The sequence below is a fragment of the Bemisia tabaci genome, chromosome 10 (assembly GCF_918797505.1).
Source record: "Bemisia tabaci chromosome 10, PGI_BMITA_v3".
NCBI lineage: Eukaryota > Metazoa > Arthropoda > Insecta > Hemiptera > Aleyrodidae > Bemisia > Bemisia tabaci.
Window position 1 is genome coordinate 23,819,419 of NC_092802.1, and position 121,896 is coordinate 23,941,314.

The 121,896-nt window shown below is 38.3% G+C and overlaps 5 protein-coding genes across 9 annotated transcripts in view; 2 read left to right on the forward strand and 3 right to left on the reverse strand.

Moving 5' to 3' along the window:
- The window catches only part of LOC140225692 (uncharacterized), a 22,204-nt gene extending 7,475 nt beyond the window's left edge, over positions 1–14,729 (reverse strand). Inside the window, exon 1 of the mRNA XM_072305360.1 lies at positions 1–14,729. This exon is cut by the window's left edge and continues 156 nt beyond it. The gene's annotated coding sequence lies outside the window, so the exon portion shown is untranslated.
- Positions 14,730–21,993: 7,264 nt separating this feature from the next.
- Positions 21,994–30,897, reverse strand: LOC109043262 (max-like protein X). Of its 3 annotated transcripts, none has more exons than XM_072305522.1 (6): positions 30,717–30,897; positions 27,337–27,467; positions 27,012–27,223; positions 24,192–24,359; positions 23,162–23,275; positions 21,994–22,305 (listed from the first exon to the last, which is right to left on the reverse strand). In XM_072305522.1, the coding sequence occupies exons 1-6, from the start codon at positions 30,761–30,763 to the stop codon at positions 22,252–22,254; spliced, it is 726 nt and encodes a 241-aa protein (XP_072161623.1). In that variant the 5' UTR covers positions 30,764–30,897; the 3' UTR covers positions 21,994–22,251. The 3 variants fall into 3 exon arrangements, with proteins under 3 accessions (XP_072161623.1, XP_072161625.1, XP_072161624.1); XM_072305524.1 differs by lacking the exon at positions 30,717–30,897 and adding an exon at positions 28,290–28,435; XM_072305523.1 differs by lacking the exon at positions 30,717–30,897 and adding an exon at positions 28,174–28,329.
- LOC109042320 (uncharacterized) lies at positions 28,644–49,206 on the forward strand. Of its 2 annotated transcripts, none has more exons than XM_019058997.2 (14): positions 28,644–29,086; positions 30,649–30,923; positions 31,718–31,887; positions 32,485–32,831; positions 34,661–34,907; positions 35,336–35,590; positions 36,458–37,072; positions 37,553–37,736; positions 39,553–39,653; positions 40,277–40,472; positions 40,941–41,210; positions 41,799–42,030; positions 43,759–43,948; positions 45,358–49,206. In XM_019058997.2, the coding sequence occupies exons 2-14, from the start codon at positions 30,656–30,658 to the stop codon at positions 45,526–45,528; spliced, it is 3,246 nt and encodes a 1,081-aa protein (XP_018914542.2). In that variant the 5' UTR covers positions 28,644–29,086; positions 30,649–30,655; the 3' UTR covers positions 45,529–49,206. The 2 variants fall into 2 exon arrangements, with proteins under 2 accessions (XP_018914542.2, XP_018914541.2); XM_019058996.2 differs by having other exon boundaries at positions 28,644–29,073.
- A 2,657-nt stretch (positions 49,207–51,863) lies between these two features.
- LOC109042297 (uncharacterized) lies at positions 51,864–64,105 on the forward strand. 2 transcript variants are annotated; one of them, XM_019058958.2, is made up of 6 exons: positions 51,864–52,120; positions 54,063–54,199; positions 55,338–55,861; positions 56,652–56,754; positions 57,895–58,061; positions 59,249–64,105. In XM_019058958.2, exons 2-6 carry the CDS (start codon positions 54,070–54,072, stop codon positions 59,789–59,791), a joined length of 1,467 nt encoding a protein of 488 aa, XP_018914503.2. In that variant the 5' UTR covers positions 51,864–52,120; positions 54,063–54,069; the 3' UTR covers positions 59,792–64,105. The 2 variants fall into 2 exon arrangements, with proteins under 2 accessions (XP_018914503.2, XP_018914502.2); XM_019058957.2 differs by having other exon boundaries at positions 51,865–52,116.
- Positions 64,106–64,954: 849 nt separating this feature from the next.
- On the reverse strand, positions 64,955–121,626 carry LOC109042296 (5-phosphohydroxy-L-lysine phospho-lyase). Its single transcript, XM_019058956.2, has 10 exons — positions 121,346–121,626; positions 83,971–84,089; positions 81,268–81,502; positions 80,413–80,506; positions 76,525–76,736; positions 74,917–75,044; positions 72,565–72,662; positions 70,358–70,602; positions 66,977–67,175; positions 64,955–65,439 (listed from the first exon to the last, which is right to left on the reverse strand). The coding sequence occupies exons 1-10, from the start codon at positions 121,417–121,419 to the stop codon at positions 65,407–65,409; spliced, it is 1,437 nt and encodes a 478-aa protein (XP_018914501.1). The 5' UTR covers positions 121,420–121,626; the 3' UTR covers positions 64,955–65,406.
- Positions 121,627–121,896: the final 270 nt, after the last annotated feature.

The following is a 121,896-nucleotide window of genomic DNA, read 5'->3' on the forward strand; positions in this document are numbered from 1 at the left end:
TAATTGATATAATTCGGGTTTTAAGGAAAGCGCAGCATCAAATATCACATCCAATTAAAATAAAATAAAATAAAATGTCACATCATGACCTTTCAAGTAATTTACATTTCAAGTAATTTACATTTCAAGATAATTATTCAATTACCAACCGGGTGACTCGAAAGTCATAACCGTCTCGGTAAGATTCACTGTTTCCAAAAATGCATGATCCATTCCAGGGGATAATTTTGAAAAGGTAATCATACATACATACAAAGATTACACTCGAAAATTTTCTCCGTTTCAAAAGTCTGAGGAAATCGTTTGCCGGTCTTCATTTTTGAAAATTCAACCCGGCCCCCGCTTAATTTTTTCAATGTTGTTTGGTGTGACGTCACAGCACGTAAAGACGGCTATCATTTTATACAGTAAAACACTCTCGAAATTTTCCCGCTCAATTTTACATCATTGATGCTACATCACCCAGTAAATTAACGCCGATTTTACTAGACTGATAACGATTATCCATCACCCCTCGATAGGTATACAACCCGCTAGTGACCTCACACCATGGTTGTAAGATCAGGCTCCCGCTCAATTTTTCAATAAAAATCTGGGGAAATCGATTGCCGGACTTCAATTTTGAAAATTCATCCTGGACAATTTTTCAATGTTGTTTGGTGTGACGTCACATCACGTAAATTAACTCCGATTTTACTAGACTGATAGCTATACAACCCGTAACAGATAACCACTCGCTAGTGTCCTCACACCGTGGTTGTAAAATCAGGCATCCTAAAATAATCCAGATTTCCCCGTAAAATTTTTCAACAATACCCCTCAATTAATCACGATTTTCCTGATCAGACTGATAACGCGGGTGATGGGTAGGCAACCCGCAACAGTTGCTAGTGACGTCACACCATGGTTGAAAAATAAACATTTTTCTGCACAATTTTACAACACTGGTAAAGATAGGTAGGCAACCCGCAACAATTAACCAGTCGCTAGTGATGTCACACCGATTCCCTCTGGTGTCGCCTTAAATGTCAACCTCTGGTGTCGCCTTAAATGTCAAAGGTCAAGTGTGGGCATATCCTCATATATACACTACTAACGATGTGGATTGGGTCGGGTCGCTCTTTAACGGGAAGGAATAAAACATAATATCATCGGCCATGGTGCTGCGGGGCTGCGCGGGGCGCACTTACTGTTTTTATGATTCGAATTTGCAAGTGGGCACGGAGCGAGGTAAAAAAAAAATTTAAGCAAATATTAAATATAATTCACGCAAAATAGTTAAAGTACCAACTTGGATAAATATCTGGCGCGTGTTTTTCTACCTTGGATCGTAATAGCCAAGCACGCTTGAGAAAAATAAATGTTGCAGCGGTAATTCGTCGGTGCAAAATTCTTTTAGCCCGCGGTAAAACTCACGCACTACGTCGATATCGTTCAAAACGTACAGTAGGTCTTGTTACAGCGCTAAAATCTCGGACGTACACGTAGTATCGCATTTACATATATCACGCACGTAAAAACGCTTTTGTTCGTCTCCTAACGTTAATCGTGCGAGCGTGACGCGTATTACAACAGTAACTCGTTTTACCGAATCTATAAGCAACCGCTAACTTAAGCTCGTAGGGTAATTCTATTTTGTACAATAGATACTTGCATTGGCCGGGACTCAGTTTCTCAACACTGAAAATAGCGAGTGATTTTGCTTTTCGCGACATCAATTCGCTTGAAAAGCCTTCACTTTCGAGGGATACTACTTCCTATACATCTATGAGGTTCTGTCTTCTGGCATGTGAAACACTTTATCAAAAACAATATGATTTAGCGGCAACTCCTTGGAGCAAAAATTGGCTAATCCTGCGTTGTACTGCAGCATTAATTCAAAATCGTCCAGATTAGATAGCATTTCAGCATCCAACGCCAGCATCGAGTTGACACAGCTTTGGTTACATTTACATATATCTTTCTTGTAAAATCGACCTTTTCTCGTGCGCCTTGTTATATCTAACGAACGAGCGTGTCGATCGTTACACATGTAATATATTGTTTTTCCAAACCGATATGCAAGCGATTTTTTCAAATCATGAGGAAGATCGAATTGCTCTAGTAAATATTTACATTCCCAAGGCGACAATTTGTCGATGGTCTGCACGACAAGCGCTCTCGGGCTTTTACTCATTCATAACAAATAGTAACTCGTTTTTTATCAAAATAAAATCTATAAGCATCCGCTAACTTAAGAACGTAAGCTAATTCTATTTTGTACAATAACTACTTACATTGCTCCATATTCAATTAGCCAACACACAAAACATAAAAACAAAACAAAGAAGCAAGTGATTTTGCTCTTCGCGAGATGAATACGCTTGATTAGCCTTCAATTTCGAGGGATACCACTTCCTATACAGCTATACACGTCTATGGTCTGGTACGTCTAACACTTTTTCGAAAAAATATGATTGAGCGGCATCTCCGCAAAGCAAAATTTAAAGAAACCGTAGATGTAAATCAACATTAATTCTAGATTGTCCAGATAAAATAGGTTTTCTGCTCTCAACGCTAGCATCGCGTTGACGCAGGTTTGGTCGCATTTGCATATTTCTTTCATGTAAAATCGACCTTTCTTCGTGCGCCTTGCATTTTCTATCGAACGAGCGTGTCACTCGTTACACATATAATAACTTGACACACCAAAGCGAAATGCGAGGGCTCTTTTCAAATCGAAAGGAAGATCGAGTGTGGTTAATAAATATTTACATTCCCAAGGCGACAATTTATCGATGGTCTGTACAACAAGCGGCTTCGGACTTTCACTCATTTCCACATCGTTAGTACGCCTTCAAATTAAAAGACTAGACAACATTTTCTATTATTCGTATTCTAAAATAATAGAATGCATTCGTAATAGAAATTAAATGTTTATTTATCTAAATGAATCGGTAAAAAGTTCACATACACTACATAGATTCGAGATTTCGCTGTTCAGTCGAAATCTAATCCTCCGATCTCGATTCGATATTTACGTAGACAGCCTAGGGCTACGTCAACAAGTACGTCGCCCGTAAACTTGTGGGGGACTTTTCCCGATATGGATTGCAGATAGAAACGGTGGGTCTCGTCTATGTAACCGTTATAATAATGCACTGCGAAGGTGATGCGGAGTCTAGATTCTAGTCCGCCTAGATATCGATGGCTGTACAATCGTAACGCGTTTGTCACTTCTACACGGTTCAGATCGGATTGGAACGCAAGGGTTCTTTGCAAAATTTTCACGTTTATTTCGCGTCGCGCACCGGAATTAAATCGTGTCAAATGATATTCTTTACACTCTTTCCGGAATTTCAAAAAGTGTTTTGCGCACAGGTTTACTTTCTGTTGGTATGTGGCTTCGCGATCGCACAGTTTACACAGGCGGAACATCTCGGGTAAGAAAATATATTGGGCAGAGACGGTCACTGGGATGCACAAAGTCCTAGACTTCAATAACGTATGGAGATCTGCGATGGGAAGCTGTGCATTTTAAAGATGCCTCCGTGACATTTCGCGTTTAGTTGCGCGATATTGTGTTGGGAAACGCAAACGCAATGTATGTCGTTGCTTTTGCTAGTTTTGGAGGACCTAGGCTCTGTTTTGCATTGAGCTGATGGTTTGTCTGGTGTTAAAAGCGCGTATGTCGCGTGAATATCCCTTGCGTATAAGCGGGTCTTCCCTATAGTCATGGATTCTGCTGTGCAATTTTGTAATTTAAAATGGATTTAGTTACTTTTTGGTATGCTACGCTCTGTTTAGCATTGAGCTGGTGGTTTGTCTGGTGCTGAAAGCACGTAAGGCGCGTGATTATCCCTTGCGTATAAGCGGGTCTTCACTCTTGTCATAATTTAAGCTGTGCATTTTTTTAATTACGAGATTGATTTAGATAAGGGTTCATTATTTTTAATTGAATAATTATATACTGAACGGGTGTTGATGAAACCGAGTAAGACGCGTAGCTTTCTTACGTGTATTTGCGGGGTTTTTGGGTTTATCGATGATTCGGATTTTTCGCACCTCGACTTGACATTTAAGTTTGATGGATTAAGTGTCTGCTGCTAAAACCTCTTTTGCGGCTCCGTCTTTGGTATGTTTTTACGCGTTTTTCGATGGGCTATGGTGTTTTCGGTGATGGATTTTGTTTTTTTCGCTCGTTATTATGTTTCTTCGGATCTCGCAGGTAGACTCGGTTCTTGCAGGTGGATGCGTTGGCGGCTCGTCATCTGCATAGTTTATGTTTGCCGATTCTTATATATGTGGACTCGGTATTGTTGAGTTCCTGTAATAAATTCACATAATGTTGGTTCAAAAAACCATGATTCTGGTTTCCCATTGTAAAGCCACATATGCATGGTACATATGACACAATGGGAGGGAGTCTGCCAATATCATCCTGGCGAATTTGGATCCGCAATGTTAAATAATATGTGTATGGCCCTAAGGGCGGTGAAGACTTATTTGCACACTACTGATGTTTAGTTGAAATCCAACTCTCCGATTTCGATTCGATATTTGCGGAGACAGCTTAAGGCTATGTCAACGAGTTCGTCCCCCGGAAACCTGCTAGGGATTTTTCTCGATATCGATTCAAGAAAGAAGAGGTGCGCTTCGTCAAGATCACCGTTGTAGTAGGTGACGGCGAACGTGATGCGGAGTTTAGATTCTAGTCCGCCTAGATATCTCTGTCCATACAATCGCAGAGCGTTGCTCACTTCTACCCGGTTCACTTCGGGTTGGAAGGCAAAAATTCTTTGAAGGATTTTCGCGTTGATTTCGCGACGAGCACCAGCATTGAATTGTGTTAAATGATATGCTTTACACTGTTTACGGAATCGCAAGACATGTTTTTTGCACAGGTTTACACGGTTCTGGTATAAGGCTCCCCGGTCACAGATTTACGCAGTGGAAATATAGCAGGTAAGAAAAAATTGAAGGGTTTCGACTCAGAGAGCCGAAAGCACTCGAAAAAATGACTCTGGGGTTGAGTCGCGTTGACTCAACCCGGCAGGAAGGAAAAAGATGAAAAACTAGAGGATTACTGCTGGCGGAGCGACCCGCAAGCCGTCACAGCACGGTTCATAAAGGTTCATTAAAATATTGCACACATTTAATTGCTCCAGAACGTGACTCCCGTTTCGGCAAACTTTTCCTCTATCTCATCTCCTGGATGTTCCTTGTCAAATGCAGCGCTTTCCACTTTTCTCCACTTCGTGGTACCGAAAATGATATCTTTTTGGCTGTCTTGAGCATCCTTGATCTTCTTGTAAAAAAGTTTGAAATTTGCTGAGACGTGGTCAGATTTATCCAGAGAGAGGAGACCAGATTTATCCAGAGAGAGGAGACCAGATTTATCCAGAGAGAGGAGACCAGATTTATCCAGAGAGAGGAGACCAAACTTGACTGGATTGATGGAGTCTTGAGACAAACTGGAGTGACCACAGCCTTGTTGACGTGTTGGTCATGAGTTGACAGAATCTTCACTGTTACTTAATCAATTTAGACTATGCTAGGATAGTTCAAGCCTGAAACATATACACAAATATAATTAAAAGTAGGAAAACAAATCCTGAGGTATATATCTAAGGAAATTTATGATTTGAAATAATTTAATTTTAATGTTTCACCTTTGTTAATAATAATTTACTCAATTTAGTTAAAAAAAAGTCTTTTTTTAAATTTAAATTTTTGAAAAAAAAGAAAGAAAAAAAAAAAACAAATTAACTCTTTGGAAAACAAATTTGGTGAAAGATTTCATACCAATTATTTTACTCTTGATAATCAGTCTATATCCTCTTTTTTTTACTTTTTAAGGTTCTTGAAGAGTACCAAGCACTACACTCGAGAAAAAAAATGTGGTCGGTTAAAAAAAAAATGCAATTGGTGAAAAAATGAAATGAAGTGATGAATAAGTGAAATGAATAAAATATACGATCTGATAGTGACTCATTTGTAAAAATTTGAAGACTATACAAAAGATAATTTACTAAAAACTTTCTCTTACTTTACTTTACTCCGGAGGATCCGAAGCCCCTATCACCTCTTTCCTCTAGGGATGGATTTCGCTGTAGTTCCTTTAAGACGTTAGACCCCTCGCAATTTAGCACAATTGATACTGGAAAAAGACATTTTTCCAATATCAATTGTGCTACCCGATCTCCGGGATTAACTAAGAAAGAGGTAGACGGGTGATGATTGAAAAGGACTATACCTAGGGAACCGGTATAGTCGGGATCAATTACTCCCCCGCCTACCGATATCCCTTTTAATGCCAGACCGGACCGAGGAGCTATGCGTCCATAGCATCCAGGCGGGATCTCCACCGCGATCTCCGTCTCAACCTTCATCCATCCTAGAGGTTCTATCCGATAACTATACGCACTCCGGAGATCGATTCCGACACATCCAGGGGACCCGAACGTGGGAATCCATCCATATTTGTTCACTTGTTTGAAAGTTAGACTAAGTTTTTGGTTCTCCATTTCTTCCTGTTTAATAAACGTTTTTTAGAATAATGTACTTTTAAAAAAGTTAGTGTTAGAAGATTAATTAAGGATAAATAATAAAATAATTCCGAAAATTCCAATTTTTTCAATGAAAAAATGCGATATTTTCGCGATTTTGTACTTAGAATATTATTATCTTCAATTGTATGATCAATCAAGACTAAAAATTCGCTATTCTACCGGTAAAAATATCGATTTGCAGTACTGCACTTGTAATGATTTGAGGTTTTTCGGGTCATGATTTCATGCAAGTGAACGTATGATCAACTGAAGGTGATAAACGGGAAAAATGATTGTTTAAAGGCAAATATATCGAAATAAATCGAAAGTTTCAAATTATTTAAAACTAACACGCTTTTAAAGATTTTATGTATGTAAAATGATTATTATAGTATAAGAGATTATTATGATTGGCGGTATGATTAGGGGATATCCGCATTGGATATAAGTTTGTCGACTCATCGACACCGTACACATTCACGGATGTGCCAGGATTCTTCTTCTCAAAACTATCCAAAGCTGCCAGTGTCATTGGAAAACTACACCACTTATACTTATCTTCGTGTTTAATCAACTGTTTAGCGTACCTTACATACCGCTCTTCACAATATTTAGCGAGCATTGCCCATTTAAAACACTTTTTATCGTTCTGACATAGGGGTCTTATCTTGATCAATGCTCGTCCCTTTTTGTATTTTGGCGGTATCGCGTTCCCCGTTCCTCCCCCCAAAGGCTGATATGCATATATTCTTAACTCTAGACCTTTTACATACAGCAATCGCCATTGCGAATTGCGAAAATGTAAATTTACAATCTGTCTTAATAAATCTCTAACTAAATTACTTAAATAACGGTCTCGATCCTCTCCAGTGACGATGGTCTTCGGTAGGGAAGTCACTAATTGGTCAGACTGGGTATCGGTTCTCTCATGGTAGAATACTGTGTGGAATACTGCGGTGATTTTGGTAGGTTGTTTTTTGGGTTTGTTGATGACGTCATAGAATTTTTGCTGGTTTACCTTGGTGAAATCGTGGACAGACGCAGTGTTTCCCCCATCGATCCAATATGATGTGTAGGCGCCATCGAATGTCTCATCAACTGGATGGTGCTGCTCCTCGGTGGCCATGATGGATGTCATCGGTAGAGTGGTGTCACTTGGTCGATCCATCGCGATTTTATAGTTTCATTTCGAATTGTTTTTTTTTTTTTTGGTTCGTAATAGAAATTGAATGTTTATTTATCTAAATGGATCGGTAAAAAGTTCACATACACTACATAGATTCGAGATTTCGCTGTTCAGTCGAAATCTAATCCTCCGATCTCGATTCGATATTTACGTAGACAGCTTAGGGCTACGTCAACAAGTTCGTCGCCCGTAATCTTGTGGGGGACTTTTCCCGATATGGATTGCAGATAGAAACGGTGGGTCTCGTCTATGTAACCGTTATAGTAATGCACTGCGAAGGTGATGCGGAGTCTAGATTCTAGTCCGCCTAGATATCGATGGCTGTACAACCGTAACGCGTTTGTCACTTCTACACGGTTCAGATCGGATTGGAACGCAAGGGTTCTTTGCAAAATTTTCACGTTTATTTCGCGTCGCGCACCGGAATTAAATCGTGTCAAATGATATTCTTTACACTCTTTCCGGAATTTCAAAAAGTATTTTGCGCACTGGTTTACTTTCTGTTGGTATGTGGCTTCGCGATCGCACAGTTTACATAGGCGGAACATCTCGGGTAAGAATATATATTGGGCAGAGACGGTCACTGGGATGCACAAAGTCCTAGACTTCAATAACGTATGGAGATCTGCGATGGGAAGTTGTGCATTTTAAAGATGCCTCCGTGACATTTCGCGTTTAGTTGCGCGATATTGTGTTGGGAAACACAAACGCAATGTATGTCGTTGCTTTTTCTAGTTTTGGAGGACCTAGGCTCTGTTTTGCATTGAGCTGATGGTTTGTCTGGTGTTAAAAGCGCGTATGTCGCGTGAATATCCCTTGCGTATAAGCGGGTCTTCCCTATAGTCATGGATTCTGCTGTGCAATTTTGTAATTGAAAATGGATTTAGTTACTTTTTGGTATGCTACGCTCTGTTTAGCATTGAGCTGGTGGTTTGTCTGGTGCTAAAAGCACGTAGGGCGCGTGATTATCCCTTGCGTATAAGCGGGTCTTCACTCTTGTCATAATTTAAGCTGTGCATTTTTTTAATTACGAGATTGATTTAGATAAGGGTTCATTATTTTTAATTGAATAATTATATACTGAACGGGTGTTGATGAAACCGAGTAAGACGCGTAGCTTTCTTACGTGTATTTGCGGGGTTTTTTGGGTTTATCGATGATTCGGATTTTTCGCACCTCGACTTGACATTTAAGTTTGATGGATTAAGTGTCTGCTGCTAAAACCTCTTTTGCGGCTCCGTCTTTGGTATGTTTTTACGCGTTTTTCGATGGGCTATGGTGTTTTCGGTGATGGATTTTGTTTTTTTCGCTCGTTATTATGTTTCTTCGGATCTCGCAGGTAGACTCGGTTCTTGCAGGTGGATGCGTTGGCGGCTCGTCATCTGCATAGTTTATGTTTGCCGATTCTTATATATGTGGACTCGGTATTGTTGAGTTCCTGTAATAAATTCACATAATGTTGGTTCAAAAAACCATGATTCTGGTTTCCCATTGTAAAGCCACATATGCATGGTACATATGACACAATGGGAGGGAGTCTGCCAATATCATCCTGGCGAATTTGGATCCGCAATGTTAAATAATATGTGTATGGCCCTAAGGGCGGTGAAGACTTATTTGCACACTACTGATGTTTAGTTGAAATCCAACTCTCCGATTTCGATTCGATATTTGCGGAGACAGCTTAAGGCTATGTCAACGAGTCGGTCCCCGGAAACCTGCTAGGGATTTTTCTCGATATCGATTCAAGAAAGAAGTGGTGCGCTTCGTCAAGATCACCGTTGTAGTAGGTGACGGCGAACGTGATGCGGAGTTTAGATTCTAGTCCGCCTAGACATCTCTGTCTATACAATCGCAGAGCATTGCTTACTTCTATCCGGTTCACCACGGAAACGTGTTAAATGATATGCTTTACGCTGTTTACGGAATCGCAAGAAATGTTTTGCGCACAGGTTTATACACGGTTCTGGTATAAGGCTCCCCGGTCACAGAGTTTACACAGTGGAAACATAGCATGTAAGAAAAAATTGAAGGGTTTCGACTCTGCGAGCCGAAAGCACTCGAAAAAATGACTTGGGGGTTGAGTCAACGCGGGTCAGGGTTGAGTCGCGTTGACTCAACCCGGCAGGAAGGAAAAAGACGAAAAACTAGAGGATTGCTGCTGGCGGAGCGACCCGCGAGCCGTCACAGCACCCGCACATCACACAAAAGACATTACCAGCCCCAAAAGGGGTGGTTTTCAAGAAAAGACACTCACATTTTAGAAAAAAAAGACGAGGATACGCACCGACGCGTAGACGAACCAAGCACGAACAACCGTCAGTGGCAGTCCCGATTCCCTCCACCAGGGGACCGGTGGGGGAGTTCGGGAGTGCCAACTGAATTTTTAAACTCGTGGCGGGGTTTTTTTTTTTTTTTCACTGCTCAACATTCATGGCATATCACAATAGTAACATAAAAGTCAAAAATAGTGTTTCTTGAAAAAATAGGAATAGAATTACAGGTACGGAAAAGGCACATATTGCATTATGTAGTTAAAAGAATTAACAACAATCGAAACGAGAAAATACATAAAAGTTCATTAAAATATTGCACACTTTTAATTGCTCAAGAACGTGACTCCCGTTTCGGCAAACTTTTCCTCAATTTCATCCCCTGGATGTTCCTTGTCAAATACAGCGCTTTCCACTTTTCTCCACTTCGTGGTACCAAAAATGATATCTTTCTGACTGTCTTGAGCATCCTCGATCTTCTTGGACAATAATGCAACAGTTTTGTCTAGACTTTTGACAATGGAAGTCACATCATCTAACCTGATACTCTCTCCTCTGGCCTCTGATGTGCTAATAAATTATTTGAATCCATCGCTAAAGGATTTCACTCTAAATCCGGAAAACGCGGCATGTGAACCATACGATTCAGTACCAGTGTTTAGCCATCTTGACTAGGCAGCCTCGACTATATAATAATTGACTTTTTCTTAAGAGTTTGAGCGACTGAGGCCCCGTGCACACGCAGAATAGCCGGGTAGTCGTGTCGATTCAAGATAGAAGCGGTGCGCTTCGTCAAGATCACCGTTGTAGAAGGTGACGGCGAACGTGATGCGGAGTTCAGATTCTAGTCCGCCTAGATATCTATGGCTATACAATCGCAGAGCGTTGCTCACTTCTACCCGGTTCAATTCGGGTTGGAACGCGAGGATTCTTTGAAGGATTTTCGCGTTGATTTCGCGACGAGCACCAGAATTGAAACGTGTCAAATGATATGCTTTACACTGTTTACGGAATCGCAAGAAATGTTTTGCGCACAGGTTTACACGGTTCTGGTATAAGGCTCCCCGGTCACAGAGTTTATAAAGTGGAAACATAACATGTAAGAAAAAATTGAAGGGTTTCGACTCTGCGAGCCGAAAGCACTCGAAAAAATGACTCTGGGGTTGAGTCAACGCGGGTCAGGGTTGAGTCGCGTTGACTCAACCCGGCAGGAAGGAAAAAGACGAAAAACTAGAGGATTACTGCTGGCGGAGCGACCCGCGAGCCGTCACAGCACCCGCACATCACACAAAAGACATTACCAGCCCCAAAAGGGGTGGTTTTCAAGAAAGACACTCACATTTTAAAAAAGAAGACGAGGACACGCACCGACGCGTAGACGAACCAAGCACGAACAACCGTCAGTGGCAGTCCCGATTCCCTCCACCAGGGGACCGGTGGGGGAGTTCGGGAGTGCCAACTGAATTTTTAAACTCGTGGCGGGGTTTTTTTTTTTTTTTTCACTGCTCAACATTCATGGCATATCACAATAGTAACATAAAAGTCAAAAATAGTGTTTCTTGAAAAAATAGGAATAGAATTACAGGTACGGAAAAGGCACATATTGCATTATGTAGTTAAAAGAATTATCAACAATCGAAACGAGAAAATACATAAAGGGTCATTAAAATATTGCACACATTTAATTGCTCAAGAACGTGACTCCCGTTTCGGCAAACTTTTCCTCAATCTAATCCCTTGGATGTTCCTTGTCAAATACAGCGCTTTCCACTTTTCTCCACTTCGTGGTACCAAAAATGATATCTTTCTGACTGTCTTGAGCATCCTCGATCTTCTTGGACAATAATGCAACAGTTTTGTCAAGACTTTTGACTATGGAAGTAACATCATCGAGCCGAACACTCTCTCCTCGGGCCTCTGATGAGCTTATAAATTCTTTGAATCCATCGCTAAAGGATTTCACTCTAAATCCGGAAAACGCGGCATGTGAACCATACGATTCAGTACCAGTGTTTAGCCATCTTGACTAGGCAGCCTCGACTATATAATAATTGACTTTTTCTTAAGAGTTTGAGCGACTGAGGCCCCGTGCACACGCAGAATAGCCGGGTAGTCGTGTCGATTCAAGATAGAAGCGGTGCGCTTCGTCAAGATCACCGTTGTAGAAGGTGACGGCGAACGTGATGCGGAGTTCAGATTCTAGTCCGCCTAGATATCTATGGCTATACAATCGCAGAGCGTTGCTCACTTCTACCCGGTTCAATTCGGGTTGGAACGCGAGGATTCTTTGAAGGATTTTCGCGTTGATTTCGCGACGAGCACCAGAATTGAAACGTGTCAAATGATATGCTTTACACTGTTTACGGAATCGCAAGAAATGTTTTGCGCACAGGTTTACACGGTTCTGGTATAAGGCTCCCCGGTCACAGAGTTTATAAAGTGGAAACATAGCATGTAAGAAAAAATTGAAGGTTTCGACTCTGCGAGCCGAAAGCACTCGAAAAAATGACTCAACCCGGCAGGAAGGAAAAAGACGAAAAACTAGAGGATTACTGCTGGCGGAGCGACCCGCGAGCCGTCACAGCACCCGCACATCACACAAAAGACATTACCAGCCCCAAAAGGGGTGGTTTTCAAGAAAAGACACTCACATTTTAAAAAAGAAGACGAGGACACGCACCGACGCGTAGACGAACCAAGCACGAACAACCGTCAGTGGCAGTCCCGATTCCCTCCACCAGGGGACCGGTGGGGGAGTTCGGGAGTGCCAACTGAATTTTTAAACTCGTGGCGGGGTTTTTTTTTTTTTTTCACTGCTCAACATTCATGGCATATCACAATAGTAACATAAAAGTCAAAAATAGTGTTTCTTGAAAAAATAGGAATAGAATTACAGGTACGGAAAAGGCACATATTGCATTATGTAGTTAAAAGAATTAACAACAATCGAAACGAGAAAATACATAAAAGTTCATTAAAATATTGCACACTTTTAATTGCTCAAGAACGTGACTCCCGTTTCGGCAAACTTTTCCTCAATCTAATCCCTTGGATGTTCCTTGTCAAATACAGCGCTTTCCACTTTTCTCCATTTCGTGGTACCAAAAATGATATCTTTCTGACTGTCTTGAGGGTTGGGGAGTTCGGGAGTGCCAATTGAATTTTTAAACTTGTGGTGGGAGCAGGGTTGCTGCAGGCAGAACACTACAAAATTTTCGGCGGAGACGCACACTGGGATGCGCAAAGTCTTAGATTATGGTAACCGAGGATGGCGCGCAAGGCTTTCTTGCGTTATATCTGCTTTTTGAGTTTTATTACTCACAAAGGTGTACGGCGTATAAGTGCGACCTGTGGATGGACACGACTGGTCCCCGCTGAGGGTGACTTTTTGGCGGGAATAGATATTTCCTAACTGTACACTTAGGGTTGTATCGTCACGATACGTTGTAATATTTTCGCGTTGATTTCGCGACGCCCCCTCAAATTGTAGCGAGTTAAGTGACATGCTTTGCACTCTTTCCGGAATCGCAGAAAAAGCTTGGCGCCCAAGTTAACACGTTTTTGGTAAATAGCTTCCCGGTCAGAGAGCTTGCAAAAACGCATCATGTATCGAAAATTTACCGAGCGCGGCAGAGAAACTGAGACGATAACTCGGATGCAAGGAGTAAAAGACTGGAGTAACATACGGAGAATGCAGTGGCAAATTCGAGATTTTTAAAGATAGCAACAATGTGGTTTGCATACAGCTGCCCCCCCCCCCCCAAAAAAAAAAATAAAAAAATAATAAAAAAAATAAAAAAAATAAAAAAACAAAAACAAAAAAAACAAACGGTTGCAATTCAGGACATGCAGCGTATGATCAAACAATAATAAGGCAAACTTGATAGTTGTGTTGTTAATTAGTACTTTATGAAAGTACTTTTAAGCAAAAGCTCTTTTGTTTTGGTCAGTAGGTCAGCTCTTTTGCGTCGGCCTCCTGTGGTGTAGTGGTTGTAAAAAAAGGTTGCGTCATTGAAGATGCGGGGGACGAAAATGAAAACAACGTGGAGCCGGGTGAAATGATGGATGCTTGAGGAGATGTAGTGAGAGTCCGTACTGTCAAAAAACGGATCGCTCATCGATTGGGTCACGGTCGTAAATTTTCCTGATTTAAACGGAGATAAAAACGAGTTAAAACAGTGAAAAGACAGCTATGTGTAAGGCGAAAAAGTGAATATTTTTCCTCGAAATAATTGTAGTGGGTGGCAGAGTTTTTGAATGTAGAAGTTCTGCAGGGTAATCTGAATTTAATTTTGTTATTTTGTCAAATCACCCATCCGTTTTTTCATTTTTCTTCTTTTTGTGGTTTGTTTTGTTGTTTTTTTTAATTTTTTGTTTTTTGTATTATTAGATATATTTGTGCCCTTTGTGCCAAACCATGTATTTTTGCTTATTTTTTCTTTTTTTTTTATCAAATTCTTATGATTGTAATAATAATGGAATAAAAGAATCAATTCAAATTTAATAAGAGTAACGTCTTCTTTGTAACTCCTTCAATTTGTTAACAGTCTTTACTCTTGTACCTAGTACCAAAAATTTAATGTTTGTGGACAGATGCAGGAAATTACTCTATCGTTAAAGTTGTGTTACTTGGATCCGACTGTTAAGGTACTAAATAGTAACTATTTTTTGGTAATCGTTTTTGACACCTCAATATTTACAAAACACAAATTATACTTTCCTTTAATACATATTTTGTTTCATCATTTTAAATGAGAATAGTCCATGCAGAGTGTGCAGACATTTCAAAATCATGAGTTGAAAAACGCTGACTCCGCGAGTTTAAATATTAGAGCCAAACAGAGCGGAGCGGCACGCGTACTGGCGCCCACAAACCTAACAGGAATACTTCACGCGTTGCGCAGTGCGTGAAGTATCCCTGTTAGGTTTGTAGGCGCCAGTGCGCGTGTTCGTGTCACGCTAGTCGCCCTCGCCGCCTGCCACGGTGCCCCAAGAAACTATTTCACAGCACAGAGGTGTTGCACAGTATCATATGAAATCGGAGGCGCTCCAATATATTAAGAACTAGCAGGAAACCCGTGCTGCGCACAGGAAAACCCCACCATCAGCAATCACTGTGATTAGTGATCAGTTACTAATTGTGTTTCTGAATTATTATCTACTATTTCAAAATTGGCGAGACGCACTGGTTTGATTAAAAAGTAGAGATTAGCAATATGCTGCTATTTTGGTCCGTTCTGCAATAAGCTCACATGATAATTATAATAATAAAAAATACCCAATCAAAAGTTGGTTATTTTCATGAAGATTTGTTACTTCTGTCAGTTCAATGTTCAATTGAAGTTAGCTGGTGAGTTTCAGCCGCGAAAATTACGGGATTTAACCAGCGGTTTCGTTTAATTCACAGCAATGGCGGGTTTGTCATCTACATCGCGGAGAAAACTTGATTTTTCTTGGGATTTTGTAAAACAAATTAGAAATTACACGATAATCACCACGGTATCACGGCAAATACGTCGGGTTCCTAGCGAATTTTTAAGATCATTACAATTGCGCGTTATTCACATCAATATCGTGGCATACACGCGAATTTCTGACTCAATTAAGACTATGTAAATGTGCGCATAAAACTCATAAACATCTGTTACTTGAGATGGGCGAAAACGTATGATTTTCCTTCAATTTTGTGTGATACCACATACCCACTCCGGAGTTCAAATAGTTGCTCGCTTCAATTCTGCTTGTTGAAAGTGACGAATTGGAAGAATCCAATCTAAATTTCACGAGAACTATGGGATGTAACCATCGGTTTCCCTATATAAGATTTAATGTTTTGAAATAAAAAAAAAAAAAAAAAAAAAAAAAAAAAAAAAAAGAGCATTAGCGATGATGTAAAATTTTGCAAGTAGGTAAGACTCATGTGTTTCGGTTCCACGATCGGAGTCAGATATTGATGAAATGCGCGCGAAACCCTCGCTTCTCCTCCGATTGAAGCGTTGCACACCGTCTTTATGTTCCATTTTTATTTATTTATTTTATTTTTGAAGCCAAGCAACAGCTTCTCTCATTTCCCGAGAATTTGCCTTAATCATTTCAAAACAAGATAAAAGTAACAAAAAGTAACCCCAGGCGACGTGAAGACTAAATCACAACAATTTTTTTACTTTCGAACTTGAGCAGGTAAATTTTTTCAAAAAAAAAAACAAAAACAAAAACAAAACGAAACGAAAGGTTCCGCGGAGCACATTTTTCACTAATCTTGCAAAAAAAAAAAAAAACGGAAGGAAACTCGAACCAATGCGCGAACCAATCGCGAAAATCGCGAACCAATACCGTAGAATGAAGAAACTACGTCAGTCTCTTTATTCTATGCCGATGCATAGACAGATTTTCCAGATTTTCACATCCCTGAGAGAGTAGCCCGGCAACGGATGCACGAGTCGGAGCTCGCAACAATCATGGCGCGGCATTTCCAAAAGCGCGACGCCGAACTCCTTCCATCTTCCTCGCACTCGTTGGACGCTTAACTCCTTCCATCTTCCTCGCACCCGTTGCGCGTACCAGAAGAACACACGTAAAATTTATCAGCTGTCTTTCAGCGCGAAACGCGAAAATCGCTCCATCTCGCTCGCACTCTCTCTCGCACCCGTTGTCCTTACGGGAAAATCGACCCACGCGGACCGCGATATCCCGCGAACCGGCGGGCGGATCGCAAAATCCTCCCTTATCCGGCGCCTCGGGGTAGAGAGGGATCCCAGTGCGGAATCTCAGGGTCACACGGCCTCCCGTTCACGAGATCCGCTGATACGTGAGTCAGTCAGTCAGTCAGTCAGTCAGTGAGTGAGTCAATCAACGTGAAGTCTGCTTTATTAGTATAGAAGATAGATGACGAGCATCCTATAGGAGTACTGAGCTTTCCTTGATAAATCGAGATGGCACGGCACAAAAAGAGAGCGGTAGTCCAAAAACTCACTAATCCCGAGCACCCGTTTTTAATGACGTTTAGCATGATTTTTTAATTTCATTAGAGAAAAAAGTGAGTGGATTTAGGCAGAAACATTCTTGGGTAAGCCGTCAATAAGATTCTATTATTAGTCAAGAATGAAATAGTTGTATATGGGAGCGGGTTTCTGCTTGATGTAATCGACTTTTCCTTTTATAGGAGTCTTATTCTTCCTTCTTTAAACAGGCATTATCTTCTTCATTGATTAACAAGGAAATCTTCTCAGCGGCAAAGAGCATATTTCTGCTTGAATCAAGTCACTTTTTCCTCTAATGAAGTTGAAAAATCATGCTGTGTATTGAATACAGATACCTACCAGGACTCACTAAGTTTTTCGACTACCCGCTCTTTATTCTTTGTCGTCGTCACTCGATTTAATTTGCGAGGTAACTTCGTGCCTTTGAAAGTTGCCGTCAATCACGATACGTTGAGGTGCCTTCAATCTCGTATGCTACTGTGTAAAACATCTGTGGCGAAATAGTATAGCTCGAAGCGCCGCGGCACGCCGCTTGTTTTGTTCCGAAAACTCTTGCGTCTAACTTTCACTAAATGCGCCGTAATATATAGGCAAAGAGTCAATTTGGCCCCTAAAAAAATCTTCAATGGCGCCTTAAAATCCTTGTAAAAATTGGCGATAGGAGCTGCGTGCTGCGTTTCAAAATACCATAGGAGTTCTAATAGCCGACCGAAGAAGGCGATAGAAAATCATATAGCTGGCTGTAGAAAGTGGAAAAAATCATACGGCCGGGCTACACGAAGCGATAAAAAATTATACAACCGGGCTATAGTTCCCATCGCCGGGCTTTAGGTACACTTTATCGCCTGGCTGTTGCTTTTTGGCCATCGGCTATAAAAGGCTATAAGAAATTGTGTAGAAATTCGTGTGCTTCGTAAATCCTAAAGTTTGTACGGAATCACCTTAATATTTACAAAACGCACATTATATTTTCCTTTACTGAATATTTTTTTTCATCAATTAAAATGAGAATAATCCATAAGAGTGTGCAAACATTTCGAAGTCATGTGTTGAAAAACGCTGACTCCACGAGATCAAATATTAGAGCCTAACACAAAGCGGAGCGGCGGCACACTGGCGCCTACAAACCTAACAGGGATACTTCACGCATTGCGCAATGCGTGAAGTATCCCTGTTAGGTTTGAAGGCGCTAATGCGCGTTTCGCGCTGGCTGCCCGGCCTCCGCGCGGCGCCGCAGCGTACCTCGGCGCTTGAAGCAACTATTTCACACCAGAGGTAGTGCACAGTATCATACGAAATTGCAGGCGCTGCAACATGCTAGGAATGGCAGGCATCTTTCAAAAGTGCGGAGCTTTCCTCGCAAAATAAATCAAGATACTACTGCCCAAAAAGAGAGCGGCAGTCCAAAAACTCACTAAGTCCTAGCATCCGTAGTTAGTAACGTTTAGCATACACTTTATCGCTAGGCTGTTGCTTAGTCGCCATCGGCTATAAAAGGCTATAAGAAATAGTGTTGCCGTCTATAGAAGCTATTGGAAATCTTACAGCCGGCTGTAGGTCCATAGTAGTTTGGAACACAGATTCTATTGTCAATTTTTACCAGGGAATCGGGCTTGATGCTCCACATGGCTCCTAAAACTCAAAGGTGCGTTTCGAACACAGGCCGATGAAGAGTGCATACAGCATGTAGATGATTATAAATAGAACGTATTTCTGCAAAACGGAACTATGTGCATTAAGATATGAGTCTTGTGACCCATGAGAAATATATATGCGTAACAGGCTCACGTCATAATGCACACATAGTTCCGTTTGGCAGAAATACGTCCAATAAATGTATGAGTTGGCCGGAATATCTTAGGTGGGGCCAGCACCAGTAAAATTGAAAAGATAACGGGTGAGGGTGATGAGCAAGACATGGAGTTGGAGGATGGGCAATGGATTTGAAGCTGGAAGAACTCCTTACATCTCATTGTAGTGTCTGGGTATTCCAGAATGGAAGTTGGAACAAATCATGAGAGACCAAAACATGCTGCGTAGGTGAGCCACTGCAATATTAAGACTTCCTCAGGACCACATCACTCCCAAAGCAGGACCGGATTAAAGGGGTGGCCACATGGGCCGCGGCCCATCCCAAGTGGCAGTAATCGCGATAAATACCGATTTTATCGAATGAATATCGCGATTATATCGGTGGCAATTCATCGCAATATTATCAAATGAAAAATTGCGATTTATGGCGATTAAATCGCTATGCATCGCAATTTTTTGTCCGATAAAATCGCGATCAATTCTCGTTGATAAAATCGAGATTAAATCGCTATATATCGCGATTTTTGTTTCAATAATACCGCGATAAATTGCCGGGCAGTAAAATTGCGAATATATTGCAACAAGATCGAGGATAATCGCTCAGATGTTGGTGATCCTAGCGATTTGATCGCGATCGCCGATAAATTCGCATTATTTCGCGATTTTCCGTTGAAAAATGCTACTTTGGGATGGCGGCGAATTTTGCAATTTTTTTAAATGTAGGTATAAAAAGAAAATCAGATCCAGAAAAAAAATTACAAACGAGAGAAGGCGACAAAATCTCTCATTTCCTGAGAGTATAGTCATTTCTAATTTTGTCGTCTTTCGGTGATACAAGAGACAGCGCTTTTATTTAGTCGAGTTAAGAGAGAAACCTAACACGCAATTTGGCATGGAGCGGCGCGGCGCAGAGAGCAATAACGACGAGGACTTGGGATACAAAGGAGAAGCCCTCGGTACGGCGTTTGACATGTAACACATATTAGCCCCTACAAGACTGCATGAATACTTCACGCATTGCGTCAAACACAGTGCGGTCAGCAGCGGCCGACGTGAAACGCATAGCGCCTACAAGACTGCATGAATACTTCACGCATTACGTCAAAAACAGTGCGGTCAGCGTGAATTGCATAGCGCCTACTAGACTTCAAGAATACTTCACGCATTGCGTCAAACACAATGCGTTCAGCAGCGGTCGGCGCGGCGTGAAACGCATAGCACCTGCAAGAATATAGGAATATTTTACGCATTGCGGCAAACACAGTGCGGTCAGCGCGGCGGCGGAAGTTAAAATCATTAAACCACATTTATGTTTTAAGAAATTAAATTTAAAATCTGGGCACTATACATTTATTTATGTGTTTTTTACTTACATATGTAGCCTAAGCTTTGAACATTTATGTTTGTTGGAGTTTTTTAGCCAACGTGCGTAAAAAGTTCAGCTTAAAGCTGGAATCTCATTATAGAGGGAAAAAGCTCACATACAAGCACAATTTTCCCTCACGACAATTTATCACGACCTCTCGAGCTTGGTAGCAGGAAATTCAGGAGGCTGCACTGCACTGAGGATTGGCCCAACAAGGCCGAAACGCGTCTGCAGTTGCCTTCCTGAATGGACGTAACTAGTGTTGCTCCAAACAGGGAAAATTGTGCTTGTGTGTGAGCTTTTTCCCTCTATAATGAGATTTCAGCTTTAAGCTGAACTTTTTACGCACGTTGGCTAAGAAACTCCAACATCCCGTCTTACGACCCATGCGTTCACCGCCATCGGTTTGTATTTATGTTTGTTCTTGCATAATTCTTACGATCATTTCTTACAAATGGAAGGCCTTGTTCACACAGAGATAGGTATAAGGAACTTAACTTTCGAGCAAAGTTCCGTGAACTTTTGCTAGGAGGGTTGACAGGGCTTTCGCAAAAAATGTTTCTAACACAAGTATACGAGTCTTATGCATTCCTTCCCCTCTGGCACTTTCACTTGATAGTTTTTTTTATGTTTCAAAACGAATGTGAAGGGGCGGCAAGTCGGTAAATCCGGCCCTGTCCCGAAGAGAAAAAGAGATTGATTTGTAATACCCTGATTGAGAGCACTCTGACCTATGCGTATGAAAAATCACACTTGATAGATTTTTAAGGCGACCGAAATGGATTTCTAGCAAAGATCAGCCAAAATTTTGAGAGGAGGTCACATAAGAAATGAAAGAATGTGCTACATGATGTATAAAGAGTGCACTATCATCCATGAAATCATTGTCTGATAACTTGTTTGGTGCGATCATGTGCAAGGGACGGCCGATGACAGGTTCTCTGGTTCTGCCTAGGAGGGTATCAGATTGTTAAGGGGAAGAAAACGTGGGAGAAGACCAGCTAGATCTTGGATGGGTGCCATATAGGATGAAATCAGAACATTTAATTTTCAATTTAACGTTCCATTTGATAGACAGGAGCAGCGGTTAATTGTTGCAAAGTGTCTGAATATGGTATAAAAGCAACTTTTGCATACAAATGTGTTCTTAACATTTCTTTTCATGATTTTATGAGAGGCATGATAAGTAGTCCTGCTGGTTTTGTTCAAAATTGACTTCCAAGCTCACGAAAGAACTTAAAGTTTGGGCCAAAACATAGGTGCAAAACATTGATATGGGAGCATCAATCTGCTTTTAAAGGCATATTCTCTCACCAGAATCAGAACTATTACATGGTTGCCTTGCCCATTCCTTATAAGTTACATGTTTGAGACATGGGGTCAAGCAGAAATTCATTTTTATCGAAGAGGAAGCCGAAATCTCTGGGTAAAATTGTTTCAATAATTTATCTGTATTTCTAGGATACCTGTTTTTTCGTTCGCCGACTTTAAAATGCTCTAGAAAAGCCAATTTTTGGAATTATACAGTGTTTCTTACAGCAAAAGGTTTTTTATTAGCCCCTGGATGCGAAGATTTAGTTATCTCAGTTTTTATTTTTTTCATCTTCAGTCCTCTTTTTCTTAGATGCGTCACATTTTTATGAGAGCTCTTCATGAGCTTTGGGGTTCAATTTTGCATGAGAAAATCTTTAAAACATTTCTCGAATTCTTGCAAATTTTTATACAGGTAAAAAAAACTGGTTAGATTGAAAATCCCTCTCTCTTGAAGCAGTTTCATTATACTTTGAACTTTGTAGATAATCAGCTTAGCTTCATTCGGGGGAAGGACTCTTGAAAAATTGATGCATTTTCATCTTAAATATTTACTTTTTACAAGCATAAAAATAGAAATATCTCATAAAAATAAGCTCTAAGGTACAAATTGACTTTGTAGTAAAAACAACACAACAGAAAACTATGAAAAACACAACAACTGAAAAAGAATAGAACATAAACATAACATCTGATTTAAATTGATCCATGGCTTTGTATGACAGAGCAATAACAAGATGGCAAATGAAAGACTGAAATCATCCATATAGTAGTGCCTTTGTAATCTCTCTCATTATGGCATGCCGCTGAATCGATTTAGCACTGAGATCACCATATCACGCAGTTTCTGAAAAAAAAAAAATAATAACATTATTTTCAGGGAAAAATAAGCCAAAATCACACACATACAAAGCTACAAATTGTGTAAACTAGATCAGGGCTGCTTACACACAATAATGAGTAAAAAACTGTGCATAGATGACTTAAGTTGAAAAACGCATGCCTTAGATTACAACATTGTCAGTCTCCGCTCATACCCACTCAATTTTTTAGAGGATAACCTATAGTTTCTATTGAAATCAATAAATTGACTTCATTTGTTTAAACAAAAAAGAGATCACATAAAATAGCAAGAAAACATTTTGACTGGTTTTCCTAGAGGAAAATAAATCATAATCTGAGATTTTTAAACATTGCAATTGAGTTACACACTTTTCCTACTCTGGACTTGAGCAGGTTCACAGTCTTTCTTGCACTTACATGATATGCTAGTGTTAGACAAGACAGTTGCAGGTGCCATCTTCTTACATGCTTTCAAGGATACGTTTTGAACTCACAACAAACGAAGTTTAGGGTTAGAAATTGGTAGAAAAAGGCACCATTTTACTTAAAAGTACAGCTCTCATGGGCTCTCAAAAGGAATAATACTCCTCATGGCTGTTTTGTCTGAAACAATGTCTATTGTTGCACATTTATGGCTTCCTCACATGCCTCGTTTTTCTAAGAAGACGACAAATTTTAAAGTTTTAGCTGCATCAGTGATCTCATTTACATTAGATAAGACGAATTTGGAAGGAGACTCGATTTCGAAAATTTAAGAGCTGCGACTCTCTTTACTATCACAGCAGAATAGTATTTCCTTATCCCAAAATGTGGTCCAATATGAGGGCACTAACCAAAAGCAAAATCTTCTAATAATTTACCTGAGGTTTGCAATTTTCCTCCAACCAGCTGAAGACACTGGCAGAGAGCACATCAAAGTTTGCAACACTTATGGTTGAAAACGTTTTGTACAGCTCCTCCATAATATTTTGAAACTGAAAGTTAAGCAACAACAATTAGAATAATGGTGTTCGGCTTCGGTCTGTCAAGTTTTCACCCTATATTTCCTTTCCGAAGGAATTAAATAAGTTGTGCAGCAATGAACCTCTAAACAAGGTGCAAATTTAAGCATTATGATGGATGTTTTCTCATAAAATTTTTACGTCGAACACTATTTGTGTAAAATAAATTCTTGACAATAACTCCTGGCAAAGATAAATATTTTTTTGCACATAAATTCAAATTTCCCGCTAGAACCCAAATTTTTTTATATCCGCAAGACTTCCTTCCAAGAGTTTTCCAAAATATATTATTCCACATGCATTTTGCCATTAAGAGTTGATTTATGAGTGGAAAACCTGTTGAAATACTGGAGGTTATACTTTGCTGATTTGTCAAACTCCTAAAATCAAAAAATTCTGCTCCAAAACTAACAATTCACTTGAGCAGACTTGAGGATTCATTTTCAAAAACTGATTTTCAAAGGGATAGTTCGTCAGCGAAGAGTGTTTTTCGAGTCAATATTTTTTGAGTTTCAGGTCTAATTTTTTCAGTTTTATGACTTTGACAAGTCTTCAACTTTCCTTAGAACTTTTTGTAGCATGAATACGTTCAATTGCTGAAAGCACCTTCATTGCATTGCTCCTTAGAGCTAATATTAATATGATTCAGGTGATCAAGAGCGCAAAAAATAACAACTCTTTTTCTACAGACATCTTAGGATCCTATTCATAATATAATTTTGATTTTTAAATTTAGACTAAAAGAATACCTAATCGAATTCTCGAAGAAAGTTACTACAACTAATGGTATTGGGCCCTATACTTGATGTCTATTTCCGCGATATTCAAAGGTCTAATTTGCAAGCTTCATTCTTCGTCAGAGTTGTGTAAAAATGTTGTGTGGCCTTACCACTTGAAACTTGACTTGATCTGAAATCCGAGTCTCCGTTTGACCAGGGGTGTTCTGCTGTGCTTTCACCATCAGTTCGTAATTTGCTTGCATGATTCGCAGAGCCATAACCTCTTTCCTGAGTGCATTTCTTTCTTCCTCAAGCACTTTCTTCTGCCGCAGTAAAAACTAAACAAAATGTAAAAAAAACTATTAATTTAAGATGTAAGCAAATTAAAGCAGAATTTAGATGGGGGACAAGGGGTCTGTTCATAAGTTGGTTGGCACAATTCCCGACGAGGGTTATTGTTCTTCCATAAGCTCTTGATTCCTGTTCATAAAAAAATTGTTCACTCATGGGAGAATAGTAAGAGAAAGTTTAAATTTATCATAGAGACAAGGTGGAAAAACGGTGCTGGGTCCACACCATTTCGAGGGCATAACAGAGGCAAGAAATTCCAAAAATTAAAATTAGAGTCAAAATTAAATTTTTTGAACTCTAATGTATTCTCGGTTTTCCCCCTCGAAATGGTGGACCCAGCACCATTTTTCACCTTGTTATATACAGTTCGGGCTACTACTTAGTATTTTATTTTTTCATTTATCATAGAGTTAAGTATGTATTTGTTTTAACTTAACAAGATGTATTTATATTTCAATTAATAATATAAGAAAGAAGAAAAAACTACAAAACCGAGTGATCACTTAGTTCCCTTCCACTTCTTGATTTAGCTCTTCTTCCAATCTAAGGTGGTCTGAGAAGGTCTAAAATCTGCCATACTGAAACGGTGAAAAAATAGCAGGACTTTGAGAATTTTTCTCATTTCTTATTTTTTGCGTAAGGTTGACGAGGGATGTGAGAATGGCAGCTCCGAGAGGGGTTTTGGAAGGATAGGGGTCTGTTGAAGTTAGGTGTCACAAGGTGCCAGAAAGCAAGCAAAAAACCAGCTCTCACGTATGTATGTTTAGTGAATATTTTGGAATCATTCAAGAAAAATCATGAGACCTTTCAGATGTTGATTTTTAGGCAAGAAGTTTGCAAGGTCTCAAATTGAGCGAAGCTAAAACAACAAAGTCATCTCCCTCAAAACCTCAGCTTCAACAGAGAATCCAATATTTGTAATGTAACTAGTGAATTTAGCATATTACTTAAATTATGGATGCATACCAATTTTCATGAGATTTGGTGCATTACCATGGCCAAAATTCAGGAAAAATGCTTTATTGCGCAGAACTTTAGGGGGGGGGGGGTTGGCCTGTAATCCCTTTGAAAAGCACCTTGGAAAAAATTTCATAGAGGAAAGTGTCTCAGTTTGAACCACAAAATACGCAGGCCAGTGTTTTGATCTTGGATCATGGTATAATTTAAAAACTTTTTGATGAAAACAGATTCTTGATCAGGGCCGGATTTAGCTTTTAGCCGCCCCTGGGCAAGCTACATTTTGCCGCCCCTGGGTCTGCAATATTTCGCCACTATATTGTCAACAGTATCTCCTCCTCCCCCTCCCCCTCTCCGCACTCCCAACTTCCCACGCCATCTCATCTTGCCCCCCCCCCTCGTGCGCCGCCTGGGCGCGTGCGCGTAGCTGCTTCAAAATGCGCCGCGAATATATAAAATGGAATGGATGGATGAGACAAAAATAAAATGTGGAGAAAAAGTTGAAGCTTAGCTCAATGTATTAGTTGCAATGTATTTTCGGAAGATCAGGTTAAAAAGTTTTTCTCCGGGTTTTTAGTTTAGCAAAGCTGTCAACCAGAGCATCAACGTCTAAATTGATTATCAAGTCTGCCTCGATGTTTAAAATTGCCGTGTTGTTTAGTATCACTCCAACGAACGATCATCCTAGCGCTCAAGGCCGGACCTAAGGGGCGGCAGCTTTGCCGCTCCCGTCAAGCGTCAACTCCCTTCCTTCATACAATTTGCCGCTCATCTTTTCACTTCGCTCCATCTCTGTCTCCATTTTTTCCTTTTTTCTCGATTTAACTTTCAATTGATCCAGTGCTAGAATTTGCGGCCCCTCAAAATTTGCCGCTATGGGCAAGTGCCCCGGTGACCTATAGGTAAATCCGGCCCTGTTCTTGATTACAATAAGTGCACCAAAACTTTAATCTGACAAGCTGATAGTATAACTAAAAAAGTACACCTCTGTCAGTTTATGACTTTGCAAACTTCTTGCTGGAAAATAAACATTTTTCTACATCCAAGATTTCCCATGATCTTATAGTTTTTCCTCAAAAATGGGAACATCTCAGTTAGCTTCCGTTCAAGAGGAAAAAAATTGATTTTGCTAATGAGATTGAATAGAGGTGTCGTCAGATAAGATGACATTGTTTACTTTCCGTCTGCAAGCGTTTTTGCATCACTACTATCCACCTGAAAACATCGGAGACTCTCGCAGAAGCAAGAACGCAAGCTTAGATAAGTTTTATAATACTTTCAAACCTTGTAATATTTTAATTTTTAGCCACATCGAAATCACAACCACATAAAAGTTGCGAATCATGATTGATAAGTAGTTTTTTTACGATACGATCATGAGGCGGATGTTTTCAAGGTGAATAGAAGCAAAAGCCGCTTTGTGCACAGGCCTTCGTTCGTCATCTGCGCTTGCGAACCGAAAGTGAACAATGGTCAACTTATCTCAATCAATGAATTTTTGAATGTCATTGAATGAATTTAAGACGATTTGTATGTAAATATGTTTATACCTATCAGTACCTTTATTTAGAAAATGACGTTTTTGTGAAGCCAAATGTGCAAAAAGCAAAAGAATAAATAAAATAAAATAAAAATAAAATAGAAATCTGACAACACCTCTGGGAGCACTCAGGAGAACGAACCTGAATATAGTCAATGGACTTCTGAAGGACTGTAGCTTTACTCATTTTGTAGCTTGACGCATCTGTGTGCTGACACGTGTGGACAAGATCTTGGAGAGAATCGTAACCTTTTTTTATGGCGTCCCTGCGTTTTTGCTCCGCTTGGGTGTGTGCTTCTCGTCGCCTTTCCTTGTAGCTGACTGGAGAACCTTTTCCTTCACTGTCATCATCTTCTGAAATGCCATCAATTTCACAAATATTAATTTCAGAATAGGGGGCTGTTAAAGTATTAGGTAAGGCAATTCGAAAATATCACAATCTTGTGGTGAATACGTAAGATAGTTACCATGACCACTGCTGCTTCCACTTGCGTTGCCAGCTTGCTGCATATAAAGAGATCCTGCACTGCTTGACCTGGAAAAATTCTGCTTCCGCCCACTAGGACTTGGTGGCTGTTCTTTAAGATCCATGTCCTCCCTGTGCATACAAAATTTTTAAGTAAAGAGTTTGGGCATAGCAATTATAAAACCGAAAAACACATACATCAACTTCAAAACTGGGATGTACTATTTTCGGAAAATGTGTCGACCAAAGTCATAACAAATTCAAAATTACCAATTGGTTTTAAGACATAAATTTTTTACCTGTCTTTTCTGAGAGAGGCCCAGAGCTGGGAACTTATGCATACGGCATCATCAGTTGCCGCACACTGGTCTCAGAAGTAGAGGATAAATGAGCCTTAAAGAGTAACTTCATTGGCGCTCCAGTACATGGCACCGCTAGCGTGCTCTATGATTTAGCCATCAACATACTACTGAGTAATATGAGAGTTCGAAACTTTTGATGTGTTTTCCAAATTATTACTTGCACATTTATCTTGTGGAATGTTGAAAAATGTGCCGCTTAATGGTATGAACTTTAGACTGAAGAGCAAGGAAACACTATCGAACAGCAGCAATTAGGCGAAAGCATATGGAATTTGGAATTTCAAAAGTCGCATGAGTCTAATTCTATAAATCATCCACAGATATAGTTCGGATACGATTGAAAGCGATAAAATAATAGCATTTCATCGATAAATATGCGAGAATTATGCATGATAATCTCTTATCAGTAGGTTCATTGAAAGATGTTGTTGAGTGCTAAAACAGATCATGCTGTAAGGATTGTTATAAGATATTACCGATTCATAAGCTTGAAGATGAGAGGGAAATGAAATATCGCACCATTACACCAATTGTAATGGTGCAATCAGTGTAATTAATAATAAAAATAACAAACAGTTACTCGGTCACTTACATGATAACAAATCAGGATGTTTCAGTTCCGTTTGGAGGTTAAGAATGCGATTGCAGATTGCATGATTGCGTACACGTCTCCCTCCCACCACCCGCCTCTCCGCATCATCGTCGAGTTCAACGGTGATGAAAATGTTAAGTCATTAGTTTTAAATTAATTTTTGGTGAAGGGTGACTGTTGAACGCCTTTTAACAGCATCAAGAGTAATAATTGACGAAAAATCGGAATACAAAACTTTTCATCGGTCCCAGCAAACTTTATTATAGCGATAAAAGTAAATCGTAACATCTCTTTCTAGCGTTTCAAAATTTCCCGCTATCTCTCTTATCACTTGCATCGATGGCAATCCACTCGTAAACATTGATGCAAGTTGTTGGCGTTGCGAGAGTGTGTAATAATGAAAATGAAAGTGTGAGTGAGATGATTTATTTTTCGCTTATCCAGCGTAATTTTGTGAAAGTGAAATCTTTTAATCAGAATTGTATAATTCATCTGCCGTAGTTTTATGTTTAGACTAACAAATATTCAAAGTGTTTTATCACTGTGAATCGTGTTTTTCAGTGAAGGTGTTTTCCCCTTATCACTGAATTAGTTCCTGAAACGCTCCCGTATCGCCTCCTTTCAGAAAATGTCCGCTATTTCCGAGTGCTTTCTTGTCTTCTACACCATCTCTTCTTGACGCTCTAAATCATGATTATCTCTGCATTTGACTGTCATGTCGTTTTGAGATAAAATAGGAAACGGACCTGAAACCCCCTGGAACTTTCTGCATGATCTCAGGAAGGTTAGCTACACAGGTACTCTCATGTCATCTTCCCTTGAATGTCCCCATATGTTTTAATAAACAAGGGAGTTTCATAAATCTGATGTAATTTCCCTGAAGTACTTGGCATGAGCACTAATTTGCCTCACTTTTTTCTTGTGGTGATATCGAACCATAGAGTACATAGAGTCGTAATGTAAGTGGGAGAGCTGGTGCCACTTTTAAGCATTTTCCATGTCCCGAATTCCGAGACTCCTGTGTGACGCCGGGTCATTTTTTCGATACGTAATCGATTGTTTGCGATACACGGGTACCCGGCCATCCGATGACAACAACAACAACAACAACAAAGGAGATAGGAATTACCACGTATTCCACACCGCCATTTTGGATCGAAAATGTATCGAAAAAGTGACCCGAACTCGGCGCACACCGGGCTCGGAATTCGTCGAGCAGAACATGGCGCCAGCTCTCCCATTTACATTACGACTCTCTGTACTCTATGTATCGAACCTACGAGACTTGCATGCCCAAATCTCAGTAGGTAGGCATCTACATCAACTCCTGTAGGCGCTCATAACAACCCCTTTTGCCAGTACTATTTTTAATACAATTTATTTTTACTTGCAATATCTTGGTGTGACTTAATTTTACGTATGCTAAATCCAACTTAAGGCTATTTATCCACATCCTAGATTCTGATGTGGCTTAACTGGGGTGGGATGTATCACTTAGTTATCTGAAATGAAGACGCCTGCATTTTTTGTCCTTTTTTGCCCCCGAAAAGGTGTAAGCCCTCGCACTTCCGTTCAAACTTACTTCATTTAGAAATTGCTTGAGATGAAATTAGGATTTGGCCAAGAAATTCACTCAGAACAGAGATCAATTGTTGCTTGAAATGCAATGTACTTCTCGTAGCTAAAGTCTGTCTTCTTTCTTTCAAATTTTGGAATTTTTTGTGGCAAATAATTCTCTAAATTTGTATGCAGGAGCTACCATCAATTTTTTGGCTATGGAGTTCGTATTCGCAAAGAGTTTGGACTTAATCAATGCAATGAATGGTTTGACCACACCTAGAACCCAAGAACAATTTACTTTCCCTCATAGAAAATTCAAGGGAAAAACTTGCACCTGCAGGGGATCTGGAAACCTGGAAAATCCAGAGAAATTCAAGGAATTCATAGAAATAGACAAAGGAATTCCCAGAGCATTATTCAGCAGAAGTCAGCATAGTTAAAAGGACCAACGAGAAAAAACAAAAAGTGACCCAAAACTGTATGTAATAAGGTGGAAAAATGGTGCTCGGTCCACACCATTTCGCAGGGGAATTAAAGCGGAGAAATTTCTAAAACTACGATTAGTGTAAAAAATTAGAGTTAAAATTCTTTTGACTCAAATCGTAATTTTTTGAATTTCTCGGCTTTGATTTCCCCGCGAAATGGTGTAGACCCAGCACCATTTCTCACCCTTGTTAAAAGGATATTAAATGTAAGTGGGACATTTGTTTGGCGGCCATAAAAAGTCAGGGAATCAGAAAATGAAGAAAGTAAGAAGACTCTGATCTGCTTTATGAGTGAATCTATGTTTTCATTTCAGGTTCATAATGAAGGCAATCCTCGTGCTCATTGGTACGTTGGTGCATCTGGGCATCAATGAATACATACCCCCTGGGCCGAAGTATCCATGTCCAACACGGAGGACTTATCTGCATTCGCCGGAGTACGATCCTTGTCACTGTAAATCAGGCTCTGATGCGGGTCTTTTTATCGAGTGTGAAAATACTAATTTAGCAAACTTGGCTTTCAGTTTGAGCTCCTTCGCAGCTTTTGATTCCCCTATTGAAGAGCTGAAAATAAGTCGTGCAAATATCTGTGAGTAAAATAAAATTTGTCTCTTTCACTTGATTTTTGAGTTGTTGGATTGTTACTGTCATGTTTCAATAAGGTGCGACGCGGTTAATTTCACAATTTGGTTGAAAATTATGAAAGTTTATGATTTTGCTAACAGAGTGCCCGAGAAATAATTTTCAACGCACCTAGACCACTGGCAATTTTTGTGATTTGAACAGAATTTTTGGACCTTCTATGAGATCCAAATGTTGACTATTAAAAAATTTGACACATCTCTAAAGTTCAAATTACACTTCTTAGACCAGGAAAACCCAAACACAGGTCCCATTGCACAGGTTGTTACAGTCAGGGAATACTGATAAAACTGGGAAATGTCAGAGAACTTTGAAAAGTCAAGGAAAAATCATTGAGCCACCATCATCAGCCAATCATTTGCTTCTTAAAATAGGTCCAACATTTTGCACAACTTTTGCCTGAAAACTATCCATCTCAATCATGTGTTTTTTTGTTTTTTTAATAAAGAGCGAGAGCCCCCTCTAGATAGGGTTAACTTTGGCCGTAGTCGCCAGACAAACAGCCACTGCACATGGTTAGTACACATACATGCTCCAGGATATTCTAATTTTCAGGGATTAAGACTGAGATCTGTTCATCTAGTTCAGCAGATCTACTCATCGTCGTGTCTTTTTAACCATCTGGCATAGGTATCCTCAATCGTCAAGGAATTTTACCGAATTGCACTGAGGAAATGTCAGGGAAATTAATTTTCCAAACTCTGCGGCAACTCTGAAGATGGTTTTTTGTTTGTTTTTTAGCTGTTTTTCATGGTGATATTTTTTACGCTCTGAAAGTCCGCGTCTTGCGCTTGGAAAGCATTCCCATCCACGAATTTGATGCAGCTTTATTCCGAGGTATCAACTCCCATCTGCAGCAGATACATATTGTTTCAACTAATCTCACGAAGTTTCCAGAGAAATCTCTTGAGGTGAGTGTTTTCAAATTTTTCATACCCTCCAGAGGCCAAGGCAAATGGTTTCAGCTTACATGATTTTCATCCTGTTCTCGAAAAGACAGAAACACAAATTTTTCTTGGAAACTTTTTTGGAAAAATATTTCCATACTGTATATTTTCAATTTAAGAGGTAATTGAAAAAATTTCCAGCAGAAGATTCCGAAAGATTTTTGTATGTGCAAACCAACCTGAGGTCAAGAATTTCATTTTTTCAACATAATTTGAGTAATATTCCATCGTTTTAATCTCTTCATGATCAATTTAAAGATATCAAATAACTTCATAGGTAACCGGGAGTTTTTCAGGTGTCATGGGGAAACCACCAATATCCAATGTCCATTGTTTTTAATTCATCTGATCTTGACAGAAGAGGAGCTTGACGCGTTTGGGGATTCTTTTCTTCAATCAACTCCTATAATAATTAATTTTATAACATTTTTAAATCCTGTACATGAAAGGTTTGTACAGTTTGGTGAATTTTTTTCAAAATGAAAGAAACAGACATTAGCAGTTTTCGCACTACACAAATCAAGTAATATGGCAATTATGTAATCTCCACCTTTTTTGTAGGCCTTGAGGAATATTCATCTTGTGCGTCTCGATGGTCATAATATCTCTGCTCTACCTGAAGATTTATGCCGAGGATTTCCAACTGCAGAATCATTTCAACTGTCGAATGGAAGCTTAGCAGAAATTTCAGTGGGTAGTTTCAATTCATGCAAAAAGCTGAAGAAACTGTTCCTGAGTCACAACAACATAACGCAGTTGAAAAGCAACCAGTTCAAAGGACTGCGGGACTTGGAGGTTCTGGACTTGTCGCACAATAAAATTTCCAAACTAGAGGCATCGTATTTCAACGACTTGAACAAATTAGGATGGATCAATATGTCACATAATGAATTGGATTCGTTACCGAGGTAAAGTTTCCAACAAACATGTAAAACTCACTACAGTTGGACTTACTACTAACTTTATTTAATATTAGCTCCTAATTTTGCAACAAGGAATCACTACTTTTAGCTCATTCATAATCGCACCCTGTATAGGGAACATTAAAGTGGGAGAGGAGGAGGAGAACAGGTAGAGGAGAAAATGGGAGAAGGGGAAGAAAAAGAGAGATTAGAAGAAGAAGAGAATGAAAAAGAAGAGGAAGCAAAACATAGGATACAGAAGCCGCGGAAAAAAGGAGGACAACAAAGAGATGTAAGGAAAACGAGGAAGATGAAGAACAAAAGGTAGGAGAGAGAGGCGGGAAAGAAGAGGAAGATGTAGAAGAAGAAATAGTATTTGTCTGTACAGGAAAATTAATAGCCCATTTATGTTATTTCTAAATTGAACCCACATTAATTGCCAAATGTAGTCCAATTTTACGAAGGTAGCTCGATAAACGATTTTTAACTCGTGTCTGTTTTGATTTTCCATCGCCTAGTGTAAGAAACTGGTTGAACCAAGAGTTGGACGATAATGAACAGTTTTAGCTCCCTTATCAAAGTGGAGCATCACTCATTTTATTTCATGTTTTTCTTTTGTGCACAAGGAAAAATTAGATTATCCTAACTAATATGGCCGGCAATTGGTGTAGGTAAATGAATTTAAAAAACTGACTCTTGAAAATTTAGTTGATCAGGTTATTTTTTTATTATTGGTTTATTTTTTAATAGCTTACACTCCTACATTTATAATTGATTGAAACTTTAAGTTATGATAAACGAATAATTCTTAAATTTTTTGACTAGCTTATTTAAACACACATCATTTTCAAAATGTGATGATATACTTAAATATTCCATGTTGACTCTGCAAAAACTGATGCTTTGTAATTTTCTCTTAATATCGTCGACTTTCCAGCTATGTTGCCAGTCATCTCAACATTGTTTCAATTTTTTCTTCGAAACTTTTGCATCCATCTTGATGAAAATTTCAAGAATTAATATCAATGATAAAAGAAAAATTAGGTAACATTTTACAGGAATTATGTTAATTAATTTCTCTGTATAAAATAGGATAAGTCTGAGGAGTTTTGCAACCTTAGGCGCAAGTCTGAACGTGCCTGTGATACTTTGGCTCGAAAGTGACAACATTTTCACTCCATATGTATACTTACATTCTACTTATTTGTTGTATGTAATCGTTCTTAGAGAGAAAATCTCCTATACCTAGAATGTGAGAAAAATATTAGGGTGTCTTGAGAGCAGAAAAACTGGGGAGGTCAGGGAGATGATATTGGTCCGGGAGATTTCAGGGAGGAAAAATGTGTAACCGGGAGAATTTCAAACTCCCGTGCAAGATTTACATTTTTCGCACAACTTCATGGTATATGGTAGCTTTGTTTATTTTTGCATTTTTTTTCCATTTCGAAAAAAAAGGATCGGGGGAAAGTCAGAAAGATAGAAAACTGAGTGGTAGGGAAAGCCTGGAAAGTCAGGAAGATGGGGAAAATATTTCCGTACACCTTGACAAGAGGGGGAAAAAATTATGTTCCCCTAAAAATGAGTTTGGGAAATCTGGTGTTCAGAACTTTTGGGTTACAGTGATCTTTGGTGTGTCCAAAATGGCTGAAAATAATATTCTAAGTATGCTTTTTGTTTTTGGAAACTTCTCCAACAAAAGTATCCCACTCTTAATCCTCGATTCCGATGTTTTGTTTCGCCATTATTGCTAACTGAGTAAAGTGTTCTTGTAGAAGAAGCAAATGTTTTTCTGTTGCATAATGGTTTACTTGATTTTATTTATCTACTTATTTCAGAGGTGTCTTTGCTAGAAGCACTGTCCTGAAAGTCCTGAATCTGGGGAACAATAGAATCAAGCGGTTGGATCCGAATTCCTTTAGAGGAATGAGATTAATTCGGCGCATCTTCTTAAATGATAACCTTATATCAGATCTTGGGAGGAATATATTCAGTGCCATAACCAGAATTGGCACGATTGATTTAGCACGGAACAAGTTGAAGAAAATTGATTCACTTCTATTTTCAGGCCTTCAGTATGCAGAGGTGAGTGAAATTGTGTAGCTCTCCTATGATTTTTCTTCTTCTTTACAAGCTGATCACCAAACCTCTTGTTGTGTGTATAAAGTTCTGTTTTGAGAAAATACGCAACTGAGTGGTTTTGCTTGAGCCTCCTCTAGCACCACATTCTTTTTGTGTAACAACTTAATATGGGAAGCAGGGATTCTGTGTCAGGGATGACAATTGGAAAAGTCTAGAATCTTTTATAAGAGATCATACCATACACTCTGATGAAGCGATAATTTTATGTGTACATCTGATGCCTTCAATTTTAATAATATATGTATCTGTTCTTGCACTTAGGCATGCATTGTTGCTTCTTTGTTGTTTTCTGGATTTCTTACTGGCCATCAGCACTTCTATCGAGCGCTATGATAGACTAAATTAATAAATTATACTGGTCTTCCTTTCAGTTGATTGATGTCTCTAAGAATGAAATCACTGAAATTGAAAAGGAAGCTTTCAAAGACATCTACTTGGCGGAAGTTGATCTCTCAAAGAACAAAATATCAAAAATCGCAGCTGGTGCTTTCATCAACTGTAACAACTTAACTCGCTTGGATTTCACGCACAACCAAATCGAACAATTCAACAAGTTTTCTTTTGATGAAAACACTTATGCTTTGTCTTTTCAGCTGTCTCACAATCTGCTGAAAGATATGTCTAAAGTAAGTTACTTGACTGCTCCATTTCTTTTTGTATTCTTACAAGCCTTCTACTTCAAATTCAAAGTTGCTTTTACGCAATGTCAATTTTTATTTTACTCTATTTTCCCAAAAAAATAAATACTCATTTTACTGTAGCAACACCCCATGTTTTCATGTAATTTTTCAAATTCATTTTTGTACCAAACAAAGTACGTGAAAAACGAGAATGCCTGCATTTTTTGGTAAAAAAGACAAAAAAGTCCAAAATTTCTACACTTCTATAATGTACTAGGTAATCTGTATTATTGAAAGTTACTGTGTTTCTTGATAACTTTGTAAATTCAATGTAATTTGTAAAGTTATATATGCGGGAGGAGGGGGAAATGGACGGCACAGAGAATAACGCCAGTAGAATCGGCTTTTTATACTAACAAACTTTGATCACAAAACAGATACGTATATACAGGTAATTGTCCTGGGTCAACGCTCGCAGGTGAGGTGCGTTAGTTAATACTGAAGAGTAAACATTAAACTTAGAAAGGTCAATCAACACTTATCAGTTTTTGTCATATTTCATGACAATAAATGTAGATTGGCCTAAGGCATATAGCTCTTGTTGTACTTACAATAGTTTTAAATAAAATTTGTTCCAAAAAAAGAAAAATGGATTCCGTTTTTCATTTAATTGAGTTTTAGCTGAGAAAAAAAATCAGGAAACCCCAAGGAAATTTCAAATCAAATTCCGTCTACATTGGCTGTAGCCAATTTTTTTTTTTAAAATTTATTGATCAGCAAATGCCTCAAGATCTTATTCTCTGCCTTTTGTATATTCTTTTTGAAAATCTGAATATCCCAAGTTAATTCGTTCTCTTTTCTTCTTATTTTTAGATACCATTAGCAAATATGACAGGTCTGAAAATTTTGAACGTGTCTCACAATGAAATCACCACTATCCCAAGGAACACATTCCCCAAACTCTACAATATTTTCATGATCGACGCCAGTCACAACAAAATCGAAGAAATTGCTCATGCCGTTTTTCAGCCGTTGCTCAGCCTACGCTTTCTCAACTTGCACAATAACTCTATCGAAGAAATCAAGTCTCCCACTTTTGGCGCGATGTCGACAGTTCTCGAATTGGACTTGAGCTACAATAAACTCTTTGCAATTGGCCGTGGTGCCTTCAATAAATTGGACTCCATCAGCCTTTTAAATTTGAGCCATAACGCTCTGCAGAAGGTGACGGACATTCCTCCTGGTTTGACGAAATTAGACCTAAGTTACAATCAGATATCGGAAATAACGCCTCTTAATTCATGGCCGTCTATGAATGCGCTTCTGTATTTAAATTTAAGTCACAATAATCTGCAAGATTTTCTTGTTGGAGGCTCCTTCTCAAATTTATTGACGTTACGGTTTCTTGACTTGAGCTTCAACCAAATGTCCATCCCTCCAGTCGAGAGCATTGCGGAGCTGTCTTCAATGCAGGGCTTAGATTTACAGGCAAGTACATAACTATTTTCATGTTTCAGTTCTTTCAGGATAATTTGATCAAACGTTTTGATTTATCTCCTCAAGACTCAGATGACAAATAATGTCTTTCTGTATATGGAGTTTTGAATGACAACATTGTGTCTAGAACCAGAAAAAACCAAGAAACATCTGGATTCATCAGGGAACGAAAAATATCAAATTGATTTGTCAGAGAATGGGTCTGTTGCTACACAATATTAAACATGGCTGATGCCAAGACAAGGCATTATTGTTGACAGAATGATTTAAAGAGTAAGCGGGAACACTCTTGAGACTGCTTTATTGCCTTATGGTAACGAATGCTCTCAGCATAAAAAGCTGGTGGTAAACTTTAATTCTTACTTAATTTGTGGTAAAGGATTTACTTGGTAGTATCATTTTACTTTTTGTTTTTCAACATCAAGAAATAACTATGGATTTCTTTCTCTTATGAATTTTTTCCTTCTCCAGGGCAACATAATATCGGAACTTGGCCCTAAATCATTTGGGAAACAGGGCGTGCTGAGCAACTTAAATCTAGCAAACAATGAAATCAGCATCATCAGCGTGGGGGCATTTGAAGGATTGATTCAACTCACGCATCTCAATCTGTCGTCAAACAAACTATCCAGTGTTCCAAACGGAGCATTCTTCAGTAAGTATCGTCCTTTTTTAGAGGTAGCTGTCACTGCAAGTGAAAGAATACCGCTTGTGGGCACTAATAGGAAAAATAGCGGCTCAAGTGGGAGAGCAAAAGAACGAAAACTGATATAAGGAACTGAAAGATAGAAAATATATTGAGATAAATTTAAAAACTTTAACAAAAGACGTGACACCTAGATTTAAAGCGTGAAGGGTGACAAGGTCTATGTAGTGTACGCATGGGTGTACAGTGGAAGGACTTTGAGAAAGATGCAGCCCAAGCTTATATAGACTTGTTGATGTCACCAGTGGTGAGACAACAAGGCTATGCGTGATTGGTTGGCTGTAATCAGTGTAGCTATCAGTTGCAAGACTGGTCATTAGATGAATGGCTGATGGCTGGATGATAATGTTGAAAACTGAAGATTGAGTCAAAAAGTAAATGAATCCAGACATTATTAATGACTAAAGAGAGAAATGTAAGGAGCAAAAAGAATTAAAAGTTCTGGGACTTGCAGGGCCCATGACAGTAGCATTGGGTCACAGGAGTGCCGAGAAAACTCTGCCATAACTTCTGTGCATTCCTGGGAATAGCATTCTCAATTTTTTATATCTGCAAGGATTTTGCTGAAAGACACATTTGCTGCAGTGGGGCAGTTAGTGAATTTTTTCTGAATCCCTACTCTGAAAATATGAAAAAAATAAGTATGTTTTGTCTCAGTGAAAATGAACAAGGTTTGTTAATGTTTGGAACTTCATTAAACTCTGCTCAACGTCTCAAGGTACGGCAAGTAAGATGCGAAGATGAAGGGCGCAATTTGGAATGTAATTCAAGTTCCTGTGCCTTTACAAAGTTTTTTGTCCGCAAATTACATATCGATGGTGAAACTACCAGACCATGTATCTCGGTTTGCTACATTGTAGACTTCTTGTCATACTTCATTTTTTAAATGGAAAACTACTCAATATTAATTCTTGAAAAGTTCCGTGCTTTTTCTTTTCTGTGCAAAGAAAACTCTAAGGAAATTTCAAGAAATAATATTGATTTATATTTCCTTCAAAAAAAAAAAAAAAAAAAAAAAATGGGAGCGGAGACTTTTAAACACAGTAAATGAGATATGCGGTCTGGTAGTTTCACCGTTGATATGTGTATGTTGAACCATTAACTTGGTCTTTGGCCGTTAATTGCGTAATAAGAGTCCACACTTTACGTTCTTTGGGTACTTGAGGCATGGAAGTTGAAGGTACAATGCAGAGCACACCTCAAAATGCTATGTCTTAGTCATTGACTTGCACTTGTGGTGACTTGTGAACTGGAAATCTTTCCTTTAAGGGTTGCACTGTGAAAAGATGAACCAATTAGGGCCCAGTCACAAAGTCTGCCCATTTTTATAGAGGGCTTCTTTATTAAATTTAAGTTTTCTTGCAAAGACTGCAGGGAAGATTTTTTCAGAGCAAACAGTTGTATCATTAAGGTTTCAAAATGAAATTCATTTGTCAAAACCAAATCACTGATTAAGAATAGAATCCTACATGAATAGTTGCTTGCTCTAGTAATGATATCAGTGCGCAATTTATGTATTTATCAGCAATCAGCATTTAAAAAAATTACTGAAATGTTGAATATCTTTCCTTCTCCTGCAATGTTTGTGATTTTTTTATCTGCAGTAAATGAAGTGTAAAACTGAAAAGAAATTAAAGTTATCAATTTTAGTTCAAAAAACCCAATTTTAGCTGCACCGTTTTTGTCATGCGCTGTGCAGGATAGTCCTATCCATATCTTGTTTTGTTACGTAAAATATCTATTGGTTCATCATTTATTATTCCAGGTTTAGTTGCATTGCAAACGCTTGACTTGTCTTACAATGAAATAGAAACATTGGATAACAAGACAAACAGTTTGTTTGAAGACCTATTATCTTTAGAAAATGTAAGTATTTTTGCTTTTAATTTTTTTCTCTCTATCATTTATCGTGATTATCGTGATTTATCGTGAAAAAGTGAGTACTATAATAAATTAAATTGTTTCAAAGATAAAGTTTTTGCTTTAAAATCATGCAGACTTCCAGTCTGATAAGCATGAGATCAGGATTTCTAACTGTCAGAGAAACTTGGAGAGTCTGGGAATTTTCAGCGACTTGCAAGCGTCAAGAAATTTGTTGGAAAAGGAAGGTAACTTTGCAAGCATTTCGTTGGCTCAGTAATTTCAACCAGTGCATTTAAAAGAGCGCAGATAACTTTACAGTGCTTTTTTCAATAGTTGGTCTGTTGCATAAATAACGTACAGCCAATCGATCAAATTTTTTATAGGTAAAATACAACAGGAATGATGCTGCATGCAAGATACTTTTCAGTATACTTCGAAATATGAAGGCGCGAGAGTGAATGCACTGTAAGCATCATTTAAAAAGTACCACCATGGAACACCTCTTCTCTTCCTTCTCTATATCTTCTCCACCTTTTATATTCTCTTCATCTTCCATTTGTTTCCATTTTGTTTTCCCAAGTTTATTATATTGCATCGTCTTTTGATCATAACAATTTTTTTTTCAGATTCATTTGAGTCATAATAAAATCTCATACATTTCCCGCAAGACGTTTCCAAGTATTCCTTACACCAAATTCAAAATCAAACGTGTCGATTTAAGCTACAACACTATACCGGTCATGACCACTGATATGAAGTTTGGTACTTCTACTATCATCTCATTGAACCTGAGTCATAACATCATCAATGAAATAACTCCTTGTAAGTAATTCTTACCTTTTTAATTATTTTTCACCCAAAATTTTGACGAACAATCATTGTTGAAAAGATTCATTTAAGATTATGGATCAGTTTGTGTTTGAAAAATTGCAAGGGGGGGTGGCTTGGGTCAGGCCTTTTTTCATGATTTTAAAGGGGGAGTTAGAAAGTCAGCTAAGATTGCCTCACATTGATTTGTTCTCCTTCAAAAAATTGAAATGGAAGTGGAACTTTTTAAACACCACAAGTGGGATACCAAGTCTGGTAGTTTCACTGTCGATATACTGTTTGTCATCAGCTGAAATTCATTAGCAATCAACCATTTGAATTTCACATACCCTCTCATACTGAGAGAGGTTCTTTTGATTTTTACTCTTTATCTGACAAGTAAGTTAATACGTTCGTTAATCCTTTTTTTTTGTATTTGACCATCTGTGCGCTCATGTACTAACTTTTTATTTAAAATTTCAGTGGTGATAAAAAATTTGACATCACTGCATGAACTTGATTTATCGTACAACAATCTGGACATCAATCACATTGAAAAAGGAGCTTTTGCTTTACCTCCAAACATGACGTATTTCAGCATCGCAAACAACAATCTAAAAACCATACCTATCGATGACATTCTGTCATCACCGAAAAAGTTGCACGTTTTTGACATTAGAAACAATCAGTTTCCTCACTTAACAGATGAACTACTCAGCTTAATTTTGAATGGAACGACAGTCTTGTATGACGGTGAGTTTCTTCAGCATCAAAATTTCTGATTTTTTGTCTGTTACTTCTGCTGTTTTTTTCTCTATAGGTCACGACTCTCAATTATTATGTCTGGAAACTTTAAGACCAAGTGAAATGCACTATTTGTAAGTTGGTACCTGTATAAGTCAGGAATCTTTATAAGTTGGTGCTAATACCTGGTTCCATTGTTACCGATTTCACGTTACATAAGTCAGCGCTCTTTAGAATTGTGTAACTCTGGGCCAATAAAATTTTTTTGTCTTGAGGGATAAGAAACTCTCCTGAATTCCATTTTCCTACTTTTAAATTCACTCCAGTTTTATCCAATTTTAACCACGAGTTTTATTTTAAAGTCCCTCTAGTTTTATCCAATTTTAACCACAAGTTTTATTTTAAATTCCCTCTCTGATTATTGTTCATATTTCAATAGTGGCTCTCTAAGAAAATGCAAAGCACATTTCCTTTTGGAACTGGACATCTGATGAAACTTCAATATTTATATGATTCTGAAATTGCCTTTTTGTAAATATACTATTTAAAGTTTAAATTATGTCTTTTTCATTTCTGATAATTTTATTTTTTTCATAGGTAACTCTTTCGCCTGTAACTGTTCAGCAAGGCGTCTATACCGATTTGTCAATCAGAATCTTAATCCAGTGTCTCACTACTCTTCGCTGAGGTGTTCTAAACCAGAGACTCTTCGAGAACGCCTTTTTGTAGCTCTAAACGAGGACGAACTAAGGTGTGACTTTGATTCTGATGAAGAAAATAATATTGACTTCCGGACAACACCAGATGTCATGTTCAATAAACAGTATAAGTAAGTTGTTCGATTCTATTGTCTTCTGTACTTTCTGCATTTCAAAATCTCCACTCTATATCAGAAACTAGGGGGCTACGCCCCCTGGCCGCTACGCGGCGCAGCCCCCTGAAGGCGCCCCGCGCCATCAATGGGCCGCTTCGCGGCCCTATTTTTACCTTCTATCAATGTTAGTTTTATTTTTCCCCTAAAAATTACGATATGAGGTATACTTTACTTTCAGAATGAAAGAACTTTTGGTTTTAATGAATAAAGAAAATTTTTTTTTTTTTGAAGTCAAAAGAATGCGTTTTGGAATGACTGCTTGATGAAATATTGCAGTAAAACAACGAACAATGATAATCAGGTGATAATTGAGATAGTCAGGAGTCGGGGATTCAAACCCACATCGTGATCTAAGTGGATGCATCCGACGTCTTAGACGACTGGGCCACCGCTCGTATAGTGATGATCGGTGTGAATCTTGTGTAGATAAGTATAGAGCTGATGCGCAGGCTACCCAGCTACTGCGCAACCTCCTCGACCACTGCGCATCCTCCCGCGCTTAGCGGTAGCAGTTCCGGAGCATTCCGTAAATTCACTCAATTTTATAACTTGATTTTAAAAAAATCTGGGTCCCATCTCCAAAATCTGATTAGAGCGGGCTCATCTAGGGCTTATTACCTGTCGATTTACGCAAAAATCATAGAAATCGGCCCGGTAGAACGCTCAAACGAACTATGACAAAAAGTATAAATTTACATTGTTTTAATGGGAGAATTCGCAACTTTACCACTTAATATTAAAAATCCTGGGCCATATTTTGAAAATCTGAAAAAAGTTGGCTTATCTAGAGACAATTGCCTGTCGATAGCCGCAAAAATCATTAAAATCGGCCCGGTAGAACGCTGGAGCTAAGCGTCACCAGTTACGCAAAATTAGGAGGTCTTGGAGCTTATATATATGATACAATACTTTCTCTCTAAAACAAATCAGCAAGGGACTAAAACTATTTTTCGTTTCGGAGAAATTTTCATCATAATTCCTTTGTTGTAGAGAAATTTTTGTTATAATGGGTGTCGTCAATTTTGAATTGAGAAGTATGTTCAGGGAAAGTGGGAGGCAATTTATATTTCGGCACAAGATGAGTTATCACATGATTAGTGCTGTCTTGAAAAATGCTTGATTTTAAAATTTTAAGATGTAATACTCTCTTTGACCCGCAGAGCATCACAAATTTGATGAACGGTTCCTAATCTTGACTCTGTCAAATTCATTGAGATATTTATTGTCATTTCCCGTTTCCATTGAAGAATTTTTGGTCTGATATTATCAGAGGATGTAAAATGTAGACTGTACTTAGAGCGTACAAATTGTATGTATTTTAAAGACAAAAATTAAGTCTTGTTCGTGTTCTTACTCATCAATCATTGGTAATCAGAGATTGACCTTCTGTTGAATAAAAATAGTTTTATAAGCAGACTCTGTATAAGAAGCTCAGATCATCCTTTTTTTGGGAATTCACTGATTCCTTGACCTAGAGCCCAGCCGCTCCTCTGCAAAATCTTGAAAGTACGACTTACCTCCTTTTTTTTCTACTCTCATTAATTCTGTAAATGGTAGGAAAACACAGTGATTGTGATATAGTAATGGTAGCTCATGAAATTTCATTCCTCTCAAAATTGTAGAATTTCATCCTACGTGAAGTTATCTGTTCTGCCTTCCATTTCAATGCTTTTTTTTAATCAGTTCCAGAGCCCTTAAAGGAATCAATTTCTCTTGGAAAGTATCCCAAATAAAAGATGACATTGGGGATTTGCTGATGGTGGTCAGACCTAAGTCGAACTTGGGTTATCATGAAGGACCAAAAGCATTATTATCAAAACTAGTTGCTTACAACATTAGATCTGACAGAATCTCCAACGTTCCTTCCTCTGATGTAAGTTGATGTTTTTTTTTTTTCTTAAAAAAAAGTTTTTTCTAAAGTATGTGACTGTCTATAAAAAAGGGACCTTTTTAATGGAAAACTTAAAATTAGGAAAATCTGCACCTCCTGCTGTCAAGAAGAGCGCCTAAAGAACACTTTGATACATGTATAAAAACACAAAAATGTTAAAAACAACCGAAACGGTAACAGTTAAGCATTTGAAATTTAAGAAAGACTCTTTTAGAAAAAAAACTATTCATTTTTAATAATTTATGCTCTTGGCTGAGGACTGTTGGATTGTATATACTTTGTCTAAATGTCGTATATTCGTGTAGGAACAAACAAAATTGCTTGAAATTTATCCTTTTGGATACCTGAGAGGACTTTATTGAAAACTTAAACACTGACCTTCATAACCCAATGTAACATATAGCTTACCCGAACGTTTTGCTCCTAAATCCTTAAAAAATTACCGCGCTTTAAAGTTTTTATCTCATGTTTTGCTTAAAGAAAAGAAGAAGAATAAAGCTCTTTCCATAGAAAAATTTCATCACAGATTTTCTTTTGCCATCTGATGCACTTGAGCATCTCTTCATCTCTGATATCATATTCAACCATGATCAAACATTGATCAAACTGTTGGTAAGCTTTCTTTAAACTTGAATATTTGATGACAGCTGCTGACCATCGACTATAAAATATCAGCAATCTGCCAGTATTTGTCGGGAGATAGTGAGGCTGTGAGCGTCGAAGACTGTTTCAGATAACTTGTCCTTTTTTGCTCTATGGGAATAGAGAATTAATCCACGTATACAGCAAAAAAGGACGAGTTATCCAAAACGGGCCTTGGCAACTAATATCAATAAACTGTAGGCAAATTCTTGCCAAACTTTGTCCCGAAAAAATCGGAACGTGAAATTCCTCACAATTTGCCAGAGGTGAGGATGACTATCTTTGGGGAAAAATTAATTTCTGTGTGTGGATTTGATTTATCTATAAATTCGTCAGCTCCACCTATCAGCGGCTAAAAATCTATCGTTCATAATATAGAGACCCCAGGCTTCTCTTTGATTGAGATCTAGCAGATGAAAAATCTCAGCAGAAACTTTTATCTTTTCAGCTACTTTTAAAATTGTACAAATAGCTTTTGGTTTTTGATAAATTAGATCATTCTAAAATGTTTCTTGTTTCCATATGATGGTCATTTTACATTCTCTCATTATTTGTATATCCCATTTTTACCACTCCCTTGATTGTGATAAAAATGAACGGAGAAGGGACTGTCATGACTTGGAGTTCAGGGAACAGCCTTCCATGAGACTCAAGTCTACCTTTCTTTGCAATTTTTCGTATAACTTTTTTTTGGAGTATAGAAATCAATAATCTCTCCTATCAATTAGTCCTCATGTTGTTTTTTTCAGGGACCGTTGCAACTTTGCCTATTCGCTCAGGATAGCGAGGGGAAAATTCGGGACAAAGTCACCGATCAGTGTGAAGATATTCTCGTGAGCTCTGCCTGGGATCAAGGATTACATCGCTTTTTGATTCCTGTACCATTACTTATTTTGTTGTATTCTTTACTATCATTTTAGTGTGTTGTGTAATTTTTACACAGCTCTCATGAAAGTCACCATGAGCATTTTAAATGCTTAACTTTTGTGCAATATTTTTCCTTCAAGTTTTATTTTTTTTATTTTTACGTAGGTGTTTAAGTGTACTTTTTTGAAACGTATGTTTTTCGTTCACTGCTAAGCAAGGTGAACAAAATTTTTTTTCCCTGAGTGACCGTATCATTAGATGAATTAGAAAAAAAAACAATTTTTTTTCCCAAGCTTTTGTCAGTGTTGAGAGTTCTGTACTTTATTGCAACTGTCCATAGAGAGATTTAAACTGTTAGTTGATGCTTTTTTTTCCAAAATATTTTAGGGAAGGGTCATCTCTTAACTACCAAACGGCTAGACACATTTATCATTACAAAGTTACCAAAATTTGTGTTGAACAATTGTTTTTAATTTTTTCCCCAAGCCGTTTAGGTGCAATCAAAATACTCCCCTAAAGGTTGTTATCAGATTTTTTTCTGCGCTTGTCGATTTTAGTCTGCACAAAAAAGTATCAATTTACTAATTCTTTGGATTTTTAATGGAAGTATTTTTATATTTTGTGAGGATGAAACTTGCATCGCTTTGAGTTTAACAGTAATTGAACATCAATTTTCGTTATTAATTGAATTCGATTCAGAACTATGTTTGTTGGCGTCATAGATTCGGCATATCGATAATCGATCTCTGGAAGCAATTATTTTATTTCAGCACTGATACAATAGTATAAATAAGATCTGTGTATGAAGATAGTTTTAATTAAGATGATCGTCTAGGTTTTCAAATTAGGTTGAAGATTTCGCCGAGAGTAGCACTGTTTCCTTAAGAGAACCTCATAATGTCAATTGATGACAGCATTTATTCACAGTGATGCGATTTTTTGATCCGCAGCATCTCTCATTCTTTATTTAGTTAATCATTTTTTGTCGTTGTTTCTATCAAACTTGAATTGAATACTCAAAAGCAACGAACTTCCAAAATTAATTAAAGGATTAATGGTCGGAATTTACTGGAGTCAGCCTAAATACATTTTATGTCACTTAATTTCATCTTATATTATATTTTATCAACAAAGAACTAAGCTACTTAATGTCTCTAAACTCTCTGTAAAGTTACTCTAGATTATGAAAAATACTCTCACAAAATTCGAAGTTTCTGCGTTGCTTAATTTTCTGCCTAAGAAATGAAACATCAGAGGAAATTAGGCAACATCTGATGTCGTCAGGCTGACTCCTGTTTAATCCGTCCAAATGTTGTAAACAATGCTCAGATTTGCTCAATGTTTTTTTGTATGATTTTACATAGGAACGATGTTTTTAAGCAACATTTCTATATTTCCAGATAATTTAAACAAGGAGGCTTATTTTTAGTGTGTAATAATACTCATCGCACATAATTCATATGATTAAATTTACTTACAATTTTTACTGGGTTGAAATTGACCAAGTAAGTTTTAAGGATAGGATATCTCAGTATTGATTGTTAATTGAAAAATCGTCGATCAAAAAACATCTTTTACAATCTGGCTGAAATCTCATTCAACCGACAACCGCTCTGACTCTGCGTCTCTTCATCTCAATGGAAATACCTATTCGATAGACTTACATTTTTTATTTACTGATTTGACAATTATGGATTTAGATCATGGTAATTTTTAACCTTTTTTAATCCAACTTGCATTTTTGAATTGCTCAACGATTTTTTCAATGGTGTCGGCACTTTTGATTTATTTCACAATTTTTTAAGCACTGCCCCACATGAGTGGAAAAGCTACCTCTAATTCAGTAGAATAGTATATGCATACATCCATACTACTGTACTAAGGAAAAACACCGTATGAGCCTTCAGATGTTTCCATATTTCCTTCAACAAAGAACAAACCTGCTGGAAAAACTTTGAATACTTTTCTTTCAATTTTTCAGACAATTTTGTTCGCAATTTAATCTAAAATATCTGAAAATTGCAAGAAAATGTATGCATAACTTTCCTAAAAAATACCTTTTTCCCTGAAATTTGGCAAATTTTTAATGTCTTATACGGCTTTCTTCCTTACCATAGTAGTATCATTATCAGGTCTAAGTCTGATTATTTAAGACTTAAAACATCTTGTCTATTCTATCCCTGAATTTCCTCACCAGTTCTACTTTCATAATACCTCTCATAGGATTCTCATTAGGATATTCTAGGATCTGTGCTAAAATTTCTTTTAATGAAAAAAGTGAATTAATGAAAGAAGTTTTTTTCAAGACTTTTGCAAGAATTCTTTAAGGTTTTAGCCGTCATCATAAGAAAGAGGTGAAATTTTCCTTAAAAGGGAGGCTAACTCTTCTCCTCAAGTAACACAATTGGATATTTTTGTCTATTTTTTGTCAGAAAAAGATACAAATTTTTGCCAAAAGAGATGGTTTGCTTCCTGATTTTTTTAGGAGTTCTTAACTCTTGTTAATTTACCCTGACGTGGACTCAAGCTATATTTACGATAAAAAATGAAGACTGTATTCTCTTTAGTGAAAAACTTTCATACCCTTAGCTGTGGGATGAATTTAAACAAAAATGGAATGTTATCTTCTGAAAGCAGTTGAGGATTGACTGTGGATGACGTGCCACCTTGCGCAGAAACATTGATTGTTAATTTACTGCATGTGACTGTCAAAAGTAAACAACTATCTAACTATCTGACATGAGTTCTACCTTAATCAGTTTTAAGTGGGAAAATAGATCTGTTGGTAACATTGTTAATAACAATGCCTGTTTTATTTTAAACTTGGTAATGTTGCATCAGAACCTTGTTATGTTTCCGAAAGTATTTACCATAATCCACTTGTAGGATGAAAAATATGTTTCTCATACTCTCACTATTCTTGTATACTTTTTTCAGTGAAAGCGTGTGGATCTACTTAAATTTCCAAGTATTACTTAGTCTTTACCACTGTACATTTATTCGTGCTAAGTTTTTCTATATTAAATTGTAATGTTGTTTTATTGTGGCTGTGTTCAACAAAACTTAATTATTGATAAATAGTTTTTAAAATGAAGTAAGATGAAGAAAAGGTAAAAACGTAAATACATAAGAGTTTTGTAAAGTTGGTCTACAAATTGTAAATAGGTAAACATGTTACTACCACGAGGGCATTTCTGCCATGCTAAGGAAAAAACGCCGTATAAACCTTCAGACATCGCCTAATTTCTTCCGATGAAATATCTCCCAATTTTTCAGTGAATTTTCTTCTCAATTTAATTTCTAAAATCTGAAAATTTCAAGATAGGAAAGATACTCATAAATTTCCTAAAAAATGAATTATTTATAAGGGGAATTATGACAACAGTTAAATGTTCAAGTGGCCTTTTCCCTTGGCATGGCAGACTTAGGATTATTATCAAGATACTGAGTTTGATCGAAGTTGCTGATGGTATTGAAATGATGCAGGGTTATTATGGTTAGTAGTGTATGGATTTTTACTGCGTATTTTTATTTTTGTTTGTGACGCGATTGTTTCTACTATCTGTAGCTTACATTACATTCCATTCCTTGATTTGATAGCTAAATCATTGACCCATGTTTGTTATTAAAATATTGGAAAATGAGATTTCTAACTTCCGTTCTACACTGTTCTTCACAGAGTCATAGAGGAGTGTTTTTTCCCTTAAAATTTTGGACATGTACGCAATTTTTTTGCAAAATAATTCTATTTAAATTTCAAGTAGAATTTAATTTGTAACTTACGAATCCATCAAATTTTAATTTTAAAATGAAACTATAGTGGGAGTAATCAAATAACAAGAAATCAAACTTAATTTTCTAAAATACTGGTTTCCTTTTAAATTTTTGGCAAAAAACTGTCCAGAGATGACTTTCAGATATTTTTCTCTGAAGGGAGCACTCTGTAAACCCTAAAATAGAGCTGAAAGTATGCACACGATAAAGTTAGTTTTTTGATTCTACTAATAAAATGCTATATTTCGTGCTCACACATTGTCAGCTTTATTAAGGTTTACAAAATAGAGTCTTTGATGAAAAACAGTTGAAATGTGCCTCATGTATAATCGATTCCTTTTTGCCATGAAGTTAAAGTGAAACAGTATTTTAGCAAAATATGTTCGATATCTCAATGATTACTTACCTTTTCTACAAATTCACTTGTAATCCTAATCTTGTTACTATTGTTCAGTACATTTTGAGTTCTGAACTATGTTTTAATTGGTAGTTCATGACTATGAACACATTTTAATTTTTTCTATGATAAAAGTTTGCGGAATGAGAAAAAGCCTTTAAAAAGTAAATAAAATACCTAATCATGTCATCTTCTTATCTCTAGTTACCTTCCAATCTCTCTCTCTCTCTCTCTCTCTCTCTCCCCATCGCTCGCTCCTTCTTCATTGGATAAATTCTAAAATTTGACTGCACATTGTAAATAATTCTGAAGACAATCTTCTCACAGTATTATACACAGTATACTTTCGCTGAATGAGATTTACACAATGCATGAAATCTTTCTTCGGCCAAATATTGTAACCACTTGAGTTTTCCGATTTTGTAATGACAGTTTCGTTTCCTCTTTTTTAATGGGGTTTTCCAGGCCTGGTTTTATACTAAGTACATTTATATTTTTCTGATTTCTGATGGTCGATACTTAGCACAAGTAATTCCTATTTAAGTTAAGACACAATTTAGTTTTGGACTTGATCATCCAGATTCCAATTTTATAATCTTGTTTATTTGAATCTTTGCAATCGTACATTACACCTTTTAGCATCATCCAGTCTGAAGGTGTATCAAAAGTTATTGCTTCAGGAAAGAGTATTTTCTTAGTGTTTCAATTAATTGATTGAATCTTTTTTTTTCTAATAAATTTTTTCTAGCCTTTTCCTTGAACTCGTAAGCAATGACTAATGATTTAAACGCACTTTGTAAATGAAGTCTTGGGCACTTCTAAGTTTCACTGTCCTTCGTGCCCCTCAATTGTGAATCAGTATCAAAGTTTTCACTTTATATTGTACCAAGTAAACATTCAATCAAGATTTATACCTCAAATTATTTTTTCTACTCTATTATTTTGTAATTTTACTTGTTTTTATATTCTTCATTTAAAGCTCTATATCTGCCAAAAACTTGCTGCTGTGAGTAACTGTAATGTCATGTGTCAGTGTTTGAATCCAGGCCCTATTTTTATGTTATTGTTGCAAACAAAACATAAATAAACCTTTTTTTTTTCCTTGAAGAACCTTGTTTATTTTTATTCCATCCTCTCTCTCTTCACTTACATTCTGTTCCCTCAGGCATAATTGATCTCACAAGTGAAGGATATGACAAAATAAGGAGATAATTTATATTCTCGAAAAAATTGACATGTTGATTTTTTCTAGCAAAACTTACAATATTTCGTGTGAGGGTACAATCAGAGAAAATATTCGATATTAAAGCCTATTTTGTAGTCTTAATACTAGAGTTGAACTTTTTTGTGTTTCTTAATCAGTCATGAATCTTATTTGCTTTCAATTTTATTTTTCATCAGTCAACGTTTTTGTGCAAAATATTAGTTTTAGTGAGAATTTTTGAAAAAATGAGGAAAAATCAAACAGAATTTTATGCAACAACAATGACCAGTCCTTCTTTTAAGAAGTGAAATATGACAGGAGAGTTGCAACGATGCAAACTGATGCCTCAAGGATTGGTAATGCCACCATTTAGGTACATGCTTCTCTCAAGATTTCTTCATAAAGTAAAGTTGCTTTTTAAAATGCCCCAAGTAAGTAAGTCACTCTTCAATGCAATTCAGTATTTTTAGACAAGAATAATCTTAATAATAAGTTTCTAAGAAGTGGTCCTTTCCCTTCATCCTCATGCTCACATACCAACAAAAAAAATGAAGATTTGCATCAATTACACCGCCCAAATTTAACGAAACTCCAAGTATCTGTTTTCTATAATACATATTTTAATTTCCTTTCGAAGTGTTGTGAGGTTTTGACGCCCGTCGATTTAAATTTTCGCGGGTATATTTGACATGACGCAATATTACTGTCCTTGATGACGATGACACAACTCCTTCACTGATTGGGCAACAATGCTTTGTTTTGACTTTGAACTTCGTTGTCCGATCAAGGAGAAAATACAGGTCATGGTGAGTTGAGGAATGTACATTTGCACGTCATAGCAAGCAACCGGAAGTCAAATTGGAGTTGTAGTAAAGTTGGGTCATGTACGGCGTGAAATAGTATCTGAGCCTTGCAATAGTCTCATTCTCATTGGCTGATAGACCGATGTACAGTTTTACGTCATGACTTGATGGCTGCCTCGCCCACACATTCCATTGTTTATTTACGTTCTATATTTGCTCTATGTAGTTTGCCTTTGCATGCATGTGCAGTTTGCACGGAATTTTTTTCTAAGCATTCTCTGGGCCCTGGGATTTAACTCTTTTCTACAGTCTAACTTATCAAAAATCATTCTCAATCTAAATTTGAAAGTGTGCCACAGCGTTCCAGACGACCGGTCTCAAGTCTTTGGTCAGAAACCTAGTGAATTGTTCAATTAGCCCAGACATTCATACCCATCCATCAGCCTCAGAATCCCCACAGGAGGTCAGTAAGTATTCTCTTCTCCATTCCTTTAATGCTGAAGGAATTCTGTATAAGCTCCATTAAATGTACCTACATGCCAAATCATGTATCTCTTTGAATTCCTGATCGCTCATAGCACCAGGTACAAAAAGAGAAGAAGACCCCATCTCTGTCTAACGTCCGCTTCATCAGCACAATGATAAATCATCATTCATCGTCTCTTGTCAGCCAGACAGTATTCTTGAGAATGAGACAGTAGCCATTTTCATCATTTTGATTAGAACCTATTCCAAGAGCCAGGGTTAGCCAGAATAACTTAGGAGTAAGTTCTTTAGACCTATGTCAAATAAGTTTACGCACCTTTAGATTCGACAATAGACCCACCATCTTGATTCTTCCATTTACTTTACATGTTAAAGTGACGTGAGACAATCTTCTGTCTCTGTCTAGAAGTGTGATGTCAACTTTATTCATGACGATATTGCTGTAAGGGGAGAACTGAGCTCTCCTAAAGGTAGCTGGGTGTGAGAGCTGAAATCCCTCATTATTGTCGTGGGCTGGTAAAATCTGGCATCAGCAACTTGCTGTCCAGCTTATTGTCAGGTCGATTGGTTCTTTCTCCGGTGCCACTCACAGGAGCTTTAATCTTGGTTTATGTGGCACGGACGGTCGGTAGCGTGGCGCAAGATTCGTGGCGTGATCGTGAACCGCAAATCTTTCTCTCCGCCATAAGAACCTCCGTAATCTTGAAACTTCAAACTTGTATTTTTAGAAACAGCAAAAACTGCACTTATACGCCTTGTCCTTTAAGCCCCTCAATTATGCTTTGAAAAAGAAGGGAAATTACAAAGAATGGGAGTGAATTGAAAATAATAACTGTGGCGGTTTGTTTTATTTATGCAGCACTCGATTTGCGGTTCACGATCACACCACCAATCTCGCGCCGAGCCACCGACCGTCGGTGCCGCATAAACCAAGATTAAAGCACCCGTGTGTGGCACCGGTTCCTCCTCCTCATACCTCGATTGCCACCAGAAATAAGGAGGCCAACCTAACCTAATCATATAATCAAGTCTCATCAGGCAAGTGTATAACTAACAATAGACTGATTTAGTGACTATGTCATTCAATATTCCCTGGCTTCACTCAGAACATATGGACTGTTCAAATATTGATTGCTTTGCTGCACTTTTCAAGGGCGGCTCAGTTAAATGGTGATTTATCGAAAGGCATAGTTCCTAAATTAGTCCATTATCAGTCCTAAAAAATGTAATTGAACAGCATGGATGGTTGATATATCTTCGACGAAATAGTTAAAACCCCAAAATGAGACTGATATTGCCCCTTCATGAGAGAAATTGCTATTTTTATCTCTCATGTATTGTCTCGAGATTTTACGTCCTCCTTTGAATTCATGTTTCTCTAGCAGCCTGATCGTTTAAACTATTTCTGGTTTTTGGCTAGATATACTGAGAACTCACCTGTGCTGTGTAATCAACCAATGTTTGATGTCTTGTTGTGCAGACAGACATTTCAACAAGCAGGTTGCTGAGTTTGGTTCTTAGTTTACTAGGTAATCTCTTCTCTTTGGTATCTCTCAAAGCACTATTTATTTCCAACTTCAATTCGTTTCTTTTGATTCATCTCTCTTTCTTTGTTCCTCAACTCCGATTATCTTTGACTGAGACCAAAAATTCAGGTTGCCTGGTAGAGATTTAAATCTGAGACTTTCTGATCAGAGCTAACGATACAATAATTGCATTACAGGATGCCATCTCACCAGTTATCCGCTTAATCATAACCCATAAGTAAATTTGCGTAAGCATTATGCTGAGTAGCGCATTCAAGTATGCAGGTATAGATTTTCAAACGGAAGAAGTTGTCATTTCTCTCTCAGTCTCTTCTTATTGTCTTTTGTTGGTTGCTTTCTAGTCGCCACTTATTAATTTGTAAGTTTGTGTCCACAGATTAAAGATGTCACCTCGGCAGTTACTGAAGAACCAAAAAAGCAAAACAATGAAACGTCTAAAAAATTGTCCAGGAAAGCAGTCAAATCTTGCAAAACCCTGTCGTACGAACAAAAGTGTTGCTGCTTTAAAGAAAGGTAAGTTATTTGTTTTTACCAAAACTGAAATATAACTACTCTGTGCACCTGTACCTATTCCGGAGCTACTCACACCAAATAATTTTGATCCTAAAAGTACCTACCTAAGATGAGCCCCCAAAAATTACGGTTTAATATTTTTGGCTCTATGATAAGATTTGTGGAAAGTACCTTATTAGATTGCAGGGGTGCAATAATTTCACCATCACCAGACTGGGCAGCTTGTGATCGGTTGCATGTGTAAGTGGTAAGGCCCTGAAAACTATGTTTTCAAATGGAAAAGTTAGCAAAACTGCACATTTATGCAGAAAAGCGTAAGTATTTTTCGTATAATTGTGGTAAAAATGATGTGTTTTTCGCATAATCGTGGCAATTTATATGTGTACTTAGGGCCATAAAAAAGTCATCCTTTTAAAATTTCTGAGGAAAAAAAAATGAGAAGGCTTTGCCTTTAAAATGAGAAGGCTAAGAACTTTCTGCATCCCTGTTAGATTGCATTAGGTGTCTTTAAAACTTAAAAAATATCAGAATTTCCTCAAAATTTTTTATTTCTGATATTAGTTTTCATTTGTGCAACCTAAAATGATTCTAGCAATAATTTTCTACCATAATTTCTTCTACATTTGACACCATAAATTATATGATTGGCAGGAGCATGCCAACTTAAAAATGGCATTGATGTCCGAAATTTTTTTTAATTTTTTTGTAAATTTTCTGAATTTCTAACATAATCTGTGTCTAAATAAGAAAATAATTTTCTAAATGATTTATTTTACCAACTGATGAGAGATTTCAAATTGACATGTTAGCGCATCCTGGTACGAGAGTCCTCGCCATCTGGTGTGCACTTTAGGAGACAATTTTTATTATCTCTCAAATTTTCCCAAGTTCTCAGCTTTTATTTTAAAATTTAAAAAATTATGTATTAGAATGCGTTGTAGCTGTGAGGAGCTCACTTTTATTTTCAACCTGCGCTAATAGGTAGGGTAGTACAGTTTGCTTAGCATTTTTTCTATCCTCATAGTTTTATTTGTTGTTTTTTTTTCTGCCACATATTCGATCTCATTTCATTATTATGAAGTATGATTATTTTCCCACTGAGCCCTCTTAACAATATCGATCTCTTCTTTTGTTTCAGAAATCAGTTGTTTGAAACGGAACTACTCTGTTTTGAAATTACAACTGCAAGAGCAAAAGTTAGAGTATGCCACATTAAACCGAAAGTACGTCCTTTTAGAAACTGAGGTAGAGCAACTGCAGATCTCCAATGCAACTTTGAAAGAAGAAAACAGACAGTATGAGAAACTTGTCTCCAACACCGAACCGGAAATTCGAGCATGTATGACTCGGATGGTGGAGACATCTCAGACTTTGGCTGGTCTTCAGATGGCGTTCAATAGACATAGGTCTCGTCAGCAACTGTCAAAAATCAGTGGATCGATGTCAAAAAATAGTCCAACAATGGGAAAGAACTCAGTTAAGCATAGTAAGAATGTACTCAATGTGGCACCAAGGCGTAAACAGGCTGTGCGGCCGATGGTACAAGGACTGCAAATTTTCACAAACTTGACAATTCCCCTGCAGCGGATTTCATTACCTAACCAGGCTACCCGACGAATTCCTGTCCCTGTGGTTGAAGCTCCACAAGAATCAGAAGCAGTGGTAAGATCCTACCTTGCCATCACCTTTCTATTTCACAAAAAAATTTTCAGCAATTTTATTTCAACTAGATTTTAAATACTTGATTTTATTTTTCATTCTCATTATGTGTGTCGATTACGAAGGTTCCTCAAAAGTTTTTTTAGAGAACATTGCAAAATTGCAAGCTGAGTCAAATTGTGGACTACACATCATTTAAAAAATTCAGACTACAGTGAAACCTAATCATAAAGGAACCTGCCCGAAGCAGAAAACCACCCTGGCCAGACATTTTTTGGGGAATTCTGTGGATTTTCTACAGCAAAAACCTGTTGATGAATCCGCCAGCAGGATTAGAAATGAAGTTTTGCAGTATATATTTTATGAACAGTATATATTTTTGCTCTGTTGATTTAGACTTCTCGCTTGCCGAAAAGATCTAAGTCTACTGGGATCAGATTGGGTCTTCAACTCATTTCAGTAAATTTTTTACTTTGTTCTGGATCTTTTTTGACATGTTTATAATAATTGAATAAATCAAAGGAAGAGGATAAAAATCATGGAATTCTAAATTTTTGCCAAATGAAAAGGTGACTGATTTGACCTGTAATGATCTCCGTTTTTTCCATTAGCAGGAAGCTTAAATTCTCTTAATTTTCTCTTTTTTTTTTGTTTAAAAAAAAAAAATTCTGCTGTTGTTACTAGGCTATTAGTTTAAATTGATGAGCATTTACATCTTTAAATCTCTGTTCGAAAGTTGCTGTTATCTCCTCATTAACCTCATAATTAAAACTATGTGTTGCGTTTTATTTAGAATATTGCTGCAGAGCCTGAAAGACCAAATCCTTTGTCATTTGAAAAACACCGCAGGAATCTTCATTTTGTCAAGAACATCAAGAGCAAGCCAAAACATTTCGGTAAGAATGATAGGTCTTTAGACTTTCTTTTCAATGTTCTCTTACAAAAATGAACTGGGAAATGCCTTCATTGAGTCAGAAAAAAGTCAGGAAATTGCAGATGACTTTGACAGGCAGGACTTGCTTCTTTCATACATAGGTTTCAATTGATTTCATTGATTCAATTTTTTCATTGACCTGAAAAAATTGGGAATTTTTTGCCCACCAAGTGTGCTGGCACGCTGCTCTTGCTTCAGTGGGCGTTTTGCTTTGCTGGGTATCTTTGGAAACAGCTTAATTCAGGTATTTCTGTCCACTTCACAATCCTCAGCATTGAGTCAAAGCTGATGGTGCCTCAAATGCCTGATTACAATTGACGACCAGCAATTACAGTACTCGGCAGAATTTATGCCCAAGTATTTGTAAGTAGTCTAGGCTGCATGAAATAATTTCTTTGTAAGGCTGTTTCTAGTAATCGCGTTTTCAATACGCTGCACTAATGATAATTTGTTGAAAAATGTAACTCAATTTCTGTTTCTGTACCCGCCAATTCAAATGACTGTTCCAGTGCACCTACTCTTGTTCATTTGGATTACTTTGCATAAGACCTTGTTTGCGAGCAAGGGGAAATCCTCCCTAAAAACTTTCAAGAAAACCCTTGAATCCTGGGAAAAACTGTGGACTAGCACAAAATCCCTGAATTTTGATTATTGCCGAAAAATATTATGCATAATAACCGTTTGTAATCTTTTATCAATGTAATAATAAAGAAAATCAACTGACATATGTTCTTAAGTATGCACTGATGAGACAAGAGGTGGTAGTTTTGCGAAGGAGTATTAATGCATATGTAATTAGAAATGAATATTCTATGATACTAGAAGGGGGAAAACATTTATTCCATTTTTCTGTTGAGGAAAAATTCCTTTTCCAAGTAGTTTTGGTCTCAACCAACTTAAAAGGCAACTGAAAACGCGTTCTCGGTTTTAACAAGGGATTATTCATTAATTACATAAAATTTGGCTCGTTTTTCTGTCGTAAACAGGATGCTTATAAACTTCTCATTGAAAGTTTGCAAGCAAAACTGTTGAGAGAAAATAGTTTCCCGAACTGATTTTGCTTGTTTTTAAAACTGTCGTAATTAGAGATTTTGTTCTATAGTTAAAGGTTCAAAGAAAGATGACTGCAGGCATCCTAAAGGCGATTTCAAACATTCAGGCTCCATATGTATGGTCCCACAGTTAAATTTTGATGACTCGTCTGATTCTGAACCGGAACCAAAAGTGAAGAGATTCATGAAACCGATTGTCCTCATCAGAGACTTTAAAGTGAGTATCGTGGCGTAATTTGTAAGCCAATATGGCATTTGTAATTAATCTGTTGCTGAATAAATAATAAAAAAAAAAAAAAATGTGGAAGGAAAGAAAGGCCAAAAATTTCCGTTAGATTCCAAAATTCGGACTCTGATGAGTATCAGTGCAAGACTCAGGGGGAGAGTGTTCCGCTCAGGTAGATGCATTGGAATATTTAGCTGAGGTCACGACGAGAGATCTATAACGTTTTAAGTCTTTGTTTGGTCATATTTTGTCTATGCCACCATCATCTGACTCGTGAAACATCAAATAAGATGTATCGTAAGATAATTTTAGTGTTTTTTCTCGTCTCATTTGGTTGATATGAATGTGGAGACCATAAATAATAGTTAGACGCATGGGTGCAGTAAATGCTAAACCTTCCCCAAATGCAATCAGTCCATTGCAAGCATGAGATGCGGCAAAGTGAATAGACCTTCTGTAGGTTCAAACACACAAAAATTGTATTAAACACATCAGAAGAGTCTGAAATGCACTCCATAGTGTGCAATCTGCATAGTTTTCAACTTTTTTATTCAAATTTACCGTGCCCAAGGGCAGTTTTCCGAAGTGGCCGACAGTCAGGTTTCCCCGGAGAGAGACTCAAGAAAACCGAACCTAAATGAATAATCAATCTCGTGAATTGTCAAAAACTCTCCAGACATCAATCGATTCAAAGCTTTGGTTTTGCAAAGTAAAGAAAGAGAAAAGGAAACCGCTTCAGAATGATTTAAATCATACTTTAGAATAAGTTTACAATATTGTTTTTTATTCAGGTTAGGTTTTCTCACTCCTCTGATTGTACAAACTTGGTCGGGGGCGACCGAAAAAAACTGCCCACTGACCCGAGATACTTGAAAAATCAAGTCACAAACTACGCACATTGTGCGCTAAAGAATAGGTTCAAGATTTTCCATGTGTCGATTGTGATTTTCGAGCAAATTTTACACCAAGCAAGTCTATTCACGTGGCTGTATCTTGCCTGCAGCAAGCCCATTGTCAAATCAACCTTCCACCATTTTTAACCAAAACTCATACTATCCAAAATCTGTTTTTCCTAAAACAGCAATTTTTAAACCCAAGCCATTTTGCCGGAAAAGTATTAAACTCAAATTTTTTAGTTTTGGACCTTCCTTATTAAAATCGTTTCTTTAAATTTCCAGGCTCCTAGTGTGAAAAGCGGAAAATGCAATGCCACAGATTCAACTCAGGCAGCCAAAACTTCTCCAAACAGTTTCCAGTCTGGTCAGGTAGACTCCAATTCCCACGATCCTTTGGAAGGTACGAGTAAAATGTATTTAAGCAACTCTCACATTGGCCCTAAGAGGCGAATACATCCAGCGTTTAGAAGGAATAGTCCCATTTCAGACTCTGACTCAGATTCTGAAAGTCCCGTCAAGAAATCAGAGCTCCCGACTCCACCAAGAAGGGAACTATGTTCTCTTAAAGTAAATCTAAAGTCTGCAACCGAGAATGATGAAATAAGTTCCCAGCATTACGATAATATTTGTACTACACTGCCCACTGTAACTGTGAATTTAAGTAACAATTCAGCACCGATTTCTAATGTAGCCAAAACAAACTCTGGAGAATCCTTTGTCTCTGAGACACAGGAGAGTGGCTTAGCTGAGCAGGATGCAAGTGATGACGGTAATGAAGATCAAATTCCAGATGATGTTGAAATGACACAATCATTGGACTCATGAAACATCAAAAAAGATGCACAGTGAGACCTCAATCTATCGGATTTTACGGGACTGACGAATCAATCCGTTAAATTGTGGAATCCATTTATTCGAATTACTTGAGGCCCTTGAAGGGACCAGAAAATTGATCCTTTAAATCCGATACATAGCGATCCGATAAATTGAGGTCTTACTGTATCATGAAATGCTTTTTCAGGGCATAAACACTCTTCTCTAAAATTAGTTTTTACAGATGAGTACAGAATCTTCAGATTCATATGATCACATGAGTAAACGGATGGGAACATTCACTTTTGCACCCCAACATAACACTCACATGTTAGCTATTACATGAACAATGTCAAATTTTGGAACATAGATTCTGTTTTTTTCTTAAATAATGTTTCTCAGTATACATTATGGTAGTATATGATTTTTAACACGTTTCCTGCCAAGTCAGTTATTATAACAATTTTTTGTCAGCTGTTTCTGATCAAATTGGTCAAAGTAACTGGTCTGTTCTGCTGTGATTTCTACCTTGATGCCAAGTTGTAAAAATCCCATTTGCAGTTGCACCACACAACTTATCGTGTATGAACTTAACTGTACTACTTATCGTATCTCTATGAACATAACCGAGAGGTAGAGCGATTGTTTTGGCAATATTTGGTAACAGTAATATACAATCATCACATTTCTTTGTTTTTCCAAGTGACTCCTTGGCCTAGTAAACAAAATACAACAGCAGGGAACGTGTTAAACATGAACAATGCCTTAAATTAAAAATAGCTGACATCAGGAATAAATGGATCCTTGATTGGACAGATTAAACAAGAATCATCCTAACTGCGTTTCATGTTGCCTTATTTTATCTCTTATTTATTTTTCAACAGAGGGATAAACTACTTAACGCCTTGAAACTCTCTTTGAAGTTATTCTAGATTATGAAGAATACATTCACAAAATTTTATGTTTGAGTGTTGCTTAGTTTCCTGTTTAAAAAATCAAACATTAGAGAAAGTTAGGCAACATGTAGTCGCACTGATTCTAATCAAATCAGTCTAATTTACGCGAATCTTAGTTGGACCGCATTTTGCAATTAGCAACTGCAATTTCTGGCTCATTGGTAAAATTACTTATGTGCATAGGGACACTAATGGTACATACTCTGTTTCTAACTAAACCAAGCCAGTAGTTGTAGTTCCTGATTGTAAAATGAAGTCCAATTTCAGTTCTCAAGGCACAAATCCTCGAATGAAGGTCCTGATTCCATTTTCATTCTAATGAATAAAAAAAAAATTTCCCTCAAAACTTAGGATATTTTTGAGCTTGAGTCTTTATGCATAGCTGTTATTTTCTATGAGGAAATTACTCTTTTTGCTTCTCTCTTGTGGTAAAAACGGAGAATATAAATTTGTATGGCAGCATGGAAGAACTTGTCAAAATAATAGCAGCATTGTCTGATCCATGTGAGTTTAAGAAGTGAATTCCAAACCAGATGAGGAATTCAGGTATTCGAGCTATCCTGTAGTGCGAATCTTTAATGGACATACAGGATTCAAAATTAAGCACTACCGCTCATGTTTTCCTTAAAAAATTCCCTGCAGAACGCATTGAACCTATGCGCAACTGCGATAACTTATTTGTAAGAGAGAAATAAACGTTCGTAGTTTACACTACATAAAAAGAGTAAATTCAAACTTCCTACTTGCGATAAAATCGTAATTGGTGTACGCCAAATCTTGCTTTGAAATCAATGTTAGGCAAGTAACTAGAACTTTGTTTCACACACATTTTCTCTCCTGTCGAAAAAAGGTAGCACACAGGAAAATTCATTCATTGTAAAACATATTGATTCATTAGTTTAGTTTCAAATTTTACCCGAGTAGACGCGGGTTTTTCTGTGAGCAGGAAGTGAAAATTAGTGAAGACAAAAATCATTTTTTTTTAACTAATGAGTTGAATTTGAAAGTTTCGATGTTGCCATCATATTCAATGTAAAATTTTGACGAGGAAATATGTATTGCAGGGTTGCCTTAATGAGGGAATATCGGGATATGTCCGGAAATTTTGAAGGTCAGGAAAATTGACGAAAGTGTCAGAAAAATTGTCAAGTCACCTTGATTTGCTTTCTAGAATGAGTTTGATGTTTCGAACAACAGATTTTGTGTGAAAACTATTTCCAATTATGTCTTTCCAATCATCTGGCAAATTTTTAATTGTCTGGGAACTTTACCTAAGTGTGACAAGGAAATTTGGGGAATGTCAGGGAATTGTTTTCCTCTAAATTCTGTGGTAACCCTGTTTTTGTAGTGATTAGTTTGTACTACGTCCTTTGATTCATTCTGGCAGACTTGGACTTGAGTATTGATCTTGGCTCTAAATCTGAACGTGAAACTTTACAGGATTTTGGTCAAATATTGTACTCAGTCAAAGAGTGGATATTGTCTCTTAGAATGATTAATTAGAGAACTTGTATTGTCACACGAGGTGGTATTCATCATAAATGCTATATTGAACTCTGTTATTTCACTTCCGGTTTCCAAAGTTATCCTCTACTAAGACTGAAAATGATGTACGTTTGTTTTTCTAGTTATACCGATTTAAGTAATGATAAGGAAATAATTGTATCTAAAAATTGTCACGAGAAATAGTGCATCTAGGAATTTTGGAGAGCAGAATGAGATGCCTATCGGTTTGAACCAGTTGCAGATTCAGCAAACTGCTGGAAATCATCATGATAACGAGTGTTCTTATGAGTTCCTTTCTTTCCTCGCCAGCTCAATTTTTCATTTATTGCTCTGAGTGCCTAATGACTATTCATTATATTACTAGGTATAAAAAGTTGACTAGTGGAAACACAAGGTTGTTTGTAAAGAATGGGTTTCTGTTGTTATCTATGGACTCTTCTGTGTAGAGCTAGAGATGCGCAGATACATTATTTTGTGTTAATTTTTTTTTGTATTTTGGTTTTTATAAGTTTTAGAGCATAAATAACTATCATACCTTTAAAATCGCTTTTAGGGACACATACCATCAGTATACGCTATTTAGGATAGTGGCGGGTGAGTTTGTTTTTGTTTTTCCATTCTCCTAAAAGTTTTTGCCTATATGCGAGTGCCCCTTGCGCTTCAGGAACGAGATCAAGTTTTGATGAGAAAATCAACCAAAACATTTATAAATTCTGAAATTGTGATATCACTTATTGTATTTATTTTTTTTTGGGTGAGTCAGTCGTAAGTGGCATGGAGGGTTGTTTTTGATGGCTCAATAGAGCAGAAAAAGAAAAAAAAAAAATTCGTTTGAAACTCCAAGTTTCTGATTACACTTTTAACTCGTATAATACGTATATGTCATCATGGCTTATCATCTGAATCAATAAAATTGCCAATATGTTTTTGTATCAATCACCGTACTTGTGTATGCAGGTTTATTTCATTATGGTATCATCAGTATCGCTCTGATTCATCCTAAGTAAATTTTTTTTATGCTTAAGTATGAGACCAACATGGAAGATACAAAGTCACCAGACAAGGTGCGACTTAAAACATTATGAGTTATGTTTTCTCTTCAAAATTCACAGTAATTATTGCTAAGCAAATTGTGTTCTTTTTGAAATTCTAGAATAGAAATAATTTTGAACACATATCAGAATGCTGAAATTTGCACCTTGTCAAGTGGTTTATTGTATGCACGAATAAGGAGATTAAATACATTAATCAAACAGATCTAATGAGAATCAGCCTTACTAATTCAGCTGTTGCCTATTTTTCTTACATACTCTATTTTTCTAAATGGAATCTAAAAGCAACCTCTAGGCCTCACATTTTGTGAGTATATTCTATAGGAGCAAAAGAAAAATTGTAGAAAGTTTCAAAGCATCCTGATGCTCAGTTTTCTATCATAGAATTGAAATATGTGAGAAAATTAGGCATTTTGCAACGAAATCAGGCTGAGTCCATCCAACGTTTCAACATTGGATTTAGAATCTAGATGTATGGAAAGATTTTAGTTTGTTTTTGTTCGGTACTTCATCAATCTCAACCATCAAAACACCACGCAGTGATAGATGAATTCGGCTCCTTTACTCTGCACAGCCTCTCATTTTTTTATTAGTCTTGAATTAGTGGTTAAAGAAAAAGTAATTCAGATTTTATTTTTGAAATGCATTTTAACTAACATCACTTTATTTAGTGCGTAATCATGTTTATGTAGTTTCAACATTTAGTAGCACTTGTGTCTACAATATCGCTCTGTACTCTTTCTCCTATTATTGTTCTACAACTAGTTATTTTTTGTGATAAATATGTTACTCAATAAAAGTTTTAAAATCAAGCAGTTGTAGCATAATTTTTTTCTTGGACACTAATTTCCATTATTAAGTACTGGAGTTCATTTGAGAAATCATTAAATTAGAAAAAAATACTTCACAGTCAGGTGCAGGGATACATATCAGTGAAATAGATGTTGTTTAGTTTTCTTACAGGTAACTGTTGACGTCTGCTATCTTTATTTATATATTAAGATTGATTCCTTTTTTATGCACTCATATTTATTCTTTCTTTGAATATTTTGAGATGAATTATTTTAAGTGCACAACTTTTCAAGTGATATGAACATTGAAACTCCTAAACCCCATATCTCGGATTGCAACCTAGCAGACTTCCTGTCATACTTTATTTTTTAAATGGAAATCTATTCAGCATTATTCCTTAAAAATTTAATTGAATTTCCACTGTGCGAGGACAATTCTGTGAAAAGTTCAAGGAATGACATTGATTTGTTCTCCTCAAAAAATTTAAAAGGGGAGCAGAGGCTTTTAAACATCGCGAACAAGATATCTATGTGGTTTGGGAGTTTCACAGTTGATTGTTCAGAGCAGTAGATTCAGGCAGTGGAATTTCTCTCTCCTCCTTCCCTCCCTTACTTTAGTTTGCTTATATCTCTGACTGAGATCATATTTTAAATGCATTTGCCAATCAGATGTTTGTTTCAGTTATTTTAGTTTTGCTATCCTCCTCTGTTTCACGAAAGTGCTTTTTCCTAGAATAAATAGAAATAGAAGGAAAAAAAATGAAATTTTAACAGGACATTTGAATGAAACCAAAACAACAAAAAAACTATAATTTCATTTTCAAAGATTGAGTGAAGATGACCATGAAAGACAAATTAAGAAACTCTTAGTGAAACAATTTAACAAGTTTATTTAAAAACTAAGCTATCTATAAAATTTGTAACTTACTATCACAATGCTTTTAAAATATTTGATAAGCTTCATTGCAACGCTGTAGGCACAGTGTTTGAACAATGCCTCAAGACTGGAGTGCAGGAAGAAATGCAAGAGGTAGGTATCAGATACCAACCTTTCTATGATTTCAAAGAATAGACAAATTTAGTTAGAGTTAAAATACTTATTCTGAGTACAAAAGAGTAAAACAACAAGCAAGCAGTTTCTTAAAGGATATTTTTGCTCCTTAAAAATATATACTTTAATTTAAACCTAGGTACAGACTTAATTTCTATGAATTTAATCCCCTTAATTTGTACTTACACTTTCATGAGATGTTCTTACATGGAATTTTGTGCAACTAAAATTATCTCTTAAAATTACTTAATATTAATATCACTTGAACCACCTACGTTTTTATGATTTGGCTGGAAAGTTCCTCCTGAAACAATGTGCCAAAATTTATTATTGAACCTTCCAAAAAATCGGAAATTAATGGCCAAAATACAGAACCACGTATCTTCATTCCGGTGGTTAAAAATGTCAACTTCTATTTTATTTTTCAAAGGGGAAAAGTCAACTTTACAGTTTGAAGTTTGCACAGAATATTCTGCTAACACCCTGGTAAGAATTGGCGATAGGAGCTGCGTTTCAAAATACCATAGGAGTTCTTATAGCCAACTAAAGAAGGCTATTGAAAATCATGTAGCTGGCTGTAGAAAGGGGAGCAAATCATATGGCCGGGCTATAAGAAGCTATAAAAAATTATACAGTCGGGCTATAGTTCCTATCGCCGGACTTAACACTTTATCGCCATTGGCTATAAAAGGCTATAGGAAATTGTGTAGAAATTCGTGTGCTTTGGAAATAATTAAGTTTGATATGGAACTACCTTAATGACACACGTTATATTTTTCTTTAAAACATTTTTTTTTTTTTTTTTTCTTCATGAATTGAAATGAGAATAATCCATACAGAGTGTGCAAACATTTCAAAATCATGAGTTGAAAAACGCTGACTCCGCGAAATTAAATATTAGAGCCTAACACAAAGCGGAGCGGTGACGCACTGGCGCCTACAAATCTAACAGGGATACTCCACACATTGCGCAACGCGTGAAGTATCCCTGTTAGGTTTGTAGGCGCCAATGCGCGTTTCGCGCTCTCTGCCCGCCCGCCGCGCCGCAGCGTGCCACGGCGTCTGAAGCAACTATTTCACACCAGGGTATTGCACAGTATCATAAGCAATTGAAGGCGCTCCAACATATTAAGAATGACAGGCATCCTTCAAAAGTACGGAGCTTTCCTCGTAAAATAAATCAAGATACTACGGCACAAAAAGAGAGCGATAGTCTAAAAACTAACTCAGTCCTAGTATCCGTATTTAGTAACGTATAGCATAAACTTTATCGTCTGGCTGTTGCTTAGTCGCCATCGGCTATAAAAGGCTATAAGAAATTGTACAGCCGGCTACAGAAGCTATTGAAAATCTTACAGCCGGCTTTAGGTCTATGGTATTTTGGAACACAGATTCTACTGCCAATTTTTACCAGGGCAGAGAAGAAAATCAATGAAGTTTTCAAGTAATGACATATTGCTCAGTTTTCCAAAGAAAAAATTAAGTACCTATGTCAGGGCATCGTAAACTGGAAGTACGCAATTACACACTTTGGCCATCGAAATAATGTGTGAAAATGGTGTTAAAATACTTTGTGTTAGAATTGAAGTAAATAACAACGACAGAAATGTTTAAATGAGTTAAGTACTTGAAGTACACCAAACAAAGTTTAGTCAAGTTCAATAAAATGACTGAAATAGTCATAGTTAGTTCCGTATAATTTTTTTTTCGGTGTGTGTGTGTGTTTTTCGAATAGATAACTATTCGCGCTCTGCGGTATATTTGTTGCCTACGCAGCGAAATGAAAGGCGAACTTCAAATGGACGATTTCTTTTCAATGGGTCAATAACATCATTACTCACCGGTCGTTCTGTATCCGCTTTGCTCCTCTTCTCCGAGGACTCGTGGTTGAAATCTAGATATGCTATCTCGTTGAGGACCTGGTCCAGAACTTTAATCGTGAGATCGGCGTTTTGTTCGGTGAAAACCATCGGCGGTTTCAGCTTCAGCACATTTCGATCCGGCCCGTCGGAACTTATCAAAATGTGCTCCTCTCTCATCCTGAAATGAGAAGATTGTTCCAAATTATTGTTATGAATGATTATGAGTATTGCTATGAATGAAACAATGAAAGTGTTCGGTATTGAAAATGATGCTCACGGTTCAATTACTTCTCGATGTCGCACAACGGATCGAGTCGGTGGGGGAGGTCGGACAAAATTTGGAAATTTTAAGAGCTTATAACTCCGTTCATACAAAATTTTGAGGTTCTGAAAGTGTTTCCATTGGTTTCCTCGTGAAATTTTCTTATAAAATCACCCCTTTAAATTTATATGTGACGAAATAAACTTCAAAATTTGCAGTTTTAGTTAAAAATTTTATGTCCGACCTCTCTGATTGACTCGATCCGCTGTGCGTCCCAGGCAGTCAGCAATCACCGGCAATTCGCAAGTGCTCTTTAACTCGTCAAATTGCAATTATTTGCATTAGAACAGTAAAGGTTTCATTGATAAAGAACTTCTGAAGCACGAACTCAGCATGGAGCGCCTTCAAATTTCGTAATACTCTCCGCCTTGCAAGGCAGTGGGTTTGGTTGCCTCTCCGAACCGAACCCAACCGAGATCCGTAATCTCACCACGCATGCGTTTACGAGTGTTCTAGCTGCTACCATGCATTTAAGAAGGAGAAAAAAAAGTCTGTTTTAATTAAAAGCATGCACAAATTAGTCCATCCATCTCCTTTTTATAATTCTAAATTTGAATATTTTTTTATAAAATACAAATAGATTGCAACCGCCCGGCGATTTCTGATTGCGCCTGAGACATCGATTACGGGCTTAGATTTTCAAAATGATGAAAATGTCATAAACTGGCAACATTTTGACTGAGAAACTGCAAAAATACGCATCTCGGTCGCGGTGTTGCGCTGGTCACCCTGGTAAAAATTGGCGATAAGAGCTGCGTTTCAAAATACCAAAGGAATTCTTATAGCCGACTAAAGAAGGCTACAGAAAATCATATAGCTGACTGCAGAATGCGGAGAAAATCATACGGCCGGGCTATACGAAGCGATAAAAAATTGAACCGGCCGGGCTATAGTTCCTATCGCCGGGCTTTACACTTTATTGCCTGGCTGTTGCTTTATCGTCATCGATTATAAAAGGCTATAAGAAATTGTGTAGAAATTCGTGTGCTTTGTAAATCAATAAGTTTCATACGGAACCACCTTAATATTGACAAAACACACATCATATTTTCCTTTCATACATATTTTTTGTTATCAATTAAAATGAGAACAATCCGTAAAGGATGTGCAAACATTTCGAAATCATGAGTTGAATAACGCTGACTCCGCCAGATTAAATATTGGAGCCTAACACAAAGCAAGCGGAGCGGCTCCGCACAGGCGCCTACAAACCTAACAGGGATACTTCACGCATTGCGCAACGCGTGAAGTGTCCCTGTTAGGTTTGTAGGCGCCAATGCGCGTTTTGCGCTGGCTGCCCGCCTGCCGCGCCGCAGCGTGCCACGGCGCTTGAAGCAACTATTTCACACCAGAGGTATTTGCACAGTATCATACGAAACTGAAGGCGCTCTAATATATTAGTAATGGCAGGCATCCATCAAAAGTACGGAGCTTTCCTCGCAAAATAAATCAAGATACTACCCAAAAAGAGAGCAGTATTCCAAAAACTCAATAAGTCCTAGCATCCGTAATTAGTAACGCTTAGCATACTCTTTATCGCCTGGCTGTTGCTTAATCGCCTTCGGCTATAAAAGGCTATAAGAAATTGTGTAGCCGGCTATAGAAGCTATTGGAAATCTTACAGCCGGCTGTAGGTCTATGGTATTTTGGAACACAGGTTCTACTGCCAATTTTTACCAGGGTACAGAATCGTGTTTATATGATTGATTCTGTAGATCAGCTAAAAATGATAAGATCCGTCCGAACAGCAAATTTCTAAGTTCAGTATTAACCGAGATATCGCCCCTCGAAAAGTCGGGTTTTTGACGTCATCCACCGCGGTGCTGAGACCATTCGTTTCTTCCACCTTGCTTTCAATTGATAGGGAGACACACATTTTCGCTGGTTACTCAACGTGAAACTTGGATGAAAGCAAGGTGGAAGAAATCAAGGGTGTGACTACCGCGTTGGATGACGTCGAAACCCCAACTTTTCAAAGGGCAATATTTCGGTTAAAATTGAACGTAGAAAGTTGCTTTTGGACAGGTCTCATTCTTTTCAGCTGATCTACAATATTCAAGCACCAAAACACGATTCTGTGACTAGCGCAACTGACCCATTGAAATTTATTGGAATCTCATGATCTCTCCAACGGTTGGGCAGTTACCCTTTTCCATGGTGTCTAGTTTTTTAAAAACCGGGAAGAGCCGGCATTCACCAGGAAATGAAAATTTACCGGGAAAATCAGGGAATCTGTTCCAGAGACCGAGAATCTCTTCTCCAACCACCCAGGGATCATTTCGTTTTCAAATTTGGCGGTCTAATCTGACCGAGCGCTATTCGGCTACGCCCGTCGGCCTTCGGCAATTTTAATTTCTTGAGTGCCGCATTTAAAGCTCCAAATCATCAAAATAATGTAGAGGCTATCCATTGACCAGATAGTATCAACACCAGGAACATTTTTTGAATTGAAATTTTGAATGTGCGCCAAAGAAATGGCTGTGAGATTAATTAAAATCGATATTCGTAACTGACACTTTGGATATTATATTCTTTTCCCCAAGAAAATCCCGGGAAAGTGGAAGAAAACTTCGGTTTCTCATCAGGGAATGAGCTCCTAAAAATCAAGGGAAATTAGGGAAATATTAGGGAATGAGCTTTGTCAAGAAAACTAGACAACTAGTAGTATTTTCAACAAAAAAATCGCTGTGTATAGCGATTTTATCGCCGATAAAATCGCCAGGATCATCGAAATTTGAGCGATTATCCTCGATCTTATCGCGATAAAATTGCGCTTTATCGCCTGACAATAATTGATCGCGATATTTTCGAAATAAAAATCGCGATAAATGGCGATTTAATTTCGATTTTATCGAAAAAATTGATCACCATTTTACCGAACCAAAAATTGCGATAAGTAGCGATTTAATCGCCATATATCGAAATTTTTAATGCGATAATATCTCGATATATTGCCATTGATACTCGTATAATCGCGATCTCCAACCGATAAAATCGCTATTTATCGCGACCACTGCTACTTGGGACCATGCTGTTACCTTGCGACTACGTGTTCGGCCTCCTCGGTGGCGGGGATTTTCTTCTCGCGGTCCCGGACGAGCTCGATGCCGATGAAGAGTCCGACCCCGCGGACGTCGCCGATAAGGGGGTGCTTGGCCTGGAGCTGACAGAGGGAGTTGAAGAAGTGGTTCCCCACCTGGGTCGCGTGGTCCCGCAGGTGCTCTTTCTCCAGAACGTCCATCACCGCGTTCGCCACCGCGCACGAGACCGGGTTCCCGCCGTACTGCAACCGGGCAAAAAGACAACTTCGCTCACATGGGCGGAACTAGGAATTTTTTCGGGGGGGGGGGGGGGGCACAGAAGGGTATAGAACTTGGGCTAAGAGGGGTCCGGGGCTTCCCCCGGAAAATTTTTGAAAAATGGAACGTCTTGGGAGCAATTTAAAGCCATTCTCAATGACTGATTAATGTCAGCTGAAAAATTGTGCCCCGGAAAGTAAAAAAAGAGGTTCGATTGTGGTTGGATTTTTTTATCGAATAACTTCAAAATATTGACATTTTTAGATGGGCTCTCTTTTTAATTCAATTTTTTAAATTACACTCTGGTAAGAAAAAAAAGAAGAGGAAAATAAACGTGGCGGGGCTTTTCGTGCTAAATTTTCAGTCAACATGACGTTGCGGTTAATTGTCTTGATAATAACGCTGTGATACAACTATTCGTACTTTATGGGCGCGCGTGTTGCATATGAAAAAATGGAAGGCGCTCTGGTCACTCTAATCCGCGAAGCAGTGCACGTTGTAGTATGTGCCGTGCCGGCACGAATATGTGGGAATACGAAATTCAAGGATGAAGGAGGAGAAAGAGCAGGGAAGGATATTGTTAAACTTTCTTCACAAATCAGGATATTATCTCACAAACACACCGGGTCGTGACAGCGTGTTGCCACGCTTTGCTTCATGGGAATATTCGGAGCGCCTTCAATTTTTAGTATGCAACACGGAGGTCCGTAGATCACGAATAGTTGCATCACGGCGTTGTTATTGATATCACTGCGCTCTGCCCGGATATCAATACTGAAGCGTTAGTGAAAACGTCGAATGAAAACTTAGACGTTGCCAAATTTCCTCAGATTGAATACGAATTGCCGGGGAAACTCGTTCGAGCTCATATTTTAAGAGGTCTTGAAGAATTCTCTGAGCAATTTATTCTACTGGTCCTGAAAATTTCAAGAAAATTTATTCTAGATTTTCTTTGAAATTTATTTTTGATCAGAAGAAATATGGCAACGTCCGGATCTTCTCACGATGTTGTTCCACAACATCAAACTTGCAAACTTGTGTTGGTGGCCGCAAAGCCTGTCACGGGTGGTCTGCAGGAACACATTGTGAAGACTTTGCATCGCTGTATCGTGACATGATGGCTGATTGATAGATAGTAGTGTCAAAAACAGTCTTAATGCCCGAGTTACATCAATTGGCGAAATTGTGCCCCATGAAATAAAAAAAGAAGTTCGATCGAGGTAGTTTTTTAATCGAACAACTTCAAAAGATTAACAATATTAATAGTAACAAAAAGAAAAAAAACAAGAAAAAACCAATTTTGAAGCACTGCATTGCCGAAACGAGTTTGAACTCAAGCTAAAAAACTATTATCTGGAGGATTGTCTCATCATATGGTCAGGGCCGGATTTACCAATAGGCTACATAGGCTATAGCCTAGGGCGCAATATTCTTAGGGGCGCAAAATTTGTGAAAATTTATTCAAAAACGCATTTTCCAAAACCAACTTGCAAACGTAAACGTACCTCAAAACTGTTTAAAATCGTGTTTTTTTTTTAAAGGTGAATTTGAATATTTTCCGGACACCTAACATCCTCCTTCTGATCAGGAGGTAAGGAGCGCCCCCCCCCCCCCCGAGAGCGCCTACTCTTAGGGGCGCCACCCTAAGTTTAGCCTAGGGCGCTAAAAATGTAAATCCGGCCCTGCATATGGTTTTCCTTGAGATGGGTTTTAAGGAAATTCCTTAGTTTCCAAAAAAGAGGCACAATATGACGGACTCTTTTAAGAAAACCATTGTACTACGTTCTCGATTGTATTAGAAAATATTGTGAAGAACAATTACTGAATGTGTATGTTTCCATACTATTTACTTCCAGTCTCATTTTCCTCGAATCCGTCAAAACTACGTATATCTCTGTCACGAACACTTTTTCCAATAGGCACTTAATTCGGATGTAGGAACTTACCGTATTGAAATATTCAACTCCCGTTTGTTGGAAACTATTCGCTATGCTACGAGTTGTGATTACAGCTGCTACAGGGTGGCCGTTACCCATTGGTTTTCCTGGAACACACAGTGAGAAGAGTTCAAAAGCTTGTGAAAAAGCAAGAGGGTTTTTAAGAATGTTCTCTTCGAAATTTAAGAGGTTATTTTATTATTTTATTTTATTTTTAAATTTTTTTAATTTTCATTTTGCAAGATCCACGGTAAAGGACGATTTTAATTTGAGGAGTTTGGAGGACAAGTCGCATAAGTGCAGGTTTTGCTATTTCGAGAAATACGTGTTTGAAGTTTCGAAATTACATGGATTCTTACAGAGCCGGATTTAGGTATTGTCGGTTTGCCGCCCATGGGACGCCTGCATTTTGCCGCCCATGGGCCGCCTGCATTTTGCCGCCCCCTTCTCATTCGTTTTGAAACATCAATAAAACCATCAAATGAACGTGCCAGCGGAGGAGGGGTGCATAAGACGCGTTTTCTCGTGTTGAACACATTTTTCGGAAAAGCCCCGTCAACAATACTAGCAAAAGTTCACGGAACTTTGCGCGAAAGTTAAGTTTTGTAAACCTATCTCTGTGCGATCAAGGCCTTCTCTTCAAAAGAAATGAACGAAAAAATTATGAAAGAACAAACATAAATGTGGATTAACGATTTTAACTTCCGCCGCCGCGCCACGCAGACCGCACCGAGTTTGGCGCAATGCGTGAAGTATTCAGACAGTCTTGTAGGCGCGATGAGTTTCACGCCGACCGCTGCTGAACGCACTGTGTTTGACGCAATGCGTGAAGTATTCACTCAGTCTCGTAGGCGCTATGCGTTTCACGCTGATCGCACTGTGTTTGCCACAATGTGTGAAGTATTCGTGCAGTCTTGTAGGCGCTAATATGTGTTACATGCCGATCGCCGCGCCGAAGGCTTCTCCTTTTCATCTCAAGGCCTCGTCATCATTTCTCTCTAAATCGCACCGTTCCAGGCCAAATTGCGTGTTTGGTTTCTCTCTTAACTCGACTAATTAAAGGTGTTGTCTCTTGTATCACTGAAAGACGACAAAATTAGAAATTACTTTACTCTCAGGAAATGAGAGATTTTGTCGCCTTCTCTCGTTTGTAATTTTTTTTTCTAAATTCGATTTTTTTATACCTACATTTAAAAAAAGCGCAAAATTTGCCGCCCCCTATAGATTTGCCGCCATGGGCCGTGGCCCATGTGGCCACCCCCTTAATCCGGCCCTGGATCCTTATGGCGGAAAGAAAGTTTAAACTGACTTTTTGATGTTTAAAAATTGGAATTTGGGAGTAAATTTTTCACAGAATATGCATTAAGACTAGCTTTACACATGAAATAATTAATATCTCAATTTTTTAAAAAACTGCACTTATTTATGCGCCTTGTCCTCCATCCTCCAAGCCCCTCATTTGTGGAAACTTATACGCACCCACTTCAATAGGAAACAGCTTGGTCTGCCCGGTGATATTAAGACCAAACCCGGAAGAAGAGGTTTGAAGTTTCGTATTCCGCTATAGTGCACAATATTAATAAGAGTACTTAAAGTTGAGATCCTTTCGTGCATTTAATTTTTGTCACCTCAGTATATATTAACAATAAAACATGTTCTAGTGAGAATACTTTAATTCCACACAGTAGGAGACTCTCCCAACATTTCGCAACTTCGCCACATTCACAGCCATAATGAGTCGCACTCATTGTTAATAGTTTTTTTCGCCAATTGAAGTTACAGGCAAAGCACAAATGGGTACCAATAAACATCTACAAATCTCTGGTGTGTTTCAGTATGAGCAAATTTAAGAGATAGAGCCTTCGTGCGGCTAGCAAGTCGCATTTGTCGGTACGCCTACTTTTCTACCCTTCGTTAAAGTCTCTGAAGCGATAAATGCATTTTGCCGTCTTGGCGATTTCTCGTGTGGTTCAGCATGATTAAATTTTCACGGCACGGAACCTCAAAGGCACCTCTTCTTCGCCTTACCGTATATTTTCGGCCTACCCTACAGTGCAACCAGTGGTGAGGCGTGATTGATTGAATATGGATATTTTTCGAATTGAAAGTATGGTAAAAAATCGATTTGTAAGGTATTCGCTGCGAACGCCCTGCTAATCGATCCTTTTCCATAGCTTTAAATGGCAGATCAATCGATTTGTCGCAAAGCACGCCAAGCCGCTGTAGTGCACGGTGTGCCCAAATGCGCTTGTGGTTAAAACACACGTTTTGTCACAACCGGATTGAGCTTAAAAACCTTCCAGACATTGACCTCGTGCGATTTGAAAAATGAAATATATGAAAAATTCTACGAAAACTTACCAACGGTAACGATATCAGGAATTACATCATCTCCTTGAAGTTGGAAGGCCCACCAGTGCTTTCCAACACGACCAAAACCTACTTGTACTTCATCGGCGATGCAAACACCTCCAGCTTCCCTCACATACCTAAAATGGAAAAGTACAAGTATCATTTAATAGTTTATTAAGGGAATCATTCAAAGACTTTTAAATCCATTTTATTGTGACGGAGATCTTAAACAGCAAACCCGCCTTTAAATTTCCAAGGTAATTCAGGAAAATCCTGCAGGATCATTTTTTTGTATTAGGATGTTTAAAGTTTGCTTCCTGGTGAATAATTTTTTTTATTCAAACGTGACGAGTTTTGATACCACTTCTGGATTCATTTTCAAGTTTTTTTTTATCGATCATACATAAAAATTTCATAATTTACTCTTGAATGTCTTCGGAAAGCTGAAACAGTGCTTCTCTAGCGAAATGCGAAGAAACGCCATTGTAAAAATCTAAACTCGGATATTGATCTTCCCTTCAAAATGTCACGAAGAGCAACTGCCTTTCCACCGGTTAAAAATTGGTTATAATAATCAGAGAAAGGTTAAGCAATTGAGGATTACACACCTCTGAATTCCATCAAAATTTTAATGTTATTTTAAGCCTCAAAATCATAAATTTTTCTTGGCCTGTTAAAGTTAAGTGCTTTCATGGCATCGCAGAGGAGGAACCAGTGTCCGATTTTGAATTTTTACATTTTTTTGAAATTGATTAGAATAATAATTAACTCTTCAAATGAATGAGCGCACATTGGCGGATCCGGCAAATTGGCAACATTGTTTTTCCTCCATTTAAACCTATGGCAATGTATCGATTCTTGGAGGGGCCAGGCGCTCCGACCAAAATCGATTATTTAACATAGGTTTAAATGGAGGAAATCCAGCGTTGCCAGATTGCAGGATCCGCTTCTGTGAGCGCACGCCTTATCATATGTGCATACAGTTCGGGTCACTTCTTAGTATTTTTTTTTCTTTTTTTTTCTTTTTTTTCTTTTCTTTTTTTCTTTTTTTTTCTTTTTTTCTTTTTTTTCTTTTTTTCTTTTTTTTTTTTTTCTTTTTTTTTTCCTTTTTTCTTTTTTCTTTTTTTCTTTTTTTCTTTTTTTCTTTTTTTCTTTTTTTCTTTTTTTCTTTTTTTCTTTTTTTCTTTTTTTTCTTTTTTTTTCTTTTTTTCTTTTTCTTCTTTTTCTTCTTTTTTTCTTTTTTTTCTTTTTTTTCTTTTTTTCTTTTTTTTCTTTTTTTCCTTTTTTTCCTTTTTTTTCTTTTTTTCTTTTTTTCTTTTTTTTTCTTTTTTTTCTTTTTTTATTTTTTTTTCTTTTTTTTCTTTTTTTCTTTTTTTTCTTTTTTTTTCTTTTTTTCTTTTTTTTCTTTTTTTTCTTTTTTTATTTTTTTTATTTTTTTTTCTTTTTTTTCTTTTTTCTTTTTTTTTATTTTTTTCTTTTTTTATTTTTTTTTCTTTTTTTCTTTTTTTTCTTTTCTTTCTTTTTTTCTTTTTTTTCTTTTTTTTCTTTTTTTTCTTTTTTTCTTTTTTTTTCTTTTTTTTCTTTTTTTCTTCTTCAAGGAAATAGTCGAGTTGTTACCTATAAACATTTCTCAAATAATTCGGAGGCAGAATGACTTGTCCTCCACAGCTCATGAGACTCTCGGCGAAGAAGGCTGATATCGTCCTGTTGCTATCGACAGCCTTTTTGATGAGGAGACGGACGTCGTCGGCGTACTTGGCGCCCAGGTCTGTCCCTGGCGGATAATCGGAGGCTCGGTATTTTCCTCTGTACGTGTCTGGACATGGCGCCTGAGCACAAAGTTTATTGAAATTAAATAAGGTTTCGTGTGCGGACTTATACTCCGTATGTAGAGACGAAATGCGGGAATAGTTGGGTTGCCTAATTTGATAAATGAAGGGGAAACGCACGACAACAGCTTTGAGTACAGTTTATTGAAATTAAATAAGGGTTCGTGTGCGGACTTATGCTCCGTATGTAGAGACGAAATGCGGGAATAGTTGGGTTGCCTAATTTGATAAATGAAGGGGAAACGTACGACAACAGCTTTGAGCAAGGTTTATTGAAATTAAATAAGGTTTCGTGTGCGGACTTATACTCCGTATGTAGAGACGAAATGCGGGAATAGTTGAGTTGCCTACTTTGGTAAATGAAGGGGGAACGTACGACAACAGCTTTGAGCAAGGTTTATTGAAATTAAATAAGGGTTCACACTGAACAAAAAATCTCGGTGTATTTGATAAGAAAAGGGTAAAATTACCAAAAATTCAGGGTTCTATTTGATCCCAGTTTTCTCTTGGTAAAATTACTATTTATGGAATTGATAATTTTACCGAGAAATCTCGGTAAAATTAAAGGAATACCGGGAAAGTTCAATAATTTTACCGAGATTTCTCGGTAAAATTATTGAACTTTCCCGGTAATTTTACTGGACCTTGGTAAAAACGCCAATGCTTACTATCGACTGCGGTAGAATTACCGAGATAAAATGGCAAAGTTACCGGGAATTGATTACCAATGAAAGTGGTAGTCTTACCTGAAAAAACAGTAAAAATACCGGTTTTTAGGTAAGCTTACCAGTCTGTCTTGATAAAATTACCAATAATCGGTAAAAAAAAGTAAGATGGTAAAGGTACCAACGGACCTTGGTTAAAACACCGAGAATTTTTTTTCAGTGCATAAGTAAGAGGATAAAGCTCCGTAGAGACGGAATAGCCGAATGATTGGGTTGCCTACTTTGGTAAATGAAGGGGGAACGTATGATAATAGCCTCGGGTCGCTTATGCGAAACACATGTTGACATGTTGAGACTGGAGTCTCTTTATAGGGAGAGTTAAGACAATGCGGCTCATGGATGTCACAAACGGGAATAAAGATTACACAAATTGAACGTTTTTCGTAATCTTTTTTCAACTCCTTCTCGAATTTCTGTCTCCGCTCCTTCTCTCACATCGTTTGTTTTTTGCCGTGCCTTTAATATGCGGTCCACTCCAGTTTATAATCCTTGCAATTGGTGAAAATGTAACCTCTCTTGCCGTTTGTGACACTGAGAAGGTCTAATGTACGGGAACCAATCAGAAATGGATTCGTATTGTCTGTACTCTCAGTATACAGGGACTCTAAGTGAAACCACAAATTAATTTTATTAAAACGGGCTGCAGCTTTGCAGACTTTTAGTCTATTTTTCGTGATGATGAATTATAATTGAACATATTTATGTTAAGAAGACCTATGAACAAATGAGATAAGTCGAAAGAAAATATATGTATAGGACTTGTAGGATGGTTCCTTTTGATTTAATTATTTTTGCAAAGTTCCAATTACAATAGTATAAATACATTCACATTGAGCAATGTTTTTTTTGCCCTTTCAAGAGTGAAAATGACGAAGGAAGATCTAAATAACTTCGCACAGGGGTTGAGAACTGCCTGATTGAACATTTGTGGTTTCGTCATTTCGCGTCGGTTTTCGACACAAGGTAGGGAAAATGATCATTTTAAGCATTTTGTGCAAAATTCAACCAAGTAGAGTATTATTGCCGATCCTTAAACGTTATGGCCTCTAAGAGTAAACGTATAAACATTAGGGTGTTGCCAGTTTCCCTCGAAATGAATATATATTCTGAAAAAATTTTGAATGTTTTTCCTCAAGATTTTCAAATAATTTAGACTAAATTACGAGCAAAATTACTTGTAAATTTTCAGGAAAATAATCGCAAGATTCCTAGAGAATTGGTTTTTTTATCACAGGAAATTCTGCAACAGGCTCATACTGCTGTGCTAAGCAGGAACGCCGTAAATTCATTAAGATTTTCCCTCGTTTTTTGGAACTTAACACTTTATAAGATATAAACCGTTTTACCAATGCACCTCAAATTTTCAGGTTAAGTTTTTGATAATATTTGCGAAAGAATTCTGTAAAAATACTGTCCCAAGGTGCGCAAGTTTTTCTGCTATGATACATTGTTTCCAAAAAAATGTAAAATGGCGTTTACGGCGTTTTTGCGTTGCACGACAGCATACGACTTTCTTCCTGAGCACGGAAGTATGAAGACGATTGGGTATACTCTAGGTAAGTCATTTAACGCGACAAGGAAATGCAGATAAAAATTCCATTTTCTCTCGTTTTTTACGAGAATGAGGCACCATAAAAAAGTCATCAGGTTAACACATATCAACGATAGTTCAGCCTCAGCAGGCCGCTTTTTTTCTTGTTTACGTTCGAATATGAAGTCAACCGTACATCGCACACCTTAGACCTTTGACATTATCATATTCATACCCACTACTCTGGCAATAAATCATTTACTTACCAGCCGTGATACTGTATTATCTTATCATTAATAGCTCTTTATAAAAAATGCTATTACAATCGTATGCCTACGAGACGCGTTAAGCGGAAGATTTATGTCTCTCTATTTGAAACCCACACTGATTGTGTTTATATTCATAATGTAGTATAAACTCGCACTTTCCATTTGACAAAAGACTTTTTCGAGAGAAAGAAGTCATTTGAGTTTACCGTTCATCGACAACTGCATGAGTAAATATTTAACTTTCGACAGGCAAATGTCCGTTTGCCGAATTTATAATTTGACGGTTTGACATGTTTTGCATGATATTTTGATGGGGGAACAGAACATATAGGTATTATATGGTCTCTTGATTCTTACCGCGCCTAAAGTTCCGTTTCCTTTAAAGGAACAGGGCAATTTCTAGGGGAAAAGAGGGGAAGGAGTAAGTAGTAGCATTATGCATCCTTCCCCTCCTCTTAAAACGATTCCCCTAGGAGCAGTGGCTGTTGAGAAAAGTTGTAAAAAACTCGTAAATTCTAAGAGAACTTAAAATTTACTTCAAAACCACTTGAAAATTACGTAAAAAAACTCTTAAAATATTCGTATCAGAAAACCCTTTATAGGGGTTTTTTTTACATAAATTAGAAGAAAATTTTTAAGTAAATTTTTTTACGTAAATTTTAAGTAAATTCTTTTACTTAAATTTTAAGTAAAATTTACGTATTTATTTCACTTCCTGCGAGCAAAAACGAGGAAAAAAGTGGTGAACAGAAAAGTATCTAAGGAAAAGTTGCAGCCCATAAAAATTGAGGATATATAGTTTATTGTTTTTCACGTAAATGTTACGTTTTCATTTAATTAAAATGATACGATTTTTTTTTATTTAAAAAAATTCTCCAGAAGGGTTTCCTAAAACGAGTATTTTACGAGTTTTTTACTTAAACTTTACGAACTCTTAAAATTTACAAGTTTTTTACATTTTTTTGGACAACTTTTTGTAAAATTTTTTCTAAGAGCCATTGCTACTAGGGACACGGACTTTTGTCCATAATATATTGGTCCATTTATTTATTGGTTCTTTCCTGCTACGTAAAAGACAATTCTCATTGTATTTGAACCCTATTTGAAAAGCGGAGACGGCGACACATGCGAATAAAGTGACGTATACTTACGACATGGACCCATGAAGGTTTCCCTGTTCCACCGGGAAGGTTGAATTTGTACGGTGAAATGTCGATTAGGGATGTCAGATGACCGTGATATGCACTGTAATCAACCATAAAAGACAACTAGCGCCTAAATCTCTCAGTGTACACCCTAAACCCTAAACCCTTAAACATTTCACTGTAAACCTTTAACCCTATCATCCCACCATTCATGGTAAATTTTACAAGACAGCCATACTTCAGGAACAATTCCACAAGATTTTAAGAAATCTATTCCTCAAGGAATTATTTAAATCTCTTCATCATGTTGAAAAATGTAATTAGGGTGCATTATGGCTTAAAAATCACAATATTGTACATTTATCAGACTTTGCACCCCTTGAGGAGGATTGTTGACTACAATTTTAATTCCAGTGATAATATTAACAAAAACCTGTGTTTTCACTGGGTTCGAGAACAAAATTAAGGAAGCTGGACAGTGGTACGGTAACCTTTAAGGGAGTTAAATTATTTGACACCCTATTTACGATTGGACATTTTTAACTGTCACTTATGCAAACTGTAGATTCAAATTAGGTTTGAATACTTTTGTCAAAAAAAGTAGATTTTATTCAGAGGATTAATAATAGGGCGGAGGGAAGAAAAAAATGGAAAAGGAACAAAACATCGTCCATCTATAAACTCAACAAACTTGGGTTCGTCTCTAGGTATACGTAGAGGGAAGCGCCATGGTTCTCTATAATTATTAATAAATTTTACAGGAAGTAAAAAGCCTTTGGCTAAAACAAGTTCATCTATCCCTCGAGTTAGATAAATCAGGACCGACAACAATGGTAAGAGAGGAGGGGGAAAAATACTCACTGGTCAACTGTGATGACGTCATGATGTTTGGTGTGTATCCTGGCCAATCGGAGGGCGAGATCGTTGGCTTCTGAGCCGGAATTGACGAGGAAACAGACCGAGAGTGGTTCCGGGAGGATGCTGGTCAGCTTTCTGGCGCAGATCACTAGATTGTCGTGCAGAAACCTATTGTTTGTGTTCAGGATACTTAGCTGATCGCATGCAGCTCTAACTACCTCTGGATGACAATGGCCAACTTTGAACAGAAACCGATTCAAAGATTATGATAAAGATGCGTTGCATGTTGAATTCAACGAAATGAGAAACAAAGATGACCGCAATTGAAGTCATCTCAAAACCCAAGTAGCATTTTTCAACGGAAAAATCGAGATATTTTTCGATTTTATCGGCAATAAAATCGCTAGGATCATCAACATCTAAGCGATTATCCTCGATCTTGTTGCAATACAATCGCGCTTTTATCGCCCGACAATTTATCGCGATATTAAATCGCAATAAATGGCGATTTAATCTCGATTTTATCGATGAAAATTGATCACGATTTTATCGAACCAAAAATTGCGATGTGTAGCGATTTAATCGCCATATATCACAATTTTTAATGCGATAATATCTTGATATATTGCAGGATCGGACTGGCTCGCATCTGAGGGCGTAGACCCTTGGCTGGTTAAAGGGGCGCAATGTGATTTTTCCTGGTAGGGCATTCCCTGCGTGGAGAGGGTTCAGAAAATTTTGGCAAATCAGCACAAGTTTACGCTATTTTCAGGTTCAAAGTTTAATGATCGCACGGAGTAAAAATTGCAAAATTGAACGTGAAGCACTGCATTGAGAGCTCACGCTTCGCGTCATCGCGCCTTCAATTTTTTTGATGCAGCACGGACGTCCATCAAGTACGAATAGTTGTATCTCTGCGCCGTCGTAAACACGCATCCTTTCCCTCCTTCTTTTTCCTTATTGTGTTTGTTTCCGTTTGTTTTATTCGTAATGGTGCTTCAAGCACTACGTGAGTAATACAGCCGAAGGTAGGAGAGATGTCTTCAGGCCTTTTTTAAACTTTCTCCCGAATCAGAGCGATGCTTCATTGACAGCATAAAGCAGAGCATTGAGAGCTCACGTTTCGCGTCATCGCGCCTTCAATTTTTCAGATGCACCACGTACGTTCATCAAGTACGAATAATTGTATCTCTGCGCCGTCGTCGTTAATACGCATCCTTTCCCTCGCTTTATTTCCATATTGTGTTTGTTTGCGTTTGTCTTATTTGTAATGTTGCTTCAAACTAGAGCAGAACATTGCGAGTTCACGACTCACGGCATCGCGTCTTACATTTCTCATATGCAATGTGGACATCCATCTTGCGCGAATAGTTGTATTGCGTTTACACTTTAGATGTCTCTTATTTTTGAATTTCGAGGTAAATTAAGGTTAAGTTTGCCCGAGCTATGCTGTGGTACGTCCAAGTCAATAGTCATTTGAAAAGGAGAAAATATGTTTAAAGGTCTCTTAAGAGGTATATAAAGGATGCGTATGTCCAAAAATCGAACCGACCATCGCTTCTAAGGGAGTTACACATAGCGAATGAAGGAGGGACATGATAAAGGACCTGTACGTCAAGAGGAAGGTGAAAATTTCACAGAAAAGTGTTTACGCTTGAGAAAGTAGTTCTTGGACCTCTGTTCACCACTATCATGCGTTAAAGCACCTCTCTTTACTCCCAACTCTCTCTTCTTCCGTTCATTTAAGAAATTTTTCTCACATATTCTCGGTCGTAATTTTTTTTCTTCTTATTTTGCTATCTGTAAGAGGGGCGCGTTTCCGGCGCGCAAAGGGGGCGTATCTGCCAATGGCAGATTGGCCTTATGGCCAGTCCGAGCCTGATATATTGCCACCGATATAATCGCGATATCCAACCGATAAAATCGCTATTTATCGCGATCACTGCTATTTGGGAATGACCGACCTGTATATGTCACAGGCAAATAGTCAAATCAGGAATTTTGTCAGATGCCTAAGTGAAAAGTCAGATATGTTCAATAATCAGATCAATTGCTCTACAAATTATGCTCAGCACATCTCTACATCAAAATTGAACCACAGAACCCACTCACATCCTCATACGCATTTGTGTGAAACTATTCGTGAGTAAGGAATGTCTTTATAGTATAAGCGAAGAAATGAAGGGGCTCTGTCATTTTGGCTTCTCGCAGTACAACCCGCTGCCGCGCCGCGGAAGGAGTGATAAAGTCATGATTGTCTGGAGATAAAAACGCCTTAACGTCCGTGCTTATGCAACACGGACATCCGTGGTGCTCAAATAGTTGCATCCAGGCCATGTAATGAAATTCGCTTGGTGCTCGTTGGTTTGCTTGTTTCTCTCATACCAAAATTTTATTCCAGTATCGCCCATGATACGAGGACGTAAATTATTACTAATTTGTATTGTAGCATCGTCCATTTTCCGAAAAATGTTTTAATTATTTAAAGGCGCTACAACTTTGCACCTCTAAAATGACGGCTGCGGCCCTGCACTCTCTGACCTTTAGGGACACTTCCAAGAAAAGATTTTCGACCGCGTATCCGAACATAATTTTACATTTTTTCGCAACACATACTTTCCTTTGAAAAAATCATTAAATTGCTATTCGGATGATAGAGAGCTACATGGGCTAGTTAAGAGTGTATTCTATATTGTTTGGACTTACCGTGTGCAACATTGTTGATACAATCCAAATACTGTACATCATTTTCATCATACATATACTGTCTTTCCGCTCGGACTATTTTCAAAGGATCATGTTTGTAAAATAATTTGCATGCTTGCCTGGAACAGATCAAACAACCGTGAAGAATTACAATCAAAAGTTTGAAAATATCAATACTTAAGAGTGACACTTCAGATGATCACGATAGCGTGATAACGAACGGCATATTTAATTAAGATTCAATAGTCTTTAATTGAAAAAAAAAAAAAACAAATGAACAAAAAAAACGAATTATTACCTCTCTCAACAGTATCATCATAATTTTTTTTCTCAAATACATCAAGAGATGTCATTGGGGGCCTGCAAAAATTAAAAAAATAAAAAAAAAAATTCACTGAAAAAAAGTATGACTTGAGATAAATTGATATCAGTATGGTAATCACCAACAGACTCTATTGTACGCACTCTGATCATATTCACCAAAAATATGGTAAATACTACCGTGTGTCTCGTTATCTTTACCATGTGGTATCACTGAGTCAAAATCAAGTAGACCAAAGATAAGATAGAATTTACCATACTTCTGGTAAAACGGGCCAAATCGACGGTGAAACTACCAGACCACGTATCTCGTTTGCTGTGTTTAAAAATCTCAGCCCCCATTTTACTTTTTTGACAGAGATCAAATCAATTTCATTCCTTGAAGTTTTCACAGAGTTTTCTTTGCACAGATGAAAAATCAATTAGAATTTACAGATTTGAGTTTGAGTTATAAAATTAGTGAAGTTTTCAATGATCGCAATTGACGTAGTCATGTATAAAGCAAAGTATGACAGGAAATCTGCAACGTCGCAAACCGAGATACGTAGTCTTGTAGTTCACCGTCGACATTTTTTTCTTCTTTTTTTTTCAGTGCGCACGTCAAAAAATTGCAAAATTTGTAGAGCCGCAAAACTATACCTCCCAGTCGCATAGACAGAGAATTATTTATTTCCCCTCTTTCCCTCCTCCGTGTCTCACCTCATGACCTTTCGTCAGTCAGACGTAGGAAAAACTCAGCGATTCCAGCGCTATCTCGAATAACAAGTTTTTAAGAGCCGCGTCGCGCTCTTAATCCCATCGGCGGACGGGGAATTAAGCGGCGATGAGTAAATTGCTGATCTAATACGAAAAAAAGGAGGAATAAACTGAATCGCCGTTGTTGTTGTTGTTTCGGTCTGTTTACTTTTCGAATGTGTGTCACGTGAATACTGCATCGCAGTACCGACATAATTACTTTCATTGAGACACGTGAGTCCTGTTATTACCGCTGTAGACTTTACTTGTTGCCGGTTTACTCGTCAATGATGCACCACAACGGCACACTGCGACTGTCTCAGTTAGAGATATCTTTAGGAAGGAGGGGACCGATAGATAGGTAGGCAGAACTAGAGAAAGCCGGCGGGGCGATAATTGAAATTGATAGACAAAGCTATGGACAGAGAAGACAAAAGAGATATGGAGGGATCCTATTGGTGGAAGCGGGTGGCTGCAATGGACAAGGTAGGTAGGTAATAGACTAAATAACGGCAACCCACGAGAGACCCGATAGTTAGTCCATCATTTACCCTCTTAGTCTACAGGGTGTACCAAAAGTCCGTCCCACCCCTGCTAACTTTTGAACGAATTGAGCTAGGGTAATGAAACTTTGGGAATGTTCCTAGGTCAAAGGTCAAATTTGACCTATTTTCAAAAAATCATAACTCCGGTTCAAATTATCGTAAAGAAAAAAATAAAACGGGAAAATTTACCAAATTGTGTCCGCTTTTAAGTAAAAATTGCAGAAATCACTTCGATTTAATTTTAAGGGGGGGCTCGGACCCCCAAATACGTCAATTCAAAGGTCATTCAATTTTCCCGCGAAATAAGCCAATTTACCCTAGATTTGCCTCCACATTATCTCAGTAAGGCCAAAATCAGTTCAACATTACGTTGGCAAGTCCCCAAATTTCGGGAAAAGTTAAAAAAAAACGAAATTTAAGGTGATTAAATTTGACCGTTTAAATTTTGTTTTTTTTTTAACTTTTCCCGAAATTTGGGGACTTGCCAACGTAATGTTGAACTGATTTTGGCCTTACTGAGATAATGTGGAGGCAAATCTAGGGTAAATTGGCTTATTTCACGGGAAAATTGAATGACCTTTGAATTGACGTATTTGGGGGTCCGAGCCCCCTTAAAATTAAATCGAAGTGATTTCTGCAATTTTTACTTAAAAGCGGACACAATTTGGTAAATTTTCCCGTTTTATTTTTTTCTTTACGATAATTTGAACCGGAGTTATGATTTTTTGAAAATAGGTCAAATTTGACCTTTGACCTATCATAACTCGGTCAAAAATTAAGATATTGATCTGCGGTTTGCGCCAAAATTCTTAGTTTTTTATGCTCTTTCAAATGAGGTACCACAAGATAGGGGTTGCCATTTGAAAAAAAAAAGTTGGGGGCCCCCCGCGCCCCCCCTGAGGGGAGACCAAAATTTTGACCCCCCCAAAAGATGGTCCCTTTGAGATAGGAACATTCCCAAAGTTTCATTACCCTAGCTCAATTCGCCCAAAAGTTAGCAGGGGTGGGACGGACTTTTGGTACACCCTGTATAAGAACCACCCATTTCAACCAATAGGATCACTCTATACTCTTTATGTCTTCTTTGTCTATAGCTTTGTCTATAGATGTCAATAATCGGCCCGCAGGAGGCTGATTGTTGCAATTGATAAACAAAGCTATAGACAAAGAAGACATTCGGAATATGGAGCCATCCTATTGGTTGAAATGTGCGGTTCTTATAGACCACGGGGGTAAAAGATGGACGAATTAAAGGGTCTCTCGTGGGTTGCCGTTATTTAGTCTATTACCTACCTACCTTGTCCATTGCAACCACCCGCTTCCATCAATAGGATCCTTCCATATCCCTTTTGTCTCCTTTGTCTGTAGCTTTGTATATAAATTTAAGTACGGATGTATGCTAGAGAAAGCCGGGGGACCAGCGGGTTGATTGTTGAAATTTATAGACGAAGCTATAGACAAAGAAGACATAAGGAATATAGAGTGATCCTATTGGTAGAAATGTGTGGTTCTTATGGACTAGGGGAGAAAATGATGGACTAATTAATGAGTCTCTCGTGGGTTGCCGTTAAATGGTCTATTACCTAGTTCCTTTGAACATTTCAACCACCTTTTGTCGCATGTTATTCAATTCCTAAAGAGAGTCTCGTAGCAAAAGATAGGAAACCTTGCAGCTCGTACACACTTAGCGTTTTTAAAAACCTTGAGTTGGGCGTTTTTCGGAAGCAAAAAAGTTGTGCCCATCTTTTCAATGTTAGGTAAAAAGAAGAAGATGTATATGACCCTAAAAACAACTTTTCTGCAGAGATTGGAATTTTCATTATTTCCAATTCGAGGGGTTATTCCAGCGAGACATTCAATCATAGTGAGATTAGAATGGCCCCCGAGAAATGGTATAATGGAGAAACGTGCCATTTCTCTCTTCCATGCTTGAATTTGGAGGATTTACACGATACCGCGTGTGAGAAGGCAAACTGACGCAAATAAGGTAAATATTATCAAGAAAAATTATAAACTTGCATAAGTAAACAACATTTTATACTTTTTATCTCCGAGAATTTGGTTACTTTGTCAACAGAGCCAAGAGAAGCATCTCGATTGCTTGTTTTTTAAACGGAAGAAGATAGGTGGTAAGCCGATATCGCAGTATGCACACGCATATGGAATTTATGTCAATTTCATAACTTTATGAAATTGTGCACAAAGTTAAACCGATTCGGGGCAAAACTTATATATCAGGGGGGCAACACGAATGAAACGAGATAAAAGTGACAGCTGGTCTATTATCGTAGATAAATATCCAATATCGATCAATGATACCACAATAATAGGTTGTCATTGTGTATTTTAATATCGGATTTTGAATTTCTGGACTTTTCATTATTATAATTAAAAATATCTCGCACACTATGATCTTTTTGTTCAAATCTCAGATTATATGGTCGTGTTTTCTTTTTTATGAATTAATCATTTGATAAATGAAACATTTCACTCTTTTTAATAGACAGTCATCAAAAGTTAAAAGATAAAACATATTCATTCAGCAGCTCTGTGCTCAGTTTTTAGAGACTCATCCATGCATCCTCCTAAATTTTCTCATGTACTCAAATTTTTGGCTGAACCGTGTTTTTCTTTCGTCTTCCGGAATTTTTCTTCGGAGTTGAACATTTTTCAAAACGAGCGAGTAAAGACCCTTTTCTATACAGGGGTGGCTGTCTTCCGCCAAACGCTGCTGTCATGATAGGCGCTTAAGTTACATACGTAGTCTAAAGTTTAAATTATTTCCTGAAAGTTGGCATCGATGATCGGTGAAACACTGTAACAGTGTTTAAAAATTGACATGTGTGAGTTCTCGTGGTACAGTGATAATTATAAGTAGAGGTTGGATAATATTATTTGGGGGTGAAAGGTCTCACGAGATTAACGTATCGGTGACATGGGAGTCCGAGTCACGGGTGGTTAAGGGAGACACGTGTCTCAGGAAACCACAAAAATGAAATGACCCGCGCTCTAACCTCGGTGAAAAAGTGAATTTTTGGTCTTTCCACGTTCGAGAAGCCGGTAAACTTCAGTGGCGTGGCGTGAATAATCGATTATCGATATTTCTCCATTTGAAGCTATGGTAAAGAATCGATTACTAAGGTGTTCCCCCCCTGCTTATCGGCCAGTGTTCGAAACTCATCCTTGAGTTTTAGGAGCCATGTGGCGCATCAAGCCTGATTTTTAGGCGCCATTGAAGATTTTTCAGGGGCCAACTTGACTTTTTGCCTATATATTACGGCATATTTCGTGAAAAATTAGACGAAAGATGTTTTCGTAGCAGAACTAGTAAGTAGCTGTAACTTGGGGAAGACAAAAGCATTAAGGATGAAATTGGGAAGAATAGAAAAAGCTTTCACTTGTAGTGCTGAAAATTTCGAATAATCACCTAATATGAAAATTCAGATTTTTAAGGGGCAATTTTTAGGGGCCACGTTGGCGCGGAGCCTTCATTTTTTAGGCGCCATGGCCGATTTTTTAGGCACATTTGGCGCTTTGGCGCCTGTGAGTTTCGAACACTGTTATCGATCCTTTTCCATAGGTTTGAATGTCAGATCTAACAATATCTGCCATCCAAAGTAAAAATGCCGTATGTCCATCCAACACTTTTTCAATGTCTTCCTGATATAATGCTGTCTTACAAAACACCTAACAGATGTTCATCCTTCATTTTTTCAATACAACTCCGCCACACCATTGGGAACTAAAAATTAAAAAATGAACCTTTGTGGCAATGGAGATATTGCATGCGTGAGGAATTTGCGATTGGACTATTGATACGTATGTAAAAGTTCGCGAGAAACACGATGGTGCCACTGGTTTTCTCTGAAATCAACTCCCAAGCTCAAAAAAGCTCTCAAGTTGAGGTCAAAATGGAAGGGATATCCCACACTATCCTGAGAGTCCACCTCTATACATCAAAACGAACTCTCCATGCAGAGGTAGGGAGCAAGTACATTAGCAGTGATGCCGTATTTTCAATTTTTGAGTCCCCAAATGAAGTGACAGCCCTGTCAATGTATTTGCTCCCTGTCTTTGCATGGAGAGTTTGTCTTGATGTAGAGGTGGACTCTCAGGATAGTGTGGGATATCTCCGGCCATTTTGGCCTCAACTTGAGAGCTTTTTTTGAGCTTGGGAGTTGATTTCAGAGAAAACCAGTGGCACCATCGTGTTTCTCGCGAACTTTTACAAAAGAATCGATGGTCACATCGCAAATTCCTCACACATGCAACATCTCCATTACATTTTGTCCATTACATTTTGTCCATTACATTTTGTCCATTACGTCCTGCTGAAAATGAAACCATTTTGAGTGGAGTTACTGTGTTTTTGCTGTGGACGGCAGAGATCGCAAAGCACGCCACGCGCACGCCACTGGTGAACTTGATAGGTTAAGTCGGATCGATGAGGAAAACGGTCAAATAATAAAATTCGAAAGCGGCTAGCCTTCTCAAAACACCGAAAGAGCTGGTGGCACGGTGAGGGCCCGAAAGAATTTGCCTTTAGGCACTGAGTGACTTTTTGGACTGCTGAGTGAGTTTTTGTTTGAAAAAGTTGACTCGTTTTTGTATTCGGGGCACTGAGAAAAACTGATTTTTGTTGGTACTTAATGAGGAGATTCTTGCAATATCCCAGACCGGAATTTTTAATAGCCCCATGAGACTTCTATAACCTGCGGGCTGATTTTTGAAGTTGAAAGACAAAGCTATGGACAAACAAGACAAAAAGGATATGAAGGGATCCTATTGGTGGAAGCGGGTGGTTGCAATGGACAAGGTAGGTAGGTGGAAATAGACCAACTAACGGCAACCCACGGGAGACCCTATAGTCAGTCCATCATTTGCCCCCTTGGTGTATAAGAACCACCCATTTTAATCAATAGAATCGCTCTATACTCCCTATGCCTTCTTTTTCTATCGCTTTGTCTATCAATCTCAACGCTTTGTCTATCAATTTTAAATACACGAAACATGAGAAGTGGACCGCATTTAGCAGAAAGGAACCAAACCACATCAGCTATTGCCAAATTTAATCGGGCAATTTAATTTTACACACGAATACGTTTGTGAGGATTTATATATGCTTTCAGTGAATTTTCTGTGTGGTACGAAGCACATTCCTGTAACTTTTCAAAAGAATCTACACAAACATTCTCTTGTAAAAAATTAAATTTGTCAGTAGCTGATGTGGCTTGATTCCTTCCTGTTTAATGCGGTTGAAATGAGGCACCGTTAGACGTTTTTTGACTTATTTTGGTTAGATTCGTCCAATTGATATCAGTTAATATCGATGTATTTAGGCTTTGTCGCTCGATGTATCCAATATCAGTTGATGCCAACATTGCTGACTGTTTCTTGGCGATGGGCAATCTCTTATTTTCACTGGGGTCGACATCCTATCAAGAAATCAAAAGCAAATCGATTGCTTGATCAGCCGTGCAAACTTGAAAACAACTACAATTTCCTGGAAATTCATAATGTCATGAGCAATGAATGCAAACGGTAGGTATGCACTCACACATACGTCACGCACACGCAGACAAGTGCTTATTGCCGCGTCTAGAGTCTTTAGAAACGAACAGGTTGGGTGGACTTGAATCATTATAGCCTCGGGCATTGCCAAATCGGGACGATGGACGACTATTAATAACTATTACTAGAACAACACAAAAGCACCGGATTTTCGGGCAATTTTGGCAACACTGAGTTGCAAATTTCGTCCCAGTTCGCGATCGGAGGGTAAACAGAATTACCGGAAGGCATTGCAAGATGTGTCTGGAAATCAGGTGATTCCTGGGAATGAGTTGAGCACTCAATTGTCGAAATCTGACAAGCGACAGTAAATTCGAGTCAAATTCGATTTTAATGACTTCAAACCTATGTCAACGCTGAGTCAATATCAGGCGTTTTTCCCGGATTGACATACGACGGGGACCAAACGGTGAAGGAACGCATCTCTTGAGTAGAAGTGGTTATGAATATTTCTTACTTGGTGAACTTATCCCAAGAAAAGCGCACTGAAATTAGCGTAATATGGGAATTTGCATAAGGGCTAGAGAGAGGGTGTGTTCGTGTGTGTTCTTCTGTCAAAGTATCCAGAAAAAGTAGCTTTTACTCGGGAACCCCGGGAACAGGGAAGATGCCGCTTCCAGTTGAATTCCTACTCCAGCCTCTTTACAAAAGTTGCCACCGACGCACAGTGGATCGAGTCAATGTAAAAGGTCGGACAAAATTTGGAAACTTTATCCGCTTATAACTCCGTTTATTCAAAACATTGAGGTTTTAAAAATGGTTTATTTGGTTTCCTCGTGAAATTTTCTTCCAGAAGTGCCCCTAAAAATTTAAAATGTAACGAAATAAACATAAAAATTTGCAGTTTTAGTAAAAAATTTAATGTGCGACCTCTATGATTGACTCGAACCACTGAGCGACGTCCAACGATCGAAAACCTCGACTCAAAAGTATCTCTTGTTGTCCCTATACAGGTCTCGATGGTCATCATAATAGCCTATACCTCGTTCGGTGTCCCTTGCAAATAATCCAGATTTAAGTCTCATGAACATAGTGTCATAATGTGGTCAGATTGATCTTCGAATATGCAATTATCCCAACGTGTCGAATCGGTCTTTGCTCATACGTTATAATAAATGCCAAACAAGCTCTTTCGCCGACTCCAAAGAACGCTCTACGTCTCGGAGCATGATTCGCCTTCATTTAGAAGGAGTAGGCCAAAACAGCTCCTAAGCGTTAAAATAGTTGTATCCTTTTGTATGAACCTACAAGGTTACATATTTACAGCGCAGCAGCACCAGTTTCAACAGCGCATGTATGTTAGAAGTTTTTTCAATGTGTATGGGAAACATTGCAGGAAGATTGAGCTGAAATAAGGAACGAAAGAAGAAGAAAGAAAAAAAGAAGACGATGATAATCAGACGGGGGGGGAGGTGGGGAGCATGGAAAAAGGAGGACACGGATATGAGAGAGGAAGAGGAGATGGAGGTGAAGAGAGATGAGCAAGAGAAGAAAACATAGGAAGGAGCAGAGGGAAAAATGAGAAGAGGAGGAGGAGGAGGAGGAGGAGGAGGAGGAATAAGAAGAAGAAGAGGAAAAAGAAAAGAAGAAGAGAAGAAGAGAAGAAGATGAAAATAAAAACAGAGAGCAGATGAAGAAAGGAAAAAAGACAAGAGGGATGAGTGAAGGAGAAGAAAAAGCGGAGGAAGAGGAATGAGTAGAAGAAGAAGAATAAGAAGAAAAAGAGGCAGAGAGAGAGAAAGAAGAGAGGGAGCAGAAAAGGTTTAAATAGAGGAAAAAAAGAGACTAAATAATGTAAAATAGGATGGAAAAGGGATGTTACAAGACGATGAAAAAGAAGAGTCGAGCAATATAAGGTGAAGTGAAAAAGAAATATAAAAAGTTAAAAAACAGATGGAGAGGTGCGTAAGAGACGTGAAAAGCAGAGAGGGGAAAAATAATAGTACTGAAAATTAAGATGAAGGAGAGGAGGAAGAGAGAGGTGAAGAAGAAAATGGAGCATAAAGGGAAGGAAATGAAGGAAAAAAAGGGGAAGAGAGGAAGATAGAAATTTTGTTTTGTTTTGTTTTTTCTTAATCTAATGACGCACAGGTTTGTAGTGAGCAGAGAAGTAGAAAGTAAAAGAAGAATAGTACTGAGGAAGAAGATAAAGAAGAGGAGGAAGAGAGAGGTCAGGAGAAAAAAGCAAAAAAGGAAGGAGAGGAAGAGAGAAAATGAGAAGAGAGGAAGTTAGTAGACAAATTTTGTTTTTGGTTTTTTTAATCGAATGAAGCGCAGGTTTCCAGAGGGCAAAGAAACAGAGAGGGGAAGAAGAATAGTACTGAAGATAAAGATAAAGGAGAGGAAAAAGAGAGAGGCGAAGAAAAAGAGGAGCAAAAAGGAAAGAAAGGAAGAAAGAAAATAAGGAAAGAGGAAGATATTAGAATTTTTTTTAAATCTAATGACGCCCAAGTTTGCCGAGCGCAGAGAAGAAGAGAGGAGAAGAGGAATAGTACTGAAGATTCAACTGAAGGAAAGGAGGAAGAAAGAGGTGAAGAAAATAAAAGAGCAGAAAAGGAAAGTAAGTAAAAGAGAAGAGGGGAAGATAGTAGACAATTTTTTTTTTGTTTTTTTATTTTATCTAATGAAGCACAGGTTTGGCAGCGGAGCGGAGGGCGGGAATCCAATCAATCAGACTGACTTTAAGTTCACCGTCTTATAAATTTATTACCCGAGGCGCGCACCGCTCCCGGCACCCGGCCCTCGCGTGCAATGCGATATGTTCCATGCATTTTTTATCGGGCGTGGGCAGGCGGGCGGGCGGTGGGAGGTAGCTTCCAGCCTCGGCTCGGCGTGTCGCTTTTCATTTTCGCCGTCTCCGCGGCTGACCGTTAATTAAAGTCCCCCGAAATTTATTAACTCAAAAGTTGCCTGCGGATGCCGCCCCCGAGATTGATGACCGACGGGGAATTGGAGCTCCGCGTACTCCGGATCCGGGTCAATGCATCGGAAAATGGATGTTACGTCACCGGATACTCTGTCTGTCGGTCAAATTTGGATTAAAATTGGGTTTATATTTATAGGGGATTTGTCTTCCTTCTCTTCTCTGAGGCATCGGCAATGGAGATTTTGCATGTGTGAGGAATTTGGGGTACCGAGTTTTCCATGGAAAATTACATTGTTTAGCGGGAAAAATTTAGTTCCTCAGAAACCTGGTGGAATATAGAGAGAAACGGTTATGATTTTCGAACTCAGCTCAGTGTGTGAAAAACACATAAAAAAATTGGGTTTATATTTATAGGGGATTTGTCTTCCTTCTCTTCTTTGAGGCATCGGCAATGGAGATGTTGCATGTGTGAGGAATTTGCGATTTGACTGTTGATTCTTATGTAAAAGTTTGCGAGAAACATGGTGGTGCTACTGTTTTTTTCTGAAATCAACTCCCAAGCTCAAAAAAAGCTCTCAAGTTGAGGCCAAAATGGAGGGGATATCCCACGCTACCCTGAGAGTCCACGTCTACATCAAGACGAACTTTCCGTGCGAAGATAGGGAGCAAACACATTAGCAGGGATGCCGTGTTTTCAGTTGTGGAGTCCCCAAATAAAGTGAACCAACCAAGTTGTCCTTGTCAATGTATTTGCTCCCTATCTTTGCATGGAGAGTTCTCCTCGATGTAGAGGTGGACTCTCAGGATAGCGTGGGATATCCCCTCCATTTTGGCCTCAACTTGAGAGCTTTTTTTGAGCTTAGCAGTTGAGTTCAGAGAAAACCAGTGGCACCATCGTGTTTCTAGCGAACTTTTACATAAGAATCAACAGTCAAATCGCAAATTTTTCACACATGCAACATCTCCATTCTGCCGTGATAGCGAAGCAGAGAGCAGTAAGTATCAAATTCTCGAAATCGAGTCTCCTTCAAAATTCATCTGATCTCTTTCAGATGAAATCACTAAAACAGGAATATAATAATAGGTAATAATAATAGGATTCAAGAAAATTTTCCACCACAACCGGGATTCGAACCGGGGACCTATTGTCCTAGAGTCAGGCGTGCTTCCGTAAAGGTTCTTCCGACTAAATATGAGACATTATACGTGATTAATTTTCGAAAAGCGGAGGGTTCTGCACGGAAATTTAGGATACAACTATTTTAACTCTGATGTGAGCGGTGAAGTATCGCGCAAAACTGAAGGCGTTTCCGACGGGTGACAACAGTTTGTGTGACAACAATGCGTGCCTCGTGCATGAATCGTATAAACTCGACGGTATGTCTACATAGCTCGTAAGCACGGCTCCCACGGCCAGAGTTTTTTTTTTCAGTGGGGAAAATCCCCAAAAATTCACTTAAATATTTTTCACCGATAAAATCCAAATTATTCATTCATTTTTCGAGTGACGTTTCCGCGGATTCTTTAAGGGAGGGGAAATCATTTTCATGAATGGAAAGAGATGGTAATAATTTTCTACGACGAAGTTTCTGGAGGCGCGAATGACCGATTGTCATTCATAGAAATTGCCCATAATGGAAAATTCCCGGCGTGCGAATCACGCTAAGAATTTTTTTTTTTTTTTTTTTCATTTTCAATAACAAAAGGATTTGATAATCTCCGATGGCAAATGTAAGGAAGTGACGGAGTAATAAATTCTCAAGCCACTCGTGGAGTCAACGATCGACAAAATGCGTCATATACATGGAGAAACGAACTCTCTCAAGTACACACATTTTAATAAGTATACTGTCGTCGGTTTTATCACTAGCAGTGTCTTAGATAGACAGTGATTATCACAATTTATATACACTCGTTCTTTGACACCGTAAATTTTAGAGTCCGTTCTAGAGAACTACTAGACCAATTTACATGCTTTTTGCGAAAATTGGCAGGAAATAACCTGAAGATGAACCCGCTTTCTTTAAACATTTCAAATTTGACCGATTTTTGTTTCAAATTATTTGATGAAATATTGAACTTTCCTATTCACAGAAAGTAAACTTTCACTATTTGTAATAATCCGTTCGAGAAATCATGGATGTCCAGAGCCAAACATCATGATTTTAGAGGATATTGACATGTGACAACCCCTGGATGAGACATCGAGCTTAAATCATAGTTCCTTTTAATTTTATTTATTTTTACATAGTTCTTTTTAGCATAAATACGTTCAGCTAAACTGTTCGCATCCTGCTTTTTAGGGCACCAAAGGCGGGTCCAGCAATTTGACAACACTGGATTTCCTCCATTTAAACCTATGCTTAATAATCGATTCTTGTCGGAGGAGGGTCGGACTGGCTCGCATCTGAGGGCGTAGACCCTTGGCTGGTTAAAGGGGCGTAAAGTGATTTTTCCTGGTAGGACATTCCCTACGTGGAGAGGGGTTCAGAAAATTTTGGCAAATCAGCACAAGTTTACGTTATTTTCAGGTTCAAAGTTTATTGATCGCTTTGAATAAAAATTGCAAAATTGAACGTGAAGCACATCATTGAGAGCTCACGCTTCGCGTCATCGCGCCTTCAATTTTTCAGATGCAGCACGGACGTCCATCAAGTACGAATAGTTGTATCTCTGCGCCGTCGTTAACGCGCATCCTTTCCCTCACTTTATTTCCATATTGTGTTTGTTTGCGTTTGTCTTATTTGTAATGTTGCTTCAAACTAGAGTAGAGCATTGCGAGTTCACGACTCACAGCATCGCGTCTTACATTTTTCATATGCAATGTGGACATCCATCTAAACAGACAAATATGATAAGAGGAAAATGGAGTGATCTTATTGGTGGAAGCGGATGGTTGCAATAGACAAAGGAGGTATGTAGTAGACCAACTAAAGGTAGCTCAGGAGAGATGAGATATCCTATAGTTAGTCCATCATTCTCTCCTTCAGTTCATGAGAGCCACCCGTTTTAACCAATAGGATCGCTCCGTTTTTCCTTTGTTCTCTTTGCCTGTAGCTTGTTAGTCAATCAATTTCTAAAATCAGCCCGCTGGTAACTTTCTCCGTGGACGGTCACACAGGGTTTTCCAGTTTAGAATTCCCGGACGAGAATGTACTATTAGAGCGAGTTCTGTCCTACTGCCGTGCTAAGGAAGAATGCCGTATGAACTTTCAGACGTTGTCGAGTTACATACATATAAGTCGCTTTACAGCACTCCCTCGCGCTCTACGACTCCTAACATCCACTGCTCTCTTTCAAGCCACAAATCTTGGGGGATTGAGCACCTTAACATTTCCGCTTCAATCCCTTCCCTCCAACCTTTCATTGGGCGCCCTCTGCGTCTTCTCCCAGGAGGAACCCAGTCAAGGACCTTCTTCGGCAACCTGTCTCCTGCCATACTCTGGACATGACAATACCAAAGTATGTCCACACGTTGTCGAGTTTCCTTCGATAAAAACCGAAATTACTGGGAAATTTGTGAATATTTTTTTCCAAAATTTTCAGACAATTTTGTGCGCGATTGGATTTAAAATATCTGAAAACTTCAAAACATGTGCATGAATGTCATCAAAAATACATATTTTATTAAGGGAAATTTGGCAACTCTCGAATGTTCATACGGCGTTCTTCCTTTGTACGGCAGCATATAGGATTTGCGTGGAGCATAGTTGCTTATAGCATGAATAGGTTCAATTCTCGTGGGATAACGACTTAAGATGACAGGGAATCTCTTTGAAAAAATAAGAAATATTGTTTGAAATAAGATTTCCTATCGCCTCGACGTCGAGAATACGTCACCTTCCGGTAAAGGTATCAAAAGCGCTATGCGACATTTCAAAATTTCCGCTGTCATTTTATTTTTTACAGAGAAATTGTTGGTTGAATCTGTTTGAAAATTCCACTGAATTTTATCGACAGCACAACACTGGAAAAAAGACACATTGGATCTAGAGTCCAGACTCTTAAAAACATCGACAAGAAAAAATACTCTTGATTCGATCAGATTTAAGCTTAAATTAAGAACCAAGTTTCTTAATTTGAGCGGATTTCCTTTTGATTTCAGCTTAAATCTGATTGAATCAAGAGTCCTTTTTCTTGTCAATGTTTTCAAGAGTCTGGACTCTAGATCCAATGTGCTTTTTTTCCAGTGAAAGAAAATTCAGTGAAATTTTCGGACAGCTTCGTTGAACAATTTCTCTGTAAAAAAAATAAAATGACGGTGGAAATTTTGAAACGTCGCATGGAGCTAGTGACACTTTGGTCGGAAGGTGACGAATTCTCGTCCGAGAAATTGTTGATTGGAATTTCTATCGATCCAACAGAAATTTTCCAGCGCGCATGATGTATCATGGAAAATTTGCATTGGTGGATCGTGGATTTAAGGTCACCCCGTGTTCACGCCGTTGTGCACTTCACGGAGAATCCTAGTGCTCGAGTTGCTTCGTGATATTTGCACATCCTCTCATCTGGTACTCGCTTTTGAGCCGTATCGGATTAATTTGCCGTGTTTGCGACATGAGCACATCTGGCTAAATTGCGTCTCCAATTCCTGCCGTGCTAAGGAAAAACGCCGTATGAACCTCCAGGCGTTGCCAAATTTCCTTTGATAAAACGCGAATTTCCTGGTAAACTTGTGAATATATTCCTCCCAATTTTTCAGATAATTTTAATCGCAATTTCACCTAAAGATTCTGTAAATTTCAAGGAAAAATATTCATAACTTTCCTCAAAAATAAACATTTTATTGATGGAAATTTGACAACTTTCGAACGTTTAGACGGCGTTTCTCCTTAGCACGGCAGAGTTCACCTCGACATTCGTTTGATCATACATATACCATAGACTTGTACAATATTACAGGCGGAAAACACTTTAGTGAAGTACTTTGAAGTTGTTTTATTTTTCGGCCTGCGTGCGCGTATTTTATCAAAAAATACAGAAATCATTTCATAAATCATCATAGAAAAAGCAGAAAAAAATCGATAAACATGGTGTTCGCAACGAACACTTTAATGATAGATTCTTTACCACGGCTTCAAATGGGGAAATATCGGTAATCGTTCATTCGCTGAATGCAATCCAAATAAGTAGCCTTCCGCGACCTTCCTCTCGAATCACGACCCGCCATGGCTTTTTCAATGTAAACAAACCCCAGGCGGATGGTTTCATGGCGGCGCGGCGGGGGCTCTTGGGGCGTAACAGCTGACGGCCAATGTTTTGAAAAGGCTAACGCCACATGATGTAATTTCAAAAGCCTCGCGACGCATGTTATCAGTAATTTTATCATTTGCGCTGATAAGCCGTGAAAGAATAGAACAATAATTTTGTTTGGCGCAAACCTTTATCACCAACGTGTTTGTTCTAGATTTCTTTTTCGGAAAAAATCGTCTTCGCTAAGGAGCTAATGTGTGGAGGAACGTAACCAATTACGCGTTTATCATAGCTGCGGGTAATTGCCGATAAAGTGCAGTGTTGCCAGCTTTTACACATTTCAACGCTGTAGGAAGTGCAGAGGCGTAATCAGACACATAGGTATCATGAGGGATCTTACAATTGCTCAGGATTGGGGGGAGGGGGGTCTAAAGATGAAAATTTCCGCAAACCGGAAAAAGTGCCTTATTTAGGGAGCGATAGGCGTTTTTCGGAATTTCTCTACTCCAGAGCCCTCTTTTGGAAATTCGGAAAATCAATTTTTATCTCTCTACGCAAAATGCCTGACTTGATAGCCGTCGCGTCACTTTACTGGACCCTGTTGATAGGTTTATGAGTCTATCATTTATTGAATATTTCGAGGGTGCACTATCGACTGACAACACTGCTAGCACCCAAAGACAGAAAAAAATAATATTATCACACAGCGCGAGGAAAATAGCAAATATTTTTTCATGGAACGGGAAAATACGGAAAACAAATGAAACGAATCAAATTTAAGGAGGACAAAATAGATAGGAGTCTGTTCTTCGGATCATAGTTTCAATATAAGTCGACTCTAAAACCATTTTATGCCGTGAATGTAAAAGGAACTAACGTCTAATCGCCTTTTACAGAGAGTGGAAGAGAAAGGCAAATTACAAAGAAAATACAAATTCAACTGCGAAATCAAATTTTTTCCGCCGCTTCTTTTCCTTTGAGGAATGATGGAATAACATTATACTTTAGAGTCCCGATTTTGCTGTAGCCGCTTCGTGTGCAGAGGTGGTAGAACAGAATTTATTTCTTAGTTCTTTAGAAATTCAGAATTTCGTTGATCGGTATGGACCCAGGACCGGATTAAGGGGGTCACCACATGGGCCGCGGCCCATGGCGGCAAATCTAGGGGGCGGCAAAGTTTGCAATTTTTTTAAATTTACGTATGAAAAAAATCGGATTTAGAAAAAAAAAATTACAAACGAGAAAAGAATACAAAATCTCTCATTTCCCGAGAGTATGATCATTTCTAATTTTGTCGTCTTTCCGTGATACAAGAGACAGTACCTTTAATTAGTCGAGTTAAGAGAGAAACCAAACACACAATTTGACCTGGAACGGCGCGACTTATGGAGAAATGATGACGAGGACTTGAGATGAAAAGGAGAAGCTCTTGGCGCGGCAATCAACATGTGACACATATTAGCGCCTACAAGACTTCACGAATACTTCACGCATTGCGCCAAACACAGTGCGGTTAGCGTGAAACGCATTGCGCTTACAAGACTGTATGTGTGAATACTTTACGCCTTGCGCCAAACACATTGCGGTCGGCGCGGCGCAGCGGCGGAAGTTATTATCATTAAACCTTTTTGTTTGTTCTTTCATAATTTTTTCGTTCATTTCTTATGAATGGAAGGCCTTGTCCATTAGAGATGGGTTTACGAAACTTGACTTTCGCGCAAAGTTCCGTGACCTTTTGCTAGTAGTGTTGACAGGGCTTTCCCAAAAAATGTGTTCAACACGAGTAAACGCGTCTCATGCACCCCTCCCCCGCTGGCACGTTCACTTGATGGTTTTTATTGATGTTTCAAAACGAATGAGGAGGGGGCCGGCGGCAAAATACAGGCGGCCCATGGGCGGCAAGTAGGAAAATCCGGCCCTGTATGGACCAAAACGCGAAAAATGATTTTACTTCTCCTCCCTCAATTTTTAGCGCTAAATTCATTCATGACCTCAAAAATGTCACAAATTTAAGGCAAATGGGGATATCAGGAAGCTCAAGGAAACTATGAAAAAATCAAGTTTATAACCTAAAACACTGGAAAAAACTCCGGCTGCGGAAGCCGTACTTACGGGCTATATAGAGATAGACATTCGCGTTCGCATTTAATTCGCGTTCCGGGATCAGAGGCCGAAAGTTCCGGGCGTAGCACCTGGAGCAATTGAAGATTTCATTGAATTACAAAATCAAGATTTTTAATAAACTATTAAAATTATGAAAATAGAAGAAATAATTACACCCATTATATTAATAGTAATAATCTATCTAGTTTCAAATATGAATGTTAAAAAGATAAATTTTAAATTTAATTTAATCGATTTAATTGACTTCCAGCACCCGGAAGTTTCGGCCTGTGAGCCCGGAACGGACGGTATTTCAATACAGCCCCAACTTTTTTTTCAGTGAGGTTCCAAGACTCCATGAAATCCCCACTTCACTTGGGATTTTGGCATTTCTAAGGTGATGGATAAATTTAGCACAAAACTTATGGAGAAACATAGTAATTTGCATGAGTTTTGGTCTGTATCCGTTCCCAAATTCCAGAAAAAACGACAATTTTCTTACAAATTTGGAGAGGTTGGCAGTCACTCCGATTTCTCCGATTTGAAGCACCCTTGGGCAAAATTTCAAAGAGAGAATGTCTTTTTAATTTGGATCTTTACTGCCGTGCTAAGAAAAACGTCGTATGAACCTTCAGACGTTGCCAAGTTACCTCCGACAAAAACAGAATTTACTGGGAAAATTGCGGATCTTATTTTCCCAAATTTTCAGACAATTTTGTGCGCAATTTAATCTAAAGTATCTGAAAATTTCAAGGAAAAATATGCATGCATGTTGTCAAAAATACGTGTATCAAGAAAAATTTGGCAACTCTCGAATGTTCATACGGCGTTTTTCCTTAGCACGGCAGCATAGAACACGCTTCTGCAGTATTGGCTACTGTGGGACACCCTGTAAAATTATTCTAACACTGAGGGTTGCGCTACGTGAGAAAATGAACATATTTTGTTCGATAACTTGACAACAAGTGATGGGAAAATGTGAACATGCGTCCCAGCGTATCCAGCGGCTCGATACGCGATGGTTGAATCGATATCGAATACAGCATAAAAAGCATCGATAAAAAGCATTGCTAAGATAGGGATTTATCGATTTATCATTCGATAACGACTCAACAATCGCCCCGCAAAATACTTATTTGAATAGAGACGGTTACTACGTACGCTTTGCCGGCATGCGACGCACACTGGACCGAATCAATCGGAGGAGTCAGACAAAACCTGGAGACTTTAAACGCTTAAAACTCCGTTCATACAAAAATTAGAAGTTTCAAACGTGGTTTCATCGGCTTCCTCGTGAAATTTTCCTCTAGAGACACATATTACTATTTAAAATGTGATGCAATAAACACTGGAAAAGAAACACATTGGATCTAGAGTCCAGACTCGTAAAAACATCGACAAGAAAAAATACTCTTGATTCAATCGGATTTTTGCTTAAACCAAGAACCAAGTTTCTTAATTTGAGTGGATTTCCTTTTGATTTAAGCAAAAGTCTGATTGAATCAAGAGTATTTTTCCTTGTCAATGTTTTCAAGAGTCTGGACTCTAGATCCAAGTGTTTTTTTTCTAGTGAACATCAAAATGTAGTTTTTGTCAAAAATGTCATGTTCGACCTCTCTAATAGAGAATTTGCGGGTTCTAAAATTTGATCAATTTCGTGTTTAAGTGGAAACTACTAAGTGAACTGAACACGGGGATACCCTGGAAAAAAACACATTGGATCTAGAGTCCAGACTCTGAAAAACATCGACAAGAAAAAATACTCTTGATCCAATCGGATTTTTGCTTAAATCAAGAACCAAGCCTCTTAATTTAAGCGGATTTCCTTTTGATTTAAGCAAAAATCTGATTGAATCAAGAGTATTTTTTCTTGTCGATGTTTTTAAGAGTCTGGACTCTAGATCCGATGTGTTTTTTTTTTTCAGTGTACCCTTGGTTCATGAATTGAACAATTATTTGAGACGATATGAATAAATTACCTAATCTGCTAAAGTACGTGTGTTTAAATGGGAATTGCCGCCAGATGATGTCACCAGGACGGTGCATTTTCTCACTTTTAAATCTATTTCTATACTATTTTCCATATCTGAAAAAGATTGTAAAAAATACTGTGAAATCAGCTCTTTTAGCACTTTCAGATGAAGCAATAAAAAATTGACATGCAAATTCTCCATTGACTCGATTCACTGTGCGGAGCGGCGCAGCTGTTGGACTAGAGCCATAGATTCGTCAAGGTTTCACACCTCTGCTTCTTGGCTGGTCGCGTGCGTGCGTCGCGGTCATCAAAGTCTTCCGAATTCAAGGGCAAAGTCGAGAAAAGGCTCCCCAAGAGTTGTTTTGAGGAGGCGCCGCACAGTGGAGAGAACCATCGGGAAAGGTCGGAAAAAATGCAGAAACTTTAAAAGCTCACGCCACTGAAAAAAAAATCTAGGTGTATTTACTAAGAAAAGGGTAAACTTACCAAGAATTCAGGGTTCTATTTGATCCCAGTTTTTTCTTGGTAAAATTACCATTTATGGAATTGGTAATTTTACCGAGAAATCTCGGTAAAATTATTGAACTTTCTCGGTAATTTTACTGGACCTTGGTAAAAACGCCAATATTTTTTATCGACAGTGGTAGAATTATCGAGATAAAATGGCAAAGTTACCGGGAATTGATTACCCATAAAAGTGGTATTCTTACCTGAAAAAATCAGTAAAAATACCGGTTTTTAGGTAAGCTTACCAGCCTGTCTTGGTGTAATTACCAATAATTGGTAAAAAAAAAAGTGAGATGGTAAAGGTACCAACGGACCTTGGTAAAAACGCCGAGAAATTTTTTTCAGTGCGCGAGTTTAAAAGAAACGCACCGAGTTTGAATCGATAGAAAGAAGTCTGAGGCGTTGCTCCACAATGGGTGGAGCAACGCTTCAGACTTCTTTTATCGATTCAAACTCGGTGCGTTTCTGGGATCAATGGGTCAATGGGTGGATCTGCCAAATTGGCAACATTGCCTTTTTTCCGTCGGAAATATATCGATTCTTGCAGGGGCAGGTGTTCCTACAAGGATCGATTGTTGAGCATAGGTTTGAATGCAGGCAATCCAGTGTTGCCAAACTACTAAATCCACCTGTGGCTCCTCTTTAAGACTCGACGTTATAAGGACAAAGCTCAACGATTATTAACACGTTCAAAATATTTTTATCTCTCCTTTGACTTTTCGACGGTAGAAAATTTGCAACCAGTTGAATTCAAAACCGCTCTTTTTCCAAAATACGACTTGGGGCGCGTTTCTACGTAATTGAACTCGGTCCATATCGTCACCTTCCGGTCAAAGTATCACAAGCGCCATGCGACGTTTCAAAATGTCCACCGCCATTTTATTTGTTTACAGAGAAATTGTTGGTTGAATCTGCTTGAAAATTTCATTGAATTTTATTGGCAGCACAAAGAAAATTCAGTGAAATTTTCGGACGAATTATTTGAACGATTTCTCTACAAAACAATAAAATGCCGGCGAAATGTTTGAAACGTCGCATGGTGCTTGTGATACTATGGCTGCTTGTGATACTATGGCTGCTTGTGATACTATGGCTGGATTTCGTTGAGACAAAACGTGGAAATTTAAAAGTGGTTCCATTGGTTTTTTTCTCAAAATTTTCGTGCAATAAAACTCGTTGTCAGTTAAACAGGAAGTGTAACGATTTAACATGAAAATTTGCAGTTTTAGTCAAAAATGTCATACTCAACTCACTGTGCGCCGGCGGACGCGTGAGATGTTCGTTTCCGCGCTTCTAACCCCAGCCAGACGCACTATTTTCCCGACCTACCTTCTGTTTTTTATCCAGTGATTTTTTTACTATTAATTGTGTATCGATCATCGCACTCAGCTGTTAGTTTTTATTGAGGTGGAAGTATGAGTTTCACTTTTTCCTCCTCGGTGCTCCCACATAAAAGGTGCGTGAAGCAACTATGTCGGATGACAGTGGGGATTTCGCGAGTTGGCAACACCGTTTTCTTCATTAAAATCCATTAAAAATATCGATTTTCGGGGAGGCAAGCTGCCTCACCAAGAATCGATTGTTTCACATGCATTTAAGTGAAGGAAAAACAGTACTGGCAACTTTCAAGAATCGCCACTGTTGGATGAGCTTAAGGTTGGATTTAAGTGGGTGCTAGAAAAGCTCCCAGGGATTCCTCGCTAAAAGGTATATTTTCACGGGAAAATTCAGCAAAAAAATGCACATACATGACAAAAAAAGTAAGAATTACTAATATACTGCTCACTGGAAAGTTTTTTGAAATTTTTTGAGAATTCCCGGGAATTTTCCTGCCTCCGCACTGAAAAAAAATTCTCGGTGTTTTTACCAAGGTCCGTTGGTACCTTTACCATCTCACTTTTTTTTACCAATTATTGGTAATTTACCAAGACAGGCTGGTAAGCTTACCTAAAAACCGGTATTTTAGGTAACCGTTTTTTTCAGGTAAGAATACCACTTTTATTGGTAATCGATTCCGGTAACTTTGCCATTTTATCTCGGTAATTCTACCACAGTCGATAAAAAATATTGGCGTTTTTACCAAGGGTCCAGTAAAATTACCGAGAAAGTCAATAATTTTACGGAGATCTCTCGGTAAAATTATCCAATTCCATAAATGGTAATTTTACCAAGAAAAAACTGGGATCAAATAGAACCCTGAACTCTTAGTAGTTTTACCCTTTTCTTAGTAAATACACCGATATTTTTTTTTTCAATGCGTTCCCAGCATTTGACTCTCCCAAGAAATAATTCATAAGCTGCTATGCTTAACCGTATAGAATGACGTCATTTGATCGTGGTTTTTGAAAGGTTATTTTCCAGTTTCGTATGAAGAATTGGACACCTTGCGTTAGGGCGGATCTCATTGTTTCCTGCTGGTATATCTCACGCTCACGCTTTTAACGCCCGACGTAGTTTAGAAAAAACGACGTAAGGGACGTTTGGACGTTGTCTAATTTCTCCTGGTAAAATATTTACTTTTGAGAAAACCTTTAAATACTTTTCTATGCTTGCAGGTGTGCTGTTAAACATTTCGAATGAAATCCTTTGAAAAATCCAAAGAAGAGAAAGCCACAAAATTCTCTGGAAATTCGCATTTTAACAGGAAAAATAAGCAATGGACCACTAGACAAGATACGAATTTAGGCAATCTGATACATGTTTCTTGACCAGAATTTTACGTAGAATACGATTTGCGCAACGAAAATTACTGAAACCAACTTCTAACGAAGATATTGACGTTTTCATTTCACATTGGTTACGAGGAATTTGAACTGCCCGCTCACAAGAAACTCGAAGTTCTACGTGAGTCAAATCGCGCACTACAACGGTTTCAGCAAGCTGCTCAATCGAGCAATGTTCATTTCCCACCATGTGTTGTTCAAACTATAAGCTATTTGTAATAGATGAGCCAAAGTGTCAAGATTAAGGTTGCCAGATTTTTATATCGCAGAGACTGCCATGATAATGTTTAGTGCGCGATGTGAATCACGTAGAGCATCGAGTTTTCAAGAGCGGATAGTTTGAATTCACGCACCAAGAATCATAAAATATCTTCGTAAGGACTTGATATCGGTGATTTTCGTTGAGCGCATCGTGTTTTACGTGAAATTTTGGTTAAGAAACATGTATCAGAATGTTGAAATTCGTACCTTGTCTAGTGGTCCATTCTCGAGTACTAACATAGTCCTCAGCGTGGTAAACGAGGTACGCCAAATTCCAAATGCAGTCGGAAAAATAAATCTATGGATCCCGTCTCATTTCACTGCTCATGATTCATATTCAGTTTTTTCATCATCATTATAACTTGTCGGATCCTTGAAGCGAGATCGCGAGAAACTTGCTCGAAATGTAAAAAGTCATCATAGTCTCTGGATTTTTCCATCCTCGTCGAAGAATCTCTCTTACTGAAGTGCTTTTGAAAAATACAGGGTGTTCCAGAAATAATAGGTTGGACTGTGGGAGCGTCGTCTCCTATGAGTCAAAACAAACTTTTCCCCCACTGTAAAGTTTCTGTTCCGAAATTACCACTAGTCGATACTGCCGTCTTCTAGATTTTTTTTGGAAAATCATTGTTTTGTCTGAATTTTGTAGATGGTACACACCAAAGCTTATGAAAGATACCATCCTGATGCTAAATTCAATCATTGCCTTACAAATATAGAAATATCAAGTTAAGATGGGATTGAAGGGGGGGGGGGGGTACTTCCAGGCTTTTTACCTTGAGAGATCCAAGACCCCATTCCTTCTTGATCTTCGATCTTCATTTATCTTGAGATTTCGATATTCGAGAGTCCATGGATGCATATTAGGGTTAATATGCAGAGGAGGTTGTTCATGAAACACGAGACGCTTCAGGGAGGAAGAGGGGGGTCACGCAGAACGTTATGCCATTTTGTTCGTATGCGCTAAAAGATATGGACCTACCGCACAAAAGCGTTGGGAGGGGAAGGAGAAGGAGGAGGAGGAGGGGTCTAAAAAGCTTAAAATTAGCGTTACATATCTCGTGAAAGTCTCTCAATAGGGTTGGGAGGAGAGACGTTTTCCATAATTTTAGGTAAACGAGTGTCATCAGAATTAATAGAAATTATGATTTTCCTAAAAGTGTGTTGGGACAATGATCTCGCATTTGAAAAAAGAAAATTGATACAGGAGTAAATGCATCCCTACAGTCCAGTGGTGTAACCTTGGAGCACCCTGTATACATAGCGTTTGAACCGCACTCACGTGCACTCGTGCAGCCAGCGGTTCAAACGATGCGACGGCGGCTGTTTACAAAGTACAACTTACTTATCTTTGAATAATTAGACGTATGCACAATGAACAATGCAGGACGAGGTAAAGATGATGCATTTTGTCGCTCGCTGTGGTTTGGCATGAGTCCAAACGAGGAAAAGAACGGATGAGATATGTAGGTCCCCGCTGAAAGTATGAATTCATAGATGTTGACGGAGCATGTGATTTGCTTCCGTCTCGGAAATTCGGTTGCATTCTAAGAAAAAACAATTCCACGGCGAAAGTCCGAATTTTGGTCGCTTTCTGCCGATATAATGGATGTCTAAAATGAAGGTAGTATGATATGTTCATGCGAGAGAGGACGTCAAATGATGGGCTTTTGAGTCCAAGGCGCATAAGAGCGGTTTTTGAAAATATTGAGTTATTAATGATTTAAAGTAAAACTAGTCTTCACGTTTATTCTGTGAAATTCCGATTTTTAAGCATCAAAAAGTCAGTTTGAACTTTCTTTCCGCCATGAAGATCCATATAATTTCGAAATTTCAAACAAGTATTTTTCAAAATAGCAAAAACTGCACTTACGCGCCTTGTCCTTCAAGCTCCTCAAATGGACAGGAAATGAAGATTATTGAAATGACTGATAGGGGCCAATACTGCCGTTTTACTGAAGGAGGTAGTAACGACCAAATTCCGAAATTGAAGTTTCTTCGAAATTCTACTAATCCCTTTAAAGCAACTGAATGACTCAGCTGAAGTACTGAAGTCTGCCTTCCTTGCAAAATACAAGGGTTGTCGGAGAAAAGTAAATAAGCAGAGATTGGCATCATCCTACTATAAGACAAATTAAGGCAGTTTTCAAGAAATCGAGCGACCAAGTTTTTTAAAAAAAAGTATGATGAAAGTTCTGCAACGTCGCAAACGAAGATACGCAGTTTCGTACTTTGACCATCGATATCCCAAGTGGCATTTTTCGGGTAAATCACGAATTTTTGAAATGAAGTTGCGATTATTTTACGAATTTTTGGCAAGAAAATCGCGAGATCATCATCATCGGAGCGATTATCCTCGATCTTCGTCGCAATTTTATTACGATTTTTTGTTCGATAATTTTGCCATAGATCACCGTCGATAAAATCGCAATTTTATTGCAAATTTATGAGATGAAATCGCAATTTTTTATCCGATAATATTGCAATAAATCGACGTCGGTAAAACCGCGATACATACTCTCCGATCAAATCGCAACCAATGGCGCGGCGAGCTTTGCGATAAATCGATTGTTATGCCGTTTAAACCTATGGTAAAGGGATCATTGTGCTTCATCGAAAAACACTTGAGCCGCTTGCAAATTGCCCTGCGCGACTTATGTACGTATTTGTAAAGCCGCTTTTATAGCGCTCTCTGACGCTCTGCGACTCCTAGCCGTCAAAGTCCTCTATCCTCCCACAGCCCTTCAGGGAGTTGGCAAACCCTCATTTCTTCTAAACCCCCCTGTCACAACCCTTTCACTCGGCGTCCCCTTCGTCTCCTCGCAGGAGGAACCCAATCAAGCAACTTCTACACATACACTTCAACATAAACACAGCATAAACAAACGGTAGGTAGTCACTCAAGTAAAGAATATCATATTATTGGACTGTAAATCTCACGATATTTTCTGTTAGTTATGTTTTCGCGCAGAGCTGAAAAATAAATCTGCAATAATTAGGTGTGATTTTTCAACTTGAGAGCGGCATTTCACGAAACCACACAAATGTCACTTACATGCTCATTCATGCACAGACTCTTCAATTTTCTCATTGTTTACCATCTCGGGTGTTTATTGAACCGTAATGAATTCGAACACGGAACGTCGCCTAGCGTCGCACAGAGGATCGAGTCAATTAGAGAGGTCGGATATGAAAATTTTTGAATAAAATTGTAAATTTGTATGTTTATTCCGTCACAGTTTAAACTTTAAAGGGGTGCTTCTTGAGGAAATTTCACGATGAAATTAATGGAACCACTTTTAGAACTTCAAAGATTCGTTTAAACGGAGATATAAGCATTCAAAGTTTCCAAAATTTTGTCCGAATCCTCCTATTGACTCGATCCACCGTGCGTCGACTCCGCATTAATACGTCCTTTGAAATTTGTCATGAGCACATTTCCGTCATCCAGCGCACAAAAGCATCGCCAGCGAGCGACAGAATAGAAAGTTTACCGATTCAATGGCGTTGGCACAAAGGCAAAAAGCTGATCATTAATTATAATTTACACGGAATACGCTTTGACGCACGCTCTGTTTCAACCTGTGTTACCCTGGATTTTCTCCCAGGGCCTGGCGCTCCAGCCAATGCCAAGTAAATGTTTGTGGTAGGCATCAAAGGTCAAGCTGCCGGGCAGCGAGGAGGACGTGATCTTTTGCGAAAGATTACAATAACACGACCTGAAAGTTGAATTGGATGCTGGAGTCATACTTTTTTGGCCGGTTCTGGTGTGGTTTCAGCAAGCCCCGAGCTGGAGCCAAGTGGTTGAAAACAACATACGATAAAATCACGCCTCTTTTGGCCGCATAAAAAGGATGGTTTTCACCATTTGAACGTCAACCGATCAAAATGCAGCTGATGCAATATGATTTGAATTGCATTACAGTGAATCAACATCGGAACTTTACAAACATCGAGATACCGAACAGGATTTTGCTAATTTACTGGTTTCACCCATAATTTTTGGCGATGAGAGGATCCATTACTGGCGTGATAAGGAAGAAAGCCGTATGAGCCTTCAGACGTTGCCAAGTTTCCTCCGATAAAACCCGCATTCACCGGGAAAAAATTGCGAATATTATTTGTCGAAATTTTCAGACAATTTTGTGCGCAATTTAATCCAAAATATCTGAAAATTTCAAGGAAAAACATGCATGAATGTTGTCAAGAAAACATGTTTTATCAAGGGAAATCTGGCAACTTTCGAATGTTCATACGGCGTTCTTCCGTAGCACGGCAGATTACGTCTGATGACAGTTTTACGCGCGTGCAAAAAAGTACATAATAAGACATTCCGTCCGTTCCGGGCACAGAGATCGAAACTGCCGGGTGATGGAGCCGTAGCTTCTATTGCTCTCGGTGCTACGCCGGGAACATTCAACCTCTGAGCCCGGAACGCGGATGGTATGTGTATACAGCCCGTAATTACGGTTTCCACAGCCGGAGTTTTTTTTTTCACTGCGTGTTACTTTCCAAAAAATTTAGTTCGCGAACCCGGAAATGAAGCTGGAAGTACGCGAACGCGAAAAACTGCATTCGATCAGTATAGATTCAAACGTTTGAATTCCGCGTAGAATGGGACTGCACTGACTTCTTCTTTTGGGGATCTTCTTGGCGATTCCAAATGATAATTCATGCCAAAATGCAAAGTCTAGAATCCACCAAAAAACGAACAGTTTCTGCGATTCAATAAGTCTTAAATTTACGGAGGAAGTACCCTGCTGGTAAAAATTGGCAGTAGAATGTGTGTTCCAAAATACTATAGACCTAAAGCCGGCTGTAAGATTTCCAATAGCTTCTGTAGCCGGCTGTACAATTTCTTATAGCCTTCTATAGCCGATGGCGATTAAGCAACAGCCAGACAATAAAGTATATGCTAAACGTCACGGATACTAGGACTTAATTAGTTTTTGGACTACCGCTCTCTTTTTGTGCCGTAGTACCTTGATTTATTTTGCGAGGAAAGCTCCGTACTTTTGATGGATGCCTGCCATTCCCAATATATTAGATCGCCTTCAGTTTCGTATGATACTGTGCAATACCTCTGGTGTGAAATACTTGCTTCAAGCGCCGTGGCACGCTGCGGCGCGGCAGGCGGGCAGAGAGCGCGAAACGCGCATTGGCGCCTACAAACCTAACAGGGATACTTCACGCATTGCGCAATGCGTGAAGTATCCCTGTTAGGTTTGTAGGCGCCAGTGCGTCGCCGCTCCGCTTTGTGTTAGGCTCTAATATTTAATCCCGCGGAGTCAGCGGTTTTCAACTCATGATTTTGGAATGTTTGCACACTCTGTATGGACTACTCTCATTTTAATTGATGAAAAAAAAAATGTTTTAAAGGAAAATATAATATGTGTTTTGTAAATATTAAGGTGGTTCCGTATCAAACTTAATGATTTCCAAAGCACACGAATTTCTACACAATTTCTTATAGCCTTTTATAGCCAATGGCGATAAAGTGTAAAGCCCGGCGATAGGAACTATAGCCTGACTGTATTCTTTTTTATAGCTTCGTATAGCCCGGCTATATGATTTACTCCGCTTTCTACAGCCAGCTATATGATTTTCAATAGCCTTCTTTAGTCGGCTATAAGAACTCCTATGGTATTTTGAAACGCAGCTCCTATCGCCAATTTTTACCAGGGTACGTCCTTTCGGGTTGGTAAATTGTTGTATTGTGAGGTTGTGTAGTTTGCACAGTGTGGATTAGATGTGCCTTTATACGGGAGAGTATTGCCATCCCTGTGCCACTCTCTAATTGGTTCATCAGTTGGCCCGATGTAAACAAACCTGACCCAGAGGGACATGTATTAGCGGCTGAGAAATGAATGATAATCATACTCAAAGGTTAATTTTTGGCATAAATATCCATCAAAGTTCGATCCGAACTCAGTTCAGATATTTAAAAATTTTCATTACATCCAAAATCATGGCTAGAACTGAGCGTTTTGGGAACTGAATATTCGTAATAATATATTGGCGCATCCTCCTTTCATTCCCTTTTACTAAATTCCTGTTGCATGAAATTGAGAGAAATAGTTGACCAGGCAACATCTGGTAACACTTAGGATATGTTACATTTCCGCTCTTCAAAGACGGGTAAAATCGGTAATTTTACCGTTTTTTTCTTCGTTTTTTTTCTTTTTCTTTTTCCCTCCTCAGCGATGGTCCCTAAAATTGGGAGCACGACCTGTAACGACAGCTGACTTGAGCCGACTGACTGGCTATCGCTCGATCTGTGAATATTGATGAGTGAAGAAGACTGGCCGTGCTCATGATCTGCTCTGAAACCGGTTTTATTTTCCGTAATTCTTAATTCGGCTGGCCCCTTCTCCTCCCTCCCGAGTCGATTCGTAGGTGCCGAATCTAAAAAATAAACGGGCGAAGACCCGATCGAAATCATAGATTGCAGTGGCGAGGCGTGAATTATCGATTATTATCGATATTTCCCCATTTGAAGCTGTGGTAAATAATCGATCATTAGGGTGTTGCGCACATCCTGACTATCGACCCTTTCTCATAGATTTAAATGACATATCGATCAATATATGGCAAAGTAAGCTGCGTCACTGATAGATTGAGCAATTTGCTAGACCATGGTTGAGCCCTGAGGCATACCATCCGTGAAGAGAGGAAAGGTAGAGCCCGCGTCTGAGTGAGTCAACGGAGAAGTGTTTCAACCTTGCAAACTTCTGCCATCCTAAGAATAAACTTCTTATGAACCAGAGGACGTGGCCAAATTTCCTCCGACGAAATCAGAATTTACTAAGAAACTTTCAAATAATTTTCCTCCAGTTTTTCCAGAGTCATTTTGGGGGTTGTCAATAAATTACAAAACGCGATTTTCCCGATTTTTTGACATCCACCTCTCACCCACCTTTCGTAACGCTGGTCTGGACATCTTCAAAATAATTACGTAACATTTGCCTGGACGGTTTCTTTTTTTCGAGGGAAAATATTCAAAACTTTCCTAAAAAATGAACATTCCGTCGGGTGAAATTGGCAACACTCGAATACGGTTCATACGGTGTTCTTTCTTAGCATGATGGACTAGCAATTCCCTTAGCATAGCATTCAGAGCGTTACGTACTTTATAGACAGCCGTGTAGAAATGTAATCGAAAGTTTCTTGAAATTTCAAGGGAAAATATTCAAAACTTTCCTCAAAAATGATTATTCTGTCGGGTGAAATTGGCAACACTCGAATACGGTTCATACGGTGTTCTTTCTTAGCATGATGGACTAGCAATTCCCTTAGCATAGCATTCAGAGCGTTACGTACTTTATAGACAGCCGTGTAGAAATTTAATCGAAAGTTTCTTGAAATTTCAAGGGAAAATATTCAAAAGCTTCCTCAAAAATAAATATTCTATCGGGTGAAATTGGCAACACTCGAATACGGTTCATACGGTGTTCTTACTTAGCATGGTAGACCAGCAATTCGAAGATTCCGCAATACCGACTCGCGAGTTGTGGTAGGTTTGACCGGCGCACAGCGGATCGAGTCATGGGAGAAGTCGGACAAAATTTGGAAACTTTAAAAGCTCGTAACTCCTTTATTACAAAACGTAAAGTTCTGAAAATAGGTTCCACTGGTTTTCTCGAAAAAATTTCCGTAGAAAACACCCCTCAAACTTTAAAATTACACGAAATTAACAAGTAATTTTGCTGTTTTAGTGAAAAAAATCATGTCCGACCCCTCTCATTGCAACTCGATCCACTGTGCGATGATGCGAATGACCGCCGTGGAAGATGCATGGACAATAAAATCCTAATGTTTAACCGTAAGCGGCAAAAATTGATGCCGTGGTTTAACGTTCGATCAAACTTACGAAATTAGTGACTTTCAATGACGTTTGATGAGACCTTTCTGGACTGTCTCCTTGGTTTAGTGGTGATCGATGAATGTTGGACAGGGATCAAGACATTTTTCATCAAAAATGAGTCACAAGTTATTTTGAGCGAGACAAATGTACATATTTTAAATGAAAATTTGCGTTTCGGAAGAATCAATAAGCGCCTAAAATTGAGTGGATTTACCTATCAAAATTTTCCCAGGAAGAAGGGGAGTCCGAACCCTTCTATGAAAACACAGCTATCAGCTATTCAGCTATCACACATTCCACACCAGACCCATAGGTGGATAGAATTGAATAGGGGACTGGCACCTCGAAAACTGCGTCAGTCACGCCTTAAGGCTTTAAGGTACATTTTGGTTTTTTATTCCAAAAAAATCCGATTTATAAACCCTACAATAAAGCTGAAAGTTTGCGTACGCGCATTCAATTAACAGCAAAATAGAGGGTCAATTTTTAGGGCATACTTATTTTCAATGCAGGTTTTGCACACGGAATTTTTGGGAATAAACAGCTGATATGGACCGAGTTTATCAGAAAGGAATCAACCCACATTTTCGAAAAAACTGAGCTGAGAATGTTTTTGAGTTTCACGAGTCGTATATGTTCTCCAGCCAAAAACTGAAAGTCTAAAAGTCAAAATAAAAATTGAAAAGAGAGGTTAAGGTTCAGTTTTTACATTGAACCTTGTAAAGGAATACAACTCCAAACCTCTTTTTCTCAGTCTCAACTTAATGTGGGTTGGTGCCTTTCTGACGAACTCGGTCCAAATGTGATTTCCGGCGTTATGTATCAATCCTGCGAAATAATATATGTCGCAGGCAGTCAGCAATCGCCGGCAATTTGTAAGCTCCAAGCTTGTCAATTCGTCAAATTGCGATTACTATGACATCGATAAAGTAAAAGTTTCTTTATCGAAGGAATTCAAGGGACGACCTCAACTTGGAACGCCTTCAAATCCAGCGATACCCTCCGCATTGCCGCGGAGTTAGTTTAGTTGCTTAAACAAACCAAACCCAACGCAGAGTATTGATTATATTTCACGAACTTGCGAGTGTGCTAGCTGGTACCATGCATTCAAGAGGAACGGTATAAAGTATGTTTGAATTCAAAGCATAATAATCACTACTTCCTATCTCGTTTTTTCACTTTAAAATTCGTTGATTCAACACGAATATATTGCGCATTGCCGGCGATTGCTAATTGCCTGCGACATATATAAGGTAATCAGTATTTTAGCAAAATTAGTTCAATAGCTGCCTGATGCTTGTTCACTCCATCCAGCTTCACTTTGGATTTCACTCTCCACCATCAATAGGTGCTAAATCTACCGGTGAAAAATCACGAGGTCTTGCGAAAACCGACAACGATGCGAACTTTACCGATCCCGCACTTCTACGCCATAAAAATCGCTTTTTTACGAGCGGAGAAATATGAAGTGGCAGGTGTGACGTCACTAATCGCGCAAAACTGATGCTAAAATTCATCAATACTGTAAACAGGTCATTCATTCGCACCGAATTTTTTTCCCAACCTGAAAAAAGGGGAAAAAGAAATAGGACAAAAACGAGGAAACCAGTTTACCGATTCAGGACCAAGTTTTGCCGAAGGCGCCTAGGTCAGCGATCTGCTGTTTTTTACGGGTCGTCTAGACCTGTTTGTTTATCAATTACACAAATCGTAATCTTTACAATATGATATGAAAGTCGAGCACTTGCGAGGTAACCAATCCCATGTTTAAACCGTGCTTTGAAGACTTATGGCTAAAGATACGTCGTTGGAACATCTCGTTCCTTATCTGAATATTTGCTGTTTTTTTATTGGAGGGAATGTGGGAAAAAAACCCGTCGGGCTGTTTCAAAACAAGTTGTTCGGATGACGCATTCGCCCAAATAGCAATCCTATGCTGCCGTGAGAGGGAAAACGTCGTAAGAGCCTATATACGTTGCCATATCTCTTCAAATAAAAAAAGAATTTACTGGGAAAATTGTGAATAATTTTCTTCAAATTTTTAGGACGATTTTGTTTGGTATTTTTGTTTTGGTAAATATCTGAAAATTTAAAGAAAAAAGATGCAACAATTTCTTCAAAAATACATGTTTTGTGTGAAATTTGGCAACTCTCAAATGCTCATACGACATTCTTCTTTAGCGCGGTAGTGCGGAGCTCCGATCTTTGTGGCATTTGAATTAGCCAGTGTGAGAAATCAGCAAGTCTCTTTAACTGATGACTCCTGAAGTTCCCATGAATGCTTACAAGTGAGGGATCATCATGAAGTTGAACAATTAGTTTTTAAAATCGACCGATTCAGTTATTTCCGTAAATGCAAGCTCTACTGAACCAATAATTTTCGCAGGCAAAACGACTTTCTCTCCGGTATTCAGACTATCGGTATTGTCCGTGCACCAATTTGGATATACGGAGTGTCCTAGAGTTGAACGACCTCACTACAAAAAAATTAGAGGGAATTAAGTCTTACTTTGACTCGTGAAACATACGTTTACAGTTTAGTCGTTTAATTCCAAGACACCCTATTTTGAGACTGGTATAGTTGCTCGCTAGTTCTGCATTTCTATGCGATGCATGATTTTCTTTTCGATGTACGATTTCATATCATTTGTTGATCTGCAATTGTGTGGGTCATTTTTCACGCTGGAGCTGATTGATAGGGGTAATTTACATTTTACATGATTATATGTAGATGTGACTGTTGGAGATGAAACGGTCTCAATGTAGAGCGGCAACTTTTTCACGTGAGCGATTTTTTACAAGTTGGGTCGAAAAATAGGAGTTTGAGTTTTTGCTGGAGAACATATTTAAAAAGTATTCTACAGATTGATGGACTACATTTTGCAAATCAGAACTACAATAATTTCTGGCTAATCCGGAGAGACACATAGGCGCATAGGGAAACTAATAGTGCATACGTTGATTCTAAACTGGGCCATGCAGAAATAGTTTCTATTTGCAAAATGTAGTCCAGAGGAGGAGGAGGAGGAGTTTACTTCTTTTTAATTTCAATTCTTAGGGGCTACGAATTATGACGATTTCCACAACATATCCTAAAATTATATATTTTAATGTTTCTTCCCCCATTTAAATTCTCTACAAATCGTTGTTTCCCTACCGAAACAACGTAACTTCCTACCAGGGTTACAAAATTGACCCACGCGAGATTATTTTTTGTGATATTATGACTGTGTGCTTTTGTCCAGAATATTCCTGATCCTCGTTCGTTATCAAAGGAACGCACAATTTGGCGAACACTGGAAAAAAACGCATTTGATCTAAAGTCCAGACTCTTAAAAACATTGACAAGAAAAAATACTCTTGATTTAATCAGATTTAAGCTTAAATCAAGAACCAAGCCTCTTAATTTGAGCGGATTTCCTTTTGATTTAAGCTTAAATCTGATTGAATCAAGAGTCCTTTTTCTTGTCAATGTTTTCAAGAGTCTGGACTCTAGATCCAATGTGTTTCTTTTCCAGTGAACAATAAAACAATCCTTACGTTGTTTACATCGTGATCCACGGTCTTAGCGCATGCACCTCTGATCATACGTCAAACTTGGAAATAGAGATGTATCTCACTTGACATTAATAGAGCAAGCTTGGTGAAAATTTTTTCTATTGATATTTCAATTAACCGGTTTTACGCAAAACTAGAGATATAAAAAGTTGAGTGGTTCTATGAGTGCCCTGTGGGTGCCCCAAGAGTGCCTCTTGCGAAAAAAAGTAAGTAAGATTACTGAATGAAGTGAAAGCAAGCGCTTTTTTGTTAATTTTAATTTATTCTTCCTAATTCTTAACAATTGTTGATATTTTTATAAACTGACCGGACTATGTAGATCCCAATTTGAGCAAATTTGCGTGACATTTTTGGCCCCTTTTTTCCGACGAAAAAAAAAAAAATATCATGAGCATGAAGAGGCGTTGGTTATTTTCTCTGTAATCAACGATAACGTTTCCAAACAATGTCACTTAATGTCAAGTGTCACGTTCAACAACAACCATGCTTTTGGCTCCGATCTCACGTGAATGCCCCCTTCTAGTAATTATTTACTTGGAGCCAGTTCTCGTCTGTGCGATATTTCATTATTTTCTTCCTCCGGTGACAGCATCATAACATGTTAAAAATTCGCTGCTTTGCCTCTCACAATCGCAAAAATACCACTAAAAACTACATAATTCTAACCATAACAGTCAAAGTTGCTGCGAAAATCATTTTTTTGTAAAATTTTTAAAACCTTGTTTTCTCTCTCCTGATTGCAAAACAAGTTATATCAATTCAGAGAGCAAAGCCAAATAACCATTCGGTTCCCTCTAGGGTATCTTGTACTGGTGAAATTAAGTGAGAGAAATGGGGCAAACTGTTTAGTGATATTGGAGCGAAACAATGCCAAAAAAAATTCCAAAACAACCGCATCCTACGGAAAGTCAGCACCCCGCAACAAAGTATCCCCCTAAAAATTGCCCCCTGATTCAAGGGATTTTTCGAAAAGATTTAGGTACAATCGCCTGACAATATTGACAGCAATATGAGCCAATAAAAGGTTGTGCAAGGTGTCGCGACACAATAAAAATGAATGTTCAGGCTAAAAAAAAGCGATGGTTTTGCTAAAATTAACTCCAGAGCTTATATTACATCCACTGGCATTGTTGCATCTCTTTTCTATAATATTTCCGAGGGTATTGAGGCAATATTGAAACACCTAAGGCCCGAGTAGCATTTTTCAACAGAAAAATCGCAATTTGTTGCGATTTTGTCGGCGATAAAATCGCTAAGATCATCAACATCTGAGTGATTATCCTCGATCTTGTTGCAATAAAATCGCGATTTCATCGCCCGGCAATTTATCGCGATATATGGCGATTTAATCTCGATTTTATCGACGAAAATTGATCGCGATTTTATTGAACAAAAAATTGCGATGCATAGCGATTTAGTCGCCATAAATCGCAATTTTTTATTCGATAATATTGCGATAAATTGCCACCGATACAATCGCGATAATCAACCGATAAAATCGCTAGTTATCGCGAATTACTGCTACTTGGGGGAGCATGATGCAATGAAAATATTGAAATAAACTTGCAACTTTTCCACCCATGAAATTGCAATATTTTCATATTATTAGGTCAATAAATGCCGATTTCAAAGATCTTCAGAATGATTTATATGCATTACAGCGATAGGCAACATGCAATGCGAGGACAATTTCTACCCTTTTCACTTTTATGGCAATAAAGTCCACTAGGTACAAAGTGCTCCTTCAATCAGTAGATAGGCAACGTGCGCGAAACTCTTATGCAGTAAGGATAATTGGACTACATTTTGCAATTTGGACCTATAGATACTAGCCGGGTTTAAAAACAACATATGTGCCATTAGTTTCCCTATGCACATAAGTGTTTTTCCAGAAGAGCCAGAATTTATAGTTCCAAATTGCAAAATGCAGTCCAATTGAAGCGTTAGGTGCAAAAAGGACATTTCTTGGTTGCTGTGCCTCAAAATCTCCGCTGAAGTTTAATCTCTCATGATTAAAGCTCATGCATGTGATCTGTCGTAACTTTTACAGAGGATTCTTCATGACTTTACAGTGCTGAAAACGTAAAATTTCAGAAAAGTCACCCAAGTGTATCCTCTTTTAAATGTGAATTAGCAGCGAAGATTCTGAAATACCGCAACCAAGAAATGCTCTTCCTGCACCCATCCATGCTTCAATTTCACCACGTAACTGCGACTTATAACAATGTGTGCTTTTTTACAATATTACCCAGCAAGGTGAGTCTATTCCCTGACTCAAATTTGGACTGCATTTTGCAATTTGAAACTGCAAGTTCCGGCTCATTTGTAAAAACACTTCATGTGCACGGGAAAACTAATGGTACTCACGTTGTTTCTTAACTGAGCTAGAAACTGTAGTTCCTACTTGTAATATGCAGTCTATTTCATCGTTAGCTCAAATGGACTGCATTTTACAATTTGGAATTACAAATACTGGCTCATCTGTAAAAACACTTATGTGCGTAGGAAAACTATTGGTATTCATGTCGTTTCTAAACTGAGCCAGAAACGATGCTTTCTGATTGCAAGATGCAGTCCATTTCATCGTTGGCTCAAAGGAACTACAAGTTCTGGCTCATTTTTAAAAACGCTTATGTGTCTGGTGGAACTAATGGTACTCACGTTGGTTCTACACTGAGCCAGGAACTTTAGTTCCCAATTACAAAATGCAGTCCGTTTCATCGTTGGCTCAAAGTTGTAACTACAAGTTCTGGCTCATCAGTAAAAACACTTACGTGCATTGGGAAACTAATCTGCCATGTTAAGGAAGAACGCCGTATGAACATTCGAGAGTTGTCAAATTTCCCTTGATACAACATGTATTTCTGACGAAATGTATGCATATTTTCCCTTAAAATTCTCAGATATTTTAGATCGAATTGCGTACAATATTGCCTGAAAATTTTGGAACAGGATATTCAAATTTTCCGCAGCGAATTCCGTTTTTATCGAAGGAAATTCGGCAACGCCTGAAGGCACATACGGCGTTCTTCCTTGGCACGGCAGAATTGTTCTCACGTTGTTTCTAAACTGAGCATGAAACCATAGTTCCTAATTACGAAATGCAGTCAATTTCATCATCGGGTTCGTGAGAATGGAGTATAGGGTACTCACCCAACATGCCGTTTGCGCAGGTGTATCGTGTCGGTCTTGGAGAGCTTTTCCAGGGATGTTTTGGTGGCCGCCATGGGTTTGAGGTTAGGTTTCCCGGCGGCGGGGAGCGGGGCGGGGGAGGGAGCGGAAGCACTGACCACTACACCGAATCGCGATCAACTGGCGGGCCGGAGCGTTTCTGTTTCTGTTTGGGACGAGCGCCGCGCGGCAAGTAGAAGTCGGGAGTAGGGCCCAAGGACGTGGACTTGACTCGTGAGTTTTTCGCGGTGTCAATTCGAGCTGCGATCGCACGCCCGAGTCGAGTCTAATTTAACGAGGCCTCCGCCCGCCCGCCCGCCCGCCCGCCGCGCCGCCGCCGCGCCGCCCAGGGAGATAAACATTTCGGCGCTGTTGACAGCTCGAGCTTTCCGTCAGCGGGGATCATGAGATAATACGGCGGGAGATGCTGCGCTTGTGGCCTGGGCGGCAATTGAAGGCGCGCCGAGAGACGAGACGGTTGTGGGCTACCTACCGCGAGGCCGCGAGTACCGCGACAACCGAAGCGTCCAGCC

Bases quoted from the DNA above. Each gene is read 5' to 3' on its own strand.
- LOC109042320 (XM_019058996.2), top strand. The intron at 32,832-34,660 runs GTAAAGTTTCCA...TACTTATTTCAG, and splicing joins GAATTGGATTCGTTACCGAG to AGGTGTCTTTGCTAGAAGCA. The intron at 40,473-40,940 runs GTAAGTAATTCT...TTAAAATTTCAG, and splicing joins CATCAATGAAATAACTCCTT to TGGTGATAAAAAATTTGACA.
- LOC109043262 (XM_072305522.1), bottom strand. From the start codon at position 30,763: ATGCAGATAAGTCCTCCGTGTTGGACATGGATACTTCGGCCCAGGGG. The intron at 23,276-24,191 runs GTAAGGCCACAC...CTTAACTTTCAG, and splicing joins ATCAAGTCAAGTTTCAAGTG to TTTCAAAATATTATGGAGGA. The intron at 22,306-23,161 runs GTAAATTATTAG...TTTTTTTTTCAG, and splicing joins AGGAAAATTGCAAACCTCAG to AAACTGCGTGATATGGTGAT.
- LOC109042297 (XM_019058958.2), top strand. From the start codon at position 54,070: ATGTCACCTCGGCAGTTACTGAAGAACCAAAAAAGCAAAACAATGAAA. The intron at 54,200-55,337 runs GTAAGTTATTTG...CTTTTGTTTCAG, and splicing joins TGTTGCTGCTTTAAAGAAAG to AAATCAGTTGTTTGAAACGG. The intron at 55,862-56,651 runs GTAAGATCCTAC...CGTTTTATTTAG, and splicing joins CACAAGAATCAGAAGCAGTG to AATATTGCTGCAGAGCCTGA.
- LOC109042296 (XM_019058956.2), bottom strand. From the start codon at position 121,419: ATGGCGGCCACCAAAACATCCCTGGAAAAGCTCTCCAAGACCGACACG. The intron at 76,737-80,412 runs GTAAGTATACGT...CTTTGTGCTCAG, and splicing joins AACCTTCATGGGTCCATGTC to GCGCCATGTCCAGACACGTA. The intron at 65,440-66,976 runs GTGAGTAATGAT...ACATTGTTTCAG, and splicing joins AAGCGGATACAGAACGACCG to GAGGAACTTTCCAGCCAAAT.